The sequence below is a fragment of the Cinclus cinclus genome, chromosome 6, assembly GCF_963662255.1.
Source record: "Cinclus cinclus chromosome 6, bCinCin1.1, whole genome shotgun sequence".
Classification (NCBI taxonomy): domain Eukaryota; kingdom Metazoa; phylum Chordata; class Aves; order Passeriformes; family Cinclidae; genus Cinclus; species Cinclus cinclus.
Window position 1 is genome coordinate 12,293,323 of NC_085051.1, and position 144,179 is coordinate 12,437,501.

General features: G+C 41.5%; 2 protein-coding genes across 3 annotated transcripts; one reads left to right on the top strand and one right to left on the bottom strand.

Moving 5' to 3' along the window:
• Nucleotides 1-9,533: 9,533 nt before the first annotated feature.
• RIC3 (RIC3 acetylcholine receptor chaperone) lies at nt 9,534-24,183 on the top strand. 2 transcript variants are annotated; one of them, XM_062495096.1, is made up of 6 exons: nt 9,534-9,663; nt 15,315-15,538; nt 16,121-16,199; nt 17,689-17,782; nt 22,463-22,611; nt 23,696-24,183. In XM_062495096.1, exons 1-6 carry the CDS (start codon nt 9,534-9,536, stop codon nt 24,181-24,183), a joined length of 1,164 nt encoding a protein of 387 aa, XP_062351080.1. The 2 variants fall into 2 exon arrangements, with proteins under 2 accessions (XP_062351080.1, XP_062351081.1); XM_062495097.1 differs by having other exon boundaries at nt 22,466-22,611.
• Nucleotides 24,184-40,200: 16,017 nt separating this feature from the next.
• TUB (TUB bipartite transcription factor) lies at nt 40,201-105,667 on the bottom strand. The gene is made up of 12 exons (XM_062494270.1): nt 105,548-105,667; nt 77,576-77,627; nt 76,075-76,237; nt 64,492-64,626; nt 55,896-56,063; nt 50,493-50,614; nt 49,525-49,716; nt 48,834-48,946; nt 47,742-47,856; nt 42,731-42,829; nt 42,152-42,323; nt 40,201-41,746 (listed from the first exon to the last, which is right to left on the bottom strand). The coding sequence occupies exons 1-12, from the start codon at nt 105,583-105,585 to the stop codon at nt 41,613-41,615; spliced, it is 1,503 nt and encodes a 500-aa protein (XP_062350254.1). The 5' UTR covers nt 105,586-105,667; the 3' UTR covers nt 40,201-41,612.
• Nucleotides 105,668-144,179: the final 38,512 nt, after the last annotated feature.

Below are 144,179 nucleotides of genomic sequence, written 5' to 3' on the forward strand. Positions count from 1 at the left end.
AAAGTAAGATGCCACTATCAAGGGGATAATAAATTATTCCCCTTTGAATTGTTTGGGATTCTTTCCCTGTTAGTCTTCAATGTGTCAGGAAGGTGAAGATACATATTTAACCCAGTGCGTGGCCAGGATACTGTGTCATGTTTAACCTCTTTGACAGGAAGCCCAGATGCTTGACAGATGCTGCCTTTGCACTTTGGTGTTCAGAACATCCAGCCAGGACTGCAGACACAGCAGTCGGGACAGCTGGACACGGGTGGACCCATCACACTTGGGTCAAGGTCTCTGAAGCCCCAGAGAGGTGGGCCTCTCAGCTGGAACTAAAGGATGTGAGACCTGGGCTGTCAGTAGCCATGGACAAGGACCTCTAGTGATTAATGGACTCATATGAACTGTCCTTGTCCCCTTTATTCTCTGCATTTACTTGCCACACCTGGTGCTGGAACCAGACATGGAAAAGTCCGGGGCTGTTCCAAATGTTCCAAGTTGTTAAAAAGGCTTTAATAATAAAGTTATTAATAAACAAGGTTTGTAAAGACAAATTGAGACTTAAGAAGAGGAGAGAGTGAGAGGAAAGCTGCTGTCTACAAACAATTGATGGGTGAGGGTGTGGGTGTTAACACCTTTGCAATGGTGTTCATTTCTCTACACTGCCTCTCTGATGTCTTACCATGTCTCTTAATGTCTTTGGTAATTTTGGGCGAGGGACTATCTCCCTTTATTTCAATAAACTTGAAGGACTCCTCTGTCTCCTTTTTGGACAGAAACATCTGGTGTTTGTGGACATTCCAGGACTCAAATGGCCTCGGGTAAACCCACCAGGAACTCCAATGACCTCAAGTAATGCTAAAAAGGCACTCAAATGATCCCAAGTGACCCCAAGAAACCCCAAGGGAGTCTCGGACGACCTCAAGTAACCCCAAGACAGATCGAAATAAGTGCAAGGAACCATAAACGACCTCAAGTAACCCCAAAAGCACTCAGTTGAACTCAAGTAACCCCAAGAGAGTCTGAGATGACCTCAAGTAACCCCAAAAGCACTCAGATAAACTCAAGTAACCCCAAAAGAGTCTGAGATGACCTCAAGTAACCCCAAAAGCACTCAGATAAACTCAAGTAACCCCAAAAGAGTCTGAGATGACCTCAAGTAACCCCAAAAGCACTCAGATAAACTCAAGTAACCCCAAAAGAGTCTGAGATGACCTCAAGTAACCCCAAAAGCACTCAGATAAACTCAAGTAACCCCAAAAGAGTCTGAGATGACCTCAAGTAACCCCAAAAGCACTCAGATAAACTCAAGTAACCCCAAAAGAGTCTGAGATGACCTCAAGTAACCCCAAAAGCACTCAGATAAACTCAAGTAACCCCAAAAGAGTCTGAGATGACCTCAAGTAACCCCAAAAGCACTCAGATAAACTCAAGTAACCCCACCAGCAATCAAAATGACCTCAAGTAACCCCAAAAGCACTCAGATAAACTCAAGTAACCCCAAAAGAGTCTGAGATGACCTCAAGTAACCCCAAAAGCACTCAGATAAACTCAAGTAACCCCAAAAGAGTCTGAGATGACCTCAAGTAACCCCAAAAGCACTCAGATAAACTCAAGTAACCCCAAAAGAGTCTGAGATGACCTCAAGTAACCCCAAAAGCACTCAGATAAACTCAAGTAACCCCAAAAGAGTCTGAGATGACCTCAAGTAACCCCAAAAGCACTCAGATAAACTCAAGTAACCCCAAAAGAGTCTGAGATGACCTCAAGTAACCCCAAAAGCACTCAGATAAACTCAAGTAACCCCAAAAGAGTCTGAGATGACCTCAAGTAACCCCAAAAGCACTCAGATAAACTCAAGTAACCCCACCAGCAATCAAAATGACCTCAAGTAACCCCAAAAGCACTCAGATAAACTCAAGTAACCCCAAAAGAGTCTGAGATGACCTCAAGTAACCCCAAAAGCACTCAGATAAACTCAAGTAACCCCAAAAGAGTCTGAGATGACCTCAAGTAACCCCAAAAGCACTCAGATAAACTCAAGTAACCCCACCAGCAATCAAAATGACATCAAGTAACCCCAAAAGCACTCAGATAAACTCAAGTAACCCCAAAAGCACTCAGATAAACTCAAGTAACCCCACCAGCAATCAAAACGACCTCAAGTAACCCCAAAAGCACTCAGATAAACTCAAGTAACCCCAAAAGAGTCTGAGATGACCTCAAGTAACCCCAAAAGCACTCAGATAAACTCAAGTAACCCCAAAAGAGTCTGAGATGACCTCAAGTAACCCCAAAAGCACTTAGATAAACTCAAGTAACCCCAAAAGAGTCTGAGATGACCTCAAGTAACCCCAAAAGCACTCAGATAAACTCAAGTAACCCCACCAGCAATCAAAATGACCTCAAGTATCCCCAAAAGCACTCAGATAAACTCAAGTAACCCCAAAAGAGTCTGAGATGACCTCAAGTAACCCCAAAAGCACTCAGATAAACTCAAGTAACCCCAAAAGAGTCTGAGATGACCTCAAGTAACCCCAAAAGCACTCAGATAAACTCAAGTAACCCCACCAGCAATCAAAATGACCTCAAGTAACCCCAAAAGCACTCAGTTGAACTCAAGTAACCCCAAAAGAGTCTGAGATGACCTCAAGTAACCCCAAAAGGCACTCAAACGACCTCAAGTAACCCCAAAAGGCACTCCAATGACCTCAAGTAACCCCAAGACAGATTCAAAGAAGTGCAAGGAACCATAAACGACCTCAAGTAACCCCAAAAGCACTCAGTTAAACTCAAGTAACCCCACCAGCGAGCAAAATGACCTCAAGTAACCCCAAAAGCACTCAGATAAACTCAAGTAACCCCAAAAGAGTCTGAGATGACCAGTAGTAACCCCAAGAGAGTCTCAGATGAACTCAAGTAACCCCACCAGCGATCAAAATGACCTCAAGTAACCCCAAAAGCACTCAGATAAACTCAAGTAACCCCAAAAGAGTCTGAGATGACCTCAAGTAACCCCAAAAGCACTCAGATAAACTCAAGTAACCCCAAAAGAGTCTGAGATGACCTCAAGTAACCCCAAAAGCACTCAGATAAACTCAAGTAACCCCACCAGCAATCAAAATGACCTCAAGTAACCCCAAAAGCACTCAGATAAACTCAAGTAACCCCAAAAGAGTCTGAGATGACCTCAAGTAACCCCAAAAGCACTCAGATAAACTCAAGTAACCCCACCAGCAATCAAAATGACCTCAAGTAACCCCAAAAGGCACTCCAGTGTCCTCAAGTAACCCCAAGAGAGATTCAAATAAGTGCAAGGAACCAGAAGTGACCTCAAGTAACCCCAAGAGAGGCTCAAACGACCTCAAGTTACCCCAAAAGCACTCAGTTGAACTCAAGTGGCCCCAAAAGTCTCTGAAATGATCTGTAGTAACCCCATTTATGGTTCCTTGCACTTATTTGAGTCTCTCTTGGGGTTATTTGAGGTCATTGAAGTGGCTTTTGGGGTTACTTCAGGTCATTTTGATCACTTCTGGTGTTACTTGAAGTCAATTCAGACTCTTTTGGGGTTACTTGAGGTCATTTTGATTGCTGGTGGGGTTACTTGAGTTCATCTGAGACTCTCTTGGGGTTACTACTGGTCATCTCAGACTCTTTTGGGGTTACTTGAGTTTATCTGAGTGCTTTTGGGGTTACTTGAGGTCATTTTGCTCGCTGGTGGGGTTACTTGAGTTTAACTGAGTGCTTTTGGGGTTACTTGAGGTCGTTTATGGTTCCTTGCACTTCTTTGAATCTGTCTTGGGGTTACTTGAGGTCATTGGAGTGCCTTTTGGGGTTACTTGAGGTCGTTTGAGTGCCTTTTGGGGTTACTTGAGGTCATCTCAGACTCTTTTGGGGTTACTTGAGTTCAACTGAGTGCTTTTGGGGTTACTTGAGGTCATTTTGATTGCTGGTGGGGTTACTTGAGTTTATCTGAGTGCTTTTGGGGTTACTTGAGGTCATCTCAGACTCTTTTGGGGTTACTTGAGTTTATCTGAGTGCTTTTGGGGTTACTTGAGGTCATTTTGATTGCTGGTGGGGTTACTTGAGTTTATCTGAGTGCTTTTGGGGTTACTTGAGGTCATCTCAGACTCTTTTGGGGTTACTTGAGTTTATCTGAGTGCTTTTGGGGTTACTTGAGGTCATCTCAGACTCTTTTGGGGTTACTTGAGTTTATCTGAGTGCTTTTGGGGTTACTTGAGGTCATCTCAGACTCTTTTGGGGTTACTTGAGTTTATCTGAGTGCTTTTGGGGTTACTTGAGGTCATCTCAGACTCTTTTGGGGTTACTTGAGTTTATCTGAGTGCTTTTGGGGTTACTTGAGGTCGTTTTGATTGCTGGTGGGGTTACTTGAGTTTATCTGAGTGCTTTTGGGGTTACTTGAGGTCATCTCAGACTCTTTTGGGGTTACTTGAGTTTATCTGAGTGCTTTTGGGGTTACTTGAGGTCATTTTGATTGCTGGTGGGGTTACTTGAGTTTATCTGAGTGCTTTTGGGGTTACTTGAGGTCATCTCAGACTCTTTTGGGGTTACTTGAGGTCATCTCAGACTCTTTTGGGGTTACTTGAGTTTATCTGAGTGCTTTTGGGGTTACTTGAGGTCATTTTGATTGCTGGTGGGGTTACTTGAGTTTATCTGAGTGCTTTTGGGGTTACTTGAGGTCATCTCAGACTCTTTTGGGGTTACTTGAGTTTATCTGAGTGCTTTTGGGGTTACTTGAGGTCATCTCAGACTCTTTTGGGGTTACTTGAGTTTATCTGAGTGCTTTTGGGGTTACTTGAGGTCATCTCAGACTCTTTTGGGGTTACTTGAGTTTATCTGAGTGCTTTTGGGGTTACTTGAGGTCATCTCAGACTCTTTTGGGGTTACTTGAGTTTATCTGAGTGCTTTTGGGGTTACTTGAGTTTATCTGAGTGCTTTTGGGGTTACTTGAGGTCATCTCAGACTCTTTTGGGGTTACTTGAGTTTATCTGAGTGCTTTTGGGGTTACTTGAGGTCATCTCAGACTCTCTTGGGGTTACTTGAGTTCAACTGAGTGCTTTTGGGGTTACTTGAGGTCGTTTATGGTTCCTTGCACTTATTTCGATCTGTCTTGGGGTTACTTGAGGTCGTCCGAGACTCCCTTGGGGTTTCTTGGGGTCACTTGGGATCATTTGAGTGCCTTTTTAGCATTACTTGAGGTCATTGGAGTTCCTGGTGGGTTTACCCGAGGCCATTTGAGTCCTGGAATGTCCACAAACACCAGATGTTTCTGTCCAAAAAGGAGACAGAGGAGTCCTTCAAGTTTATTGAAATAAAGGGAGATAGTCCCTCGCCCAAAATTACCAAAGACATTAAGAGACATGGTAAGACATCAGAGAGGCAGTGTAGAGAAATGAACACCATTGCAAAGGTGTTAACACCCACACCCTCACCCATCAATTGTTTGTAGACAGCAGCTTTCCTCTCACTCTCTCCTCTTCTTAAGTCTCAATTTGTCTTTACAAACCTTGTTTATTAATAACTTTATTATTAAAGCCTTTTTAACAACTTGGAACATTTGGAACAGCCCCGGACTTTTCCATGTCTGGTTCCAGCACCAGGTGTGGCAAGTAAATGCAGAGAATAAAGGGGACAAGGACAGTTCATATGAGTCCATTAATCACTAGAGGTCCTTGTCCATGGCTACTGACAGCCCAGGTCTCACATCCTTTAGTTCCAGCTGAGAGGTCCACCTCTCTGGGGCTTCAGAGACCTTGACCCAAGTGTGATGGGTCCACCCGTGTCCAGCTGTCCCGACTGCTGTGTCTGCAGTCCTGGCTGGATGTTCTGAACACCAAAGTGCAAAGGCAGCATCTGTCAAGCATCTGGGCTTCCTGTCAAAGAGGTTAAACATGACACAGTATCCTGGCCACGCACTGGGTTAAATATGTATCTTCACCTTCCTGACACATTGAAGACTAACAGGGAAAGAATCCCAAACAATTCAAAGGGGAATAATTTATTATCCCCTTGATAGTGGCATCTTACTTTCTGTCACCAGCCTCAAAGGGTCTTTCTTTATTCCTCCATTCATCCTTTCTACGTGACCTGAATTCTCAGGCAGCCAGAAGGCATGGAGGTCCCACAGAATTCTCAAATCCCTTTGAAAGATCCCTCTGCCAAATGAGTTCCCCCATCCAAGTCCACTGCCTTCACAATCAAAAATTCGGAAATAATTTGTTTTCCAAAAGCATGTCCCACCCCACATGCACACTTTTCATCGCTAAATACGTTCACTACCTTTCCTTGATACACTTTGCAGGCTTTTATTAAGGTGTACAAGTCTCTGCTTGTGCTGACCATGTGCATGGTAACTTCCCCCCCTTCTTGCAATTCCCTTTCTTTCACTCTAGCACATCCAGTAACTCCTTTGCTTCCTATTACTCTTGAAAGATCCAACACCTTCCCTGCTTCTCAATTCTAAATCCTCCTGTTCCATTGAACAGGGTTCTCATACTGAAACAATTCACTGCTGCTCCCCCACTTAGAATTTGATGCCAGACTTTACCAATCCTGCCATCAGTTACCATCAAAGCTGTGGCCGCACAGTTCTGCAGACAACAGAACCTCCCTTACCTTAGAGCAAACGATGGGGCCACCCCTGGCTTTGCAAACATTTTAGCACGAGAATTCCTTTGGCACAGCCTTGTTTAACATCCACATACAATTCCAATTCCTCTTCTGGGCATGGCAGAGCCAAAGCTGGGGCATTAATCAACCTTTCTTGCAACTCTCTTGAGTTCTGCTTTCCTTCTGGTGTCTGTACAACAACACGGGGACTGTCTTGGGTTAAAAAGCCACAGAATAGAAAGCCCTTAATGCAGTTCCTTCAGTAGCCTACTAGCCCTAAAAACTGTCACAGCTTCCCTTCAGTTCTGGGCAAGGGCACTGCCAAGATTCCCTGGACTCCCTCTGAGGCATCACACTTCAAGCCTGCGTCCAAATATGCCCCAAACTTTCAGCCTTTTCCTCCATCCCCTGTGCCTTCCCTTCAGACACTCCAGGTCTCCCTTCCAGCCAGAAAAAACAAATAATTTCACAGTGGCTTCCCCCGCCCCCTGCTCCCATTCTCCTGATAGGAGCAAGTCCTTCACCTACTGCAATAACCCAATTCCTGGGGATGGAGTAAATTAACCTCTTGCCCAAATAATCCCTTCTGCCTCTTGTTCCCACTCAAAGGCAAAATACAGTTTACTATGCTCTGGAAGTGGGCATCCCCAGAAATCATCCTTTTGTAGCACTGTGAGAAGGGAATCAGGCTCAAGACGGAACAAGGATCTGGGACAGTGGAGTGCCTGGGTTTAATAACCTTGCACAATTCTGTAAGTTCCATCTGATTTCCTACCGGGCAGGACAGCAGTGTCATAAGGATACATACTTGGCTCCAAAAGCCCTGCCTTCAACAAAAACTCAGTGACAGGCTACAACCCCTTCTTTTCCCCCCCTTGGAACAGGATATTGTTTTCTTAGACACCACTTGTCCAGGTTTCCTCACAGTCATGTGGACAGACTCCATATCCAGTTGTCCGCATTCCCCTGGGAATGCCCACACCTCTGGGTTCACTCCAGCATTCACAACAGTGCTACCCTCCCCATCAACCCTTACAGAACTAACTCGCATTCCCAGCTCCAGTCATCAAATCCCCTCCTGGCAAACCACAAGTACAACTGGGAATAACCAGAAACTCATGCTCTTCAAACTCATCTCACACATCCAGCAAACTCTCACTGGCATCCCCCATGTTACTTCTATTTGCTGGCAAAACTCAACACACATCTTTCCCACTTACGAAAAGAACATCTGAACACTTGTCCCCTCCTTGCAATAGAATTCAAATTATGATAACGGATCCTGACACCCTTAACAATCCAGGTCTAATGTTTCATTCCTTCCCAGTTGCTGTCCTGGTGGCCGCCCCCTTCCCCTTGGTCTTGGGCCTCCCAGCACTTTTTCCTGCTGGGGGGTTGCAAAAAGTGCCATTCTTCTTGCCTGTGCCTTTGACCTTTGCCTCGTAATCTCTTCTTACGTATCTTTCTAACCGGTTCACACAGAGACCTGTTCTGTCCTTCCACCTACTTACTGCCTGTGGCTGCTCATTGTCCCACGGCACAAAATCACTCGTTTCTCCAGTGACCCAAACAAAACAATTGAAATCATTCCACGCACAGGCCGCATTTCCCAGATATTCCGTTCTCCTCCTCCCTGTGCTCACCCTCCTCACCACACACGGCATACCAGAGCCGGTCCCTGTGCGGACACCCCCAGCACACCCCTCCGGCCCCAGGGTAGCGATCGCACAAACCCAAATCCTCCACCCTGGCTCCATAACGGCCCGGGGAGGGGGCGCAGGAACAACACCTCCTTATTTTCCCTCTCATTGAAGCCGGGAATACAAAATTCGAAAGCCACTCCCTGTATTAGACTGCAGATTTTGAAGATAAGGCAGGGCACATCCCAGTCCTCACTGTTGGCCTCCTGCTGTTTGCTTTAACCGTGTTTCTCCACTCTCCTCTTCAACCCATCCTTTCCCAAACCAAGACCGAATTTTCCCTCGACCATATCGCGCACCTCTAGCTCCCTCCTCTTGCCCTGTGCCCGACCCAGACGGTGGAAGGATCCTGGAGCCGCCCCGAATTGTCGGGGAAATTCCACAAGCGCCAGAGGCTTATCTCCAAAAAAGAGACAGACGGGTTCTGCAACTTTATAAAGGGAATAAAGGGAGAGGGTCCACCGGAGCACAGCTTCGCAGGCTTTTCTCTCTCAGGGTTTCAGAGAGCGCAGCCTCGTTTAATCCTAACTCCCGGCCGCGTGTTGCACTCTTCCTTTCCCCATTGCTGAGGTACCAGGAAGGCACAGCCTTCCCGAACCTCCTACCATGTATTCCCCCCCTTGAACCTGCTGCTTTACCCCAAAATTCCGAAGGTGAGGCTTGTGCAGTCCCTTGTCTGTGTCAGGAGCCGAGCGGTCTGGGCTCTGCAACAAACCCGCCGCCCAAAGCCTGTAGAATCATTAAGACCCATTTCCAAGGTGCTAACACCCATCAAGTTGTTTGTAAAGACATTAGCATACATCTTCAATTAATCTAATCTAATCTAAGACTACTCTCCTTCCGTTTGAAGCCATTCCCCCTGGGTCCTGTCACTACACATAAAAAACTCTGCCCATCTTTTTCGCCGGCTCCCTTCAGGCACTGGAAGGAGCAGAAGGGAGCCCTGAGCCCCACACAAGCCGAAAAGGAGCAGGGCTGTTCCCGCAGCCCAACCCCATCGCATCCCAACCGGTTCCCAAGGTGTGGCCCACCCACTCTCCCAGCCCCGCTCCCACCCCGCTCCCAAGCCGTTCTCCAAGGCTCTCCCGCTCTCCCGCCCCGTTCCCAAGCCGTTCTCCAAGGCTCTCCCGCTCTCCCGCCCCGTTCCCAAGCCGTTCTCCAAGGCTCGGCCCCCGCGCTCCCCTCAGGCGCCTGCGCGCGCCTGCGCCGCTCCCCGCCATGGCGGCCTGGACGTGTTGCCGGGTGGCCGCCGTGTCCTGCTTGGTTCTCTGCGTCTCCCTCCTCCTGCCTCGCACCTTCCTGCCCCGGGCCGGCGGCAGGCAGGAGCCCGGCGCGGCGCCGCCCGAGGGTAAGAGGCCGCTCCGAGCCCCCTTGTCCCCCCGCCCCGGGACGCCGCGGTGCCGCTCGGGGTGAGCCCGGCGCGGGCGGGCCCTGGGGGTCCGTGAGGGGCCGGGGCTGCCCGCAGGGAGCTCGGTCCGGAGCCATAGCCTAGCTGCCCCTCCGCGCGTCTGTCCCCCGTGCTCGGCCCTTAGCGACGTGTGGAGTGCCGGAGGAGTCAATTCGTGGTTACCGCTGTGCTCTGCTTTCTTCCTCTTTGATAATAGTTTAAAACTTCAAAATATCCTTTATGTGCAGGGTATTAAAGCTTCCCGGAAAGCGGCATATCCATTCCACTGTTTTCGTTAGTTTTGTTTTTTCATTGCCATACATCCCTTCATTGTTTTGTTATTTTGTGCTTTTTCTTGTTGCATGTGAAATAAAAAAACTCATTTGAATCGTCTTCATTGTTCAGTTTCCTACACCAGCGTTTTAATCTTTTGTTTTTGTGCACCAGACTCTCATAATGCTGTGGCCACGTGGTGCCTTATTCTGGACTCACGTCCTGTCCATGCAGCCCCCGAAACTGTGTCCTTAGTGCCTGCCCTCCCACTCTGCATGGCCTCCCTCTAAGTTCTCAAGGAATCGTTTCATGTAAGCGTCTCCCATCCTTTTTGTGCCCGTTGCCTTTTACTGTAGGGGTTATTTTTCCCCAAGGCACTTCACAAGAGGAGCTGGTATCATAACCCCTAGTCTTGGCAGAGAGGGAGTTTTGCCCAGGGCTAGCCAGCGGTGAGGCTGGTGGAAGCACAGAGAACTTACAAGTTCTTCAGGATGCTGTCCCACAGGGACTCATGTTCAGTGACTGTGTCTTGTGCATCCTTCCAACAGCCTGGTTCTTCCATGTCTGCACTCTTCAGTGACATGGATTTCCTTTAGTATTTCATTTCAGGGTTTTCTAAGGACCTACAGGCTGAAACAGTGTTACATTGAAGCCAAATACAGGATTTCCAAGCCACAGCATCCTTTTCATGGTTACCATGTGCATTTTTGGTCTTTAAGAACTTGAAAATAGGTTGGTCAGCACTGTAGATCTGCAGCTGTGTAGTTCCATTGCAGGATCTTCTCACACTGAAAACCCAATGAAGGCCCAGCAGCCAGCACAGGTGAGGACTGTGGAGTCACCTGCCTGAAGCAGGGATGGGAGCAGATGCTCTGGGAGGTAGTACCTGGCTCCCCATTAACTTCTGCCCCATCACAGCTCCCAGCTGATCCCACAGTGGTACCAGATGATGGAATTTGACACACCATTTTACCTGAGCAATGAAGTCCTAAGCAGTTGTCAGTTAATGTTATGGTGCTCCTTCCTGTGGCTGCAGGTTGATCAGACAGAAAAAATAGCTTTCCAAAACCCAACAACAAACTTGTTCTCCAATTACTTTCAGTGCCTCCAAATATTTTCAGTGCCATCTGTCGAATGAATGATGTTCGTACCTATTCCAGTACAGCTGGCTCTGAGCAGTGCTGTGATAGCGTGGCTTAATCACAGCTACAGGTAAATGCTTAAGATAGGCAACATAAATACCCTTTACATCCTCAATATTGTAAACGCTTCCCATCATTCCTGCAGAGCTCACAGGACAGCACAGGTCTGTGTGTGCCTGATGCAGCACAGGCACCCAGCATTGCTCCAGCTGCATGCCAGCACCTGTCTTTGGCTGAGGATGTAATAACTCACCTCAGCTGGTCAGTTTCAAACGAGAGTTTATGGTCCATATTTTCAACTTGATAGCAAGGATTTCATTACACCTGCTCTGTAGACCAAACTGTATTTTACCTGAAGTTATTTTTTTATTGGAAGAGTAAATCTTGATTGAACTGCTCGATTCATATCTCTGTCATTAGTTGTCCTCTTCAGTGCACTAATAACTGCAGTTACCTGGCAGGAGTTTCAGGGGCTTGAGGTAATCATGTCATTCTTGAAGTTAATAAAGTGCTTATGGTAGTCTCAGGGGCACAATGTCTCTGAATAAAACATGCTAGAAGTTTAGTACCTTTTGTTAGAACTTAATGTTACCAGAAAGCTTTTTATCAAAACAGGCTTTAGGCATGGGAATGGAACTTTCTCTAATAAAGTGGTTTTCAGAGGTCACTATTTGAAAATGGTGAGCATTGAACTATAGAAATTAATATTATCTTCCAGACAGGAAAGTTATTCTTTTTCACAGAAATAATTTAATGTATATGACAAAGCTTACTGGGTTTGTGTCACATTCCTAGTTAACTTCATAGACAGGCATTAGAATGTTGATCTTTTGTTAAAGAGGAGCAAAAAGGGGACCTACTGACAGTTTTAAAAGTACATTTTAAGTCTAGTGTTAATAAATATATGCCATGCATTTTGTAAAGCTACTCTCTAAGTTGGTAGTTTCAGATAAACCTTACAACTCCATGACAGTAGAGCAGACTCTGCTTTCTTACCAACAATCAAGTGGCATCAGCTTTACAAAAAAAAAAGTATATGACAGTTCAGGTAACGCCCCCTGCTCAACTTAAATTTGTGAATGCACACATCAGTTGCCTGCTGGTATCCTGAAGAAAATGATGTTGCAGAGAGACATACTATATAGACTAAGAGTTGCTGAGTAGTACAGTAACATAAGTCTAAATAACTGTATAAATAGTTGAGTTTGGCTCAGTCACAATTCGTAAAACCCATTAAGTAGAACACCTAACAGCTTTCATGGAAAAAAAAGATGCTTGAATGGTCTGAGTATCGTATCATCATCTGGTTGGTTGTTGTATTCATTTTGTTGTAAATACAGTTTTTAAAATTTGCTTCTTTTCAATTGGATGTTAATATTGTTATAAGATTAAAAACCCCACAGGCCTTCTCATGGGAAAATGCCATTAAGGACTTCATCTACATTCAGAAACTACAGCCTTTTAAACAACACAAATGTTTGCTGGGGCATAATTTCAGTTTTGGACTTCAAGCTATTGAAGGGACTGGGTTAATCAAAATAATGCTCTGCTTGCCCTGTAGCTGGTTTGCAAAGTTGATTTGAAGCACTAAAACTGACAGAATTATTAAATGTGTAGGATTAAAACCTAGGTAAAAAGATTGCAAAGCCGAGTAGGGTGTGATTGGTGGGAGTTAGCACACGCAGCAATCAGTCTGCATGAGGGCAGCCCTCGGGCTGTCCCAGGGGAGTTGAGAAATATTTCAAAAGCAGAGCAGCATTTTGGTACCCTTCAAAACTAAAGGGAGGCTAGGGCTCTTCCCACAGCATTCCCACAACAAGGAAATGTCCTGTTGAAGTACACCCCATCCCCACTGGTACTGGGTAGGGCAGCAAACAAGGACCCAGCACATGCCCTTCTGTGCTCATCAAGTGTCACTTGATTTTCTGGAAGGAGAGTATGTTGTCTCCACTTGAAAGTGGTTTGTTTCATCCCTGGGAGTGTGGAACCTCATTCAAATCACAGTGGCACCCAAATTGTTATTATATACTGTGCATTTAAAAGCTTTGTGCATATGTTGCCTGCACCCTCAGTTTCCTGTGTAATTTACATAGGTTCTTCACAATAAAAAACTATGGAAGATAGTATTTGTTTATTAAGGAAATAATTATAGAAGCGTAAAATCAACAGGGTAGGTTTAGAAATAGCAGCCATTAAATTCCCCTTTAATATTACCTTGATTAAAATGTCCAGTGTCTGTCCTCTTGACCTGATTATATTTAAGTGAATTAAATCTTTTAAAGCACAAATGAGGCCTTGTGAATAATTTAGAAAAATATCTACTTTAAAGTTATTAACTCCAAATACAGTTTCACCTTTGTCAATTATTTTCTGGTCTCTTAATATCTTTTTTTAATAAACAGTATTTGCATCAGTATAAGATGTTTTATAAATGTTTACCTACCCTGCTGCTCCATCCTCGCCTTGGTGATGCTGCTCTCTGCACGACATCACACTCGTTTCCACAGTGACCTACTGCTACAGGGCATTGCTGTTGGAGCAGGGGGAATTTCTTGTAAATAAGATGCTATGCTTTCCATCACAGACTTTGAATAATTCACTAAAATTTAAGTGCATGATAACAGCTTCCTCGAAATTAAGCTAATCTGAGAATGGGTTTGGTCAGTGGTAGTGTACCCTGGCAGTTACACGAAAGATCTCATGGAATATGTGCGATCATCTACAAGCAAAATGTGTTTTTAATAGTGGAACTTTATGAATTATTGATATCACTTCCTAGTAAGTGTTTACTGCAATTTTCTGTGCTCAGGAATTTAGCTGCCTATGATGGTGTTTCCTAGCAAGACCAAATGTTAATTAAATTTTTCTCTTGTGTCTCATAAAAGTATTTGCAGCTGTGTATTCGCAGAAGTAAAGTCAGCTATTTGCAATGCCGCTCCAAAACTGCTTTTCATTTTCTTTCTGCAAGCACAGGCAGCCTGTCCCAGAACCAGGGAGCAGCATCCAGGCCATGAGTGCCAGGGAGGAGGAGTTTTCCAGCTGGGATGAGGGAGTGAGCTCCAGCAATCCCCATCTCTGGTGCTTCCATCCAGTGCCTGCCACCACCAGATTCCATGGCAGAGTAGCTGAGTAACTCAGCTCAACACCAGTCAGTGGAAGGAAGTGCAGGTGCACATCCAAGCTGGATATGGAGATGGAAAGCAGGATGTCAGCTGCACAGGAATAAAATAGTGAATTTCACAGCAAAGCTCTAGAATGGATGGCAGCAAGAAAATAGAATAATTCATGAGCTTGAATTTATTGAGGCTCTTGCGCCCTTCAGTTGCATGCAGTCATTTACAGCACAATTTCAGGCTCTCTGCAGTCTTCCTCTGGCATCTGTACATCCATTTATGCTTGCCTTCCTTTCTCGTGTTAAATTAGCTCTGCCTAGAAAGGTTAGAAACCTCTAAATTTTTTCCCCCTCTAAAATGCCAAAGATAATATGCCCCGGGCTATATTCAATCTCCTTTCCCACACTGCTTTACCTTAGACCTTTTTAAGGAGAATCACTTGAGGTAACACCACTTTTCTTAATCTTTCATTACTTGCTAGGTAAAATCAGGTAAAATACTATTTCTTACAGCAATAACCAAAAATCAGTGTTGGGCAAACACTGCAGTCATGTGTCAGGATGTAAGGTGAATAATGGTTTGGACATTAATACATTTATACATTGAATACCTTTGGGCAATATTGAAAGATTAGGCTCACAGTGGAATACTGGTATGTTCATGGGGGATCTTGAGGAGAGAAACAAGTAGGAATCTGGCATTTCATTCTGCTGGAGATGCTGATCTGTTGGGTATTTGGACAAAAATATACCTATTAAAATCCATGTTAATTGCCCTGCCAGCTCTTTCTCTGCTTAAAATCAAGAGACTTTAATTGTGGGATTCTACTCCTAATTGTGTAGGAGTGAAATTGCTAGGAGTAAATGGCTTCAAGTAAAACCTAACTCCTAGCACCACCCATCACAAGAGACTGAGGACTGAGTTAAAAAACTTAGTCCAGCAAGTTATTTATTCATCAGTGGTGGTGAATTTCCAAGCAGAGAAAATAGGTCACTTGCACCTGCTGCAGGTTTATGCTGCATGTAAAAGGGTGGAAAGTAATAGAAGGGAAATGATCATTGTGTGGTTTGTTTTTTTTTTGCAGGGAAGCTCGGTCGCTTTCCACCGAGGATGCATTCCCACACCGCTCCTGATGGCCGAGCTGTCCCTCATTTTCCAAGGTCTCACCTTACTGAAGCAGTTGCCAAAGCCAAGGCAGGTGGAGGTGGTAGTGGAAGCACTGGTGGAAATGGAAGAGGTCTTGTGGGACAGATTATCCCTATATATGGATTCGGCATCTTCTTATATATTCTGTACATTTTATTTAAGGTAAGACTGACATAAACTGAAAAATCAAGGAAAAAACTCAAAAAGCTTGGGAAGGAAAATTTATACTCTCATTTCATTACCTTGTTCCATTTCATCTGTTCTCAAAAAAATGCTTATGCTGGACCTTTGACTGGTGGTCAAAAAATTGGAGGATCCTGTGGGTTTTGCTGTTGCAAAGACTGTAGCTAAGAATGCAGGGAAGGATTTCTCTGATCCTGCATTGGCCTCTGACTTCTTACAATTTTTTTAAGGATTTCTTTTTTCCCCTGGAAAATGTGCATGTCTAGAGTAATGTTAGGTTAATTTCAAATACACACATAGTATTCTTTCCCCTGTTGTATGTGGCTACACATTATATGTACTGTACCTGTCACATGTTGCTATTTGTTCCAAGAGTCCAATAGAAGCTTTCAGCTGGCAAAACCTTCCAGGCATCTTTCATGGTTTTGCTGCTGGGTGTGCTTTACCATGGCTGCCTTCTGGCATATTTCAGTTTTCTGTATTTTTTTTCCATTGCCTCTGGGACCTTGTCTATTACTATTGTTGTCACTCATGGAAGGGCCATGTTCTTGTCCTCATCAGCTGGCTTCCAAGGGAAGAACTACTCCTGCAGAACGGAAATGCCCCACTGCTACACCTGGGAACATGAAGAGGAAAATCAGTGAGTATGGCTCTGAGTTGTATCTGTTACATACAGAGCTATCGACTCTGTAATGGTCCAACAGGGTTCATCACATTCTGGGTGCACTGTAAAGCTGATGTTCCCTCCCACCCCAAAAAAACCAAAAAAACCAAAACCAAGCAAGAATGTTCTGTGTTAGAATGAGCGAGACTTGAAAAGAATTACTGCACTGTCACTTTCTAATCTCATTCAGCCCATGAGGCTGTGATAACAGCCTGATCCCAAGTCCCTCTGGAAGGAATGGCTTTTCATGAGGTTTGCTGAATTAACTGCATGGATTTGTTAAAAAGCTGTGTCACTAATGATTAAAAATGGATAATAGGATGTCCAGCTATAATTACTGTATAATCCCTAATATTCTAGTAAGAACATAGATACCATGAAAGCTAGTTTAATTTTTTTGAATTGGCAAATTCTTAGCCATCATCAGGCACTTACCTCATTTGTCTCTTTTTTGCAATGCAGAGTTTTCATGCATGCAATAAAGACAGCAAATAGTATTCTGAAATGTTAATTTGATTTTACCTAAACATTGGTGAGATAGATTCAAGTATTTGCAGGCACTTATTAGATACATTAATAAGCTTACTATTGAGGATTGCAAGAGTGGTTACCATTACAGCATTTAAATGTGTTGTCTTTAGCTGGCTAAACTGTAATAGGACAGAAAAGTACTTAGGGCTTTATAGAAAGTGGTAGCAGGAAGGTAATTCTCTTAACATAGCTGTAATTTTCTTGGCATTAATGCACATATTAGGAATACCTAATGTACTCAGTGCTGTAGATTGTGTCTCCAGTGCACTTGTACTGCATTGTGCCTGGCAATTTTGGGCAATATATTAGCAATGGTAATTGTATTTTTTTCTCTGATGCCTGGTGAGAGAAAGTAACTTTACAGTAAGTTTGCCGTCGTTCTAGTCCAAAGAACTAATGGTGAAAATTATTCTGCCTTTTTCTAGAGCTCTTCATTTATATTCCTAAAGCATTCATGGCAAGCTCTAGCAGAGCGGGGGTCAGGTCACTGGATTAGAAACATGAAGACTGAGTCACCACTTACATAGTAACTTCAAGGAAGTAACTTCTTTTTGCCAATTCCCCTTCCACTTTTTTTAAAGTCTCAGACATGCAAAATAATTACATCAGTGTTGCATGAAGTAATGACAATCTGAGCAGAACTGAGATCTTTCTAAAAGCAGGATGGTTGCTGATGGATTTCTCCATTCCTACTATGTTGAAGTTCCACTGTGCCTTTGTGCTGCTTAAATGGGTGTAATATTGGTAATGTTCTATACCTTCTTAGGCCAGGAAAAGTAGGTAGAACTCTCTAAGCAGAAAGTTTCAGTTTCATCACAGCCAGTTTTTTTTGGTACAACATTTGCTACCTGTGATAATGGGACAGGGATACATTTTCAAGGCTCCTACTGACAGATCTTGGGATTTTTTGTTTGTTTCTTTGTTTGTTTTACAGCTGACTATGAGCTCACTCAGCTCCAGGAAAGACTGAGAGAGACAGAAGAAGCGATGGAAAAATTAATCAACAGAGTAGGACCTATGCATGACAGGTGTGTTTCAAATTACAGTATTTTAAGGAGAGGTTCTACTCTGATTAGAAATTAAACTTTCTTGCATTATCTATATTAAAACAGCACTTTTATTGCTACTTCAAATTATAGGAGTTTGATTTTACACATCCAAATTCTTGTTCTGCAGTTTTTCTCTTTTCAGTATCTATACATAACATAAATACTTTTTTCCAACTTCATTTTTCTTAACCAGAAAAGCAATTATCTCTATATTCCCTCTTTGTAGTGTGTTATTTGGAAGAAAATGACAGGTATATGTAAACAGAAGATAAACCATCTACATTTAAAATACATAAAACAGCCTGTTTTATGTGACCAAAATAGTATCTTGAATTATTCTTTTCCAGTTCTATGGATTATTTTCCTAAATTGAAATGCTGTTATAATCTATGTAAAATCTTTAAGGGAGAATTTCATAATAATCTGATTACATAACTTAGTTCCACCCTAAATTTATGCATATGCTTCTAAATATAAAAGACAAAGGGCTGTAAAATCAGCATTCAAAATTTTATTATGTTTATTAATGTTTCTTACAAATCTGATATCACCAGTCTACGTTACAAAAAATACTGGAAACAAGTGTATGTTTTTCATAAGGAGTAAAATGAACAGATCAATAGGACACTGCAAAAGTGCAGTGCGAAAACTGAAATACCATAAATCTGAAGGGGAGGTTTGCAAAAAATGAGAGTTGTTCTGGTTGTAAATCATGTTAACTTTGTCTGGATCAACCAAGGCCTGTTTAACCCATCCTGTAGGAACTCTGTGTTGAAGATGCACATTTTGTTCATTTATGCCTCAAACCACTTCTCTCTGAGTGCAGTTTTGCCCCCTTTGTGCCATGCCCTGTACTGTCTCGGGAAGACAAGGTGCCCAACTTGTCCATGTTCAGCCAGGTGCCAGTGGGAGAGCCCCTAAACTGCCCTGGTTTTGTTAGTGGAACAGAAGGATGCTGCTTTGACTGCTACTCATCTCTGTTCTGGAGAGCTGACACAATGCTTTACACCTAAGCTGACAGAAATAGGCTTATGGGCTGCCCAAATACTGTGCTGATTCTCAGGATGGAATGTTTTTTTACTGAGAAAATTGGTTTAGGGTCTGATTCTGTATTTGTTCTACTCTGTGTTATTAGCCCAAAGCCTCTATTTAGTAGAACTTTCCTTCTTTGTTCAACCAGACTATTTATATAGATGGCTCTAAAGGTCTCAGCAGAAATGAGAATCTGAATCTAATAAAGAATTTTGTATGTTGCCTCTAAAGAGGAGGGAAAAAGCACCTCTTGATGGAGCAAATAGCTGTTTTCAAAAACTTTGAGGCTTTCTTAATCTAGTCATTCATTTCGCTAATACAGGATAAATCCATTGAAATAAAACCTGTGGTTAGAAAGCAGACTAGTAGACTAGTTAGATGACTGAGCTGGGCTCGTTCAACCTGCACATTGATAGATTTAAAGAAAAAGGAAAGAGTAAGAGAGTAAAAATTACTTGAGGTTTATTTATTGATCTGCAGTTCAACAGAAACCCTTACACAGAAAAGTCAGAGACAGAAATAACTGGTATCAAGTTTCAACTCATGCTGAAAGACCCGGGGTGAGACCATGGTTCTTTGCATCAGGTATGGCAAAGCAACAGCCAGCCTGTGTTGTAGAAAGCAGCAACCAGAAACTTAGATTTGCCTTTTTTTTTTTAAAATGATGTTTGAAGACCAACCTCCAAACCAATTGAGGAGACCTCCATCCAAACCAGCATACCAGCTGGAATTGCTACACCGTTAAATAGAGAAACAAGCTTCCAGAAATTAAGAACTATCAAAAAGTACAGGTACTTTTAATAAGGCCTAGCATGTTGTAGGAAGAATGAGAAGCAAGGTAAAGACAACAAGAGGAAGAAAGAACTGCCTGGCCTCAACAATGTAACCAAAAAATCCTATTTCTGGTAGTCAGGTAAGAGGTAGAAATAATGCAGATCACCTACCTGTTTTTAAAGTCCTGTTTACCAGGCTGTCAAGTGGAAAAACTTCATTTTTTATCATAAACTGAGAAAAGGTGCTATGGAAGAGTCAGAGGCTCTGTGGGGTGCCCTTTTTTGGGATGTAGCTGCATTTTGATAGTGACTACTTTAAGATCACAAAGCTAAAGAAATACCATGTTAGCATGTCTGAGATGCCATTTCAGATTATTTTCCCTGCAGTCATGATGGCTCTTTAGGAGATGTTCTAATCTCAGAGTAAGAATAAGAAACCTTTACTTTGCTTGTTAGTGAGCTCTTTGGGACTCTACAAAGTGTAAATATTGCCATTATGAAAAACAATACTTGTGTTGGAGCTACAAATACAGAGCAAAAACAATGACCTTTTCTTGCACTGTAAACCTTCTGCATCTGTTATCCTCTTAGTATTCCTAAGTGCATTATATCCTGGTAAATCTGCCATGTGCAGACAGCCAGATGTCTTACACACTGCCAGCAACCTACAGTAAGTCTTCCCAGAGGCCTTAAATGAAGTCAAAACAACACATGGGCTGTAGTTTCTCCCTCTCTGCAGGGAAATTTGCCTCTTAACCAAAGTATTTTGAGGAAGAATACTCTGAAATACAGAAGCCCTTTTGTTGCAATAGGACAGGAGTGTTTTCTAATTAGGGTATTCCACATATTAGGTATTTTCCTGTATGAAATGCTGCAGTGATGCAGCTGCATTGATTGATCCTGTTATCTGAGCTAGCTTATCTGCCCAATGTGCTAAAGAGATAGGCCTCTCTGTCTTCAGCCAAGTGATATATATTCAAATTGGGTACAGTTTTGCCTGTAAAAGGAGGATTAGTTCAGCAATTCTGTCACAGCTTTGGTCAAAGGCTGATGAAACCATTCCTTTTTGTGGGCCTTTTAATTAAAATCTCAGATTCCACATCTGCATAAACCAGGATTTTGGGAAGATGCTGCCTCACACCTTCAGTTATGGAACAGATTGCTACCACAGCTTGGGGGAAATCAGTCCAACTATGTATAGTGTTGGGATATTAAGTTTTCAAGCTGTGGGGCAAGGTGCTCCGTGGTGGTAATGCAGAAAAGTGATGTTTTGCCTTGTGATCCCAGTGAAGCAGTTTAATCTAGGTAGGTGCTAATCAAACCAGCTCCTGAGCTAAGTTCAGTTCCATCACCATGCTTGAAGATGTGCACAAAGTCCAGCCCAGGATCAGCACTTCCACCACCATCACACTAACCAGCAGTAAGATGTGAATCTTACACTAAACCAGTGTGATTTTAGCGTGTCCTTAGAGGAGTAGCTGTCCTGTCACCATCATTCCCGTTTAGGCAGAGTGGCACTTAGTGCCTCTTGGAGTGCTGCTCCAGTCCCAGCAGCTGATAAGAGGAAAACCTGAAGAAGGACATGCAAGTTTATTAGAATTCTGATAACTAGATTGAGGTTTACATAGATACTAACCACCTAAAGCCAAAATCTGCTTCCAGCTTCTCTCTTCCCATCTCTTCCCTCCGATTCACTAAATAGCCTACTCAGTGAAACTAGTCTTGAAGGTGATCTGTCCGTCTGCTCTCCAGACCAGAAATCACCAGAGATCATCTGTCTGACCTCACATACCACCTCAGTTCAGCACTCTGAGCATGCCCAGGGCCCCCCTTTCAAGTAACTGGGGGCAACAGCTCCTGACTGAAACACAGATCCAAAAAAGCACCAGAGGAGTGGCTTGAACCGGCATTACTGCTCAAGAATTACTTAAACCTCAAGACATCATCATTTTAAACTCAAGATGATACAAGCACCACTGGTCAGAACCGTTTCCATCCCTGGTGGCAGTCAGTGACTTTCTCAATCTGGCCTACTGAGATAGCAGACTGCAGAACACCCCCCTCCAAATACTACCTTTTTGTCCGTAAGAGTTTTAGAAGCCCTTTTTCTTTGCAGAGAAAATAACATGTATTGACTACTTCATCTTATATGTTGGAAGGATTTTTGCTACAGCAGTAGTTGTATTACCTAATCAGTAATAATTACTAGATTCAGCAGCATAGAACCAGTCCAGTCAAAAGTTTGCTTTGAATCTGCTTAAAATCTCAGTGCTTTCCCTCTAATTCTAAAGGGCAAGTTACAGTTAAATGTAATTCTTTCTATTCTTAAATATTACTTCCTGTTTCCCCCCCCCACCTGCATTGCTGACTATCAGTAATGACAGGATGATCTGTCAAACTTGCAAATTTAATGGTCATATGAGAGATTTTAGAGTCTTGAGACTAATGACTGTGAGAAATTTTGATTAGCCTCACAAGATACACTTGTAGCACAGATTCAGAATTTCATTTCCTTATAATACTTCATACAAGCCACTGCACCGTAATTCTTACCTAACACACTTTTTCTGTAGTGTCATTTGTACCATCACCCTTATTTGTGTGTCACTTTCATCTTGCCCCCACATTGGCTTTACCTGCCCTCCTTTACCTGTTTAAATTGCAGGCTTTTTGGATAAATGGATAAACTGTACTCAGCTGAAGTGCAGAGCACATGCAGATGTTGAGGAGGGATCACACTCCTCAATAGATTTCTCCAGACTGTGCTGCTAGCATGGACCAAACAGTTGGGTTCAAAATCCTTTCATAGCATGCAATAACAGTGGACTAAATTCTGGTGTCTAATGTTTTTTAGCAGGACTCAAAATGTTACAACAGACCAGGAAAAAATGTTACTTCAACAACTCCGAGAAATTACTAGAGTTATGAAAGAAGGAAAATTCATAGATGACATCTCTCCTGAGAAGGAAGCTGAGGAAGCTCCTTACATGGCAGATTGGGAAGGTAAGAAAGAGCCTTTCTTACCATTGCCCTTGCAAGAAAAATTGGATAAAGATTACTTACAGATCCAGATCCTTTCAAAGTTTTGGTTAACTTTATCTTCCTTTTCCAGAAGCCAATATTCAAAACTTTGCAAGAGGTTGCTTGGCAGGTTTTGTTTTTCCCCAGCCATAACAGGAAAAAATAGATTTTGAGGTAGCTAACCTTTCTTTTAGTGTAATCACTGCACTATCTGCTGCCCAAAGTGCCATATGAATATTCACATATGCTCTATCTGCTGCTGGGACTTAGCTGCTCTGGGTTTATATCTTTCCCTTTCTGTGCTGGGTTGGATTTCATGAAATCATAAAACCCTTGGAAATCAGAATCAGTATGTTTTAGATAACTTACAGTTTTCACTTTTGATTAACCACTCTTTGTTAGCTCCAATGTGGTAAAAGTCAGCTCCAGGAAGTCTTTTTAAAACCATTTATTTTAATATCCTTTCCACTCCTTGGTGTTTACCTGCTATATATATGTGTTTTCAGGATATCTTAATTGAGCTGCTCTGTAACATAATTTAAATGCAGACTTACTGTCTCGCTTTTTAAAAAGCTTTCAAAAATGATCCAAAACATAAAGTATAAACAGTAGCCTTGAGCTCTGTTCATAAAGTCAAGTTCATGATGTTATTTCTAAAATGAAATGCACAAAGTCATTGATGTATCTGTTTTTTCAACTCTCAGTAATGCTGTTCACAGCAAATGTTCAAACCATGCATCAGTCAATCTGTAGGCAGAAGAAAAAAGAAGGTTTAAAGATCTAAGATGCACCATTTTTGCCTGTTAGCCCCCATAGCTTCCAGCAAAGCTCAGCTTTCACTCCTGAAAGTCAGGGTTGATATCCTGGCTCCCTAAAAGTAAGAGAATTTTTTTCCTCATCTCTCAAGAAGACATGCTTTGCACATTCTTGCCATGGATTTAATACTGTGATGTCTACATGGCATTAAAGAGTTCAACTGTCCTGGCCAACTTTGTATCCACCACTGAGGCAGGATTACTTTGAAATGCTGGTAATACTCCATACTGCATATCCCTTTATTCCTAAGGTTATCCAGAAGAGACCTATCCTGTCTACGATAATTCCGATTGCTTCAAACGCAAACAGGACACAATCCTTGTAGATTACCCTGACCTGAGCCAGCCCTCTCCAGAAGAGCTGGCAGAAAGAATGGAGGGCATGGAAGATGAGGAGTATCCTTATGATGAAACCCTGCTAAGTGATCTCACCACAGGAATGGGTGGTCAGGATTTAATGCAGAAACAGGATGATGTAATCCTTGCCACAGAGGAGAAAAGTGACCTTCCTCCCAGCCAGAGCACTGGGGAGTGCTGCTGTTGCTGTGATGATGATCCTGCTGTCATAGCAGAGAATGCTGGATTCCACTCTGAGAGCTGCAGTGAAGTAGAAGAGACCAGCCAAGAGGACCTGTCTGTGGAGTCAGAAAATGAAAATGCAGCACTGGAAAAGCAAAAAGTCAGTGATTTAGAGGAGACAGCCACACTGAGAAAGCGCAACACCAAAGTCCTTGATTGATAGGAACAACAGTGGATGCTATCTGGGTGGTAGAGGTCATAAACTGTCCTCCACATGGGTTTTGTTCCCAGTGAGGACTTCTCTGTGTTCATCTCCTTGTACCGATTGCATTCTCATGGTACCAGTTACATTATCTGCCTGAACTGGAAGCCAATGCCCTCTTTCGTGCACTCATTATGGGTTACCATGATCCTGTCAACAGTGCTTTGTCCTTGATTTTTGAAGCCTTGTATTTTTGGAGCAGATATTTGTGACTCATTCCTTTTCAGTTCTGAAGGAGCCATCCTTGGTTTTGCCCTTTGTCATCCCAGAGTTAACCAAATGTCTCTTCTGACTTTTTCAAAACATCTGTGTGCTACCAGAAGAGTTAATCAAATCCTTACATCTACATGAGTTTACTGGGATGCTGAAGGACAAAATATGCCTTCTTTCTCTTAGCTAAATGTTAACTGGTCAGCAGAGCAGATCATAGTCACACACATGACTCTCTCAACTCTGTCATCGGTCTCTATGCTTGAGAAGCTGCTGTCACTGCAATCCACAAAACCCCTGTGCTACCCCACAGCCCCTTTCCCAGTTATTCCGTGTTGTTGGAACAGTAGCCTAATCCTTGTTGTGTAACTTGTGAGAGCAAGACTGAAGCTCTGTGAATTATGCTTTAACTTTGCCTTAGCCCTGGTGAAATTCCCAGATGATTGCAGCAAGTGGACCACAATGTGTGAGAGCACTAAAAATATCCCTAGAGATTAAAACCAAAAAAGCAGTGTTAAGGGTTGTCTGTAAAGGAGAGAACAGCGTGAGGGGGACCCTCAGACTGAAGGTAGCTAGTAGGCTTTTCCTTTTTCCTGGAAACCTGTGGGGTTTTTATGCTCTTGGAATGTTGTTTCCAGGGTCATGTTGAGGCAACCCCAGCTATGGATGAGGAGGGTGCTGGAGCCAAAGGCTCCTGAGGGGAGGTGGCAGGTGGTGTCTGTGCCCAAGGGACAGCCTTGTACGAGCGGCATGGCAGGTGGGACAGGCCCCCGGAAAGGGTTCCTCAGCCCCCATGACCCTCCTGCTTCTCCCGTATCTGGGCACTTTTGAGGCCCACCATATCCGATGTGCTGGGCCACGCTCCTGGCTGAGTCACAGTGGCTGTTTGTGATGTCACCAGTCCCCGAGTGCTCCGGCACTACAGCAGCAGGGCCCTCCGCAGTGCCCCCCGCCCACCCCGCTCTGAGGCCCTTGATGAATGTCTGGAAGGAAGAAAAGCCAGAGCACTGAGGCGGATGGCAGCCCACCTTCGTAAGGAACCGCAGCAGTGATGGCCGAAGAGGAAGGCATGTACCAGGAGGAGGCCGTGGAAGAGGAGGAACAGAATCACCCCTCTGCCATGAGTGCCACCACCCTCAGTTCCCTGGTCATGGCTATGCAGAGCCTGGCTCTGTGCCCAGCAGAGAACGGTGTGCAGCCCAGGGACATCGGCCTGCCAGGGAGCCACTGGAGCAGTGAGCTGGCTGGCCACCTGCCTTTGCACGGGACAGCACAGAGACGCGTCCGGCAGCGGCCAAAGAGGGAGTCACTTGCCCAGGGCCTGAAAAATGGCAATCAACGGTGCAGGAGGAGGAGGGGAAGGAGGAGCATCTGCCCTTGCACCATGAGAGCCATTGCAGACATGCGAGGGACGACATCCAGCGCGTGCCTCCAGGAATTCTGGCGGATCAAAATCCGCACCTGCCTGACTGAAAAATAAGCAACAAGACAAGGATGAAAATGCTGTCACCCTCCTTATTTGGTACTTTGGCAACAGCACCTGTGTTCCCACGACCCCTTAACTAGGAGGTGATTTTTAGAAACTTTCCAGTTCCATGCCCACATCCTGCTTTGCTAGTGGCACCTTACATCTTGGGGCTTTTTAGGCTAGAATATCAACAATTTGAGACTAGTATTTTTAAACAGAGTACAGTTATCATAAGGCATGGAGTCCTAGGAGTTTCTTTTCTGCAAATATGCTAGGGGATATTATGGAGTCCCAGCCTCCACATGGGGCCTGTCCTAATGGCTCACCCATTCCATCACCTGGCATCAACAATCATTTATTGACTTCCATGCTTTTTATGAGCCCTTCCTTCTTATCCCCTACCCCACCCTTCCTGGAGCTCCTTTGCTCTAAGCCACAGGGAAAGGACATGAACGGACTTGGCTTTCACCATGCTGCTGTGCTGAGGTGACAGGAGTTATCCCCAAGAGGGCCACTGAGGTTCCTGGGGTCTGGAGGTGGGATGGCTTCAGTCTAACAACAACAACCCCTGATGGATGATTGAAGTCAGCCTTGCATAAAGGATATTAGCAGACCAAGACAAGAATGTAGACAGCTGTTTCTTTGGAGAAGCAGCAGATGGCAGTTTGGCCAGGAAGAAGTGCTGGCCTTCAGATGGAGGTCCTTTTTAGCTGTTTCATAGGAAGTTCTTTTCAATGTTGGGAAATAAATTTAAAAAAAACCTAAACCAATTAAAAAAAAAAAAAAGCAAAAAGAAAATCTTTCTTCCTCTCTTTTTTTTGGGATTTGGTGACTGCCTATGGATTTCTCTGTCCCCTCTTGGTGTCCACAGCCCTGGAAAGGTTCTGATGTACAGGGTATAGGCCCAGGCCAGGCCTTGGAGATGGTGAGGAGCTGGGACCCATGGCACACAAGGACAGGCTGAGGGAGCTGCCTCTACTCACGAGGGTGGAGCGGTGGTAGAGCAGGTAAAAGTGTGGATGCCCCATCCTTGTCAACATTCAAGGTCAGGTTGGCTGGGGCTTTAACCAGCCTGGTCTAGTATCAGCCTTACCTTAGTGTTCAGCCAAGCCTTTACATCACTCCCCAGTATTTCCAAGGAAATGGCAGGAGATGTGCTGGAGCCCTGCTGTGGATACAGCACAGCCCCGTGTGAGGCTGACACCCTTTCACTGGATTGTCACAGACTGGTGAGTGCTCCCTGGGTGTCACCACAACTGTGACACTCTGAGGCAGGAACCCAGGAGCACAGGGCAGGCATCCCACTGCGTGTACACCCACCATGGGCCACTGGGACACTCTGCTTTAATGAAATAAATTGGATTCTCCTGATCAGTACCAGCTCCAAGCCAGATGCTGGGTGCCAGCCAAGATGGGGTGCCAGCCTGGGCCTACCCCCACACAGCTGCTCACATCTGGCCCTTGGCGCTGGGATGGGGTGAGGGGAGTGCCCATGGCAATGCCACCCACCACAGCTAGGCCAGCCCATGGGAAGGGCCTGTGCCACACCCAGAGTCACCAGCCAGCCCTGTTTCATGCCAACCCCACCTGCCCAGCCCCCAGAATATCCGTATTCCCGAATTATGGGTCTGGCCCCCCAACTGCCCTCACCACAACTGCTAGGTGCAATTGTTCCAAACATACCAATAATCCACGTACTCTGGGAATCCACCAGGTAGACACCACCACGGGAAAGTGGATTTGTGTTGATCAGGAGCTCCCCTCGTGATGGCCATCGTTCCCCAGATGGGAGTTGCCCAATTCTCTTGGCACAGTGTTATTGTTTGCTCCTAGAATAATTTTGTTGTACCAGACATTTTATCCCAGGTTTGCAAAACCTCAGCCAAGGGGGGTCCCCTTTTCAATGTCAGGTCAATTTCCCATTGTTTTGAGCACTAAGAAGGACTTGAACCCCCCTTTTACATGGAAAAAAAAAATGTAGCTGAACTCCTCTTTTACATGTGCCTTGCAAGGGCTCTAATCCCTTACACCTTAGGAGTTGTTAGGGCTACTTTTATCACCTGTGACAGAGCTAAAGGCTTCCTGTTTTTTTGCAGCAAGGTGTCAGAGAGCTCATCCCTGAGGTGTCAATGGCCTTGGCAGCCCCTCCCCAGGGACCAGTAAGTGCTCTCTGAATGTAGCCAGACTTGCCTCCTGTAGCAGCTCACCAGCAGCCTTCAAACTGGGATTCCTCCTGTTTGAACAATATTTCCTTTTCACCCTTTGCCTCAGCTTTCCTCCCTCTGAAACACAAATGTCTATTTAGAGGAGCATTTTAGAAAAGGACCATCAAATGTGTGTCTCCAGCTTTCTCAGCTGTTAACTGCTCACTTCTACCAGAGAACACTCATAATTCGAAGGAGAGCTTAGCTCATGAAAATCAGGATTCTCAGAGAGCTCTGATTAAGTAAGTAAATCAAAATCATAGGTCAGAACATCAGCAAAGCTGGGAATTTGAGAAAAAGTCATAGAAACTCAGGTGGATGCCCACTGGAAGCAGTCAGGCTCTTCAAAAGCACATGCTCCTTTACTTGTGATGCTTCCCACCTGGCAAATGAAATAGCTGTACTTTTTGTTAAAGCTAAAAGAAACAGCACATGTGCTGTTAAAATGAAATGTTATGATAAAACTAGATTTTTAAACCCACAAATGGGCTTAGTTCTCCCTGGATATTTGAGAATTGTTTTGGGCATCCCATGGGATCAAGAAAAAAGCTAAAAGTAAGATCACTGCTGGCCCCAAAAGAGCATTAGTTATCAAATAGTATTTGGAAAAGAGATAAGTATCTTAGATGTTTAACCCTTTGCATTAGCAATTAGTGTCCATACCTTGGATTTTTAATTTTCAGCTAAGAGTAAGAAAACTATGCTTACCTTTGAGAACACAGAGCAATCTAGTGCAATAATCTTCTATTTAAACATTATTTACTTACACATTCTAATAAAAAATAATAAAATTCTATGTTTCTAACCTCATGTATCACAAACACTGGGGAAGAGAAACCAGATAGGAGTTAGAAAATCATCTGTACATCAATGGTTTCATACTGACCACGTATTTCAAAGCAAATGAATGCAACACCAGATCAGACAGACAGCACCCCAAACACAGCTGGAAAGGTTGGTCTGGTCTTTTCTCAGCTTTGGAGCTTCATCAGTTTTTTGGGGGAGCACAGATTTCTAAAGAGCAGATAGACACCTCTCCTTTTTCTCAGTGATCTTCCTGGGATGGCTTAGATAGTGCTCAGAGACCATTCCTCCTCTCTGTTCGGATCAAACACCTGCCCAAGTGCAAGATTACCCAAACTATATTGTTCCTGACAGAGGAAACTGTAAAATTACTGTTTCAATGGCACTGGAAACTTCTTTTGTTAAATAACTCCATATCCAGTGGATGTAATTTACTGAGGTGTTTCTGACCTTGGGTAGGGAAAGACATTGTTATTTCAAACAAATTAATATTTCTGCACAGTGTTCTGTATTCACAAACACTGGAGTCTCTGTGACACACACCAAGTAAATTATGTGAGAATACAAAAATCAGTCATTGCACATACTGGTAAATAAATACATTTACTCCAGAATACCAAAGAGTTTCTTTAAAAAAATTTAATTTGCAAAAGCACATTCTTGCAGGTTTATCTAAAGCTCTTCTAAAGTCTGAACAAAAAGGGAGATGCCTGACTACTCAAAACAGACCAACACAGTCTTGTGTGCAAACAAGCCTGACATGTTACAACTATGGTGAAAAAACATGTCCGGTTAAATGTTAGTTCTCATTATTAGGTCATTTTTTTGTCAAATTCGATATATTCCATTCTTTAAAACCCCATATAATGTAAAGAAAATATGGACCATAACATATTCAAGTTCTACTGTATAACATCAGTTTATTTAAGAAAGGCAAAGAGATGAATCAGAAAATGTTTACTGTGGGAATTAAAAAAAAAATAAAAATAAAAAATTAATCAGTTTTTTTTTTTCATTTTCGAGGGACAGAAACATTCATGTGGCACATTTTCTACTTCTTAAAGTAAACAAGTCAGAAAACAAAGGCTATTTTTCTTTACAGGCAGATATTGTCCAGACATATTCTAAAATGGGTATTTCTACAGCTGCTCCCAAATACTGGATCTTTCAGACTGTCATTAGTTGGATGAAGACAGTGTTGGAAAGTACAAAATCAGCTCAGTGGCTATTAGGAACTCTCAGAAATGAACCACCTCTAGAGTATGTACTTTCTGAGAAACTTCTAGAACTGCAACAAATTACAGAACATCCTCCACAGACATTTTTTGTTTTGTTTCCCTGCTCTTGAGTATGAGAAATTGTTCAAAAAGGAGAAAGAAAAGCCCCAGTCTTGTGATCATGGGGTAGAGATTGGCTCACTGTGTGGATCAATCCCACTGAAAAGTCAGCTCAAAGGAAAAGCAGATGGTTCTCTGCAATAGATACTTACATGGAAAGCTTGAGAGAGAACAACTTTTTGGTGATCTTTTCAACAGAAAAAAATAATCACTTGCTCAAAATTATTTTAAAAGAGGTTTCAAATAACTGACTATTTTAAAAGAGATATTTTGCAATGATTAGCTCGAATGCAAATTACTATCATTGTTTATGAGGTCCTTGTGAACAGAGGGGAAAGAAGATATCACAAATGAGTTTTCTTAAAACTGTATCCATATTTATATGTGTGTGAGCACAAATGTTTGCACATCTAATCCTGGAAAATGTTGGGAAAGTCATAAACTAAACCCATCCCACACTTGATACTGACAATCCTGCTGGGCATATATATATGTCCTCTTTATACTTCGCATACCCCTACCAGAGGACCTGATTTTCCTGTCACTGTCACAGGATTTTAATTTTAAATAAACTTAGTTTCAATCACCAGAAAAGATGCTTACACTTTTAAGATAATAAAAATTATTAAAGCTCCAATATTTGTCTTTTTCATACCTGTTTTTCAGTAAGCCACTATAAGAGGTTTGATTCTTGCAGACCTTTTTTCTTAAGGAAACTCTGTGTGATTTGCTTGTTCTCCTGCAGGTTCAGTTCTACCCTGTTTCATCCCTTAAATCATGGGCAAGGTTTTGTTTTTCTAAATGCTCTGTGGAGGTGCAGTAATGACATCACTGAATTTGGCAGCACATTTAATAGAAAAGGTGAACATTTTTCACCAACAGATATTCCAGATCCCCCCTTTGAATGTCAACGAGTATCCATGGGATGTATGTAAGAGCAAACTTTAGCCTCCCTTCCAAATCCAATTTTCTGAAGTGTTCATGCCAGTAATGCCCAATTTTTGTGATCCAGTTAAGCCCACATTTAAACAAAGACAAGAAGACATGAGGATTCTGGCAGGGACAAACAAGTGTGGCATTATGGAGACACAACAGAAGTTAGAAAGAAAACACTGGTTACCCAGAAATAAATGGGTGGGATTAGGCTTGACACAGAATTAAATGGGTGAAAATGACATCATGAAGCTATCTGTATACAGAAATCAAGCAGTTTAGATGAGAAGCAAATTGCATGGGCAGAGTTCTTACCAAGAGACACAACACAAGCAGTGACCATCATATCACTGAAATCCATGACTCCCTCTAAGCAGTGCCAAGCAGTGTGCTCAGAAAATCACTCTCCTGCCATTCCCAGCACATCCCAGTGCCCAGCCTGCATGCTGGACTTCCTCCACATCTGCAAATGGAGCTTGTTTGCACTTTGGTTTGCTTCTCTGCAACAGCACTCCTTGGATTCTGGGCTGCCTTTTTCTGGGCTTAGGGCTCGAAGCAGTGTTAAGTATAACAAAAAGGTGTTCTCTTCTGAAATGCAATGCGAACACAAGCAAAGTTCAAGTAATCTAAAGAGCCACAGGTGCCAGTTTTTGCCTTCAGGAGGAGCTCTTTCTTCAGGATTGGGAGACCTGTGATTTAATGGCTTCGGTTCAGCATTTTCTCATCTCTGCAGCCGTGTCCTCTGACTGGTGACAGACACACAAGGTAGGGAACAGCACACGGGGACAAACATGCACTGTGACAGAGCAGGGTGACAGCGAGCATGTGAGAGCTGCACTGCTCCGTGATAGACCCGCTGTGTGTGCCTTTCTGACATGGCTTGCATGAATGCTAAGAGGGGCTCTCATCCTCCAGATCCAGGCAGATAGAAATGAAGAAGAAAAAGAGAAAGGAAGATTATTTTCTGAGAAACAAGCATACCCTCTGATGGGCACTGTAAAATAAACCTAACTCTACAGGCATCATTTACATCACACTCCTAGAGCCAAGCTCTGCTACACTAGTAAATCGTCCTGGCAGCCACAAAATCCCAAGTAGAAAGCACATTGTTGTCAGGAAGCTTAAATTCACCATTCGGGTGGCAATAAATCAGAGTGCTGCAAACTACTGCAGTAGGAAAGCAGGACTTGGGAAATGTGGTCTCTACTGTGCTGGTGTTGAGCTTTGAGGTACAGTTCAAGAAGCCAAAAAATGTGGTACAGTAAGTTCTGAGTGAGAGTGCACCCTGAGAGTACAGAGGGGTGAATCCCTTTACATCTTCACCAGGGCTTGGTCAGAAACCTGTGTTCAGCACTTTAAAATTCCCCAACGACCTTGAAGTGCCCAACTTGATGAATACCCAGGTGGAAGATTATGCAACCAGAATTGAAGGCCACCCTACTTCAAAATGAGAACATATACACAGGGATTTAACACACTTTAATTCACAGATATTGACTTTATAGAAATTTCACTGACTTAGTGTTCTGGAGTGTCCCCATATGGAAAAACCTGCACGTTTGAAAGAAGAGAAGGTTATAGATGGGGTGGGGGGAAAAAAAAATCAGGGAACGTAAAGCAAAACAAGGAATTCCAGTAACGCAGATTACCAAGAAGCTGAAAAGCATCTACCACCTGCAAGAAAGTATTTGAAGTGATACCCAATAGGAGTTTCAACCTTGTGGACTTGTGCACTGTAATCCAAAAGACAGAATAAAGGGTGCTTTTGAAAACAGGGCTTTGGGGTTTTTTTTTAGAAAGGAAAAAACAACAAAAACCTTGTCATAGTATCACTGTATTAAGTAACTCTCGAGAATTCCTCAGTTAGAGCTATATTCCACAATCAGCGTTTTGAGATCACACTGTTAGAAATCTTGTAAAAATACACATCACTGCGGCAGCCCTACTTTAAAACAGAAGTTAGAATTAACAGTACACAGAATTTCTTTTCATTCTGCATTATAAAACACTGAATCCCCAAGTAAGCACAGTTAGGAATGAAATAGAGCCTCATCATTAGTTTATTAGGTTTTTTGGTTTTTTTTTTTAGTTTGGATTTTTTTTTTTTCTTCTAAGAGAAACTCAGTGGGCTTGATTTAAATATTTTGCTGAGCAACTTTTCAGTTCCTGGTATTTGCTCAGTGTTTCCATGTTTGCTTGGGGTCACTCTCATAAATTAATTTGCATGAAACTCGATTTCAGTGCAACTTAATTGCCTGATGAGAACTCTGTAGTTACATGGTTTGGATTTCAAGTATTCTAAAGTGAAACAATTCAGTCTTCAGGATGAAGTTCAAAATGGAGACCCTCTGTCTCCTAGTGCCCACCCATGGCAACAGCTGGAACAATAAGGAATAATAACATTCCTGGTTGGAAAAAAAAAAGAAAACCTTCTGTCAGTCCAGGCATACAGCACTAAGTGTCAGTGATTTTGCTTAGAAATCCTGTTTTTTTTCTTGGATGAAAAGTTTATATTTTTAGTAACAAATATCAAATCACATGTAAGGCAGCAGGAAATGAGGCAGAGCCTTCACTAGAAAACAGGGCTCTATTTGTGTTCAGCACTGGAAATACTGCCCTTCAGAAAAAAAACGTTGTGGTGCACAAACCAGCAGCATCATTAGGCAAAACCCAATGAAAACATATTATTACATAATATGCTGAGATTGACATATAGATATATATAAAATATAACAGCTGTGTCATGTTTTTCCAGCAGGACTATCTAGCTCTGCTTGTACAACTGAGGAAATTGCTGGAAAAAGCATCAGCCTTTCCACTAAGCCAACTTGGTACACCTCTAACTACTTGAAAGTCTCTTTTATCTGAGCTTAAACCGCATCTTTGAAAACGTTTTTAAAGTAACTAAAAAAACGCTGTAATGTTTAAAGACACATCAGGATCAACAAAGTTCTACTTCTAGAAGGCCAGGAGATTCTCCCTAGGGAAGAGAACAGGATGGTAATAATTGGGTTATCTTCTGCTAATCCAGACTGGAATGAAGACCTCCTGCTAGGAGCTGCCAGGGCTCATAAACTTGTTTGAACACAGAACATCAAAGGCTGGACTTCATGATCCTGGAGGTCTTTTCCAACTTCACTGATTCCATGAGCAGTTTCCAAAGCCTACCCAACACACTCTGGTTTTGTGTTCTGGTGAGATTTTCTGCACCGGCAAAATAAGTGATCTCACAATGTAAATTTTCCAGCACATCAAGACTAAATGTTAAGATTACATTTACCTAGATAGTAGGCCTTAAAAAAAAATTAAATTCAAAGGGAGTGAAAATATTCCTGCTGTTATTTGGTAAGTCAACATGGGAAAGGTACACAATTTCCTACATGATGTTCAAGAATGCCTAAGAGAATTAGGAAGTGCACACTTGCCAGGAATTTGGAATTCTCATCACTTAGTCTCTCCTCATCACACTGACAGATTGCTGCAGTCACAGTCAGGCAATCTGCATGGAGCTGCAGGATCAGAAGCTTACTAAAGCTTACTAAATCTCCTAAATGCAAGCTCAAGCTTCAAACCAAGCTTAAGAAAAGAAAATTTTGAACAAATGATCTCCTTGCAATTTCATCCAAACTGTAAGGATTAGACATAGCTAGATTTTAATGTTAAAATTTATAAAAATGTTTGCAAATTACCTTCTGTTACTTTGAGAATTAGTCTTACACTTCATAAATTACTGACACTTCTAATGGCATTGTGCCAACTAGGACAGCCTCAGTAAAAAGCCACAGATACAGGGTGAAATGTGAGAAACACTGTAAACATCCCAGCTGAGTACAAAGGTAGTCAGAAATCATGAGGCTCATTGTTTTTAAATCAGATGTGCATGACAGAATCAAAGTGGGCACTAAAAACAGTTCTGAGCAACTGAGTCACATCCAAGGGAAAGGAAAAGAACTAAACAAAAATACAAAAAGGCAATTTGCAACACAATTGCCAAGTGTCTCAGTTTGCTACATAAAAGCCATAAATAGGTGAATGCATTTACTGAACCTCCGCAGTGTGTTCAGGAATAACAGTTTTAAAACACGGGAAGATGTTGGGAAGTAAAACTCAACCAACAACACATACAGTCAGAAGGAATAGTGTATGTGATAATTTGTCCTTACTGTGTTTTTCTTTTTTTTCCCTGCACTTTTAGTAATCAAAAATAACACAAGGTAAAAAACCTGAAGCCTCACTTAAATCATTGACAAGATTTCCATGGAATTCAACAGCAACAATATTTGATCCTAAGAGACTGGTTAGTTAGAAAACATATTTTGCTTGCTTCAGGGAGCCTTAAACTGGGTTCTGAGCACAGCAACACCACCTGTCATCCACCAGCCTCAAAGCACTCCTGGAAATCTTCTCAGCAGAACAGAGGTGGACACAGCCAGGCCAAAAACCAGGAGTTCCATTCAACTCTTGGAACTGAGGCACAAAGAGGTTCCAAGATTTGCACAAAGTCAGACGCTCCATTGGGATTAAAGCCATGGTGACCCAACCCCCAGGCCTGTGTTGAATCAGCCTAGAAGACTGTGCTGATTTTAATACAGAGTTTTGACTCTTCAGGACTTTTTTTTGCCTGTACCCAAGCGCAGAACAGATCATGAGTATTCAAGGTACTTGTGAGGTTCTGACTCTCAAGTAGGACTTTGTTACAGTTCATGTGCTTAACAAGTTTTTGTCACAGTCAGTTTCAAACTGCCATTGCAGACTTAAATAAAACCATGATAAGCTCCCAGTGTTATTGTATAATCCAATTAAGATGTGAATAGGGAAGGTTTTTTTCTCAAAAATGTACACATAATTTTTCTGAACAGTGTCCTCTTCCTAGAGCCAATCAGCAAACCAGAGTACTGGTTCCATTAAAGAGTTTCAGGAAAGCTACTTAATTCAAGTCTTCTCAGTGAAGTTATAGATAAACAAACCCTCACTGAAAAAGGGGAATCGAAAATGTATAGGCAGTTAAATAAAATGCAACATACAAAATAAGTTTTAATGCATTTTCATCCAATATACAGGCATTTGTGAGTATCAGCTACTGAGCTATAGTTCATAGCAAAACACCAAAGCAGTGAGATAGTTGTGCAAATTCTTTTCTTAGTTCCTTGGCGAGCAACAAAAAGAACTGAGGAATATCTACATAATTAATTTCAAACAGTTACAGAGCAGAACCCTGGAAGGTACTTTTTGTACATGAGGAACAATAGGAACCTGATTTCATTAAGTAGCACATACAAGAGAAGCCTGCACCTACAGTTAGATTAACTCTACTGCAAGATTTATATGTATAAAACTACCTTATTCTAGTAATCAAAATGAAGCCTTTTGAGAAATCTGAGTCATCAGCCCATAATTCTAATAAAGGTGACTGCTGTGCTGTCCTTAATTGCCAAGCAGATATCTGATTGGTGAGCACAGTCTTCTGTAAAAGCAAGAAAAAAATCTCACAAATGACATTTTAGGAGAGCAATAGGATAGTATGGGGCAAATAGTTAGAATGCCACAGGATCCAACCCAAAATCTTCCCTCTGACACCTGACCTCTGACTCATTAGGAGAAACCTTCTCTGCCCAGAACACCAGGCAGAACACCCTGTCTTGTTCTGCGACAATAAACAAAGACAATCTGATATTGGTCTAAACCCATCATCCCTTCAGGGCAAAAACTCTTCTTTCCCCATCCTTGTTTTATCCTTATGTGAAATTACAAATTAAATAATAATAAAATTTGTAAAAAGCTACGATACAAGAACTGAGAGTAATTTTCCATAGTAGGGACTGGACTTATTTTCTGCTATTTTTAATGGGCATCACCCAGGCAGGGTGATTTTAATAGCAGAAAAGCAGGTTTAATGGCCAATAGTTTCAGAGAGCTCTCTGGTGTCTCTGCTTGTTTAAAGCCCCTCCTTTGTTCACCACAAGGGAGCAAAACCTCAGAAAGTTTGAGTTGATGGCAGTGGTTCCCCATGACCGATAAAACTCTGTGGTGTCATTTGACTCCACAATGACATTTTTTAATTGTGCAGCCACCAGATTTCATTACAGAGCCTTTCTCACTCCAACTCCTTCAAGTGCTAGGACCTCATGAGGACAGCCAGCTGGGCACTCCAGCACTATTGTAAGGTAACTTGAATAACAAGAGATTTGCCCAGTAGTTATTACAAAACCATTCTCACTGATTTCTTAACAGCAGATTTTGTAACAAGGGCCTATGACATTACTGCTTTATGTGCCATATATTATCCTACAAAAGGAACAGAGTGATGTCTAGCATCTAAAAAATAAACTATTTTAGGCCACCAACACAATTCAGTCACAAAATCACTTCCAACCTTTTGAAGAAAAAAAAAAAAAAAAAGGAAAAATAAGGCAACACTACAAAGGGAATCTAACAGCCTGCCTCCAGGCTTGTGGACAGCTCTGCTCACTGATTTGCAACCAATGGTTTGGAAACTGAGTGTTTACTGAGAAAGATTCTGATTATATTTTAGGCAAGCTTTTTTATCTGCTACCTTTTAATGTGTTAATTCACCCTACTGAAGAGCCAAAGGGCCAAATTCACCCCTCTGATAACGCTTCTATTGTAGGAGCATCACTGAATGTGCACCAAAGGCATTATTCATCTGTAGAGAGATCACTGAGCAATATTGTCAAACACCTTTGAGTTGCACATCCTTGAAGAGCAGATAAAGGAATTGTAAAGAGAGTGAGAAGGAACAGAACATCACAGATGAAGAAAATTAGATAAAGGGCCAGGAAGAAACTGTTTGATGTAAACAGAGTGACAAGTTAGATTAAGAGCTCTCATTAAAGCATGCAGCATTTGCCCATAAGCAATTCAGGCAAGCAATTTGTTTACAACTCTGTCAAAATCAACAGCAGATGCAAAGAACCATCAATATTGGGATTTTAAATAATATTAAATCTACTGTATCCAAACATTCACTAAGACTGTGTGAAGGAAATACACAGCCCGGGGCCATTCTATTCTTTGCCACACTGAGTAAACAAGGTGCACATTGAATACTGCACATTGAATCCAGGACCAGCAGAAGTTACTAACAGGAGTGCTAACAACTCCTTGGTTACTTCAGTGTGCACATGCCTCTGAGTATACTTACTAGTACCAAGATTTTATTACTAATGGGGAAAAAAAATATAATGTTGTGAGCAAAATGTAATTTCAGGTATGACTCTATGTTAAAGACAAGCTGGTTTGACATTTCCAAGTTAGGAGGACAAAATTTAGAGGTGTGCTGGAAAGCTTGTGATATCACCTTGCATGTGACCTTCACCAGAAAATATGCAGCAAAATATTATCCATCAGAAATCATACAGATTTGAAATTGATCTTTGAAACTGCTTCCAGAGCAGAGGGTGAAGGCCAAGTGAATCAAACCCAGTACCTTGCACAACAATAGTGAGGAATTAGGGTTTTGGCAAAAGGCATTCTAAATGAACCAGATTTAATGAGAGCTCCTCATTTTTAGTCTCAGGTTAACATCCCCCTCTAGTGACCTCAATTTATTGTGGGGAGTTTTTCCCTCAGCAGCTCGTTGGCTGAGGGCCCTGCATGATCCTGTTAAGATGATGGGAATTTGAGTCACCACTTTCCTCCTGGCTCGGTTGCAGGTTAAAAAAATATATCTGGCTGGGAAGAACATGCAGTGAGAGTAAAGTTACACAATGTGCTGGCAGCAAAACTGTCCCAAGAAGCTGAACTTGCAGCCTTTCCCCAGCCCCTCATTCTCACCCTTGTGCAGGAGTTCACTGCACATGAGTTTCCTTTCATGCCAATTCCCTGGGGGGTCATGATGTGAGTCAGACCATTGTTATGATCTGGGTTAAAAATAACCCTTCCTAAACCAACCCCACCACTAAAGCCAGCAGATTGTGTATTTGCACCAGGGGACACTTGGCTCCTTTGACACAGTGCTGTGCATTAAACTGTGTCAGGTGCCACTTTCTCAGGCTCTAAAGAGGGTGTGACTGGCAAGGCACAGAATTCAAGCCATGCAGGTTCAGCCATTCCCATGCTGCAGAGCTCCTGAAATCCACCTCACACCTAAATACCAGCACTGGGAATTCCTAACTGGGTTTGCAGTAGTCCAGTAACAAAAAATTCAGGGGGTCACTGGAACTACTTTTTAAAGGCTGACATGAGGTAAGCAAAGGCCAAGGGGCCTTCTCTGTTAAATCCAAAGTGAGACAACAGATGGGGATGTGAAATTGTGGGAAACCACCAGCTACAGAGAAAAACAAAGCACCCATGTGCAAAGCCAGAGTATCCCCTGCAGCTCATGACTCAGCACTCCAACCATTCATGGAGGGAACCAATGTTTCTCTCAAACAAAAGGTGTCTTTCCTTTTTTTTTTTTTTTTTTTTTTTTGTACCATTGCATAGAAAGGCTCCTTGCAAAAAGATGAGGGGAAACAAAAAAAGGCAGAGCATCCTGGTAATTGAAGAAATACTTGACATGCCGAGTCTATCAACAAAACACTGTTTAAAGCCAGCAGACCTTCTTCCCATAGATTGTTTAAAAGATTAGAAAAAATGCTGGCAATTATTTATTTTCATCTCTTATCTGAAATTCCTTTGTCTGTATACTGGGAAGAAGAGCTGAAGGCAAAGGTGAAGGGAGCACATTTCTTTTGTTAGCTGAACCGATACAGTCCAAATGGCACGACTTTAAGGACAGCTTTATGGCCTGACCCTTCCCTCAAAAAGGGCCTGTCAACCATGAGACAATCAGTTCTGATCTCATTTTTACATTGCATAATCTCTGGTTGTGCAGTGCAACAGTTTTTGAGGAATAAAAAGGAGGGCCTGAATACGCGCAGGATAAAACACAGCTACTGTTCACTCACATTTCCACACCCTTCTGGTGAACGAATCTATTCTATTACTCTGTGTGCCATTCTGGACAGCATGGCTCAGAAAAATGGCAGCAAGACCATTATTTTTAAAGATGTTTTACAATGTGCTTTCGAGTTGCAGCTCCTGGCTTTTGAAATGTTCAGGAGAGAAGATAACAATGGCTTGTTCTTTGCTTGTGTTTTGTTCCGAAATGGTGTTTGTTTATATATTCCATATAGATCAGAAAAAAAAAAAAGAAATACAAAATCTGCACTATTTTAAGCTATTCTGTGTCCTGCCAGTGTCTCATTTGTATGCAGCATACACTAGATTTGCCTAGAAGGATTTAGCTCAGTAGCTGGCACGTTTACATCAGAGAACAACATACACAGTTTCAATCGATTTCAAGCATTCTTACAATGGGAAATAAATATGAAAAGTGGTTTTTGCTCAAAGTTCAAAAAATGCGATCAACAAATTGTAAAAGCTCAAAAGGCCAGACAAATTTAATAAAATATTTCCATTTACCTTCCTCAGTTTTACACAGCCTGTTCAAAATAATAAGATTCTCTGCAGAGTGCCTTTATCCAATTGTTTATATCACTTCTTACAAAATATGTGTTTGAATTACCACAGCAATACAAGGATATAAATTCCCAGCCCACAAAATGCCAAATTCAACATAAGTTATGCTTTCTTGGCATCTAGATGTTTTCCTTTTCCCTTTCTGTACTGCAAATACATTTCCATTTGAAACAAATTAAAAAGCATGTAGATGTTAAAACATAATGACAGCTTAGAATTCAAGTGACTTGTGCAACATTATTTTGTGCTTTCCACTTCTCCATTTCCTCCTACTGCAATTAAAATTCATCATGCCCTACTACATGTACAATAGCAATGCACCAAGTTCAGTCCAGTGGAGGTTTTCAACCTTCAGACTCAGCTTTATACTACATGAGATCCTTGCACAATCAAAAAAAAAAATTAATTTTTTTTTAAAAAGTGCATTATTTTTTCCTCATCTTTCTCTTATGCTGGATGACGTGAAGCTCTGATTAGTTGATGCAGGAATGCAACCTTGAGGTACAATTGCAGCCTTGGAATGATTCGTAAATGTAAAAAGAAACTTTTGGAGCGCTCACACCCGTTCTAGATTTTAAAAAAAGACACCACTGTCATGGTGCTACTGGAGCCACGGTACAGTACATCATGGCACACACCCATAACATAACCAGGGACATGAGAGACAACTCCTATTTACAAAAACTTGATGTCACTTCCAGAAAAGTATAACCAAAAAAAAAAAAAAAAAAAAAAAGAAAAAAAAGGAAAAAAAAGGAAGGAAAATATAATTTCCTGAATGTCCTGAATTTTTAGAAGATTCCTTTTACTTTCTCTTCAGCAACAGAGTGGTCCTCCACAACTGCACTTTTCCCTGACCTTTTTAGTATGGACCATAAGCGACACCAGCAGGAATTGGGAATCATATGGCAAACTGCTTCCTTCGAGAGGATGCTCACCCACGCCCCTTTACTCACAAGCCAGTTTGCTGTCAAAACTGGAAAGGGCAATGGAAAAGGCTTGTAGTGCACACATTGGGTAGTTGTAGTCCATGGTGAACACGTCCTCAGCCACCCGGCCAAACTGCATCACGATGTAGTCAGCTGCAAGAAAGGTCAGAAATGGCAAAAAGCATTACTGCTGTTGTTTAAATAAGTGTGCACCCAACACTACCCTCTGTCCTAGAGCAATGAAATACCAACCCAACATGCTCCCTCATCAAACTTCACAGCACTTATTCATGCAAGTGGGCGTGCTGATAGCAGAGCGAGAAGCAAGGACAGCTTGAGTGATAAAGGGCTGCAAGACTTGTTAGTGTCAAAAAAAAATACGCATATAAAAAGTACTTTTTGCAAGAACAGAGAGAAGATGCCTTCTGTACAGAATGTTGAAGCCTCTTATAGAGCCTCTATAAACCTGCTCAGGTGAACAACTGTGAGGGCAGAATCCCTCCCAGACTGTGCTTGCAGTGCTGTTCTTACACCTTAGAGGCAGAGAGCTCTACTTACGATCATTATCATGGATAATTTGGAAGTTCTTCACCGAGGCCTGTGTGACTCGACCATGGAAATTCAGAACATAGGACTGGGTGTCATCATTCCAGACTGGTGTTTTGTTGTGCAGCTCAATGACACTCTCTGTATTTTTGTTCTGCCACCTTGCAAGAAGTGTCTCATGTTCCTGCACACACCACAGATACATACTTCAGTTTAGCATGCTTATGTGAAAAAAAAATACATTAATGGGAAGAAAAAATTAATTAATCCTGGCCCAAAGACTAAAGTCTTACCCTCAACCCTCAAAACAGCTTCAGTGAATGAAACTGAGAACTCTGAGGATCTAAATGCAAATGTGCATTTGAGTCCTTTCCATAGTTTGATAAATCTTAGTTGTACCTTTTGTTAACAAAATACTTTATTTGTAGTGCTTTTGTGAGTCACAGCAGTAGTCACACAGCCCATTGCTCTGTAATTGTTTGAATATGATTTTATTAACTTCTAGACCTTTAGAAATGCAAATAAAATAACCCAAATTTACCTGAAAAAGAATTCAAGTAATGCTTAATGCTGGTTGCCGGTATGACTTACATTTCGTGGTCTGATGGAAACTCTTTCATGATCCATATTCATTCCTGGTATGATCACGCTCATTTTACGAGGTCCTTTAAACCCCAGGACATTTGTTTCCTAAAAATGTTTAGAAAAGATTTCATCATGTTCTTTATTTTTAAACTTAATTTCTTCAGCAGAGAGACACGGTGGCAGCCCAGGGAACTTATCTGTTAGTCAACTCAAAAAACATCTTGAAACTCCCACCTTCACTGGCACTGCCAAACATTCTAGCTTTGTCTTAGAAGCTCCAACAACAGGAAAAATGGAAATAGAGAGGTTTCCAAAAACACTCCTAACACTGGCTGCCAGCAACATTAATGTAATATTTTCTTAATCCCTTTGTTAAAAAGGGATATTAATTAACCAGATTGCTTGGCTACTGCTAGATCCCAAAATAAAACAGTTGCAATTTAAAAATCATAAAATGCAGTCACACATTTCGATGTGAGACAAAATTAAATACATAGGACCAACTCTATCTATTTCAGAGCCAGCACAAAAGCAAACAAAATGCCAGTCAGAGTATCTGATAGCAGTGCTGTGTTTTTCAAAGTCTGCTTAGAGATGACCACAGTAAAAAAACAAACACATTAGCATGAAGGCAAACTTTCTAAATATGAAGACAAGGAAAGTAAAGAAATCAAACGACAGCAAAAATAAATCAATGGAAAATACGAGTTTTTCCATTAAACATATTCTAATGACCAGCTTTACACAAGAGCTGAATTGCACTGTCCTCTCAAAACAGAACTACTAAAATCTGAACCAGCATGAAGCCTTTTTTTCCATCTGACACTTCTTTTCTCACACAGGAGCAACCAGGCCAAATATTTCAGTAAGTTATCATCTGCTTTTGAACCAGAAAAAGCAAAGAGCAATATTTTCCAGTAAAACCTGATTTTAGAGTTAATTCAGTAAATGAAACAGTGGCACCTTGAACTCCATCTCCTTATGTTTTCTCATAGCTTTTTTTCAGTCACATGTATTTTTTCCCCCATCTGCCAAACTGAAATGAAGGGCTTTGGAGATGCACTAGGGAACCTCAAGAAGAACATTCCCATTGTTCCCAGCAATATATCACAAGATGCCAAGAACCAGACACCCCTGGGCTCCAGCTGGTGTGGCTTTACCACTGGGACATTTAAAAGTGATGCATTCAGCTCTCTCTGCTTTTATATTTTTAATTTAAATGTCCTGATTTTATGAAACACTAAACTTATTAAAACATCTCTACTTTTGCAAGCAAAAATCCACGCATCTCAACCCACTGGAAACATCTGAAAATACCCATCTAAAATACCTGCAGCTTTGCCATCATCAGACCTTTGAAATAACCCTGCCTGTTCCAGCAAACCATCTGGAGATTTTCTACAACTCGTTAAAGATTTGCATGAATGCAAGAGAAATTCTACTGGATTATTTTATTGCATGCTCCTGAAGCAATCCAGGCGTGTTTATATCTCTTCCTAACTCTGCACATTAATGGGAAGATTCTGCCTTTTTTCTGAATCATTTATGTCCCTTCCTTTGGCAGAATAAAACATGTTATCAGCTCAGCTGGTTCTGCATCATAGCAAGACGAAAACTGATATGACTGCCAGCAGATTTTATGAGTAGGAGAGACTCAGCACAGCAGAGGACAAGTTCTAAGAAAAGATTCATGCTTATGCTTATTTTCCACTAAGTACTGACAATTTTGGGCTTCTCTGCTATGCCTTACAAGATTTTCTCCTCAAGCTGCAGTTTTGCTATACATAATTAATTTAGATGCTGACTGGCTGAATACATTGTTGAAGGTAAAATTAAATAATTGTGCTGAATCACTTCCCTCCCAAAAAGCAGAGGGAAAAAAACAGAACTATGTTCTTTGGGTTTACTCAGAAACACTGAAAATGGTACTTCTGGCATATGATAAGAGAATGGTTACTAGTTGCACATTACCACCATCCCCAATTATCACACGCTGTGCTGGCAAATGCTACCCTTTTGCTAAACTCACAGTACCAAACTGAAATTACATAAACATGGAATATGCGAGGAAAATTATTAAAATTACCTCACCTCCTGCCTCATTCCCTGCTTCTCTTTTATTTCCCTCCTCCACTCTTTAGTGTGTGGAAATTTAAGGCTACAAAGGGGATTATTAGAGGAACATAAATTCTGATTTCACACCACTTTAACAGCACTGACAGTCTTGGTTTACACAGGATCTATTCACTGGCAGAGCCCTATTGACTCAATCAGGACACCAATTATTTCTAGTTTTTATTCAGATTTCAGCTCAGGACCTAGGCCAGTATTGCTGCACTCTCTGCCTTAGCCCATCCAGTCAGCCTCACAATAAACTGGGCTGCAAGAACACAGAACCTCTCCCCAGGGCTGCCTTTAGAATCTTGCACACTTTCAAATAATTATGTAAGCATGCTGCTTTAGTGGCAAGAGCTGCCATGATAAAAGCAGCAAGGTGAATATCCCAGCAGCTCCCAGGAGATTCACAATTTTATTAACCCCATTTTCTTGCAGTCACTTCCCTTCCTGGGCTTGATTCACACAGCTGTTCCCTGTCCTTAATATGTTCTGTAGAAACTACCATTCCAAGGATGGCCCAAATCAGAGAACCCACAACACTGAGGGAGCACAATGCAAGTGACTGAGGTCTGAGCAGGAACACAGTGTCTTGTCACTGCACTAAAACCTGAGCCACGCCTCAGAGCATCAGCTGAGCTCACTGCCTGGAGTCTGACACAAACCGAACTGTGAGGCACTCGGGAATGCAGCAGAGAAAATCCTGGTACCAGGGGCACAGCTGCACCTCACTGCTCCTGGGTAAGTTCTGCCAACAATTCTGCAATCAGCCATTAGGTGCTGCTGCAGGTTTATTAATACGCTGCTCTGCCAACACGAGGGGAGTAAAAGTGCTCAACAGCACCAGAAAAAACTCTGCTCTTGCCCAGCTCCGTTCCTGTTGCTTGAAACACATCTTAAGGTGAGCTCCACAACGAGAGCCCTTACCACATTTACCCCACAGTCAGCCACAGATGCATCCCCATTTTCTGCCAATATAAATTAGACCTGCTGAGAGGGTTAAGCAGGTCGTGGCTCACTGCGTTGGGTACAGCTTGATATCCACATGGGTACTTGCTCAAATGAGCTGAGAGATAGTGAGAGGCAAGGTGGTGCTTCTCAAAGAATTGTTTTTATAGTTTTTGCTGCAGGGAAAATCTCAGGGCAGGAATTAAAAGACTGCCTTAGGACAAGGGTGTTTTGGCTGTGCTCTTCCTGGCACTCTCTGCTCTGGTTCTGCTGCAGCCAGGAACAATAATCTCACTTCAGCAAACCTGGCTAGTTTGAAATGAAATACAATTCCAATTTCCTTTTGTCTTCTGGCCACAGCACACCTGCAAGCCTGCTGCCTTTCCCCATTAGTACCAAAATATCAATGGAAGAAGTAGTTTTCTTATACAAATGTACAAATTGCTGATTATAGAGTTATAAAAGCAACTTATCTCAGCCCCATTCTCCAAACAGTGGCCACGGTCTGGTTCTTTCCAACACCCACGCTTCTAATTACCTCTGCTGACCACAAGAGCTTTTTATTTGGTATTGTTCATCACTCAAGTATTTGTTGTTGACTTAAGCAATGGCTAAATTTTTCAATATATAACTTTTTTTTACTTAGCTTTGGTTTTCTTTTTGCATTTCCAGTTTGCACCAGATTAGCTGCCTGGCTCCAGGGAATGCCATTCCATATAAACCAGTAAAAATACCTTTATTAAACACCTGTTCTGCTAGGCTTCTACTGAGACTTCAGTCAAATCCCAGAGACTCTTTTTAAATCCTGCAAGCTGAATTTTTGGAAAATCTTGGAATTTCAAATCCAACAGGAAGGGAGGGATATGTATCTGCTCACCTGTCTGTCTCCAAACCATAAACCACATACCTGAGTAACAGCACATGTGAACACACCCACTTTATCCACATTAAAACTGCAACCTAAGCAGCAGGAAGAGGATGTGCTGGCAGCTAATACTGCCCTCCTTCAGAGTTCCCAGCACTTTGCATGGAAAGGATGGCTCTCAGATTTCCTTGCTCATGGAAATCATCCAGATGCTTTGCTCCCCACAGCCCAAAGCTGACCCTTCTGGGAATGCAGTCTGTGTATACATGGGGTATGTGGTGGACCTCAACCTGACAGATTTCCAGACATCCTTGATCAGAGCTGGGCAGGAACTACTCAGAAAAGTAATTCTTGGATATTTTTATTGGAAGTTGATGATTTGTGAAACCAGACAACTTTCTCTAGCAGTGTGCATACCAGTTTTCACTGGAAGGGTTTCTAGGGCCTAAATATTTCTGGACAGAAAGAACACTCTCACCAAACAGGTTATTCATTCAGCCATTGTGAAACAACAGCAACTGTGTTTCAAGTCTTGATTGTCTGCATTGCTCCTGAGAAATGCTACTTGCTCTCTTGTAAGAGCCTGGTTCCTCTAATTCAATCAGATTTTGGATTTTACTCAGGGTTTTTTCCTGGTAAAAAGGCATTTTAGAGTTTTTATCCCCATCTCAGCTGCTGCAGACCTAGCTGTCAGCTACCAATGGTTTGGAACAGAGGCTTCCTCCAAAATGCCATAACAAACAATCATACTTTAGAGCAGTAATGCCATGTGCACAACTCTTCCCAGTCCAGGAGGCTCCCTCAGGTGGTGCCTGCAGGCTGTGATCCCACCCTTTCCAGAGGGTTATGTAAGAGCTCCAAAACCTTCTTCTCACCAAAGGTGAGAACTGGGCAGCCCTGTTCAGTGCACAGTGCTCTTCACCTCTACTTTGCACTGAGCCTCCCAGTTTCTCTAGTGGAGATCAGCTGCCTGGTTACATCCAAGTCTGAATGCTGGTTTACATAATCCTAAGTGAGAAGGAAATTCAGTGTGCTGTTTCAGAAACTGAGCTGCCCTTCCTGCACGCTGTGCCTGTGAGCAGTACTTACATAACAAATAGCAGCTAGCTCCTGACGAAGGGTACTCGCCTCCAGGCTGGATGTTGTTTTCATTGGATTCACTCCATTGTCATAAACTGTAAACTTAGTTCCCATAAGATTTGATCTACCAAAAAAATAAAAAATACGGAAAATCCAATCACAGTTTGTCAGCAATGCCGTCCGAGACATCTATCCTTTACTGCACTGTGGCCCCAGAGGAAAGGCAAATATTGAGTATGGACAGAAGCTATTTCTAATCCCAGCTACATGGTAAATTCTGGATTAAAGGCCAAAATGACAAAAATGTAAAGGTACACTACAGAAGCGTATACTAAAGGTCCCTTAACACCATGCTGGAGATTTCTGATAACACCTTGCAATCTAGGAAATTCAAGAAAGCTGAAGGTGGAATTATTTTGTGTGTCTGCTTGTTTTTTAAAATGCACTTAGTCACTACAAAACCATTTGCTTTCTTACCTGACTACTAAACTCTGTTGGAATATAGGGAGTGACTTTTACAAAGCCATAAGTGAGATCAAATCAAATTTCCTATTGCAATGGAAAGGAGTGCAAATACAATAGAGGCACAAATGATCTGAAAATACACCCAGAGGCTCCACAGAGGGATCAACAGCAGACTGGATCTAGGACAGGGGGACAGACGGAAAAGGAACACATGGTTCTGAAATAATTCCACTACCTGTAAATAACTACTCTGGATCTGAAGGAACAGGAAAAACCAAAGGGATTTTCAGACTGTTTAATGGTGCATGCCAAAGTATTTATATCAATAGAGGCTAGACACAATGTACTCATGCACTTCTGAAAATCCCATTAAGACAAGTTGTGCCGGTACACCCTTGAGAATCTGGCCTTTGAGCACTTAAAGAGTTTCAGTCCCACTGACTTTTAATAAAATGTGATCCTGTAAGTACTTGAGACATTTCTGAAAACATGCCTTGGATACTGGGGATCTTTAAGACTATGATCACATGATGCAGTCAAGCCTCCAACTAAGAAGACATAGTGAATTACAAGCTTCTTAATACTGAATAAACTTTACATTACATAAAGAAAATGCCTAGACTTATCACTGTTTACCTCAGTTTTCCAATATAACTCTCTCCACCCCGAGACAGGTCAGTTGGGTCTATAGAGATGAGGTAATTAGAGGTTTTACTCTTCTTTCGTTTCCTTCCAGCCAACAGAAACACCTAAGCAATGCAAAAAAACATATTCTAGAATACTAAAGGGGTTAGCACACACCAATTCCTGCTTTGATATAAGGAAACCATAAGCAACTTTTCTGTCTTCAAGCATCACTAGCAAAGTAACAGAAAATCTCCTGGGATTTAGCGAAACCAGGGAAAAAATCTGGTAAGGGAAAATGACTTCTCAACCACTCGTTCTATTATTTATGGTTTAAATAATTAAATCCGTCCTATTTTGTTAAATGTTTCATTCTAACTTGCTCTGGCTCTTCCAGCTGCGTTGAAAGTAGATGCTTTTTAGGCCACAGAATGCAGAGAGCCCCAACTGCTGACAGTCACATAAAGGTGCCATGCATGGATTATTTAAGGCCAAAAATTAGACATATGAAGAAAGGCAGTGGAAGAAATTGCTTTTGTTGTTTGGTTTAGGGAAGACTGTAGGGTAGATCTAATGAAAGCAAAAACGTATTCAAAACATAACATTAAAATTTTCTTTGTAAGACTCCTTTATATTTTTATTAATTTTATTTTTTTGGTAATATTCAGATGCAACTGGTATGTCATTCAAGTTATGTTATGACCTTTTTACCATGCTCCCTTTCCAAGTGAAGGTAATAAGTAGGGTACATCCCTCGGTCCATTCCCTTCTTGTCTCTTGTGATCCTGCACTTGACAGTGACCCCCTGTGGGGCAGGTCTGACAGCAAACTCTTCCAGGTCATCCACATCTATGAGAGGCTCGTTTGTGGAAGGACTGGGGGCTGAGGCTGCTTCCTAAAACAATAAACAAAATTCAGGGGTTTTAAACTTCCATTTACAACAAGGTTATAAGCACAAAGAAAGAGCATTTGAGAGAAGCTGCACTTTAAAAAAGTCAAACCAAGGGCTGTGTTGTCTTGATGATGCTCTGTGCACAGACCCATCTGGTGGAGCAGGAGAGAGTGGCTGCACAGACAGAATGCTGTACAGGGGCTGCAGAAAAATCCCAGGCTCACACCTTCCCATCTCACCACACTCCTGTCAGAAAGGCCATGCCCAAGGATGGGGTGGGCCTTTGATGAAAGGAAGCAATGGGATAGGGAGCAAGAGTTTAAGCTCCAGAGAGATCTAACAAACATGAGAAGTCAGTGCAGTATATAAAAGTATATAAAAGAGCAGGGCACCGTCAACTGGTTTAGCAAGAGCTTGTGATTTAGAATATTTGATCCAGCTGAAGTCTTATTTTATGTTAGGATGGTAGCAGAGAGAACAGGGTGGGAAATTGCCCAGAAAAAAGTCAATGGAAACAAAACATCCTTCTGAGCACCTGCAAGAGGTAGAAAGGCAAATATTTACTGTTTCCCTTTCTCTTCATTCAAGTTCAGACAATATTTGCCATTCTTTTCTCCAAGTTGTTATTTTCATTGCTTGCTCTTGTGAAGCCTGAGAGCTATCACAGTAAATCAGCTTGGAGATACTCTAGTGCATATTAAAAACAGAACAAGAAGGCCAGGCCTGTCCTGAGTGCACCTGAAACCATGCACACCCCTTCTTCAGCACTCTCTCCTTACCTTACTGGACTTCTTGCTCGTGGCAGAACCAGGCCGGGTGTTGCTGTTTAACTGTGAAGAACTGGAGCTGTCTTCATCCTCCTCATCTTCTTCCTCATCAAAATTCATGCTACTTGAAATGCCTGAGGAGAAAACAGCACACACTTACATGAAATAGTGATAGATGAAAGCTGCCCCTGTATCAGATGCTGCACCCTTAGGCTCCCAGGTGAGTGACGGGGTGTGTGAGAGTGGTTCATTGTGTGAGGCACTGCAAGAATACATGGGTCAGACAGCAGCTCTCCTGAGAAGCCTAAACATTCAAGTAAAAGAGAAAGGAAACATCATGGTTTCCATTCCACAGAGAGGATCAAGTTACCCAGTGATACAGGAGCAAATATCTGCTTAGGAGCTAAATTCAGATCACCTTCATCCAATCAAGTACATCAAACACAACACAAAATCATAAAGCTGAAATTGGAGCTGAGAGAACAACCTAGCACAGCCACTTGGGAACCCTCACAATTAAAATACAAGCCCTTTCACAGCACACTTTGAGCTGTGTGATCTGCTGAAGAGCACATCTTAACACCGAGAAGAAACATTCACATCAAGGAAATGTTCTGCATCTTTATTTCATGTAAAGAATAGTGTCAGCCCAGGCCAACAGAACTGCCTTACAGCACTTGAAAACTTGACTTTATAGGAATTCAAAACCTCAGACAGACATTCCAAAGGGAAACACAACTTTGAACATTAAATAGGTCTTAGCAGCAAAAAGCATCAATGGTGAGACATTTGCCAGGCCTAGTTTTTCAAAGAATATCATGCAAATGATGTCACCCTATAACCAAGTTCAAGCCCTCTAAATTCCATATACTTCAGGCTATAGTCTATCCTTAAAAAAAAACCAAAAAAAACCCCACAAAAAAAAACAAAAAAAACCCCAAACAAACAAACAAAAAAAACCAAAAAACCTATCACTTGGTCCAGAATTCCCATTATGGGTAAGTCCAGTCTAGAAGGATAAATGAAATACAGATTTCCAGACCCAAGCAGCATGGACATAATTAACTTTTTCCTTCTGTACTCACCAGGAACATGATCCAGGGCGACAAGACTGGATTGGGAGGTGGAAGAGGACCAGGATGTATTTGCATGGGGATCTGGGAAAGGAAAAAATCCAAGGGTTTGATTCTGCAAACCCTTAATTGAGTGAACAAGCGTAACCTTGCAAGAGGACCCCACACAGGGCTAAAGGCTTATGGGATGGGGCCACAATGCTGCTGCTTGAATTCACAATTTCTGCACTGCACAATCAAATTCACCTTCTACCTGCTTATAGCTGCTGTGATGGTCACTTTCAGTACCTTGAATAAAGTGAAAAAGCCCTGGATCACAGAGCTAAAGCTTCAGCAAACATCATTCATACTGAGCAGTTGTGCCAACAATGCTTCTGTGCATGATGTACACTGCATGGTGGGGTTTGGAGTTCAAATACTTTTGAATTCTAACAAAATAAAAACCCTCAAACCTGACGGGCATAAGTGATACACACAGTTTTTACACAATACTGAGTTAGTAACATTGAAAGAAGTATTCAGATTCACATTCAAATGGCCTAAATTCTACTTCACTCCCTGTGCCTACTGTGTCTTCATCATCAACACATAAAATCAGGCTCTCTAAACAGTTTTTTTCTAGGAGCTCCAGGGATATGCATAAAGATTTTATTCTAGTTCAGTTTTTTGGAATATGAACTTGATCTGTAACAAGCAGACACTAAACCAAACTGATGTACAGGAATATAAACAGTAGATATAGACTCAGTAATGGTTTTCTTCAGTTCAAATTTTGGGACGCATGAAGAAAAAGACAGCAAAAAAAAAGGCATTAAAGTACTTTTTGCTTTTACTGCTGGTTCAAATAAATTCAGTGCATATCCCTTTAGAACATCCAGATGCACACTGGATACTGGAACACCACCAGAGCAGTAAGAGTGAGGGTATAAAAGTAAACCAGGAGCATAAGCAATGCTTGCATTTCAGTCAGCTGCCACATAAAAGCTCTCATTATCCACTTCTTCAGCTCCCCCAGTGCTGACATACAGCACAGAGCAAGACCTTTCAATAGGACCTGGTTATGCAAGGGAGGCTTGAGTTCACAGGTCAACAGATATTTTCAAAGCCTGTAGAATTCATTCATTATTAATCACACACTCATTAATCACAAGCATTATTTCTTAATAAGGACAATCGTGTTCTAGGCTCTATGCATGGGTAACAGAGACAGTCCATCTCCTCAGCTGGCAGCTGCACAATAAAGCCATAACTCATATCCACAGACAGAACTGGTTTATTTCCACACCTGTGCTCACTATTTCACCAACAATACTTTAGTGGTGCAAGTTCTGTGCCAGCCTGATAAAAGTCTGTGCTCATGACCTGCAGGGATAAATGCTTCAGGGAGCTCTCGTTCTGGAATCCAGAAATGAAATTGACCCCTTCCCTAAATCTCAAAACTTCAGGTGGCAAAGAACTAAGACCCAATTGCTCATTCCATGCCCTTTACAGAGACATCCTGGAAACTGATAAGTGTGAGGACTACATGTGAGTTATTCAGTGTTAAAACTTATGGAAGCCTGACTCTGTCCTAGTGACTCATTTGCCAGGGAGGAACTCTACAGATTAACATTTTGGAAATCAAAAGAACGAATATTTCCTATGGGAGGAAAATTATTCTAGGATGGCAATTTCCAACAGATGGAGAAATCAAATAAAGCATTTGGCATTTTCTTGCAAGTGGCACATTCTTTTCACACTTGGTAGCCTATAACCCCATGTCTTGCTACAGAACCTGACTCACTGGGGAAGCAGAGACACGTTTCTCTCCACCAGGTTAGTGCCAAAGAGCAGCACAGGCACAAACTAGGGCTATGCAAATAAAATGGGATTCAGCTTTTTCCACGAGATCAGTTAGCATTTCATAGAATCACAGAACAAACTGAGTTGGAAGGGACCCTTCAGGATCATGGAGTCCAACTTCTAGCCCTGCACAGGACACCCCAGGAGCCACAGCACGTGTCCCAGAGAATTCTCCAAATGCTTCTTGAACTCTGTTGGGCTTGGTGCTGTGACGGGCGCCCTGGGGAGCTGTTCTAGTGCCCAACCACCCTCTGGGTGAAGAGTCTTTTTCTAATATCCAACCTAAACCTCCTCTGACTGAGCTTCAGGCCCTTCCCTCGGGTCCCGTCACTGTCCCCACAGGGAAGAGATTGGTACCTCCTCTTCCCTTCATGAAGATGTTGAAGACCACAGTGAGGTCTCTCGTCAGTCTCCTCCAGGCTGAACAGACCACATGCCCTCAGCCACTCCTCACATGGTTTCCCCTTCAGACCCTTCACCATCCTTGTGGCCTCCTTTGGACACTCTCTAACAGTGCAGTGTCTCTATTCTGTAATGTGGCACCCAAAACTGCCCCCAGTATTCAAGGTGAGGCTGCCCCAGCTCAGAGCAGAGCAGGACAATCCCCTCCCTTGCCTGGCTGGCGATGCTGTCCCTGATGCCCCCAGGACAGAGCTGTCCCTCCTGGTTGCCAGGGCACTGCTGGCTCCTGTTCAATTTGTCATGGACAAGGGCTCTGAGGTCTCTTTCTGCAGTGCCTTATCTTTGTGTACTTCTGCTCCCATTCCATGCAAGAGAAGGCCGGATGGGAGACAGCAACTCTAAACACTTCCCAGGTGACATGCCAGTAAGGACATGCCACACCACAAGCAGTGAAGTGGCAATGGGAATCCACACGAAGAGCTTTATCTCTGCATAAAGCACCACGTGAATGGTGGGACACTCAAAACTTTCTCAAAAGAAGCATCCTCTGCTGGTATCAAGCAGCAAACCACATACACATAGTAAAAATAATTTACAGAGATGCTGCTGGCATTGTCTTAATACCTGTCTTTGTGGCTCACCCAGTGTAGCTCTGCTGTTAATAAAAATGAATAAACCTCAGTATTACCACTTAAATAAAAGTGTCCCCCTCACCTCAACTTGAACACACTAATGGTTCACTCTTAGCAATGTCTGTTCTGAGCAGGAGTATACTCAGACCTGGTAAAAAACATCGATCATATTTTGAGAATATACAGCAACAACGGAAACCAAAAAAAATTCCACTCTCTGCTTCTATTAAAAATAAACGCAAATTTGTGGAGAATAAAAATATATAACTTAGCAAAAAAACCATCAAAACCAGAAGCGTCCCGGGAGTAAAAATCTGAGTGCTGTGACCTAATTTGCGAAGTCTGTGGGTACTTTTTAAGTCAATCAGCTTTAGTTTAGTAGTGTGCCTGATGAATTAAATATTCTGAGCCATGGTCTAAGGCAACACAATCACCACACAGATCAGAACTTGTTAGTCATGCCCAACACCCCTGCAACTCCAATGCCCAGGAAATAGAGCATTTGGAGAAAATCTTCCCATTTCAGTTGGAGCTGCTCACATCTGCAGGGTAATGTCCCAGAAAAAAATGAAAATCTTAGTGAGAACTGCTCTGCAGACAAGAGGCAGTATTTAGGTTATGAATAGTCCATTCTACACCAGTCAAGTCTGCACTTATATTTTGCTCTTTATACACAAAGAGTTTATTCTTAAAGCATCAGAGCACTCTTGGCTTGAGCCACCTTTGCTTCAAAAGCTGTACACTAAAGAAGAACAACTCCAAAGCAAATGTCTTCAGAAAACACTTTGTGAGGGTTTGGGGATTTTTTTCCTTCCTACAGTTAGTGTCTAAGGGGAGATAACAGTGCAGGAAGGAAGAGACAGATGCATGAATGTGTACATACACCATCTATCTCCCAAAGCATGCATGCCTCTGGACAAAGAAAAATAAATTCCAGAGCATTTGAGGACTCTGCGTGGGAAATACTGCAGAATGTGGTGTACTTTTTACCTCTGCAACCCTCAACAGACTCTACGAAAACATGAACAATGTGTAACTGACTGCACCACTAAAATTAATATTCCAGTTTGAAGGTTGCTGTTTCATGCTGGTTTTTAACCATCAAGTAAGTGATTTCCAGAGTTGGAAAAATGTGAACAGATAGATGTGAGCATTGGCATCTGCCTGGTACCTTAATAATGGCACTGCATTGCAGATGGGGAAGCCACATCCCCGAGAGCCTTGGGACAAGAGAGAATTTAATTGTTTTACAGTTTTTTTAGGTTTGGGGTTTTGGATTTTTTTAGGTAACAGAATAGAGCTTAACAGGCTCTGAGGAGAAGACACACAGAACTAACAAACTGTGCTTAGGCTAGGGCTGAGAGTGAGAGCAGGAAATCGAGTCAATGTCCAGAGCAGTCAATGTCCTGTCAAGAGCAGGAAATCGAGCAAGCAGTGAGAACATGAAGGAAGTTTTAGCTACTTACCTTTTTTCTGCATTGCTGTTCTAAGATCTTGCTTGCTTTGCTGTTGTTGGCCAGTAGCCACTTTCTCGCCATCATCTTCATCATGGCTAGACTGTCCAACAGTGAGAATCTGCACTTGACTTCCAATCTTCTGAACATCATCCTGAAAAGCAGCTGGGCCATCAATCCCTGTCAGACAGCAGCAAAAGCATTAGCTGTCTTTGTGTCAAGGAGTTACTGGAAAGATAATTGCTCACTCACAAAAAGAGCAGCTTTTCTAGGAATCACAGATTGGATGTGCACATTCAATAATATTTCTATTTTAAACAAGACTAAGCTAGCCTCCAAGGCAAACATTTTACTTTCCACATAGTGGACTAGAGAATCTCCAGGAGAGGATCAGGATTTCACTGGTGCCCTCCTCATCCCAAAGCACACCTGCCCCATGCACCAGAAACACTGAAAACTAAGCAAAAAAGAAACACACTGGAGAGAACTGACTAAGAAAACAGATAAAATTTTCATAAGGGAACACAGGTGATCCAGAAACAGATAAACCTGAGTCCCAGGTTATGCCATATCCCCATACAAACACCACTGCTGTCATTAAATACTTTAAAGCTTCAAAAACTGGGAAAATCTGGCAGTGTATCCAACAGAGGGGCAGCATGTTAACAAGCCTAAATATACCTTCTGAGTTAGGAAAATCACCACACAGTTAATACATCAGAGCAAAACTATAAGGAAGATATTACATATTCCCTGGAACCTCCATCCTCTTGAGATGCTTAAATCCCAACCAGGCACGGTCCTGAACAACATGCTGTGAGCAGGGATAAGGGACTAGAGAGTGCCCAGAGGCATCTCCCAGCCTCAGCCATGCTGTGATCCTGTGGCTCCTGAAAGAAACTATTTACCTCCTTATGGCTGCAAATCACCTCTGAAGAGAGAAAAAGAAAATAAAGGGTGGGGGGTGTTCTTACCACAAGTCAACTTCATTTTGTTTCTTCAGGACAGCAAGGTAAAACATCAGACTGCAAACGTGCTTCAGCTCTTAGTTAAGACACAGAGCTGGAATATGTTACTAAATCAGCTACATAAAAATGCACTTCTGCATCTATAAAAATGGTAACATTTTCATGTAGAGATATAATAAATAGCATGAGCTGTATACTGCTCATGCTAAATAAGCAAGCGACATTGTGGAGAGCTAGCAAGCACTACAAGGAGCTAATTCAGTAAGGGAATATGGTGCTTCTCACATCAAACAGAGCTGAATAAACCCTGTGAGAAGGAACTGCAGGGACTGGGATTTTTTTTGGACTGTGATCTGTAGCAGAAGTCTCCAAGAAATACCATTTCATCCTGCTTTGCCAGCAGCTGTCAACTTGCATTAAAAGACAGCTGGATTATACATTTAGCACGCTTAACTGTACTTTGCAGTATCTGCTGTCACTGCCACTGCAATACGAAGAATAAGTGGAAAAAAGAGTGGTTCATATCCCCAGGAACAGCACTGGCCGTGCAACCACTCAACGAGATGCAGTCTGACACCACAGAGGTGCTAAACTCACAGGGCACAAGACAGAAGGAATTATTGATTCATCTGCATCACACAGACACTGGCAATTTCTGCGCCAAGCCTGCAAATTCTGATTTACTTGCAGCAAAGCCAACAACAACAACGACTAACAGTAAATAAATAATCTCTCCATCCAACCTTGAAGGACTAGATAAACACCATGGAAATGTCCCTGTGACCTTGCTAGGATGACAATTTCAGAAGCAGCTCTGTGTGACACAGAATGAACAGTATCATCTCCTGTGCTGCAGGTACAATATGGCAGTGAACAGAACTGCATTTTTCTTAAAATTGATCTATGAGAAGCAGCACTGCAAAGGTGCTCTAGAACAGACAGATAGCTGCTCAGATCCTCTGTGGTATTTTTAACAGCTTTACAATATTAACCATTATTATTAAAGTGGCTGCCTAAAGATAGGTTCTTACCTTAATACTCTGAATTTCAAAAGTCTTAAGCATCCATGAGTTTAACAAGATGCCTCATGCATATCATATCTAGCCCCTTATTAAGCACTGGATGATACAAACCTAATTTTGAGAACGCTTTTGAGAAGGAACAAAACACCTTAATTATTCCTCTTCAAAGCAGACATTGATCTGCAGCAAATTAAATGCCTTCGACAGCACTGGAGATTGCACTGAGGCTGCTTTTTTCAGATGCCTGCAGAACATCTGCACTCACATCCCATGCTGTCAGGAACATCGTGTATTATTAGGAGTCAGGACAAAGGCTACACTGGCAGGTCACAGTTTTAGAGAAGAAAAATCAATTTCAGTATTCTGAAGAGTGCATCACTAGTAGAGTGTGTTATTAAGCGTTAGGAATGGTTCCACTGGCGAGCACATTTAAGGGAATGAAATATGGAGCAAGACAGAGAGGATTTAAAAAAAAAAAGAAGAAAGAAAAGAGTCTCTGCTGCATTTGAACACTGTAGGTGGTTCATGGCAAATACAGCACTTACTACATTAACTATTTAATACTTATGTGTGTGAATAATCTTTGCAGCTACGCATGCATGTGTAAAATGGGATTAAATACAGGCATACATACACATTTTTCTCTATCACAAGGTATAAAAGTGCATTTTTGTAAGCCATAGTTGAAAAGGTAGCTTTGCCACCACCTACCAAACATCTGAAAACACCTGAAAACGCATCCAAGCTTGTGCAATCATGATATTCAAGGTGGATCTCTCCCCCCTCTTTGCCTCACTGACTCCTTTTCATCCAATTCCCAGAAGACTGGTTCTCCATGTAATAAAACAAACCACTCATCTATAGTTTCTGTGCTTAAGGACACAGTCAAAAGAGGCAAAGAAGCTGAGTGGGTTGTGCCAAAAAAAGTTTTTTATTGTTAGGCTCAGCATTTTTTACAGTGTTTCCCAAAAATCAGGTAGGGAAAATGTTTGACAGACACAGCCTTGAATATCTGCTAAGAAAAAAAGGGGAATTTTTGAGAGACAAATGTGAAGGAGGGCAGAGAGGAAAGAAGAAGGTTAGAACAACCCTCAGAACACCAGTCCTACAGAAAAAGCCTTTTGGTAAACTTTGACATGATTATGTCACAGATGAAAACCAGAGGTACCAGAAATGAAAACAAAGCAGTAGTGGGGAAAAAAGAAAAGCATCAGTAAATAAGCATGGCTGGCATTTATATCCTGCAATCTACTGTTCATCAATGCCTGTATTCTATTAGCACCTAAAATCTTCTAGACAACATTTATAAATAGACAACACCAATCTGTTAAAAGCTGCTAATCTAAACTACTGAATGGCAAACAAGATTAGGTATCAGAAATGGAATATAGCATAGAAAACAAGTAATTCTGTCCCTGCTTTACAAATGAGGAGCTGCAGGACAGGGAAGTTCTTGTTCCCATTTTACAGAGCGCTTAAGGCACAAGTTTGATGTATGAAGATGGGCACACTGCTCACAGAGTAAGAATATGATTAATCCCTTTGCAGATGAGACCTGGAGAGCTGACCAAGGTCAGGCAGGAGGCCTCTGGAAGAGAACACTGTAAAAGAGAACACTGAGCATTTCCTGAGCTCAGTTACTGGTCTGACAAAGGAGTCACATCCACGTGGATAACACCCAAGGCTGTGGGTGCAAATGCTATTCAAGACCTCTGCAGAGCAGCTCTCCCTCCAACTGAGGGACAGCAGCACAGCCCTTCAAAGGATGGCCTGCTCTGAGGTCAAGGACAGGGAATCCCAGGGGGATCTGACACCAGAACAAATAGTCCCCATCCTTTAGAGAACTTGGCTTAAAGCAAACCCTGCTGTCAACATTTTCTAAACCATTTCCCACCATATTCCTCTTCTCATAGGGGCTGTGCATCCACTGATAGGAATTCAAACAACTGCAAAATTACAAAGAGATTTGTTTAGAGGGAAAGGGAGCAAATTGATATATATTTTTTTAAAGACATCTAGAGGTGATTTAGTCCAAACTTCCACTGGACTATTGCTAGCACCAGATCAGGACACTAAAAGCAGTATAGAGCTTAGTGCTCAAGTACTTGACTTTGATGAAATCTAAAACAGTAAACAGGAACTGTACATTCATAAATCTTTATCCTTAGGAGGTCAAAATTACTTCTTCACAATCAGGTTCATGTGTTGCCAAAGCACAGCCTGAAAGGTGTGTCACATCTAGAAATAATAGGACTTTTCTTGGTGGAAATTCGCCTTTTGTTCCTCCTACTCTTTTTATTTAGTGCCCAGGGAAGCTGAGATAAATCTGCTTTACACGAACTTCCCTCTCCCATCAGAAAGGAAGTGCTACAGTGAGAAATGATGCTTCTTACCCAACAACTGCTGCTGCTTTCTGAGCCAGCCAGTGTTAATGAAGCTGCTCGTTCCACAGGAAAACGGGACGGGATGCACAAATCAAAACACTCAGGCAGGCGTGAAGGAGAGAGAAGAAACACGGAAGAAGCCAACCAAACCAAAGCAGGGAATAGCCAGTCTGGCAGGAAAAGCTCTGTGTGTCAGAACAGCTCACCAGCTTCCTGGCTCCCAGAAAGTCAGCAGAAGGTACCACTAAGGTACCACTTCAATTTAAGGTACAGCAGAAGGGGAAAATTTCTGCGAAAGTATAGTTTATTTTGATATTTTAAACACAACCAGGTTCCTGATTTCACTGAAAATTCTGCTGAAAAAGAAATCTTCATTTATGTTGTTCAGAGCAGGGCTTTCCTAGAATGTACTTATATAGTGCAAGAGTTTTGGGAAGAAAAACCAAACTCAACCAGCCACTAAATAACTTTTCACAGAATGATTCCTGAATTTTCATATCAGATTTCACTCTGTATTAACTCCTGGCTTCTTGTGCTTTTCTGGGTTTTTTTAAATATTCCATTTTATCTTCCTGATTTGCCCCATTCACTGCACACAGCCAAAAATGTACTTTATCCTGTGTATTTATTAACTCCTTTGTAAATCTTTCCCCTATCTTAGGGGGAAAACCCCACCAAACAAAGTAATGGCACCACAATGTACCTGCAATACTTTCATGAATCTCCTTTTTAAAAGAATCATCAAGTTATTTCACAACTAAAGATGCTCTGGCTTTGTGATATTATGTAGGGTGCATACTTCTCATAGGTTCCTGCTGCAAATATTTTCACTAATTTGCATGATTTTTCTGTTGAACCACATAGTGATGCTGTGGACTGGTTCACTGCTATCCTGAATCACCCCAATCTGCCACAAATCAAACCAGAATTTGATCCACTACCTCCATTTAAAAGACAACCATTTTACATAATGCATTTGTTACATCTGGGCTTTTTTTCCCCCCAATACTGAATATTATGCCAAGCAATAAACTTTGAGACTGAAGCTTTCAGAAATACCAGTTTAATGAGCTAAGCTACTACAAAATGTCACCAATTTACTGCGGTTCCAGGCTCTGTCCCACAAAAATTATGGTTCTTTTTAAAAATAGGCACAGTGCACACTGCATACTGCCATTAAGAAATACCAGTAATAATCACAGATTTAGAAAAAATTGCTGAATGCCATGCTACCCATCAGAGAATTACTAAGTGCACTGACATGAGCAGTTAGCTACATTCCTTTTCCTATGCCAGTGTAGCCTGTATCATTAAACCTGATATTTCTCTCACGTTTGTCTTCAGCACATTGTTCTGATCACAGCTTCATCACTCTTCAAGCCACTTAAAAAAGCATTACACATCTAAAACCAGAGTGCAGTCATCACACTACAGCTTCAACAGCTACTCATGTATAATTCAACAATTTTTTGCTCTGAATTAGCTTCTTATTCATGGGATCTGGTCTAAGTGTTCTTTTTTCTTAAAGCACAAAGAGCTGAGCTATGCTTAGAAAGGGAAGGTCCACTATAGCTTAATACTAACAAAAACCTTTAAAATGCTATTTCAGCATGTTAAGTGCACTCACCCCTCAGCATTCATCCTGATCATTTACAGGACATATAAAGGTTACACTCTGATTGGAGACAAACCTGAAGCAATTGCAAAGCTAAAAGCAGAACCTAAAATTTCCCAAAATTTGCTCTAATTACCAATTAACTCCAACAAAATCTGATGTGCTAAAACGTGGTATAAAACCACTTCCCCTTCATCCATTTTCATAGTTAGACCTGAAGTCATTTGCAAATCCATTCAATATTGTTGTAAAAAAATCTTTCCTTAAGACTCACATTTCTTTTTAAAAGTAACTGAAAATTAATACAAGTTCCACTACAAGGTTCTGTTTTTGCATTTTCTTCATTCCTAAGTTCAAAATTAGTTATGTCTGTAGTGGATTTAGCAACAAAATCCCTCTGGAATTTTAAAGACACATTTGGTTTTTTTACTTTTCCATCCAATAAAAAAAATATTTTGCAGCTTTGATAAGGACGGAAGACTGGAAATCCAGTCATAATCCTCCCAAGTTTAAAACACTGTCAAAGGTAAACCAGATATTATTGCAAATATTATTGAAATTATACATGAATGAACAGATAATCCCAGTATACAGAAAAAGTAGACGAGCTGGATGAGGTGTTATGTGTATGCTCTGAACATACTTTGACTGGCTTTTATTTGCTTCTAATCATCAACATGAGCTTCAGGAGAGGAAATACTGAGCATTTTCTTTTCTATAACTGATGTACAATTGGTGAATAACACCTCCACCCTCTGAAAACCTGGAAGTGATGGGCAAATGCTGAAGGCCAGAGAAGAGCTCCCATAGCACAGCAGGATGAGCAATAAGAATTGCAGCAGAGGCTGAGGTTTCTAGGGCTAAAAATATTAGCTCCCAACACATGGAGCAGTGTCAGCATGCCAAAGTTCTCAGGCTACACAAAATTACTTCACTTTTACGGACACAACTTGTTATTATTAACATAGGCCAATATTTGCCTGCTTGGGGAATTTTTCAGAAGACGAGTAAAATTTTAACAGGCATGTGAGAAAAATGCTAGGTGTTACCTGCTGTGGGATAACCAAAAAGTTGTGCAGCACAGTATCTTCAGTTCTGAATACAGTACAGACACAGTCATGTCAAAAGAGGTATTATATGAGATAAAACAGAGCCTTAAGGCTCTGCTGTAACCATGATTTAAGTATTAGCTCACATAATGCTCCCTTCCAGGTTTTCTTTTAAACTAGCAATAGAATTTTTACTCCTCAGCAAGACATACTTCAAAATAAAATTTGGCGTTTGTATTACTAGGCTGGAATGTCGTTACTTTTTACATTAAACTGGGAAGTGTTCGCTTTCTGCTCATTCATTTTGCCAATAATTTTTACACTGAGTTAATTTCACCCTTGACACATACTCCATCTTTTCTCAAATATATGAAGAGCCTTTAGCTCAGGGCCAGGCTCTAAAGTCTGTATAACCTAGAGCTTCTCTTGCAGCCAGAACTACAGACAGAAAGATGTTGTAGATTCAGATCTCAACAATTAAGCTGCAATATGCAAAGGATTTTCCTAAGGTAGGCTCAAGTCCTGCAAAATCCCTACAGATAAGCCCCAATACTTTGACCTCAATAATTAACATTATTAGTCACTGCTATCTTTAAAGAGACTTATCAAGGATATACACTACTTTTTCAGTGAAGAAACAGTGGAGAAACTTGGGCATGCACAAGACAGGAATACAGTCCAGGCAAGACAGTGCTACAGTGGCCTTATTCAAGAACTGCAAATTATTGGAAAGTGATTTCATTTAATTAGTAATTCAGCACCAAATAAAAAGTAACTGTATGTGGTACAACAGCCTCTCTTTTTCTGTGAGGGTACATATACATACACATACATATACATATGTAAAGTAGCATATATAGAGTAAAGTAGCTCATCACTTCTTCCACCTAGCTCAAATTGTAAATCTAGCAGTGGCAATGTCATTTCTACCTACCCTTTTGTCATTACCAATAGTGCATTTTTTTTCGTCCACCTAATGGTAGAGTTGCAAGAAAAGTCATTGCAGAAAATTTTTCATACTACCACCTCCCATTTGTCAGTCAGATGAGACAAAGTAACACTGAAGTAAGAACTTGAAAAACCCCTTTGAGGATCTGATCTCAGTGTTGTTGAATTGATTTCCAAAATGTCCCCTTTAACCTCTAATTTATATAGTTTAAACCTCACTCAGAGTCTGGACAGAAGCAGCTGTAATTTAAGGCTGCTTCTCCAAACAAGATTAGTTTCAGATAATCTGAAAAAGCACACCCTCATAAGATGGTTCTCTTTTTTTCACCACTGCAGGAAAACACCATCATCTTTCCTTCAGAACTTTCTTCCTCCTCTGCAGTTTGAACAAGCACTCTCCTCTGGAAAAGACTCCATTTACAAATTTTTCTACTCCAAGGCTGTACATGCCCAGACACAACCAAGTCACATACATTTTCCAACCTCAGAAAAACTTCAGGAAATTAGTTTTAATCAATTTTCAGGTTTTCAAATAAATTATATAAAAATAGCGAGAGAGAGAGAGAGAATTGACAGCAAAATAATGAATTTAACATCTGACATGCAGCTGCATGCAGCTAACCTTTGTGTTTCCCTTTTTTCTCCTTTCTGGTGCTGCTACTCTGACAGCTCGCAGCTGCTGCCTTGGTTTTTTTAGTTGGTTTCGGAGCTTGGGCGTCCACTACCACCTTTACATCTTCCTGTTCAGCCTCCTGCACTGCTTCAGAGATTCAGGGTACCCCACCAAAAAAGAAAACAAACAGAGAGAGAAAAGAGAGAAACAGAGAGACGAGAGAATGAATTGAGAACTTTGCAAAGGCATAAAAGAGAAAGAAAACATAGCAGAGTTTGGTACTTCAGAACGATTTATGCACTGAGGAAAGTCAAGTAAACCAGAATTTGCAAAGCTACAGTAAAAATCTGAAGGTGTTAGGTTAGCTGAGATATATTTCCTTACATTTTTCTACCTCACAAGAATATATCAACTCTCAACTTTCAGTCCAAAAGCAACACCAGGATATTACTGTGTAATTGAGCTATTGGAGGAAGCATTTTTTCCTCATAGTAAAGCTCTGCCAGAATGATCATCAACAGTGGCAGCAGGAAGGCAGAAAAATTTTATTCTGATTTTGCAGCATCCATGCTTAAAGCTACATCCTAACTCTCCAAACAAGGAATCATCAGAAGGTTTCTTTCGAAGCACAACTGTGTAACACAGCATGACAAGTAGGTTGGCCATACATTTTATGGTGAAACTACACCCAAGATGAATTTAAAACCTCTTCCTACTTTGTAGCATACGCAAATTAATTAATTCCTTGGAAGGACTCTCTACAAAATATGCGTGGCATAAACTGTGAATGTCAGCACAACTCATGCAGTGTTTCTTGTTTTCAAAGTAAAAAGAGCCTTTATCATTTTCCTAAGAGCACGACACACTTTGAGGTCAATATTTGAGTCTCTGAAAGCAATGCACACCATAACTCTTTCCTCTGGCTAGACCAAACCTTGAAGTTAGATGAATATCACAATTGCCTTCATGAAATGCATAAAGAAACTGTCAAACTTCCCCCCAGAAACTATAGGTGGGCACTAAGAGATTTTGGAGTTGGCTGCTGGTCACTGGTAAGTGCTAAGCCCCACTGACTTCATGTGGTGACCACGGTTTCTCTCCCTGGCACATGGGAGAAGAAACCCAAAAATCAAGTACTTTCTTTGAAAGGGTAAATAAAAGTCCACTAAGGACCATTATGGGAAAGTACTGATTGCCTTAAAATTACTTTTAAAATATTCAGACAAACTTCCTAAACACCCAAAAGACTAAATGATTTTCCATGACATGTGGACTGACACTATTCTCTCTCAGAAGGGGAAAATTCTCCCTAAGCTTCTGGGCTGTGAAGCAACTTTCCTCTTCAGCAAATCCTTCAAGCGCATGAATAGAAATAGAAACACCAGGGAGATTCTCAGAGGAGAAAGATGAAACAGATTTAGTCATGTCTGTGTAGACTGCAGCTCCCAAACCCGCTGCTACCCTCCCCAGCACAGCAATCTGCTGTGAGTAGCATTGCACTCACAACACAGCAGGCACCTGAGGCACTCCAGGAACTCCTGCTCCTTTCCTCGTTGTGCGGAGGAAGGGTTCCAGCTCTACAGAGCATATACATTAAATTATTAGAGGACAGACTTGAAGTCCAAAGAAACAGTTTGTCACCGCCCAATTTTTCATGCCTGCCTTTGTCAAACACTATATTTGTACCTCAGTCTCTCTTTAAAAACTAGGCTGTGCTCTTTTAACTGTTTTGAAGATGATAATCCATGTTACAGTTAAATTCAGGACTTTACAAATGACCTATATTAAATGGCCAGGCAGTTCTTGAAATCAATTTAAATCTGGCTGTATTCATTAATTCAGGAGCACCATTTACTTGGTCCAAAGCAATGATCAATCAGCAAAGGATGAAACTTTCTGACATTATTAATTGCAAAGTTAAAGACTTCTCTATCTTGCCAGCCATTCTTTGATCTTTCAAAAAAAAGCCCTGAAGTTTTTTGAGTTACTTCTGCCTCAAAACTTTGAGCAAGAGGTATATGATTAGAAGTTCAGTGAGGGAACTCCAAAGGACACAAAAGGGACTATTTCCATTGCTTTAGTCTATGAAGCAGAGAACAGGATTTCAGCCCAGTAGCCATTCTGAGCATATACCTTGGCTGCTGCCTGTGATAAATGGGCCTTTCAGACACAAGAGATGGAGGCTGCAGAATGTGATTTAAATCATAGAGATAATGATACTGTGCCTTGGTTCATGAAAGGAATTGGCACAGAATGTCCTGTTTCTAAAGGATACATTTCTGAGAATTACCATTACATTTAAAGTACTACCTCTATAATAAATCCAAATTTAATCCCAACATTCCATGTCCACCACAAAATCATCTCATTCTTAGCTTTTAGCTATTTAGTAAATAGCAGACCTCAGCTAAGGTTTTACCCACTCACTCATGCTTTCTCTGGTGTTGTCTCTGCAGATACCAAAGAAAGTTCTCTGTACAAATTCAGTTCAGGGCATATCCTTGCATTTAGGAATGATCCTGTCAATAGGCCAGCCAGGATTTGGATCCTTGCAGCCTGCAAACCCAAAGGGACAGGTCTGTGAGCCTCCCCTGCTCAGCTGGTCCAGCAGGCTTGGATGTGGAGCAAAGTAAAAAATCCTGTTTTCTGTTTCCAGTGCTTTCTCCTGCCCTGGAGAGTTGGAAGGAGGACCATTTCTAAGCCTGTGTACTCGCTCTGCAGCTGGTCATTAGCATGTGCAGCTTTGAACTTCTCGAACCAGCACTCCTTCCAGGCTGCCTTTGTGGAGATGAAGCAAGTCAGAGAGGCAGTGTTTATCCCCAGACACACAGTCAGGGGATCAAATGTCTTCCCCTCTGCCCTCTACTGCATCTTTGGATCATTATCTAACAGAGTGACAAAAATATCCCTTCTCAGCAGGATGGAAACCTTGAGGTTAACTCTAGCCTGCGTTCTCCACAGGCTCTAGACAGCCCCATAAAACAATTCATAGATCCATGCAAGAAAGCCTGAATAAGGAAAATGAGATCAACTGGCTCCCTAAGTACTATTCACTGATACAACAATATGATTATGTCCTTTGCTGGTCATCAAAAAGTTAAAAACAATGACAGGCAGCACCAGAGGACAAATAAATTAAGAACCTTAAATGCAGCTATGTGGGGATGAAATTTCAAAGACTGTCACTCAAAAATGCATTAATTTCAGTACAACTACCATTTTAGGCAGCTTTGAAAATCCCTACTGTCCCTACTAAGACGTTATCTTAAACAGTAGGAGACTAGATTTGAAAATCTATCCTGATACTTGATATGCCCCACTCCAGATTATTAAAATCTTCACTTAAAAAACTCGGAGATTTTCCTTTTCCATAAGAATTATTTGTTTGTACTAGAATTTGCATTCAGAGAAGAAAAAACTGGAGGAGCAAGTGCTGTAGTGAGTCATCATTCCAAACAGAAAAATCCACCGAATGCTCAGACCTGGTATTTCATTCTAGTTTGAACTTAATAAATTGTAAAAAATAGTTTTGAAATAAATGCCAAGCTTACAAACAAAACTACATCAATTTCAGTATTATTCATCGATGTTCATTAAATCAAGTACTGACTACTAAACTCAATAGAGCACTAAAAAAAGTATTTTTCAGGAGACACAAGGGAGCGAAGATTGCAGTATTAGTTCAGAATCTCAGAGGAAAGGGGAAAAAAGGGGGGGGAAAAAGGGGAGGGGAAAAAAGGGGGGGGGAAAAAGGGGGGGGGAAAAAGGGGGGGGGAAAAAGGGGGGGGGGAAAGGAAAAAAGGAAAACAATCTGTTAACATAATACAGGCGAGTGTGGAAGGGCTTCGTCAAGGCAGACTGGGGCAGTGTCCCAGCTTTACCTTGCACCACCAATAAAACTCAGAAAAAAAGAAAAAAGAAACCTCTCCATAAATCAGTTCTGTGATGGACAACACTCCAGGCTCCAGGGATAAAGCTACAATGCACAGTCAAATAACAGGATGCAGTTTGTAAGTATGTGAGTAAACTAAACTATGATGTAGACAACTCAAGCTGTTTTTCAATTCTGTAAATTAACCACACATATTTATATGAATGAATGAAAATGTGAAGCATGTCTTTCCATCTGGCCTTCACGATGAGAAGTTCACACAGGAAATAAGTTTCGAAGTAGCATGAATGAAAATGCAGATTTCTTTTTGCCATTTGTATGACTGTATTTCTTGGTATGAGTGCTTGCACACTCTTATGATCTTAGAGGAAGGAAAAAAAATCTATGAATCATAACTTACCCATCTTTGCCACATGAAAATGCCATGTGCTAAAAAAGGTGCTTCTGATCAGTACATTATATTAAGAATGAAGTAAATGAAAAAAAATCACAAAAAGAAAAAACAATTCTAAAATTGTGCGGCCTCTCTGGAAAACACTTTAAGTAGAAAGAGGCTGAACCAGACAATGAGATATGTAAGGAGAGTATAAGGCAAATACTGAAGGCAAACATTCATTCTATTTACCAACATCCTCTCAACAATAAAAGGGAAACCCAGAATGAGTACCATGCAAAGAAAGATCAAGTACAGTCCACTCAGGGTGTACCTTAACAAATCAATGTGAATTGGTTCTCCATTTCTTACTGTTGCCTGAGATGCTCTTGTGTTTCACTGTAAGAATGGCTTATTTTCTTTGTGAAGTCCTAGCCTTAGTCAATCCTGCTGCTTATTTGGGCTGTTATTCATTATTAGTTTATTTAATCTACTTAGATTCTGAACTGGTCTAGTATTTCTACAATCATCTAAAAGACACTGCAGTCTATCAGAAACACTCTGAATATGGGCAAACCCACAATATTTTACAGTACCATGAAATATTTTTATTAGCTTTACACAGACCACACAAATAGTTGAATACAAAGACCTGAATTAGGACAAGGACTTTGGTGTGTTAGTTACTGTTTAATCACAAAGATTCGGTTCCTGCTTCAAAATGCTGATATTCAAAGGAATTACTCCTCCAGCTAGTAAATTATGGTCAGATTCCAAATTCTCAAAACCTTATTGACAATAAAATCCCTAAGGCTCCTGGCAGTTTATGCCTCCAACAGTGATGACGACCAGGCTTTTGTTGCAAACCTGAAAATATTCAGGAGTGAAACAGGATGGCTTTTTTAGTGCTCCAGAAAAAGGAACCAATGTACCCGGGAACTTGGTGCTGCTTAAACACATTATTAAAACCACATTTGTCTAAGAGTTCCTCAGAGAGAACAAGGGAAGGGATTAAATAAAAGATACTTCTTAACCCCCTACGTACCTGCTGGCTAATCCTGGGGAGGGGGAAGGCAAAGGAAGCATGTGAAATGGAGAGTTGATAGCAATGAACTAGACTTCGGGAGAGCAGACAACTAACAAGGAAAGCTAAAATGGTCTATGAGAAATCTAGCCAGGAAGATTAAAGACAGTGATAAATTACATAATTACTCTGTGATACTGGAGCCTTGAGGGCATGATTAGGCTCTAATTGCCCTGATGAGCCTCCTTGGGGGGTGCACCCACAACCTGCCCATGGGCTTTCTTCCAGCTGAGCCCAGGGCTGTGCTGTAGGTGCTGCTTCCAGCCTGTGTCCTGGGAGCATCCTGGCACTGCAGGCAGCTCATCTGCCCCACGGAGATGCGTGCACTGCAGCATCTCCTTTCCTGGTACCCTGGAGGGTCCTGGGCCTGCTTCATCCCTTGCCATGTCTGGCACTGCAGGGAATCCTGTTGGCAGCTCTGCCTGCTGTGTTTGCAGCCTTTGGGATGGGACTCTGCCTGCCAGGGCATCTCCTGTGCTCATCTTCACCTCCTGGCTCCTGAGATACTGCCCACGACAGACAACAGCTAAATGTGAAGTAGTAACTTCACAAGTAAGAAAGTAAATTTACTTTAAGTGGGACATTAAAGGAAAGAGAAGGAGTTTCTCAAGCCATTTCCTCTGAACTTTCCTCTCAAATCGTCCAGTACCAAGAACCACAAAAAGACCCGTGCTACCCACTGCCCTCTGCTCCTTCTGCTGGCTTTGTTTATTTTGGAAGTGCACCAGTGCAGTAAGGACTGCTGACAAATCAAAAAGATGCTTTAAAGATTAAGGTGAAGAGCCTGCGGCTGAAATAAAGATTTCAGAATATATGCTTATTGGAAGTTAAGTATTTTGCCCACATGATGTTTGGAGTGCTGCCAGATCTCTCAGTATTAAGAGTCCTTTGCAAAAAACATTCCTTGCTACATCCAAAAAGTAAACTAATTCCTACCCGTTCCAAGGTCAGTGGAAAAGAGGGATGGAGAGACTCTTCTGATGAACAGGCAAATACATGATTTTTTTAAATTAACAGTTAATGGATGTCACCTTTAAAAGCTGACAGCTTTGGATACCCATCAGAAAACTCTCTCTCATCGTTCATGGTAAATAGAATGACACGTCAAATTTAACAATCCAAAGCTATGAATTGTCATCAGAGGTCTGTTTAACACACCACACAAACATTACATCTAGATGTGCTGCCAAATGTCAAAGGAGGAAAGTAAAGAAGTCATTCTGCCTTTTTACACATGGTTAATCTAAATTGGAAGTTGCAATGAAAATTACTCTGGGAGTATCTAATTGAAAACATTTTTAATTTCAAGTCTTATAAAAAAAGCCACAGCTGCCACAAAGTATGGCAATATTAATGAAAGCATATCTGGCACTCATTCAAATCTCTGCCTTCCTCAGTGCTGTGAAAAGAAAAATCACTCCCCAATGGAAATTCACCATTTTCACAGAAGTAAAATCTCTGTAAAAATGGGCTTTCAGCATTTGCATTAAATGTAATTAAATAATGTAATTAAATTGTTGCAGTAATTAGTGTATCTCTGCATGCTATTTGGCTCAGTATTTGCAATCCAGATTGAAAAGTACTGTATTTGTAGCAGAATTTTGCAAGGTCAAATCAGGCTAAAATGCTTGTTCAGGTTTTCAACTAACTTCACAAAATAAGTTGAGTAGAAATACAGGAAAACAAGCAAGCAGGTGTAACTGTGACATATTACAAAACGGCAAATAAAATTTTAAAGAAATTTTCAGAAAACGAGTGGCAATATGTCCTTATGAAGGACACTGAATTGAACAAACACCAGAAAACACAAAGAGAAAACAATGTACATGATCTCTCCAACAAAGAAGGATTAAATTTCTTCTGGTGAATGAATGCCTTTGTTGTCTTTCATACAGAATTTAAATTTAACAGCAATGCAAAAAGTTGTTATAGGTTCTTACGTGGCTGCTTATAATGATGAAACAGCAATTGAGCTGTGTTTGTGAGAGAAAGAGGCTTTATTAAATAGTAGAGCCCTGGAACAACATCATGGAAGACAGTGGAAGGACATTTATTCCTTGGAATTGCAGGCAGATAAATGTAGGGCCTAATTCTACCTGATGTACAGATGCTGATAAATGTGTTACCACTGGCTGGGACTCCAGCTCAAAGTAACCCTTTATAGACCAGGGCGCCAAGGAGTTTTTCTCTCAAGTTGGTCTTCTCAGCCTAATTCATCTCAGCTCCGCAGAAAACTTTTGTTGTTTTTAATTAATTAGCCCTCACGTCAACAAAAAAAGGGTCTTAAAAAGATACACTACATGCAAGTCACTTGCAAGCTGAAGTATCTAAAGACTTTTATCTGTAGGTGAGATATGGGTACAAATGAGAAGAATTGTTCTGTGTGGACACTTGTGCATGGTGGATTGTGCAGAGCCACTTCCTCACGGGAGGGGCACCCATCTCCTTAAAAGTCTCATGGCACTCAGAGGAATTGCAAGCAACACTTAGCAGGGAACATGAATACCATTTTATCCTACCAATGTGTAATTCCTCTGCTTTGAAGTAATCTAAGAAAAAAAAATTGGCATTTCTGGCAATACACAATTAGCTTAACTAGCAAAATATGGTGTTCTATTCTATCTACCCTCTATCTGTCTACTCTATCTACCCACAGGTAGCTCATCAGGCCCATGTTCTATTCCAGAACAAGAATGACTGACTTTCTACTCCAAGCTCTGACAATTATTCTGGAATTAAATGAGTTTTTACTGCACAGTAGAGTTGCCCATGAGGGAACCATTGCAACACAGATAACGGCATCAGAATAAGCAATGGCAGTGTATGAAGGAGAATTTCCCAGCACAGATAAAGGCATCAGAATAAGCAATGGCAGTGTATGAAGGAGAATTTCCCAGCACAGATAAAGGCATCAGAATAAGCAATGGCAGTGTATGAAGGAGAATTTCCCAGCACAGAACGCTCAGCATCTGAGAATTTCTGAGATGCTATCTCTGACCTACTTTGCTCAAAGCACCACAGAGACATCTCCACACAGGCATCCAATTATTTGTTGAAATCAACAAGTACTTTTGTGCTACATGGATTTAGTACAAGCTAAAAGGGAGAGTGAAGCAGGATGATAGGTGGAAAGAAGTGCTCTTTCTGTAGCATTTGCCGGCACAGGAATTGATTTCACAAACATGCTCATCCAAGCAGTGTAGTTCATTCAGCAGAGCATCAACTCCCATCAAAGAATCATTCTTAACTTGGAATCAGCATGCCCGTAACAGCAACAAATGAACGGAAAAGAGCAGAATAGTTCTTTAGAAACAGCCCAGCTGTCTCACACATCCCACACTGCCACATACAAATGTTTTCATTGAAGGGGGGGAAAAAAACCTACCAGCCCTGAAGCCAAATGCCACAATTAAAAATGGTCATCAAACCCCAAAACATAGACATTATGCACATTCCCAGAGAAGGCCACACCAAAAAAAGGACACTTCTAGAGTTCTTACAATATTTTCAAAAGCAATGTGCCTAACAAAGGATTTTACAAGGCAATAAAACACCTTGCTAGGTAATTAAATTCTTCTAAACTGGCTCTTGCAAACTGCATGGTTTATTACAAGGAGAACTGCCCCAAGGGATTAACAAATGTGGTGTTAGATATGAGAAACATTGCATTTCTTTGATTCTCTGAAACCTTGTGAAATATTAAAAGGGTTTGAGAGACAAATTTAGAACAAACTGATTTAGGGAGAACAAATCCTAAGTATTCCAGTGAATGGTGTGGTACAATATGACAGGAAGGGTCACTTTCCCCTTAAGAGCACAGCTAATCTCACTTGTAGTGAGAAAGTCCACTCTGGGGCAAACTGGTGAAAAATTTAGCTCAGTTAGTGCATATATGAAATTTGTTATCTATTATGGGATTATAATGTCTTTTTCTCTGATTTGTGAAAATTAAAACCTTGATCAACTGACACTATAAGGGGTTTTACTGAACAGCACCATCTCTCTACTATAAGACATTATTTCTTAGAACAGCTCTGTACCTTTGATAAACTCTTGAGCATAAGAGGAAAAAGAGATTTTCTATTTTGTCTGATTAAAAAGTAAACAAACCAAATCTTCGTGCTAAATCTAATTTTTTTTATTTAGACTGGAAAGAAATTCAGTTTAATCTTTAAAAATTACATCCCAGACCCTGAGAAATAGACAGCAAAGAGAAATATTACTTTTAAATATTTATTAGAAAAAATTAAAATAATAGTAAGTTGAAAAAATAATTCTCCATCTGAAACCACTTATGGTATCCTACTTGCTTGCAGAAACAAGATTTTAAAGGCCCGTTATTACCAAAACCTCAGATTTAAACAATGCAATTTCCAGATTCTAACAGTAAATTCTGTAATCAGCTAAAGATTTCCATCCATTGCTAACCTGGAAGAAAGACTCTGAAACCTGCACTTCTCAGAGCAGAATCTGTTAGTCCACTAAATACCCACCTTGTTCTTGTGGAAAAATAAGACCACCAAGTGAAAATAAGACAACAGGGAGACAAAAAAGTACAGCACATGGAGCAAAACTGACAGAAGTTTGAACTGAATGCTGGGTTTTGTTTGTATAAGAGCAGGATATTGGTTGGTCTTTTTTTCTTTTTTTTTTTTTTAAACAGCGTTAGATACGCAAAGGCACCTGAAGGTTTAATGTGTAAACCCCAAAACCTAAGCACCCTGCCACCTAACACCATTCCCAACCAAAAGGCTGCCAACTGCATTCCCAATGAGTATCAGTGCATTTCAGCTCCTGGCCCACAAACTCATCAATAATCAGAGAAGCAAGACTTTTGCAATTGAAGCTTATGAATCCCATTCAACTTAATGATCTGCAAAACAAGAAAACTGGAAAATTACTGCTCTCTAAGTATCTTGGAGGTGTTATCAACCTGGAATGATATCTACAAGAGTCAAATTTTGGACAAGGATTACTCAAACTGCCCCTTAGGAAATCCTGAGGAAAATATGCCCGCACCATCTTTAGAGGGCTCAAAAGCATGGGCCATGTGAGGACAGAACTAAATAATGCCTGGTTTCCTTAGGATTTATTTCTGATTATTAAGGTCTTTGAAAAGAAATGGCACTATAACTTTTTTCCCCTGTGGGTGTGACACCTGAAGTGACTCTGTCCCTACTGGATCCTGTAATCTTTATTAAGAAAGTGGAGACATTGTAAAAGTTTGAAACGTTGTTCTTCTCTACCTGTTTTAATGGACTTTGCAGAAACACAGTAACTTTGAAATTACTATACGCAGTCCTAGCTGAACTTAGTTAATAGGTTTCAAATTTATCATTACCACCACCAGGCTTAAGGAAAATTTCATGCAGAGGAATGTTCAGAGTAGAACCCATCAGCATTACTTAGTAGGAGCCAAGGCTGAAGACACTGAAATACTCATGGCAGAAGGGACAAGCTGTCTCTTTCCCAGGTCAGCACTGAAATGCCAGCCAGTTACCTTGTTCTCTCCTGTTAAGGCTACAACTGCAAGTTCTGATGGGTTTTTATCCCCAAAAACAAGGTGAAGGATATTAACAATTTACTAAAATACAAAAAATTAGAATCTTCTGTAGGAAATTAAAAACAGAAACTGGAGAGATAGAAATGCTGAAGGGTTTGATTTGCAGCACTGGAAGAAGCTTGGATTGATATAAAAATAAAAGCACACAGATATTAAGCAGAAAAATTATAAACTTGTATTTCTATAGTTACAAGTAAAATACGCCTTAATTAAGTAAGAAACTGTATTGGGTAAGATGATAAAAGGTTTTACAGTGTAGTAGTGTAATTGCACAGAGTAAGCTAAAAGTTTAGGTGTTATAATGGAAGCATATGTGTACACCTGTAGTAGTAGCCCATTGGATAAAAGTATATCAGAATTAAGTAAAGGTCATAGGTTAGAAAAGCAAAAACTTTGTGGCTACTTTCCCTTGGATTAGAATGTTGTCGTGTAACAAAAAAACTTGCGACTACTTTGAGCTACGGCCAACTTCTTGCTCCTCTAAAATCTCACAGCCTTTGATTTGTATCTGAGTAAAAAATAATTTTTAACCCAACAGTGATCCCCATCCCTTCATTAAGGCATCGATAATAGCCTTTATTCTGATGATCACAAAATGAGCACTGCACCAGGACTCTCAGCAAATACACCTGCCAGAGGTGGCATTCTGTACCACGACAGCCAGAGGTGACATTCTGTACCGTGATAGATGGTGCTGCTGTTGCTGTTGAGATAGGATTCAACCAGCGGGGCTTGCTCCTCCGAATGTTTCGTCCTGCGCGTCCTCGCCCGGCTGTCCACGTTGGACTGAACCATCAGTGGCTCCTGGCGCTTCTTTTTCTGCTTCTGTTCCAGCAGTGCTCTCTGGAGAAAACACAAGAGAAAAGCATCTCTTACTGGACTCCAAAGAGCAGCAACGTACGATGGAAAACAATGGTCAGCTCTGGCATTCCCCAGATTTACAGCGGCGGCAGCTGGCAAACGGGAGACTGGGACGTTGGGTTACTGGAAATCTTTCCAAAAAAACCACAACCAACCTACTGCTGAAACACCTCCTGCAGAAAACAACAAGTAATTAAAATACATCTTCCTGAGCAGACCACCAGCTGTCAGAGCTTGCTTGGAAGTAACCCTTGGGAAAACAACAGTGTGAGAATACTGGCTGTGAAGCAATGGGAGGGTAAGCAAGGGCACGAGGCAGAGATGCCAATTTCAGTTTCTGTAAATTAAAAGCAGGTAATTACAAACTAGAATCGAGTGATAATACTGGACACAAGCCTAATTTAACAACTATAATAGATGAACTTTAGTTAAACACTAAAATTTCTCAGCTAGATCTAAACTGAAAACCTAAACCTCTGGCACCACAGGGACCTTGTTTGAGTCCTCTTCCACCACCTCAGAGAACTGAACTGTTAATTTTACTTATCCATTGCCTTACCGTTTCCTTGCCTCTGTACAGTGATATTTTCGCTTTCAGAAAGGAGATGCAATAAAACTGAGGAATAAAAATGGAGAGTGAACTCTTTCAGCTCCCTAAGTTGTGTTAACACCTCAATATGACTCCAACATAATCAGAATTAAGTACAGGATTATGGCATAAATAGTACTTGAATTTGAAAATGAGACGCTGGTAGACATGCAAGCTGATGAAATAGTGACAACAGAAGAGAATAAAATTAAACTCACAAGGTTTAACTATAAAAATGACAACTTTTTTTGAGAAGGGGACCACAGAAATCAAAGCAAAAGCAGAAACCTCAACTCCCATTAAAACCTGAAGACACAATTCCCTCATATTTCATGCACGGGGTTCTGACTCCCTTGCACAAGTCATGTAGGAATGCAGTCAGAAAACAGGCAGCATAGCACATAGTGCCACAAGGTTACAGCCACAAGAGCTAAATGCCCTGAATAAAAACTTTGTGACTAACCTCTGTTGGCTGGTGTGGCTCTTCCATCAGTGGAGTAACAAATACATTGTACAGCAGCTTAAAACAAGTCCAAGCAGCACAAATCACTCAAACCACATTCAGAAGACAAATTGTAATGGAAGTCAGACTTGTGAGTTAATTTCAGCCTCCAGAGATCTCTCTTCTGCATCCCCCAATCAGAGAATGCAATTTTCTATCAATTATCATTGTTTCATTGTTCCAGGATTCAGATTTTAGGGAATAAGAAGGTCCTCCTCCAAAATCTTACCTGTCTGTCAAGCTTCTGCTGACGCAGGCTGCTCCCCTCATCATCCAGAACACTGCAAAGACAAAGAGTACATAATTGGAACAAATTTAGCACTCAAAACAACACCTAACAGCACCCAGTGGAGGAAACTCTCACAGGAACTATCCATACAAAACTACCATTATGTTCCATGTAGGGAACTTTACCTGCCCTAACTGAAAAAACTTGGCTTCAAAGGATTTAAATGCAGTCCACAAAAAAAAAAAAAAATCGAAAAACTTTGGCTCACACAAGCTTCAACAAAAATGTATCATCAGGCAGCTCGAAAAGAAATGCAAAATCCACTGCCTACAGCTTGGTTTCTTTTCCATTTTTCTTCTAATGCAAAACATCAATGTATACAGCACTGAAATTGAAAATTTGCATGTAAAGCCTAGAAAAAGGGAAGAGTGTAAGTGAACTGCTTAGGAACTCAGCAGTACTTAAAATTATGGTAGCAAAATTAATCACCTAATCTTTTGCACACTGAAAATTATAATTTATTCCTGAATACCTGAGAAATCACTTATTGCCACATTTAGAGGTAGGAAAGACAAACAGCATTGCTCACTGCCTATATGTCTCTCTGCTAATTTTTGCTTGTTGAGAGATTAGCTCCTGTGCATTCAATCATTTTCATTAATTAAAGACTGGCATTGAAATCAAAAAGCTATTTTTGCAAAGTACTTTACCAAGCCACTGACTAGGCATTACTTTTCTGGAGAACAAAGGTCTCTATTGTAAGAACAATATAGTTAAATATTGATAATAGATAATTGAATCTTTTAAACAATGATGTGTAATCTACAAGGAAAACAGTGCTATAGAACAATGGCCTCTTACAAGGAAAATTAATTTTCTCCTACAATACACTTTTATAAAATGTTAGCCCCTTCTCTTATATCACTCCTAGCAATCAAAAAGAGCCAATAAAAGATCTAGGACAAATAAACCTGGATTTTGACCTACATACAAACCAACAGTATTGCAATGGAAATTGCATAAAAGAATCTAATGTGAATCTCATGTATTAATTCACAGTCTTCAGGAGACAGTAACATTGTAGTAGAGTTAAACAGAACAGCTAATGAAGGCATGCAGAATGCCATCTTTCCAATGCCAGCATTATCAAAGACCTATAATTAAGCATTTCTGGTAGCGTCAGCCTTTTACAATTTTTCTTAGGTTATATGCTACAAAAGGCTGATGTTCCACAGATTGGAACTGTGAAGTACCTCAGGTATGAAGTTACCATCTCTTGTAGAAGTCAGGCATTATCCATAGTCCACAAAAAATTAAAGAAAAAAACCCTCACAACACAAACACGTTCTGCTTTACACCAAGTATTCTTCATTTTATAAATTACATAAGTTATAAAAGGAAGACACATATTCCTCCATGGTATACAATTATCAATTTTGCAGAAGTGTTTCACTACAAGTGCTGCAATATTAGCTGCATTGCCAGAAAGTACAACTACCCCAATGGAGATTTTCAGCCAAACAATTGAATAAAAGATGCCTAAGTGTAAAGTTTCAGGCTCAATGGCCTGAGCAAATCCTCCTTATTTCAGACAATACTTGAAAAAAAGCCAAAACCATGTAATGATGCTAATAGAGACCCCAGGAACTGCAGAGGCAGCAATGCAGACACCATCCAAGCATCCATGTCCTGGCATGAAACACTGCAGGGAACAAGGGAGCAGAAAAATGTCCTGTGCCTGTGTGGGAAGCCACAACAAGGCAAATTCACGTTCAGGCACATCTCCTTTATGTCTCTCAATGCCCAACTGTAGCATGGTAAACATGGCAGCTTAAATAAACACCAAACTCCTGTCAGAGAATGGTGTGATTTGCATTCAGCATTCCAGGAAAGCAAAGCAACAATCAGATACACCAGAGGACTAAAAAAACAAACAAACAAAACCCAAAAACAACAAAAAAGAATCCATCCAAAACTTAGATGTTGCAATGCTGAAACACATTGCCCTTATTACTGTAACACCTTTTTTTTTTTTTTTAAAGCTTCTGAATATATGCAATCAAAGCTGAGACCAAGAGCAACATGCCTTGAAAACCAGATGACAATGTCATCTGGAGCTTCCAACTCCTTTCGTTATCCCACTTCGTATTTTATAAAGTTCTGAGTAGCTTTCCACAATCTTTCTTAGGCATGTATTAATGACAAGCCTTGCATTTAACACTCAACAAATAAAACTGAATTCCAGTGTTCTTCACTGACACCAAGATTCAGTAGAATACGGTTGCTTCAACTATCCTCTCTCCCTTTAGGGTGCTGCACTGGTATGAGAATGCCAGCCACACCACTTTTCTCAATCCTTCACAGGATAATGTTAAAAAGGCCTTATTACCACCAACTCTATGTATTTTAAATGCTACACGGTCACTGGAAAGCTGCAGTTCTGTCCTTTCTTAATGTCTAATAACACTTCTGCAACTCCAAATACAAAAAGGGTTCAATTTAGCCTACATATTCTCCTGCTACAACAGAGCACTCCAGTTTCAGACTGCACTTTGTCAGTGTTTTCTGCAGAACTACTGGACCTTGGAGGTGCTGACCAGCAGCCAACTTTTCACATTCCCCCATTTCCAATGGACAAAATCTCCTGAAACTGGGTGACTTCCAAGATACGCCATTAAGGGAAGTCAGGGTTTAAATGCATGCATGCATAAATAAATAAATCAATAAATTAAGTGCTGTTTCCATAGCAATTCTATCGGGCCCTTGCTCTTGCTGCCTTGAAAAACATCTGCAGATGACTCTGAGATGCAGTGTGTTAAGTGCCACTGACCCTTTTTCTCACACTTCAGTGAGTCCTTGCAGAAAGATTTAGCAGATCATCTCACCACAGCATCTGGCAGTCTGTGCATTCTGTCAGATGCTCCAGGGTCCAAGAGCTGAAACCCAAGAGCTGGATTTCTGCCTTTTATTTCTTTGGAAAACACAAAAGTGTGCAAGCAGAAGCACAGCCTTTGCCCTTCCTGGTCTTTCAAAAGAGCAGGAATCAATTGCTCATCCCTCTGGAAGGGTTGTACACGTGGTGAGGACTCAGCCTCTCCTGCCCAGTTTTTTTGTTGCACTCTGGTCCAAATAACTGGGATGGTCAGAAACTAAAGGCCCAGTAAAGCAGAAAAACTGTGACCGAAAGATAGCAGGAAATCATCTCAGACAGAGAGAGGCTGTTAGAACAATTCTGCCCACATGTTTGATGTGATGCTAGAAAATCCCAGGAGCAGCATGAAACTCAGTCAGATTTAATAGAGAAATATAACTTTATAATTCATGAAAACTGAATTATTGAAGAGCATGCATACATATTAGCAATCTGCTCAGCACAATGAAGTATCCTGAAGATCCTGTAAGATTCATTTTTATTCCTATTTGATCAAGAATCATGCATCTGCCTGGCATCTTGGTTATGGCTCTGACCCACTTAAAACAAAAAGCAATTTTACACTATACATAATACTGTAAACAGCCCTTCAGCTCTGCAGTAATAGTCTAGTCCAAATTCAGCTGACAAATCAGAGCTTTTATATATTTCCTTGCAAATTCAGGGAAAAGCAATCCGTCTATATGGAACTTGAACCATCAACCTATTAGAATTTACTTGTGCTGGGTTTAAGAAGTCAAGCCTATAGCTACCTATTGCAAAGATTCAGTTATATCAGTTGCCTGGACCAAGGCCCACAGAGACATAAGTATCACTTTTAGATAGCATTATTTTTTAATTTCAATTATGGTATTTGAGTCAAACTTCTCAGCTCCTGTTTTTTAAAGAGAAAAGCATTAAAAATAAAATCACATTTTAGTCAAAGTATTACTTTTCATACCACCCTTTTAAGACACAAAAACTATTTTGCAGAAAGAGATTCAACATTAAATTCAATTTATAGTAAGCCAGGCTTACTAAAGTGGTGCATGTCATAACAGAGATGAAAACATATGAAAGAATTTTAGTATTTGAAGCTTTTTATAATCACTATTCCTTAAAAAACCTTTGGAGAGAAACCCAAGTCCAATCAGGTTTTAAGGATGAAACTTAATGATCACAGAAAGCTTCATGCTTCACTGCTGAGATGAAGGCAGAAGATTCTGTAAATCAACATCTTGCTACATTTTACTGTAATTCCACAGGGGGTGATTTCAGTTACAGTAAAATCTGAAAATACTTAATTCAATAACACTTTTCACAGCAAATACTTTGCTTCTGCTCTCTGAAAATGCAAACTGCTTGTATTTCAAGAAGCCACTGCAAGAAAAAACAATTAAGAAGAAATGTTTCTACTTGGAATGTCCAAGATGGAGGTAGTCACTGATTTTATTTAAGGGCTTTTTTCTAAAAGAAAAAGTCTGCCACAGTCATGCAGCTCTATTGTTTCTGCCTGACGAACAAGGCAATGCTTTTGTTCCTTCTTGACACTACTTCATAAAGGAACATTTTCCATAAAAGTAACTTTTTTACCAGGTCCAAAAATCTCACCTAGCACATCTCTACAGCCCAACACTAACTGCATCAAAAAGTATAGCTGGTCAAACAAACAGACTCATGCTACCACTACACTTTAACACACCGTTTAAGAAGTGTCACCCTTGCATTTTCTCTTTTTGTTGCTTTTTAATATATTACTAACAGCAGCACCCAAAACCTCTATGTGAAATCAGGGACCTTTGCACAAGCAAAATTAAAATACATAGGTAGAGAAAATTCCTGAAACAAACAGTTCACATTATAAATCGGGTAAGAAATTGCTCCTCCCATTGAGAATGAGAAGCAAATGGAAAATTAGAGGTGGTATTTTTATCTGGAGTTTCTTCTGCCACATTGTGAGCTGTGGTTCCAAAACAATGGATGATCAAACCAGATAGAAAGAAAAAAAATACACCATACCAGATTAATCTTCAAGATCACTCAGATCTTTTCCATGCACTCCAGCTGCGAAAAAAAGCTGCTATGTTGCTGTGTCAAGACAAGCAGGTTATAGGATCCTTAAGAGCACAACAGACTCAAAAGAACAAGAATGGGTGTAATGTGCCATTTGAACATTACAGTCCCCAAAAACACAGGAAATAAAATTCCTGTACAGAGATAGCACTTGGCTGACTGGATACCATCTGTCATATTCACCCAATTACACTCCTCTGTAATCTCTGTAAAGTCTCTGTAGTTCCATAAAGCCCGACTGCTCTGGATAACGTTACTGTTAAGTCCTTAAGAACCAGCTTTCCTGCAGCACTGATGAAACGCTACTGTAAAAGCCCATTAACAGGGTTAGGGACCTGCAGGCTGAAGCCATGCTCAGGGGAATGGCACACATTTGAACAAGTGAAATTCAACCAATTCCTAAGCAGTGAAGCTGGCAGAAACACCAACACCTGCAAGTCCCCACATAAAACAACCCCACGAATGCCATGTGCTGAGCACACCAGGAGCCACTTGGGAGAACATCATTGCATCAGGCACACAGGCTAATCAAAGACTTATAAATGAGACAAAGTGCTCTGAAACACTGCAAGGGCTCCCCTCATGCTAGGAATCATCAAGGCTTTCTGACCCTAAAGCAGCTGCTCTGTCACCTGATTTAGAGTAAAACCTGCAGCTACTCTCTTTACAGTAAAATGAGTGACTACTTTCCTAGGCCACCTAAGCAAGTAGAAGTCTGGATATTGAGGAGCAACCCATGGACACTGAATATTATTTTGCCCTTCTACTGCAAAGAGCAGCTCTTGCATTACTCCCATGCCAAAGGGCATGGGGGGTAACAACCCCAAAGGGCACAGGGGGTAACAACCTACCCTTACACGTCACCTCTCCGTCACCACTGAGCTGACCAGGAAAGTACAAACACCATTACTCCTGCAGAAATGGAAATTGCATTTCTTTACACAAAGCTTCAGAGGAACAAAAGTATTTCACTGTGAATCTTACATAATAAATAAAAGCATGCCAGTCTAGGAATACAGCATCACCTCTTCTGCCTGTGCAGAACACCCTTAAAAAGACAGAAAATAATAAAGCAAAAGGATAGGGGGGAAAAAGGCAGAAACAAGAAACAGATATTTGTATGAGAAGTACCAGCACCAAGCCAGCCACAAGACAGAAGATGCAGAGGATCACACACTGTGCTGATGATCCAAATGGCACTGAAAGTAATGCCTGCAGTGCAGATGGTTGATAGCAGACTGCATTTGTAGTTGCACAAATAATTACAGAACCAAATGCTTTCTTTTCTTCTCAAATCCTGGATGGGAAACTAGTTTAAAAATCAGCAAATTAATGAGACCTTTTTGAAAGGTTGTTGGTACTGTTTCCTCCAGTAAGGTTTATCTAAATGTCCTTTGGACATTAAAATCTATGACACTAATTATGTCCAGCAACAGTTCTGTAGATTAACTGAGAGCAAATGTAACAAACAACAAGAACACATTCATAATTTTTTTTTTCTTAATTCCATGTAGGTAATTGTTGAGATTAACTCCAGCCAAATCTTCGGTATGGCCACACAATTTCCAGAGATCAGGTTGGGAAAGCTAAAGCCCTGACAGAATTAAATCTGGCCAGAGATGTCAAGGACAACAACACAAGCTTCTGTAGGCACACTGCTGAGTAAAGGAAGACTAGGGGGAATATGTGCCCTGCCCAGAGGAAACAAAGCCCCATTTACCCAGTTACATGGAGGGGACTGAGGTACTCAATGAGTTTTTTGACTCAGACTTCACTTGCAAGTATTCCAGCCACACAGCCTGAGCACAGAAGGGAAAGGCAGGGACCAGGAGAATGAAACACTGTTCTCCACAGCAGAAAGCCAGGTTTGAGACCATCCAAGGCACCTGGAGGTGCAGGAGTCCATGGCACCTGATGAGATGCATCCGTGGGTCCTGAGGGAGCTGGCAGAAGCAGTAGCTAAGCCACTGCCCATCATACTTGAGAAGATGGGGCAGTCCAGGGAAGCTCCTATTGAACTCAGGCACGTGAAAAATGAGGAGACGACTGGTGACAGCAAACGTGGTGACAGTAAGGGCAGATCATGCCTGAAATACCTGGTGGCCTGCTATGACAGGACTATAGCACCGGCGGATGAGGAAAGAGACACAGACGTCATCTACCTGAACTTTTGCAAAGCATTTGACGGTCTTGCACAACATCCTTGTCTCTAAACTGCAGTGGCATGGGTTTAACAGATGGAGCCCTCAGTGGATGAGGAACTGGCTTGATGGTCACACTCAAAGAGTCACGGTCAATGGTTCAGTATCCAAGTGGAGACCAGTCAGGAGTGGCATTCCCATGGGTCACTACTGGGATTAGTGCAGCTGCTGCTGACATGGACAGTGGGATCAAGGACACCCTCAGCAAATGTGCCAAGACCAAGCTGCGTGGTGTGGTGACACACTGGAGGGAAGGGATGCCACCCTGAGGGATCCTGACAGGCTGGAGAGGTGGGGCTGTGTGAACCTCGTGAAGTTAAACAAGGCCAAGTGCAAGGTCCTGCAGCTGGGTCGGGGCACAAGCACAGGCTGGGAGGAGAAGGGATTGGGCAGCCCTGAGGAAAAGGACTCGGGGGCGACAGTTCATGGGAAGCTCAACAGGACCCAGCCGTGTGAGCTCTCATCCCAAAAAGCCCAACGTGTCCTGAGCTGCATGTAAAGCAAGGTGAGGGAAGGGATTCACCCATTCTATTTCAGCAGTCTAGAGACCACCCCCAGGTCTGGGACCCACAACATAAGAGGCACGTGGACCTGTTGGAGCAAGTCCAGATAGATGAAGGCCAAAAGAGGATCAGAGAAATGAAGCACCCTTCTACATAAGGAAAGGCTGAGAGAGTTGCAATTGTTCAGTCTGGAGCAGAGAAGGTTCAGGGGAGACCTTGTTGCATTTCAGTGCCTGAAGGGAACGTACAAGAACAATGGAGAGGGATGTTTTATAGGAGCAAGTAGTCACAGGACAAGGGGGGATGGCTTCAAACAGAGAGAGTCAATTTAGACTGGACATTATTTTTACTGTTTGAGGCACAGGTGGTGAGGCACTGGCACAGGTTGCCCAGAGCAGTTGTGGATGTCCTATCCCTGGAAGTGTTCAAGGCCAGGCTGGATGGAGCTTTGAGCAACGTGGTCTGATGGAAAGTGTCCCTGCCTATGGCAGTGGAGTTGGAACAAGATTATCCTTAAGGTCCCTTCTGACCCAAACCATTTCATGATTCCGTAACAGCATTTTGGTCTGTTTTAATTAGAACAGTTCATCAAAATAGATCTCCAATTGTTACGACTTTAGGGGAATATAAAACCAACAGCAACTGTAGAAATCAAATTTTCTACATGTTCAACTTAAGACTACGGTTTTTGAAAAGCCCATCAGAGTCAGGTAAAATACATTGTTAAATATGTATATTACAGAATATATGAAAACAAACACTGACCATTCTTGAGCAAATAACCCGAGAGACTGTCAGTGCTGAAGGGAACAACAGGAGCTCTGCAGATACTTCAGATATGCTTTGAAGTAATGACATCCAGCTTTGAGCTAAATCAGAACAAAACTGTAGTCATAGAGAAAAAGAAACTACAGTTTAGGATCTGAAATGCCTAGGCTGACAGCTTTCAGTGAGGATGATAAGAACCCAGGAAAAGATCTAGTGAGATGAAAACCAAAACTATTTCCCACAGCACACTGCATGTTTTAAAAAACTGAACTACAGGGCTGCCTCTACTGCCCTGGAAAGATCAGATGAACTAATATTTGTACAGATTCATTTTCTGCAATTACACAGAACGGAACAAGACAGCATATGGCAGTAAAATGCAGGTAATGAAAATATCATCTACTGGAAGAGCGAAGAGCTGGGTTATTTCTCACCCTCCCTCAACACACACAAACTCTGAACACAATGTCAGAGAAGGAATCTATGTCCCGAAAGAGAGAGGTGAATTGAATAAACATGAATGATGGAGCAGTAAAACACAATAGCCTTTGGGTGATCTAGCTAAAATTGTATTTCAAGTAGTTTGATGAGAAGTACCTGAATAGGAGCAAACTGGGAAGGGGAAAAAAAAACAAAAAACAAAAAAACATGACCTGGAGATACACTACCTGCAATGCAGATGGATCCAGAAGACAAATGACATGACTTTCAGGAAGTGCCTTTATTGAAAACACATCTCTGCCAGCTACCAGAAAGATCCAGCCCTAGCAGCCAGGTTTCTCTCTCAGTACCAAAACCCAGCCGATCTCAGTTGTTAAAACAGTACAATATATGCACCAACAAACCAAACCCCTTGATGTGCAAAGCATCCAGCCACAACAAACAGAAAATTAAACTAGCAGAAACAAGGGGGAAATACTGTCTGGATAAGGAGACTGCATTTACACATACACACACTGCAAAAGAAGAGTTCTCAGCCCGGACCACAGTGATTCTCCCATTCCATTACTGCTGACCAGGTAAAAGGTGTTACCTGGAACAGACCTCTGCTTTTTAGATGTGGAAAACACTGTGAAGCATTGTGATGAAGGGAAAACCTGCACAGGATGACTGGTGGCTCCTTTCCCTCCCTGTCCTGTACCTGTTCTATGAAACATGGGTTTGTCCAGCTGGCAGCTACTTGGCCTATTTCACATCAAACAGAACAACCTTCCAAGACACCTGTAAAATGAGAGTAACAAACAAGTCTTAACTCCTCTTGGAAACACCTCTGTGAAGCAAGAATGAAGCCTCACAGGTACAGTAATTAACCTAGAAACAATGCTGGCCTTTAAAATAATAACATCATCGTGAAGTGTTTACCAAACAAAACACTGGTGCCAGCAATAGGGTCACTGCTGCAGGTGTTCAGTGAAGCTTCTCCCTGCAGTAGGTGTGCAAACACAGGCACGAATACGTAGCTCAAACATGCTGCTGCTGAAGTGGATTATATTTGAGGTAATTCACTAATGCAGCAAAGTATTAACAAATCCCACTGCCCATGTGTGTGTTTAGGACAGGGCTGGAAAAAGATGGAGGTGTATTTACTGGATTTTTAAAGGAATAGTAAAATTAAGCTATCAATTTGTTGAAACTGTGAAGATGAGAGACTACCTATTTTGCCTTTGCTGCTCTAACAATCAAAACTGAACAAAAATAAAGTAAGAATTGTAACTCTGATAGATGCTAGGGAATTGAAACAGCCAAGCTCCCTTTTCCTTTTTACAGGTGGTTTTGTAGTTTCTATGGAATACAGTTTCTAAGGGAAGACATGTCATTTCATGATAAATACTAACTGTGAAACAAAATATTTTGTCACTTTTCCCCCCCACACATACTATCTTTATAATCCAACCTAGTACTCTTTTGCTGGAACTGAGGAAAGAAGATTTTTCATTTTGGTTTGAGTTCTTTCTCTGTATTACCTTCTATACTAGTAGCAAATGCTGACAATCCTGGACAGCATTTTCAGAGGAAAATGAGTTTGTCAGATCCTGGTGCCTAAGTACACGATATGGATTTCAAGACTGGCAAGATGTTGATGGCCATCAAAAGTAGCAAACATCATTTGGCCTCCATTTTGCTCCCTACAATGAAAACTAAATCATTCTTTCTAACAGCACTCTATGCAGATGAGGTATTCCATACAGCCTGATCTTCATACCTGGGCCCTGAATCCCCAAAACCATGAATTCAACCTCATGAGAATGTTGCCACTAACTTCATATTGCATAAAAAGGTGCATAAGTATAAATCCCTCCAGGCTGGGGTTTTCAATTATAAAATATTATAAATTATATAGAATTATAAATTCTGTCCTGAAGACAGAGGATTGTTTTCACAGTGTGCACACACAGTGCCTGCACAGAAAAAGGCTCTTTCTGAGATTTTAATAAATGTTAGAAAACCATAGTAATAAAAAGGCTGGGATGGTGATTTTCCTCCCCTCCGCCCTCCTATTTTTTTTTTTTTTTAGTGAGACATAAGTATTCAATCCTGGCAATGTCTACAGCATTGAAAGATAATTTCAAAACAAGCTACATATTTAATCTTCCAATTTATCAGTTCCCTGTGTGAAGATAATCCTGTGAGTAAACAACATGAAGAGCATTGTTCTCCATTTCAAAACTAAGCTAATCTCTTTCCTTTGCTTCTGTGTGCAACCAAGTGTGGTAAATGGAATCTAGTCCCAAGACCTAAGAAGCAGCAAAAAAAACCCCAAAAAACAACACAGAGAGTTTGCTGCAGCTGTGAACCCACTTTGTTTGTGTACAGTGAAAGCCAATTTTCTAGCTCTGTTTTCCAACGTGTCCTTTAAAGGCCCCTTCCAACATTATTGGAATGCATTTCAGCTTTTCTTTCCTTTTGTTACATTAAATGTTTTTCTCCACATCTGTGCATAACTCCCAGCCAAGGGAGCTTACTTTCTCTAGTAAAAATAACTGTAGAGAGAAAATAAACAGGAGGACAAAAACATAACATGGGATAATACCATACAGAATCACATGCCATGGGTTGAAATAGGAAAAGGAACGAATAGTGCTTTTTGACACATTTTGGGGAAAAAATCCCTACCACGTCCCATTCAAATCATATTTTTATATTCTGGCTATACTTTATTTAACCCCAAATATGCCAGCATGCTTTTTCTGTTTCAAATTGAAGAAAATATAGCCCTTTTAATAACAAAATGCCCTCAGTACATTTACAAGTACTTGGAAGTGTCACATTAAGTAACAGTCACAGTATTTTATTTTTTTTGGTAGCATACTAAGATAAGTACACTGCATCAAATTCAATCATCTCTGTTTTTCATAAACATTAACCATGCTCACCAATTTGAATTTATACACCTAATTTAGCATATCAGCTTTAAGTATTACAAATAAATTAGTCAAATTTAAAACAGGTCGAGTATTTGTTATTGCAATATTTTTAGATGGACATTCATTATGAATCATCAGAATTCCTGCTATACTTCCTCTTGACTACTCTGTGACCATTTTTGTTACATCTCACAATCATCTTCATCTGGTTCTCCTTAACTGCCTCCAATGAAATTATCACTTAGTCTAATAATTATTCTGGATTATTCTCTCAGCACTTGTGCTGTACATCGTGTGGTGCTACAAAAAGCTACATGAAATGTCTTGCTACAGTGATGCATAAATGGAAAAATATTTTTAAAGCATTCAATTATTAAGAAGTGTGATAACTTGAGAAAAGTGATACATTATCTGCTCTATCCAGCTTGATGTCTCAAAAGAAACCAGATGAGACATTATTTATGCATATCTAAATATATATGCTTAGATATATGTGTATATATATTAAAAATCTGGGAGAGAAGAACTGGAAAATTATCATCATTAACTGGCATGACTCAAATGCTGGATTCTTTCAGTGTTGGGCAGTTAATTGATATAACAATTCCTTTCAGGGCACACAGTTTAGCTCCATGAGATGTATACAACATGCAAAAAATCTGTGCTGCCAGCAAGAAATGAGAATTATGAGAAAAGCTGTGGCAGAGGAGTCAAGATAGCATGCAGATTCACAGCTTCAGAGAACATGGAATCCATGTCCCCAAAAAGCTTTGGATTTCCAGCTGAAAATCTCCTCTGCAGCATGCAGCTTATATCTGACACAGTTATCAAATTACTGAAAAATTAAGAGCTAATGATCATGACCCAACTAATCCATATTTCTACCTGCAACTACCTTTTTCAAATTATTGTTCTGGGCTTTAAAACACTGTCACATGAATAGTCTGTGTGGTACTGTTTGAGAGCAAAGTCAGTCCCCCAGGCAAGACATTTCAGACTCCAGAACATCATTTTCATTGCACTTGAATCAGACTGAAAATAGGGCCTGATATATGCACACCATCTCGTTTTTAGGGTTCCAATCCTGAACCAACATAACTTATTAATGCTGGACATAAATATTGCCATCTAGACCTGCTCAAGTGACTAAGTGTTTGCACAATAAAAGCTTATAGCACACAGAATACTGAACACCAAAATAAAAGGCTGATAAAAAAAAAAAAATCATTCACTTTTATCTTTGCTTTCTAAACCACTTGTCAAATAGTCACCAGTGCCATCTAACAGTAACCAAGGAGGAATTAAACAACAACCACAACAACAACAAAAAAATACACACTAAGATGCTTTTTATTGTTGTTTTGAAAACTCCTAAGATTTGCACAAATACATTACATGCAAAAAAACTAACCTTGTCTTTGAAATAAAGAATGCATAAGATACTTAGATTACAAAGCTGTGTCAACTCTTAAGTGTTTATTTTTCTTAACTGGCAAGCAGCTGTCCTTTGTTACTGTAACAAAATATCCAAAGCAACTACATCAGAAAGATTTCAGCATTTATCCGATCTACTGTTTTAAAAATTGTTTTTACTTGAGTTAAGAATTCCCTTTTTTCTTCACCATGTGCTAAGTAAATGTGGTACCATGTTCTATAAACTGATGGAAAACTCTCATGCAAAGCCACAAGTATCCTTTGCTATTCATGTACTGCTACAGATTTTCAGTATGATATGACCTCCCAAAATAAAGGACACAATACCAGCATAATATCCAAGGAATTAAGTGGTGTAATTCTCATTAAGGTTGTGCCACTAATCCCCGCACATCCTCTACCAAAAATTTATGGGCAAATTATATATTTCTAGATACTGGTGGAAATTGCAGTACTCTAGAATCAGATCATAATTACACAGGATTGAAAATTGTACATTTGTCAGTTCCTAGAAACAAAATGGATAGCCAAATCTGCAATTCCAATGGCTGCTTCATGCTAGATACAGATACTGCAGTTCACTTACCACTTCAGAAAAAAACTCTTTTCCTTGTCTTTTTCTTCTTTTTTCTCTAAGATTCTGGCATGCTTAACAACCCACACAAAGACAGAGATAAGAAATAATATAGGAAAAACCTACTGACTCTACACACTGCATAGAACAGGCAAATTCTCTTTAAAACATAACACATATAATTTGATATCACTGGGTTTGGGTACTTTTGGGGGTGATTTTGTGTTATTCCCTTCTTTGCTTTTTAAAGGAAGATGAACGATAGTATCACTTTGAATTTCAACTTGTGGAATCAAGGTGTGGAACTTACATGAATCTCCAATATGCAATTATATTGTGACAAGTATTGCTTCCTATGTAGTTACAACTTAATAAAAATCTTCAATACAGAAAGAATAACCAGAATGCAGAATTTAGCAAATGTCACTCTTCCTGTACTCAGAAAAAGTACAATTTGTTTCCCACCCCAAATGTTTATTTTGATAAAATAAAAAACAAATATGTTTAAAAGCACTTCAGTTTCTTATTTCTAAACCAGCACAGCTTTAGAGAGCTACCACTGATGCAGCCATGCCCTTGTAGCAGATTTGTTTAAGCATGACAGAAACAGGTCCTGAGGTAATTCAAGATAATACAGGTCTTGGATTTTGTGCTTTCCATTTTTCAACAAAGAAAACAAGCCTAATCTAATTTGCTCCCATGTGCCATTTGAAAATGTAACTAAACAGATCACAGCTGAAGTAGATCAGATTAACTGCTAAAGAAAGGTTGTGTTGACAAACTGCACAGAAAAGTTTACCAACACCTTTTGTGGATATGAAAGGCACAGCAAAAACATACAAACCTACTTGCCAGGAGGCTGCCTTGTGTTCAACTTGCAAAGTGAAGGCTGGCAGAAAAAGATGTCATTTTTATTTAACAAATAAAATTTTTATTGAACAAGGAGCTGTTCCAATGCTGTGACATCTGTAGCAAACCATTACAGGAAAGGGCTTTCACCACCCTTTTCGCATCTTTCTAATACCTGGCTGAAGTTGCCATTTTAATTATTCCACTTCACCTGGTAGGATGCCTGTTAGGAACAATTACAGCGAAAGGAATTTCTGCTGGGCACTGATGTGTCATGTACAGCCTTGTCTCTGGACACACCTGTAAGCCTGTTACTTCTCTCCTATGAAATATTTTCTGTTAAAAAGGGTAAAATGTGAGCAGCAATATGTGATTATCAGCTTGGTTGCTGATTTCCTAGAACAAGAAGCAGATCATACCATACAAATAAAATTAAATTCAAAATATTTGGGTCTTTGACAGAGAAGGATTTAAGTTATCTATCACCCATGAAACATGTATGTTAATGTCATGTTTTGTAGAAGGCAGGGAACCTCTGGGAGTCTCAGGAAGAATTCTCCTTTCTGTGGGGCTTCTGTAACAAAATTAGACCAGAGTGCTCAAACTTCAAAATCCTTCACTGACAATTCATATAATGAGAGGGTTCTGCCTGGTTTTGTAATGAAGAAAGACTTATGCATTCATAATGCCTATAATAATTTCTTCAGTTGATTAATTTCAACTAAAATTAGAGAAGGTTAATATTTCTAAATCAAACAGATTTCATAACGAAGATGGTGGCTGGATAGAGGCAAAGGCCTTAAGCAGTCTCTCTGTAAGATGAAGTTTTGGGGCTCAGCTCCCTGATATTACTAGAACAATGAGAATCCACACAGGGAACATTGTGAAGGACAGCTATAGGAATATTGCTATCTAAAGGGTAGGGATCCTAGCCTTCATATGGATCCTAGGACCATTTCTCACACATAGATGCAGAAGATTCCTTCCAACATCAACACATTGTGAAGAAAGCTTACCGGGCTCATTTTTTTTTATGCATAGTTCTGACTATCCCCCTCTGGATTTGACAAAGGGCAATATAAATGAAATAAAAAAGATAATCTTATTTTGGAGAAAGAATGGTGGAAGACAAAGCAAATATAACTACTTCTTCAATCTTGATACTGAGTTTTCATCCTGGAAAAGCCACAGTTGTGTATGTGCAGCGTCCCCAGCAGTAACACAGGGATAACACATTTTCCATCTTTGCAACCTCTCCCGGGGTTCCACACCAAGCAGGGCACGAGGCAGTGAGACACAGGCTGGCAGCACACTCCAGCAGAATGCCAAGGTGCATCCAGCACACCTAGGGACCAGTCCCACTGAGCTCCTGAGCCACAGCCCCACTGTAAATCAGCAGGAGCATGCCAGGCAAAGGAGAGGACTGCAGGTGTAATCAGCGAGCACGCATCCTGTCAGATAGAGGAAACTCTCTCACACAAAGCTGGAGACCTCTTCTAACCATATCAGATGTAATTAAACCACTTCAGGAACTGTGGGAAGCTATTTCCAAATGCATTTAAGTAAGGCAGAAAGAATGATTTTAGCTATTGGACCATTAAAAGGGAGTGAAGCTAAAATTCCCCTTTGGGTCTAATCAAGACTCATACACCAGCAGATGTTTTCTTCTCCTCTCTGATAAATACATATGACTGTTTCTTTCTGGTTTCTTTATGAAACACTAATTGCCCACTGCACAGAAGGTCTAATTGATGTAGCATGTGATCATTGTTATTTGCACATTTTTCATAGCTCTAATACTTCAGTGCACAACCTGTGAGTTTGTGTTTATTGCAGGATACAGGGTGAGTCATTTCAGCCTCAAGGAGCATCTACTGAGCATCACTCAGCTTAATTCTGAGTTCTGTCAGTCAGAGGTCTCCACTTTCTTGCTCACCCGGGACCTACCAAAACTAGAACAGGGTGAGGAGTCCAGCAGAATTATAGAAAGAAAGCTGGCTGGCACAAGCAAGCTCGAAATTTATAAGACAGCGACAGCTTCGTGTAGGTGACCTTCCAATTGTGTTTACCATTGTGGGATGGTGCTGTACACTACCAGAGCACACACTCTTATCTTCACTAGTGTCAAATTGGGGACTGCACAGGGTGTCTGTCTGGGCTGCCAGCCCACAGCAGTGACCAGAGGCTGCTCACCCACCCTCCTGAAGCTCTGTGTGCTGGCAAACCAGGCTGCTCTCTCCAGGGAATACAGCACCCTGCTCTCACCTGCTGACAGAAGGACCTCTGCCTGAGCCTGGAATCTATTCCAGAAAGACAGCTGCTGACAGTTCTTGGATGGCAGCAGAGAGCTGGAATCCTGCTCAAGTATTTAGCTGCTTTGCAATTTATTAAAAGATTTAATTTTGGAAGAGCTGGAAGATTATAAGGAAATACTGCCACTGACTGACAAATTTAGCACAAGCCACACTATGTCCAGGCACTCTCCCAGCAGCATATCCACTGTTCTCCCAAAACCAACATCAGCCAGGTACAAAGAACACACACAAAAAAGGAAAATACCACAGAAATAAGGAAAACAAGCTTCCTTAAGTATTGAATACCATTAGGAAATGGAGGCAGACATTTAATGATCTAAAAAGAAAAACAAACGCCTTCACTTCCCAAATAACTCAGGGAATTATTAATAACAACTCAATCACTGTTAGTTATAGACCTATGTTAATGGCACCAATACAAAAAATAGAAACAGTATCATAGCCATGTCATGAAAAATTAGCAACAAGACAGATGTCATCAAGTGCAAAGTGAAAAGCAAAACCATACAGAACAACATCTTTCTGTTCACTCTTTATTGCAATATGCACTTGCATTTGGCATTGTTAATCCAAGACCACAGCAAATGCAATATTGCAGAGATGGATGTAAACTAAAACTCTTTGGGCTGAATTTTCACCCCAACACACAGAGACTTACTTTGAGGATGCTTCACAATGTCAGCTGGGCATATTTACAGTCCATCACACAACACAGTGAAAACCTCTATGCCTCTAATATGCCTCACATTTTTTTTTCAGAATAAGCTTTTTCAGAAGAAAATTAGTTGCTCCTGCCAAAGAATGCATAAAAAACTACAGTGCGGTATATGCTGCTTGTCATTCTGTCTAGGCAGCACAATAGTCCTTCTCCTTCCTTCTCATTCCACCACATTTACTATTTTCAACAGAATCAGAGCACTCCTGAAAACCCAGCCATAGGCAGTTTCACAGCATTCCATCCTTTCAAAGGCCTATACCAGCCTTAAGATAAAATACAGCTATTCTGCATTGTTTTAAGCCTTCTGTTTCCAAACCTTTCTATTTTAGCAGAATACAACAAGCAATAAACGGGATAGTCATTCCCAGTGAGATCCCAGCTGTCTATCTCCTTCAATCTTGGTTATAGCTTATATTATTTGATACCATGCCAATGAAAGGACAGCTTTCAGAAACTACAGTTTATTGCAAGTAAAATTGATTTCTTAAGCTCTAAAATATTTTCTTCCAAGTCTAGAGTTCACTGAATTCTTTTACCAGAAGTCTGTGTAAGAGAATCCAAATCCAAAGTTTATAAACTTAATGACCTCCAGAGTTTCACGACGGAATTTTGGGGAGATAGGCCCAGCACACACCAAAAAATAACCTGAAAATCCAGGCACTCATCTGAAGTATTGAAACACCTTTCTAAAGAATGAAACAGAAGGCAGAGACTTGAACATCTGAACTAGTTTATCCCACTTTCCATCTTATGCAAAGATACCTTCACAATTTTTTTCCAGCAGAATAATCTGGAAATCACTCTGACTTGAGGTGCACAGAATAGGAGAACTTTTCTCCTTCTAATGCTTACTACTCAGAACAACCTGTATCTTGCAAATCCTAAGGCATATAGCACTGAATTAATAAAAAACAGAGGGTGTGCAGGAACAATAATAGGAAGGAAGAAAGGAGAAAAGGAAGGACAGTGAAAAGGAAGGAAGGAAGTTAGGAAGGATTTTAATTTAATTTAAATTTCCCCTGTGCTAGTTTTTCTTGATCTTCAAAATCTGAGAATGATATTCAAGCCCCAAGGAGGCAATTAAGAATTTTTCAAGCTACATCAATACTGGCAGAATACTACAGTGTATCATTATTTGGAATAGCCAACACTTAAAAGGCATCTTCCAGGATGCTTCAAACTTCTAGCAATGTCATGATCTTTTTATTCTGACATGATGGCCCAGTTTCTCTGCATATTAATACAGTAATTCTTAATTCATCTATCTGGCAGATCCAAGAATTATCCTAGTATTCTGATAAGATAGAGGCTAAATTAGGTGGGTCATAAGTGGCTAGTGCTCTTTTAATAGCAAAAATTCTTATTTCAGACCAGATAATGAATTCTACATTACAAGTTATATGCCCATTGTGAACTGCGATGCAGCAGATTCCCAGCTAGCTGTAAACAATCTAACACATACACTGGAAACAATTTAAATATGGCAATCCCCAGCTCCTCCCAGACTGAACTGCACCCTTACTCAAGGATTGAAACACTTGTGCATTCCTGACATTACCAGTGACCTGGAAAAGGGGATCGAGTTGCTCTCAGCAACCACCTGAAAGGAGGCTGTGGCCAGGTACCTTCTCCCAAGTAGTTAGAAACAGGATGAGAGAAAACAGCTTCAAGTTGTGCCAGGTCAGGTTTAGATGGGATATCAAGAAAAATTTCTTCAGTGAAACATTTGTCAAGCCTTGGAACAGGCTGTCCAGGGAAGTGGTGGTGTCACCACCCCTGGAAGTATTTAAAAGCTGCAGAGATGTGGCATTTAGGGACATGAGTTAGTGGTGGACTTGGCAATGTGGGGTAAGTGGCTGGACCTGATGATCTTGGAGAACTTTCCTGACCAAATGATTCTATGATTGCAGAGATGCAACAGCATGCCACATGCAGAGGCACATGAGCTCTGCCTTAAGGACAGACAATAAATAAAACAATGTTAATGTTATTCTAGGGCAAGCACAAAAGGTTTCTCTAAAGCCTTACACTTCATTTTTAAATCTGCAGCAACAGCCAGTGGAGTGATTTAAGATTCAGTAACCTGGAAGAAACAATTATCAAGGTCTGACTCAATGATGTGTAGAGACACCTTTAAAGTTATTTAACGTTGCTCTACAGATGCAGTGTCCCAAAAGAGGCATTATTCACCCGTACAACTGAGATAAAGTTTCAGCACAGAAGACTTCAAGCAATCCCTAGGTTTGCAAAACACTCTTTAATGGAAATTCACACTCTTGGCTTGAGTATTGGGATTTATATCTGCCAAAAACAGTGGGATGAATTCCAGGGTACAGTATGTGTCTTAGTCTTTTGTTTTCCACTCAACCTGATCCATGCAGTTAGTTGAAGTCATTGTCTGGACAAGTTATCTGCTCTTTAATTTCCACACTATATTCAATAATTTCCTCAAATTTTCAGAAGTGAGAATTGCTGCATGATGCAAGGTAATTTGTTTTGTTGCTGCAGCCATGTGAAAATGCTGCTGTAGTAATATGGACTAGCAACAACCTGCTCTGGAAAAAAAAATACTGTTTTCATTATGTTTCCTGCTGTGGAACAGGAATAACTAATGCAAATACCTAGCCTTTAACTTAATTCATTTTGCTTCCAAACTGATACCAAATTTGAAAGACAGAACCGTTCAGATCCCTTCCCTAACTGTAGATCAAATACCCATGTACTTGTATTTCACTTGCAAATATGATTTCCAACTTAGTCATCATTTGAAGCTAATCAAGGAATTTCTTCATCTTGTAGTATCTCATCTGCCAGTAGTTAGAACTGTGATTGGAATTAAAATTGCCATTAAAAACTTCATGCTGTGGTTTCATTACCTGTGTCAAATGAGCTACAATAATCATGAATTATGATATTCACAGGCTTGCGTTAACATGCATCACAACAGGGATCACGAGGTTTCCACTGAAATTTGCAACTCGAGACTTAATTTCCATAAATACCTGAGAATCCAAGGTAGAACTCAACTTCACTGAAAGAACGACTCGGGCACTTGTGTTGTCAAAGAGCAAGATTAAGTGTGTCACTCACAAGCACACTGGTGTACTGATGCATTATAGACCACTTGCTGTTATCTGCTCAGCTAAAACAGGAGCTCAGAGAAGGGGATGGCACCAATCCCACCCCTTTCCAAGGCAGTAAAAAGGCTCTGGTGCCACCTCTTTGTGACAGCTCCCTGCAAGCAACCACACAACTGCTCGGAAGGCAGAGGGCAGCCTTAGTCCCTAGAGCATTCCTGCTTTCAGGGGAAGCCTGCTGGGCTGGCTGCACAAAATCAGCATCCAAACCTGCAAAGCTCTTGCCCTGGCAGAAGCAGTTACTTTCCTCTGCTCTGTAGGGCCTACTGCTTTTCCCTGAAGGAGGAAGCATTTTCAACTGGGTCACCATTTCTCTTTAAGGATAAAAAATAGATAAATACGTAATCCCTCAATTTATTAGCAATAGAAGAGTATGAAACCTGTTTCTGCTGTAACCACTGAAAGGGAAAGGAAAGATATCTTTTAGCTTCTTATTAATGTAAAAGAATAGAATACAAAACCATCTAAACAGTAATTTAATTATGGAGCAAACTGAGCTTTTAAAGTGTCAAGAAGCTATGCAACATAGACATAAACTACATAAATTACACTGCCATCAAGTGTTAGATGAAACAACCTGGCGTTAAATAACTATGTCAGGAAAAAAATTTCATCTTTTATGGCATGTACTCACCCAAAATAATTATTCCAGTCTTTCCACATTCTCCCACTCTTACCTTTGTACACTCTATACACCCTTCCCTAAGAGCATATTTCCTTATCTAAGTCAATATCCCCTGACTTCCCATTTTCTCAAGAACAGATAGTCCAAAGAAGCTAATGATCATATGCCTATAACAAAAACAAAAGCATAAAAACTGCATGCCAGCAATCACCCTAAGCTTTCCACTTGCATTTTGTACCCCTCTCTTGTACTTCCCTTCTAAACTGAAATTTTTCCAGCCTGAAGACTGCCTTGCTGTATACCTGCATATTATTATCATTACGTAAATGACAGGGGGGCCCAGAGAGGTGTTACATTCTCAGCTGAGAGTCCTCAGAACTTGCTGGCATCATCACTGCCCTGCCATTACATCAAGATAAAAGAGATTGCAAAACTGTGGGAAAACAGTTCTTCCGTGCCTGCCACCCCCTGTGCACGACACAGACCTGTCACCAAGAAGGGCATCTCCTAGTCCCAGCTACAGGCCTTCACAAACTATGGGAACAAAATGTTCAGCAGTAAGTGAAATTCAAAATAAACACCTATTTTAATATCCATGCTTAAGGCATGGATATCTTTGAATACACCGCTGCAAACACTGAAATTAATTCTCAATCTGCAAAATAAATAATTTTAGCTTTTAAAAATTGTACATATATTAACTACTTATGTAACACAATGAGAAGCTGGGATGGATTTATTTAAAAGCTACAAACAATAAAATATAAATTAAATAGCAAATGTTTACAGAGAAGGGTATCTTCTGCAGGCACCATACAGCTGACAAGACAGAGTTCTATTTTCGTGAGTAATCTTGAAGTAGGGAAGAGAACAGAAAAAGAGGCAAGAAGAGCATGATGTAGGGAAAAATGGCAAAAAGAAATCTGTTCATCGGCTGAAAGAACAGAAAAGTATGAATTAGAAAATAAGTCATTAGTGTGAGAGGAAGAAAAATGAGGAGGAAGTGTGAAAAGAATCTAGCTCTCTGGAATGGCAATTTTTAGTTACTAAATAAAAAGTACCATCTTCCAGAAAAACTGCTGCTTGCATGTCTAAATGGACGCCACTCCAGGGAATGTCCAAAAACCCTCAGGCATAAGAATCAAGACTGTCCGACTTGGGGAAGCACAAGAGGAGAGACATTACATTTCATATCCACTTCCCAGCTGTGATCCAAATCTGGCACAGATGGCTGGTAAATGATTGCCACTGCCAGGAACCTACAAACGATTGTTGCTACCAGAAACCCATTGGCCTGGGAAAAAAAAAAATCAGTTTTGTGTCAACCTGGTGCCTGATACCGCAAAGGCGCTGGGGGTGGTCGTGCTCTGGGACAGCTGCTGCATCACTTCCTATCATAAGGGGTGGCAAAGCCCCTCCAGCCTTTACTTAAATCCACTTCTGGCACACTGCAAAGCACAAGACAACAAGGTCTCATGCCCGGCTCTGAAGCTCATCTCCCTTGAGCCTTGTCCCACTTACATTTAAGCCAAGACCCCGCAACTTCCCCGGCTTGGGATACTTATTTTCCTCGCCTCTCTTTTCTGCCTGGTTGATTGAGGCTACCAGCTTCGGGGTAAAAATTGCCTCTGACATCTCCCTCACACTGATGCTGGGTAAACCACCTTTGATCTCTGCTGGAGTTGCTGTGCACCACAGGAGGAACACTCCTGCAAGAGCACAGAGCTCCATTAAGGGAGAGCTCTAACTTAAACGTTTTAAAAGCACAAGACCAGGCTAATTTTATATACTGAATAGCCTGAGACAAGACAGCGTGTTTCAGAGAAGAGGACAGTCTTTGAACTCTTTTCCTTAGAAAAAGCAGCTCTTGTAAATTATCCATGCCACTCCCCACAGCAGAAGGCTGCGAGCGAGCCTGCCTGCATTGCAATGCTCTCGGTCACAACCTGCACCCTGCAGCAAGGTGAGCACTCCACCTGCACTGCTGCCTTCACAATGCCAAAACTTAAGGGTATAGAACATCCCACCACCTCAACACCATGCACAGAAACAAGCGTGGGATACCCTTGGTCTTCAAGGCCATTCTTGTTTCAGGGCTTCTTTATACATCACACTTTCAGAAATCTTCTTATCTGCCCTAATTGCGATGATTCATGAATTTACAACCCAGCTGTGCTCCACAATTTTCTTCCAGCTGTAATCCTTCCCTTTGCAAGTAAATAACTTGTGACTGTTTATAGCTGCAATACCTAAGCACAGCCTTAAAACTTCAGAGCAAATGCACGAAAGCTACAAAAATTGAGCATAATAAAACCTGTCACGAACAAAACCACTGTGTATTATTACCACCATCATGTACACATCAAGACATACTATGCCACTGCAAACGCAGGCTGTGTGATCTGCTCTCTTCAGTGCCAAGTGCCAGGCCCCCCCAGGGCACAGTTCATGGGGTGCTCTCTGGCCACGGCAGGTTTATCCACACAAACCAAGGCTCAGCAGCATCGCACAGCAATTCACAGAGAACTCTGGGGACTTGTATTAAATCAATTCCTGTGTGGACTGGGCTTTTCAGCTGGTGGTGTTTAGATATTTCTCATGGAACAGGTTGGCTGGTCGTGTAAATTCTGCTTTTAAAGTTACAGCATCAAGAGTTATTGTTAAAGAACCGGCTGAAAACATAACAACTAATAATAATAATAATAATAATAATAATAGAGACTAGGGTCTTACTCTAAGTGAATTTGCTGATACTTCGCTCTTAGCCAGCAGCAGTTTTATTTGACTGCAGTTTTATACTATGAAGAATGTCTTCACTTATTCAAGAAACACCAGCATAAATGTTATTTTTATATTGTTGTATGTTATATTTAAGAAATGCTATAAATTAAATATGAGTTCAAGAGAAAGATATTAAACAAAAACATACTTTTGAATAAAAAACCTGAACTCCTGTGAATTTGCAATGATTCACAGACACTTCTGCACTGTATTTTCTAGTGAAAACAGCTGAAGAATACCAAAGGAACATACTATTGTACCTCAGAACATAATTCTTCAAGAAGTTACTTCTTACTCCTAACTTGCATTCCAAATCACCTTTGGGGCCAGGGGCAGCTACATGGACTGCAACTGATTTTTTTTTTCTTAATCGCATCTAAACTATTTTGAATGCTTATAATATAGAGCAAAGACATTATTAAAAATGGGTACAATTTAAAGAATTCCTAGCTCATTGTACCTGATGTGCAGCTTCATGTAAGTGCTTAATTGTATGCTTAAATTTCTACTTATGAAACGTATTTCATGAAAATCACTGCAAAATATTTACTTTTATAAAACAGCTTCCTAACAATTTTTCGTAACATTTGTGAACTGATATCTCATCCTATGACTATTAGCAAAATACTTAAGAGAGGATGAAAAGAGATAAGGGCAAAACACTGAAATCACAAACTCACAAATACCAATCTTTCCTTGACCTCAGCACAAAGTAGCACTGACACTGAAAAAATTGCCCACTGCTTTTTGTTAACTCACTCAAAGCGTTCTCAGCCTCTTAAGAGGGGACATGTAAGTTTGTGAGCTGTGGACAAGCAGGTGGATTGCTTAATGAATTGTAAGTGACATACATGGAACTAACGCACTCTGGTTCATTTCACTTAAAAGGGAAAACATTACATTTTACTAGCAGAAATACAATCCTTCTCTGCTATTATATTCAGGTATATTATTATATAATATTACAGCTGCACAGACGTTCCACTGCTAGAAGGATACACCTTTCCAGACTTCAGCATGCCCTGCAGCCTATTCTGTGTCCCCCACACTAGCAGCAGTGACACTGTTGGCTGTCACATGCCACACAGACCATAAAGAAGGTGGTGAACCTTCCTCTGAGCTCCGAGAGTCAGCAACCACTGAACCCACCGCTGCAAACAAGAATATGAAGCAAGAGGGCAGATAATCATAGGGCGTTTTGCTCTTGGAGAGAAGATGAACTGTTCCAAGGGGTGCACATCAGGTCTCTCCTCCTCCTTGTGTATTTCACTCCCTCGAAATGTACTTTGACCTAAGTTATTCACACAGTGGTTTCGTGTGTAAACTCAGTCACTTATGCATTCACACACTACTGCTTCCTGGGCAAGTATGTTTAGGGGATCCTGGCAGATGCTTTACATACACAAGTCCAGTAAGATTTGCAATGAGATACTTCTAACTCAAGAATTACCTCACAAGACTGAAAAATAAGTCAGCTTCTTGAGAGAACGCTGTCAGAAACCTAAATAAAAATGCTTTAGAGCAGAACTGTGGTTTGGCTGCCTTTTGGTTTTAAGCAGTCCTCAGCAGTTTCTGACCATAAACACATCATTAACATTCAAGAATAACATTACATTAGAAAAGACATCATCAAATTGAGTATCATCAAATCTGTGTTTCTCTGAAGACTTGCTGCTTTGCCTCCCTTTGTTTCTCGGTGCTGCACTGAGCAGAAGTGGAGATGTTTGGGGTTTTTTTTATTTCCTTCTTCCAGGCCAGCGCTATAAAACACCTCAGCAAAGTTTTGGCATTGGCCTCTGCAGAGCCTCATGTACAGCGAGAGAACAGAGAAACTGTTCCACTGCTGCTGGGATGAGCCATGAACAGCTGCTCCTCTGGTATTTCTGTCCTCATTACAAGGCTTCAGATTGCATCAGAATACATCCACTAGTCATTTTTGAAGACTTATTGCCAACTCCTTACATCTTTTTCAAAATGCATGGGCTGAAAATGCGATTGCTGAGAGAGTGGCAATATTCTCAGATTCATTGTAATCATGTTTCTTTCTTTAAAATTCTTCCACTGATTTGAACTATGATGTGCACAGAGCAAAATAGCACATTTCCACTTGTGCAGTTATCCTGGGTTTTTTTGTCCCCCTCTGTATTGAGGAGGGATGAATCTGTGTTCATGTTGCATTCACTGTGGCATATGTCTGCTACAGTGTCAGTGAGAACGCGGCAAACTACAACTGACCTGCTTAAGCAGCTTTGTTTTAAAATGCACTCTGTATGTATTTTTAATTTCATTATTCTCTACTGACAACAACAAAAAAAGGCTTATCACAGAGTCAACTGGGTTGGAAAAGACCTCTGAGATCATAGAGTCGAACCTACGGCTGAATACCACCTTGTCAACCAGCCCATGGCACTGAGTGCCACATCCAATCGCTCCCTGAACACCTCCAGGGACGGTGACTCCACCACCCGTCCGGGCAGCTCATTTCAATACCCAATCACCCTTTTTGTGAAGAACTTTTTCCTAATGTCCAACCTAAACCTCCCCTGGAGCACGAAAAGGCTCTTGTCCTCTTGTCATATGTTACTGAATCTACCTTGTTTCACTTACAACCAAACAAATGAAACAAACGTGACTTCCGTCATTTCCAGAGCACCTTGTTAAACCTCTCGTGATTTCCTTCTGCAAAAATTCAGCTTGAAAAAGACAAGTTTTTGTTCTTTTTTAACGAAAACTAAAAAAAAACAAAAAAAAAACAAACAAACAAACAAAAAACCCTATAATGTTAATATAGTCTGAACAGCAGATTCAGAAAGGAGTCTATTACTAGAACAGCGCAGCCTGCCCGGAGCGAAATATTTAGCTCGGCTTCCCCTCGGTCCGGCAAGGCTGACACGAACTATTCCGTCGTTCCAGCCGCAGATGCTCCCGCTGCTCCACACCTGCGCGCTCGGGACAGGGCAGGGGGCCCGGCTCGGCGCACCGGGGGCCCGGCTCGGCGCACCGGGGGCCCGGCTCGGCGCACCGGGGGCCCGGCTCGGCGCACCGGGGGCCCGGCTCGGCGCACCGGGGGCCCGGCTCGGCGCACCGGGGGCCCGGCTCGGCGCACCGGGCCGGCCCCGCTGACGCACGGGGCTCCCGGGCCGCCGCCGCGCCGCGGCTCCCGTAGCTCATGGCAACGGCGGAGCCAATGGCAGCCGCGGTTCGGGCGCTGCCATGGCGATCCCGCTCCCCGCCATGGCGGCCCCGCGCATCGCCCGCCCCGGCCCCGCTCCCGGAGCCGCCGCCGGCGGGGCCAGCGCGGACCCGGCGCCCGAGCCCGAGCCCGAGCCGCGGCAGCCGCCGCCGACGGCGCAGCGCTCCGCCCGCCGGGGCCGCGGGGCAGGACGGCTCCGCGCTCTGCCCGCTCCCCGCGGGGCTGACAGCTCGCCCCGAGAGCAGACCCCGAACTTCGCGGAGCGCCGCCGGCCCCAAGTTGGGAGGCGGGACCGGGTGCCCCTCCGGGAAGCGCCCGCACGGGCCGGCCCGCGACCCGCTCCCCCCGGCGGGACCCTCCGCCGCCGCCCCGCCGCGCCCCGGGCGGGGTCCGGCCGTCCCGGCCCCGCTGCCCCGTCCCGTCCCCCCCCCCCCCCCCCCCCACCGAGGGGGGCAGCGGCTCCTGCCCAGGGGCAGCCCCGGTGCCTCCGCCCCACCCGCCGCCTCCCGCGGGGTCTCCCCCTACCTGTAAGGGATCCAGTCCGCCTGGTGCCGCGAACTCATCTCTCCCCGGCGACGCTGCCCGGAGCCGAGGAGGCGGACGCGGCCGCTGCTGCCCGAGTCGGAGCCCGCCACGGCGCGGGCAGCATCCTCCGTCCGGGGCGGGGGCGGGCGGCGCGCCGGTTATCCCGGCAGCGGCCGCAGAAACATCCCCCCGGGGAGGGCTCCCAGCGGCGGGCCGGGCTGCATGGGGAGGGGGCGGCCGGGGGCAGCGGGAGGCGGCTCCCAGCCCTTCCTCCCTGCCCGGAGCGGCGGCTGAGTCGCGCACCGGAGCGGGAGGGGCGGGGGAAGGACCAGCGGCGGCCAGGGAAAGGCAGGGCAGCAGCGCCGCGTCCCCGCTGCCGCTACCCGCCCGCCCCCCTGCTGCCGCTGCCGCGCTCAGGCATCGCCCGGGCGAGGCGGGTCCCGCCGAGCCGAGCCGAGCCGAGCCGAGCCGCCCTCCGCGCCGGGCCCGCCTCTGCCCCGTCAGCCGCGCCGCCGCTGGGCATACGCGGGCGGCGCGGCCGCAGGGAGCGGGCACGGCTGCGCTCGGCTCGGCTCCGCACGGCACGGCACGGCACGGGCATCGACAGAGATCAGGCCGTGAGCCGGCTGCTGGCCGGGCAGCCCTGGGCTGACCGGGCCGCGGGGAGAGGTGAGAGGAGAGCGCAGCCTGCACGCAGACTCCTCTCCGCCCAGCCCACGGCCAAAATGTATGAATTGCAGCAGCTCAACCCAAATGGTCGAGGAACCACGGCCTGGGGGCTGTTAGTAAAATCTTGCCGCGGCCCTTAAGGGAGAATCCATGGTTTCGGTTTGCCAGCAGCGGACTGGTGCCCTGCGGTGATGAGAGCTTTTGGGATCTGGTGGTCACAACCACCTCTGCTGGCCCTGGCACGGCTGTGAGCGCCGGCAGCTCTCCTGGGAAAACCACGTTGGAAAGCTGAGGCTGGCTGGGAGCAGAGCACAGTCACGGTGCCCCGAGGAACCCACCTTTTGCTACACGGGTATAAGTACAGGCCACCATCCTTTCAGCACAGCAAGCCTATCTCTGCTCCAGCTCTACAGCCACAGCAGAAGTAAAGCCCTTTTAAACCATGTAAATCCCGTGTCAGATTATAAGCTTATAGAAGCAGTTGCTGCCTTCATGGAAGAAACAGGACCTGAGCAAAACAAGTAGTGAATGAAAAATACCATCTCTGTTTGCTTTGAGTCATGCCAGTCTGGCCCCTAGTATCTCACAAGTTTTGTTGTAGGCAACATTTGTACTGCGTGTGGGGGAGATATTTAAAGAAAAAAGTTAGCTAAAGTCACCTTTTCTCCCAAAACAGGTGCTAGGAAATAAACAACCAAAGAGTTAAATGTGACACTCACTGTACCTTGGAAAGACTTTAGATAGTGAGGGGCACCTCAGTGACAAAGACGTGAAGCTCTGACCTGCTAAGCCAAATTGCAGCACTGGTCTTCTGCCTGATGTGTGACCTCATCTGGAAGAAGATTATGGTACTAGTTATCCCATCACAAGGACTGCAGAATTAAAAGAAAAGGTGAATGGCTGAGGCTCTGGAAAGATGCACATCTGAGCAGAGACTAAAAAAAAAAAACTTCACCTAAGAAAATAGAGATGGGGAGTTTAGAGATCTGTCCCTAGAAATGGTCGAGTAGAACAGAAAAAGAACCCTGATTTTGGGTTCATAGCATAGAAAGCAAGGAGACTATTATAACTTAGTAAATTAGAAACAGATCAAGGAGATACTTTTTCACTCAACCTAGCTCTATGGTTGCATTCACTATCAAAGATCATGGTCAGGGCCAGGAAGCCAACAGAAGATGGATGGCAGCACAAGTGTTCTCATGTTCCTCATTGTCATGAACTGTCAGAGGCTATTTTAAATCCAGAAACCAGAATTTAAACCTGTTCCAGAAGTCCAAATCAGATCTGCTTTTAAGGAAGGACTCTCTCATATCCATACAAATACAACGTTGTGCTGCCTCAGGCACTGAATTCAACAGACCTCCCTCCATTGTAGTCAGGCACAACCTGGAGCTGTGAAACAAAGGGCTTCACCACCACCTGGCAGTGTTATTAGCATGAGGAGGCGGCAGAGGAGAGATTCCCATCTCCTGGCACTAAGCTGTTTGCTTTTTCAGCTCTCAGGCTTCTGCGGAAGACATGAAAGACAAAAGAAGAGTTTCCTGTCTTCAGAGACAAAAGTTCTCAAGACTGATGATTAGAGTATCTATTTTCAAAGAGCCGTAACTGTAAAGGTTGGTAGATGAGCAAACTAACGCACATCACAAGGATGCCTCTGAACCTTGGAGTGATACAAAATATGGAAGTGCTGTACTGCCATTTAACAGCCCAAGATGGTGTTTAGATTCACAGATACAAAGCATACAGGGTAACCAGGTGTTCAAAATGGGAGACTGACAGGGTGCCCTGAAAGGCGAGTATGCACAGAGCATAATGTCCATCTAGGGAAAACTGGCAGAGGAGAAGAAAGATAAGGAATATTTAATGGGAAGAAGGGAAAAACAATTTTCTGGCATTTTACCTGTTTTTGAATGGCTTACTTGTGCCCCCAACCCTTTTCCTCATCCTCCCCCACCCTGATTCTCCTTCATCCCTTTACCATCTCTGGTAAATATGTTTTAGATGGTTTCACTGTCCAGCTTTGGTTCTTTCTCACCAGCAATGCTCTGCCTCCATTTCTGAAGCAGCTGAGTGGAGTGGAAAGGTGAATGACACTCCTCTGCAGCTGGCATCATTAAGATCAGGGTTACTGCACATCTCTTAACTCTGAGCACGGTCACAATTCACCAGCTTTCTAACGATGCCCCTCTGCTTTGTCTCTGTGTGGCACACAGAGCTATCTCTGGATGACAGGGCAAGTGTTACAGAGAAATCCTTGTCAAGAGAAGGACTGAGGTGTTCATTTTTCTGTGTTACAAACCTCTGGATTGCCCTTGCTGTGCTGATCCATTCACTGGCATCTCTAGTAATTCTCAGAAGCTCAGGGAAGACCTGGCTTCACACACACAGGTTTTTACCAAGCATCAAAACAACAAAAACCAGGAAAAAGCACCAGCATGTAACAAATAACCCTGATATACCACAACGATTTCCAGGTGCTCTCTGTGAAGAGAGCTGTACTTCTCAAAACCCATGTTTAATTAGATTCAGATGCCAGCCTGATGGGCAAGGCAGTCTGTTACACAAACAGTGCTTAAAAGGTTCAAGGACGGATATATGAAACAGCAGCGACACAGATGCAAACCTGTCTCCTCCACTGCCAAACATGTCTCACTAAGCAGCATCTTCGTCTATATACAGCCTGCCATCTTTCCAATTATCCCTGTTTTGTCCTCTGTGTAAAATAAGTGTCCCGCTAATACACTTTTATATTGAGGTCATGAATAATACAACACAACTGTATCTAACAGTTGAAAACACCTGCATTTGCAACAGAAAGCCTTCTGGCAATCTGGGTAGAGAGCAAGACATCAAAGCAGAAGCACTGTTGAAAGGGAGCCTGGAGAACCTAAGAAAGCAGTAAAATAAGAAACTGATGTGAGCTCTTTCCTAAATGTACAAATTCATTACTTTTAAGTCTACTTTTCCCACGATGGGGATTTTTTTTTTTATTGTTTAGCCTGAAAGAAAGAAAAAAGAAAATTTATGTACTGATTTGAAAAAGATCATGGAGTGTTTTTATCTATCTACAGTCCTTTGTGTTTCTTTTTAGGCCCACTGTTACATCTGCACTGCTGAGCACAGCACTGCTCAGAGCTGGTGTGCTACAGGGAGAAAGGTCTGCATGGTGTGTGCCTTAGGTTTCCTACACCTCAGAGCTGCTGCAATAGGCTCAGGCTATGTATTGAATTAAATTCCTGCCTCATTTGCCTCTTTAGCCGACCTGGACAAAGGTTGATTTGAGGAAAGGGAAAGTATAGTAAAGAATTCAATAAGCCATCCTTGGTTTATGCTGGGGTGTAACACACATCCTAACTCACAGTTCCCAACCCTTTCAAAAGACATCTAAGAGACTAAAACAATCTTTACTTTTGAGGTCTCTTTAAAGGGCATAAGCTGCCAGTTTGTTGCCTCTGGGTCAGCTCAAGCACAGTGCAGAAATGCTTCTCTCTAGCCTTTTAAATCTTATAGTAGCACAAACAGAACAGATTTGGCATAAATATATAACGATTCTAAGCTTTAAATTATTGGTTTGAGATTTTCTAATTTTAAGCTCCAACTGACAAGGAATAATGAAGGATGTGTTTGTGCTGGCATGGCTACAGAAGTGGTTGTGTTTGGATTTTTCCAATCCAAGGTATCAAGAATCAAGAGATACTTGAAGTTAAACCACACCAAACAAAATTTATCTCTACTCCTTACAACTACTATTCTACTCCTGGAGTTCTTAAAAATGTTAATGGCTTTTTCTGTACAAAGCTCAGATCAGTTGTGAGCATATCTAGGATATTTTGTTTGCTTGTTTGAAAATCAAACTTCTGAACTAACCAGGACCAGATGCAAAAGCTGAGGGTTTTGTATAATGAGCTGATACTCATCAGGGTCAGCATATTTCTTCCCAACCAGTGAGTTCTGAAACGCATTGAACCAAATTCAGAATAAACTCTCAGGATGATAGTAAGGGTGTTAACATTTTCCCAAATAAAAAATAAGAAAATCCTCTCAAAAAGTTAAAAATAATAATAATAAATATATATAAATCATATCCCTGAGTGGTAATTTTTGGCCTTAAACACTTCAGTAATACCAAAGACATGACAGAGGTAATTCTGCCCATTGTTGTGGTCTTTGGATGAGGCTTATGTCAAGTTCACTGTCATTGTGCCTTAAACAGAAAGAAGCCCAGGTTAGATCTTGTTTCCCTAGCAAGAAGATAAAAAACAAACAAACAAACAAAAACCACAATTTTATGGTAAAGGTGAACAATTTGGAGATGAAACTCTGGGGAGGAAACAGATTGGTGCATGAAAGACTAATTGCAGCCTTTACATGGTTGATCCTCTCCATGTCTCTATAGAAGCTCACCTTTCCTTATTACATTTCATCTATTCTTATTCCAATACATCCACTCCTGCTTTTTAATTGTGAGGCTGTGAAATATAAATACTTATCAGTGACACCCTGAAATAAAATCTATTCTGCAATAACAGAATCGAGTTCCCCTGCCACCTGGGGTAATTTTTCAGTCACTTCAGTTTGAACTTGCCTAGCTCCAGGAGATCCTGTCTAATACCAGTTTCTTTAACAGTTAATATCAAGTTGGCACCTACATCTACGCATTCCTAAAGAATAGGAAAGTATAAAAAAATGCTAACTTTTGAGGAGAAAAAGCTGTTAAGCTCCCTTTGCCAGCACTAGAAATCAAACTTCATATGTCACTGTCCTTGTGTGGGTGGCCTGCTTTCAACAATGGTGGCCTGTTCTCAACACCTCCTAAAGAAGTTTTAATTGAGTGTGATACCGCATCCCGTAACACACGCAGCATCTCTCTCAAATTCTTGCACTGGGTACATCCAATGTTCTTATTTTCCAGCATAAGTAAAAAAAATCCTGTTACTGCGAGGAAAACAAACTGTGTCACTGGTGTACTATATCACTGAAACTTGAGTGAGAATCTAGTGTCATCATAATTGAAGCTCCTGTCATCTTTGGAATTGTTGTCCCATTGAACAATTACCGAAATCCAGTGGGGCCACTGGAAGCAGATTCTGTTCCATATTCCCTTCAGACTCCCTGTATGACTGCCCTCTAACATGACTCTTACATCCTGATGCCTAAAGTGATTGTTCATGAAGGATGAATTTTCCTATGACAGTGCTTAAATACAAAATTGGATAATCCTATGCTATTTCAGCAAACTGTTTCATATCAGTTTTCCTTTTAAAGGCTTCTTTTCCATTTATTTATTATTACACCAAATTTTGCCCTGCAATTTTGCTCTCATCTCTGGTGCTTAATGCTCTATGGACTTTTCTGAACCATTTATATCATTTACATATCAATCAAGGCAGTTATAATACCAAATTAAAAATACATATTATCAAAAATACCTGTGCCCAAAGTACATCTCTTCCCCTATAAAACGGGTCTAAATTCATGGGAAACCAAATCCAGGTTTACTGCCCATGAAAATGATTTCATTTGGGATGGGATTTTTGCCTCCTGAAAGTTAAGGATCATTTTCAGTTCTGGCTCCTTTTCTGTTTCATTTTGTTTTCATGGAACACAGGATAGATGGCAATGGAAGAATCGCATTTCTGGAGATTATTTTACAGTCAGCCAGCAAGAGGGGAACATATTGCAACTCCCTTTATCCCAAGTGCAGAGGACCCTGAGATGTCCTTCCAGGACAAAAGCAGACTCTTCCAACTCAGACTGGAAGAACCATGCTGGGCTTCTTTGTAAGCTGTTAGCAAATGGCAGCTTGTCTTATCCTGCTGAAAGGATAAATCTCAGACTGTTTCTTCATATTAAATAGTCTTGCCTTTGCAGCATGGTGAGGAAGCAACTGTACTTAGTACTGCAAAACCCCCGGACTAATCCAAAGCTAAGCACACCCTTCATAACTGCTCTGTGAAAGTATACATAGGAATACTTCCAGTTATTGTTAAAAAAAAAAAAAACAAACAAAAACAAAAACAAAAAACCCCAAACATGAATGACTAAAGCTGTGTACCCCAGCTGAGGGTTTAATTTTAAATGTTCATACTTAGCTGGGGGGAGTGAAACAAAATGCCAAACAAAATCCTGCCTAGTCTCAGGGATATTTCCATTTCACAGATAGTTCAAACTCAAATGTGACTTATCTGCCCTTAAAAGCTGTTAACTTCACCTGACAATGAGCCAGAAAATTGAAATGCTCCCAGCAGAACTTGTAAGTAGAACCAGAAGTGCTTTGCCCATAGGTGTTTGGATGGAACATCATGATAACGACCTCCTCATTTTATACCCTCTAGATTTTTTCCATCAAACATGATTACTCAAAGAAGTCAGTTCCTTAGAAAAAAACAAGAAAAAAGAGCCTCAAATTCTAAGAGAATTAATGTTCTGTTACACTTTAGCACAGAACTGCAATCAAATTAAAATGAGGTTGAGTCCACTGTACAAAGAAAAAAGATTTGAATGGTTTCGTTTGGAATCAAAGCAGCTGGAAAATTGGAAACCAGCTTTAGAATAGCTGTTTTTATAGTGAGAAAACATTCTACAGTCTTCAAAGTCTTCAGATTATATTTAAGATTAAATACTATCCAGTTATTATTTTCATTTGCTTTCTTTAAAATGATCTAGTTAGTAAAACTTTCCAAAAGGAGCAGGAATAAGTATTTAAATTATTGTCCTTCTGCACTTTTTCCACCAGAATGGGCTAAATATATTTGATATTGCAAAGGAAACACCTGGTTTTCCTTCAGAATTTATGCAACCTATTAAGTTGGCTTACTGCAATCATCTGCACTTCTGGCCAATCTGTGACAATATTTGTAATATGACTGCTTTACATCATCTTTGTAACACCATAAAACGTCACACTCACCTTAGAGGTGACAAACTGAGGCAAGGGCTGGATGGTTTGGTTTGGCTGCAGGTGTACAGAAAGCCCGTGGATGAGCTGGGGAATGATCAGTTGATTTTCCCTGGAACACCCATCCCCAGCACATACAGATCAGTTTTTGGGTAGCGTGTGCCAGGCGCTTTCCGTGTCCTCCATATCCGCCAGCGCAAGGACAAGAGGGGAGCACACTGCTTACTCAGTGCTTCCTAAATTACAATCTAATGCAACTGGTAATAATTTCAAAGGCACAGATACACTGAATTAACTTAAACTGCTGGCTGAGAATTTCTGTTTGCAAACGCTATTAATGTTATTGATCTCAGCACACAGTTTTTTCACTTTGCCTCGATAAATGACTGAAGCCCTGGCCAAATAGCTCAACGTAAGCTAAATGTGAGACACTGTGTTCAATAATGTGGTCCAGCCTAAAGAGCCCTTTTCTTTCTGTGTTTCAGCATGTTATTATAAAATAGTTTATTTCAGTGTTTACTAGCTGATGTGGCCATCAAAGTTTAACAGCTCTTTGCTGGGCAGCCCCCAGTTTCCACTGGAGAATGCCAGGGCAGGATTATTTTTGGCTGGAGATATATTAAAATAAGACTTCCACTTTAAAAAAAAATTGAAGTTCTTCAACAAGACTTCTCCTCCATAGCAGAAGACAATGTAAAACAACATTTATATAATTTTGGGATAAGAATTAAAAACAAAGGTCAGTCAAATAGCTCCCATCTTTCTAGTACACACTGTAAAAAAATACATGGATACAAAATTATCTGGGCCCGTGCAGATTATTATACAAGGAGATGACTGTGGGACATCTCTTTTTTTCATCTTGCTTTGCATAAACCATTCTCTTTTTTTTGGCCTCTCAGACCCTTTTCAGACAGCATCCGCTTTATCTGAAATTATTGTGGGTAGATATTTACAGATAGTCTATTTAATATCCAGCTCAGGAATTGCAACTTTGACTCTTTGGGATTTTTTCACACCTCCTGATCAGTGCCAGTTCCCTGTTCTTCCTCCAAGCCAAGTCCTGTTACGTTTTCCTTGCATGGATACTGCACTTTCCCTTCTATCCTTCCAGCTGTGTTCATGTGCCTGTTTCATTCATTCACCAAACACTGTTATTCCAGTCTGGGCTGTAACACCAGTAACATGATTGCAGCCATGCCCTTCAACCCCCCTTCAGGTGCAGCAAGTTACAAATTATCCCTGCCTGAAAGCAGGGATGATTCCAGCTTCACACAAAATGTATTATTTATGACTAAATCAAAAGGAGACTGTGAGAACAATGCAACTCTCCTTCAGTGAATGTGCAGATACAGTAAATGCTATGGAGAATAAGAAACCAGGAAGGTGATCTGAATTGGGAAAAGATATGATGCATTCACTTTAAAAAAAATACTAATTATGTAAGCTTAGTCACAAGGCTGGATTTAGAGAGCTGGGGAGAGGAGAAAGGTAAAGGGCATGAGAAGTCAGGACATCAGAATGTGTGGCTGCCTTCCTGCTGGTGCCACCCATCATTCCCATTCCTGCATGACTGATGTAGGAGTGTCTCTGTTGACGTTTCCTTCCTTTCACTGCTCTGTCCCATTTTCTTGGATCTAAAGAATTTTGCTTCATCAGGAAAGAGAGGAGTTCTGGTCTTCAGGAAGGGATTTCTCTGCCTCTGCAGTACTGTCCCACCTGCCCTGCACAGCACAGTTGACCTCTGAAGGTCAGCACACTTTGGCTGGAAGAGGAACAAGAAGGAATAGGAGGGACCTGGAGGAAGATGGCATGATAAAAGCCACCAGATTTCCTGCATTTACTAGGAAACTGTTCAAAAACCACTGATGGCCTCTTTCCCAGAAAACAGTAATATATTTAGCTGTGTTCTGTATACACATAATGTATGTACATGTTGTACCTCTAGCAGCCATAATGAAGCAGTTGTACATAGTGCATGGCACAGACTATACCTGAGATATATATATATAGATATATATATATAGATATAGATATATATACACACATCCTGATATACCTCTGTGTGATTCTGCTCCCTCTCATGAAGCCTAAATTTAACAGTGTCCTTGAAGAACCCACTGTGCCCAAAGGGCTGCCTCTTCCTCAGGAAATGCTGAGCAGTTTCCTCATTCTGACATTTGCTATTTATTGATCCTTGTCCAGGCTGTCTTCCTTTACACGAGGAGAGGGGTACTATAACAGCCTGTTTGCAGCCAGTGCTGCATTGTACTGGAGTGTGAGAGGGATCTACTGAGACACACAGACCTGGAGAAATTCCCTTTTGTGCCTCTTGGCTTGTTTTCCTGTTTAACTCTCTACCAGACCCAGCTCAACAAGAAGACCCTTCCTGTACGCAGAAATGTCAAAGCAAAAGCAAGACTCAGTGGAGGAAGTTAGATAAAGGAGAAACAAAAAACGCAGCAAATCCAGAAAACATTGAAAGAGTTCGTAAAGGTGTAATAGGCAAATTGTTGTGGAAAAAGAGAGAACAAGACAGAGCAGGAAATTATATAAAAATCAACACAGAGAACAGGAGACTCAGGTTTAAAAGACAGAGTTGGAGCTAGTGGACTAAAAACAAACAGAAACTGCACACAAAAGGTCCATATATCAGCAGGCTGGGGGGTTGAAACAACACAACCCTACAACTATGAAAAGTCTCCAAAAATACCACTTACTGTAAGAGGATCTTGGAGTAAATCAGTCAGTTAGAAAAGTGTCACAAATTACTTATGCAAAGGTTTGGGGCAACTGAAGTAAACAGAAGCAGCTGGTGGATATTGATACTTGCTTTTCTTATTTTCCAGTTTGTTACTGCTTCATGGCAATGAATTTTGTTGCACAGCACATGCCAGTCATACAGTAAGTGAGCAACCCTTGAAAGGAAACATACTGCATATTTTTCTGAACAGCAGATTTGACTTCAGACTGTCTTCCAAAAACAAATCAGTTTGTTAAAACATATATTTTGGTGCTAACTTTTGCTGAAAGTACCCAGCCTCACAGAGTGCCACGTGTTTCCCTGCTGTTTGTCCCAGCTGTCAAAAACCACTTGAAGAGTTTCCTGGCTTTCCCTCTGCTCCTCATATCATGTGCAGGCATTTCAACTGACCTAAATGCATTATTACATTGAAATAAGATATTGTAGGGGAGACTCAGGTGAAAATTGTGTTTTGTAAGGAAATAATTGCAAATGAATTGGCATTTCCAGAATTTTCACTGGAATTGGTGGAAATATTTATGCAAATATACCCTGTGGTCAACCTGACGTGATCAGGGTAGGGGTTCTGAGGGGAGGAAAACCCAAGCCTCAAAATGTGTTATACCATCTTCTCCTAATCTCACTAAGTGCCATCTTTCCCTTATACAATTTTTAATTATTTGCAATTAACTCTGGATATTTAGAAAAAAAAATTGTTCATTAATTCAGACATTTGGAAGGATGAGCAAATGTGACTTTCAGTGAAACCTTGGGCTTATAAAAATAAGAAAAAGAGTACTGGAAAATTTTTAAGTTTTCATATTGGCATCCTGCTTTACAAAAGTTTGTTGTCCACCCACGAGATTTTAGGGTGACAATGAAACAGAGGGTGCCTCTGTGCATACATCCCCTACCCTGAGACCAGTGTACTTTACTCCAGCAGATCACCAGCTGTGAAAAATATTTAGTGGTAAACAGGATCCTGCCTGCTTACATGACACAGGCACATTCTGGCCAAACTTAAAATGGAAAGTCTGGGCTCTTTTAACACCTACTAATCAACAGTTTGAGTCCCTGAATATAACTTATTTTCATTGCCCACTGACACAAAGTGAATTCTAAGCAGGTACAGAGGGAGATGTGCCTCTGTCCCAATTACAATCTCAAGAGCAGAATTGATTCAGTATATTTATCTTGAAAAATGCCAGGTTTTCAACATCACACGTACCTTTCCAAAGGTGCTTGGGTTACATTTCATATCTGGTGATCAGCTGCATCTCTGAAGCAATCCATCTCCCCCTTACTTAAAAGAAAATATTAATGAAAAAAGGTAATGTTATATACACTTGTAGTCCCTGAAGAGTAGGAGAACTCCAGGCATCAAAGCAAAGCATCAAAAGAGGCAGGAAACTGCAATTCAGTTGCAGGAGCACATGAGATTGAATTTCAGATGAATGAGTCCAGGACCTGATTATGTGATTTTGGACAAGTCATCTCACCCCTAGATCTCTCTTTCCTTGTGCAATGTTTACAGCACAAACACAGCCATAATGTGATGCAGGACAGCCCCCAGATGTGTTTGTCTGCCCTTGCAGTACCATTATCTGCAGGAGGAACTGTGCAAAACAAATAAACTAGAAAGGAAACATGGAAAGAAAATTGAATGGCTTATGATAGCATGAACTTGTAAGCCACTGTAATTAAAGAAAAATCTGTGAGGTTTTTAGGAAGGCCCAAATCACTGATGTGCCTATTGAGGACTCACTCTTGACATACTAAAGGTACTGGAAACACCAGAATGCAGAGGTTATTCTGAACACATCCAGATGGAAGTGGCAACTTCCATTAAGAAGTCCTGCAAAATTCCAGCAGCAGCTGCTGGACACAATGGACTGAAAGCAAGCTGGGGATTAGACTCCTTCCATTCTTCATTGCAGTGAGATACACACTGAAAATTCATCCAGGCAAAAGATTAGCACATGCATTCCTCCTTAACAGTGCCTGTAAATTACAGGTGAAGTGGATCAAAACAATACAGAAAACAAAGATGGTGATACAACTTCTATAAAGCTGAAAATCTCTTTACTGACAACACTTCTGATAATCTATAACTTCTCTAACTCACCTTGAAATAAGAGCAATCCCCACTGGTGCCATTCTATAAAGGCTCATGGAAGCTATATGGCTCCCAAATTCCTCACATTTCTCCAGAAGAAATATTGGTACTTTAGCCCAGTCTCTGCCACAAGTAAAAGATGTCCTTAAGGGTAGCAAAAAATGGAAGGTGCAGAGAGAACAAAACATTTTCTTAGCAAAACATTTTCTAGCCCGAATGTCCTAGGGTGCCTGAAGGGGGAGAGCTGCCAGCCTTAATGTGTGAGGAGATGTCTCACCGGGACATCTGACTGTGTCAGAGGTTTCACCTGCTGCCCTCCCCTCTGTCATTGCCCAAGACACTGTCAAAGATGTATGTGGAGGTACAGAGGGGCAAGGACCTGACGGAATTGTGAACTGAGTTTGCACCGTCACACAACATTTTCATGTGACTATTCCTCAACTTCCAGAGCTAATGCCAAGTACTTTCATTCAGTTCTTTCTCAGCTTGCATTTAAAACTGATCTTATTCTGCAAAGCATTTCCCCATTATACATGGAGAGGGAAAGGAGAGGAGTGGACTGACATTTGCACAAGCAGAGACATTGCAGAGCAAGATCATAATTTATTTATTGGTTTGAGTCTGAATAGCCTCATGTGAACTAATAACTCTCCTAAGTTCATTCTGTGTGTGATTCACTCTGACAGACAAATTAGTAAGTGTAAAGAGATGGATAGAGGAGCCAAAAACTTTTTCATTTAAGTTCCAAAAAAATATAGCTTCTACATAATAGCAAAACATTGAATAAGAGAATAAAACTCAAAGCTAAACAATTGAAAACTTGGATTAAATCATCACTTTGCTAACCAATTCTGCATAAGTGTTTTATGAAAAGTAGAGAGCCAAGCTCAGTTCCTGGATAAAACCTGTAATTATTTTATAAAAGACATATAGTAATTCAGGATGATTCAGAGATAGCTGAAAAAATAGTGGCTGTATCAATCTTCAGGGAAACAGTTCACAGAACTACATTTTTAAAGACTCCTCAAGGGCAACTGCTAGCTATAGTCCATCTGTTCATAAAAATCAAAATGAGGGGAAAAAAATCAATTATGGTTTAAATTTAAATCAGATTTCAAGCCCAAAGCTTTTCAATTTCTTCATCTAAGATTGCTGGCACACAGGCTTTGGATTTAAGAGCTGTGTGATCTATTTGAAGACAGGCTGGCAGGCCACACCATTACACGTTCAGGTCTCTCCTTCAGGCCAAATTTGTGAACCTTACTGAGTTTTTCCTCCTTTTACTCCCAGCTAGGGCTGACTGACTCTGTCCCCTCACATCTCAGAAGCAGAGTGCCCTGAAAATCAAGCTCTACATTCCTGGCTCAGATCAACGAACTATAGGAAGAAGTGGGATGAAAATAAAATGACAGAAGTGAAACAGAGGTCACATCAAATGTCATTTTGTAAATGAACAGATCGGTTCAACTTCTTGGATCAAAAGACACTGCACACAGATATTAGTAGGAAGCAGAAATCATGAAGCAAATTGGTGGGTATTCTTATATGGAAGGAACACAACTTGGGAATTAGTAGAACTGAATTTTCTGCATAAATATCATACTACATTTTTGAAGGAAGAACTGCAGTGCTAACAACTAATACTGTACCAAGATCTCTTCAGTATTTTTAATTGCATTAGCAATGCAAGGTCAGGTGCTTCTCCTTTGGTGAGACTGAATTAATGTTATTAATGTGCAGAGAAGATTCTGCATTCAAATTAATTTATCAACGTTGACTATATTAGTTGAAATACATACTGCAAAGCCTCTTCAAGCAGGGAAAATACTGTGGACAACAATAAAACCGCAAATAAAACTCCAGATTTTGAAAGGGACTAGCAGAACTTGACTACGTTGGAGCGAGCAATGAAGATTTACATCAGCTGAGAGCTTATTCCATTATTTCTGTAATACTAAGTCATCATAAAACATGACAGATGCAGTATTAATGATGAGCTGCTAAAACTTAACCAGGGTCTCCCTCAAACCTTGTTGCTTCAATCAGGACTATGTATGACCCTTCTGGAAAAAACCTGTTTTCATTTGAAATCCATCAACTTTTATCTTTTGCTTCTCCTTGCGGTGATTGCTTTCTGGCTGGGACAAATTATGTACTCAGGTCTAGTCCTAAATTAGAGTTCACTTTGAGTGAACAGCCTTCCTCCACTTCTGAGGGTGCATGAAATTCCTCTGAGAGTTGGGTTATCTGATGGGCAAACAAGTTCCCTCTCACTGAGCCCGGAGGGTGAACAAGCCAAAGCCGACTCTGGGCGAGGATGGAGGGGAAATCTAGGATAATGAAGAGAGTAACTCCCAGAACCAGCTTTCCTTTCCTTCGCCCTCCAGGCAGTGAGAAGGGTGTGAAAAGAGCCTGAGAATGGCACTTTGACACACTTAGCTGAGACAGCAGCCCTGCCCACAGCACTGCCAAATAAAGGATGGACACCTATCCGTGCAGGACTAGGATTTTACCTTTAGAATTCTGCCTTTGACATTTTCCGTACGGCGTGGAGTACTGGAAGCATTTTCCCTGTAAATGGACGGGCTTAAGAGAGCACAGGTGCCCCGAAATGCAGTGTCACCATGAACTAGCCATGTTATGGCCACATGTATGCAGCATTAGCATATGCATTTCACCACAGACAACAGTACTGATAAGGTCTTGAGTCATCAACTGATCGCTGAGTAATTAGCATTTACCTCCAAAATTCTTCTGATTAATCATTTTTCCCATAGTAGTGTAAAGCGGTGCAGACAATGAACCACCAATAAAGCACCTCTCTCCAGTACTCTGCATTTTCTTACGAGGTGAACTAGAAAAATTATCTAGTCTTTTCTCAGCTACATTCATTGTTTAGATGAACATGATATTTAGGTCAAGCAATGTTCTCCACTGTAATATTTCATACCAAAATGAAAATGGAAATGAACACGGTTTTTTCAGGTACTTGTTGTGGAGTGCTGGCATGTATGAGCTCCAAGATGCTGACTCAATGAAACTTCCATAGATGAGAATTTCCCCAAAGAAATGGAGAAAAATATGAGATAGGGAAGATAAAACCCCACCAAAAAAATGGCCAAATTCTTGTCCACAATAAAGCTGTTCTAGGAATATGTTGATGCAGAGCTGGAGCACGTCGCAATGATCAGAAAGAATGACATTACCTCAGGTGAACATGTGAGCGCGGTTTGGCATGCTGCCCTCCAGTCTGGAGACTAAGCCACCTATCCAGACCTAGCCATGGCCCTTTTGGTAAAAGGCTGCATTTGCTGCCAGCTCCAGGGTCTCCAAATTGTACAACAAAGGCAGAACAGGCCCAGAAATCTTCCTGCTGCTTGTTCCACGCTGACAGACGTGCTGCAACAGGCAAGCAGATCCTGCAGCAGCTATCCCTGTGCCCTCCCAAATGCGCCTGCTGCCTTCTCCTCCAGCATAAAATGAAAGTTGCACAAGCAACTCAGGGAAATGAAGTTCCTCCTAAGAACTGTTTCCTTGGAGGGCAGCAGCACTGCAAGGAGTTGTGGCTGGTGTGACTTAAGCCACAAAGAACACGAACGGCTGCACACAGAGCAGACTTTGCACTTGCATTTGATTTCTTGTACGGTTTTGTAAGAGAAATATTAATAGCATGCTAATGGCAGCAATTACTATAATGAATGTGACAGCTGGTACCAGCAGCTGAGCATAAGTTGTAGGTTTTATATTTTCTGTGGATGGTGTGAGGCAGCTCCAAGCTATTGCAGTCACTGTCTTTTGCTTTTCCTGAGGATTCTATTTTCAGCAAGACTCTGATTGTGGCACAAAAAAAAGATGGGGAGCTACTTTTGAAAGTGTGTCACCCCTCAGGAGGTTACTCACAGCTCAAAGAAATAGATAACATGTTCAAACATGGTCAGCCTCTCAAGCTGCTCTGGTCCCCTCAGTGGGTACCGTTCCACTGACAAAGAAAGTATCCTTCAGCTTTTCACCAGGCAGTTCGATTCTCCCCTTCCTACAGGGAAAAACTGAGTGGAAGCACTCCTGCAGTAGAACTATGAAGCAACAAACAAAACTCTGGTCACTTGAAAACATTTACAGACAAAATGCATGTCTGGGATCCCCCGACTGCTTCACATCCGAACAGACCCCGTGAGAGTAAACGAAACGGAAACGTAGCACAGATACTAAAGAAAGGGCAGAAAGGAAATAAGAAAATTGTTCTGGCTCATCTTCAGTCAGATGAAAGCCTGAATTTTGATTAGAGGTGAGCCGGGCCCTGCTCTGCAGGGCACGGGCAGCAGCAGGCACTGGACTGATACAGGATTTAGTTGAACCCCAGACGGTGCCAGCCTCCCCGAAGGCAATGCAGTTCAGAGCTTCACTTCCAAATTCCCAAGGGTTGCCAAACCTGGCGTTCAGCATTCCCGTTTTAAACTCGGAAGTCACAGCTGCTCAAATGCTGTTCTATTCTCATCCGCTTTCCAGGATAACCCAGTCTAGGAAGCCTGAGGCTCTTCCAAGCTTCAGGAGAAGCCTGCAGGAGCTGAGCCGAGATGCAGGAGACCAGGGAAGCGTGAAAGGCTGCGGGCGCTTCTGGTACTTCCTTTACATGGTGTGAAAACTTAAAAGGCGGTAATGACTGTGCCTGTCGCCTGTTCAGCTACTGAATAATCAAGGGTAATTGAATCAGAATTCTTGCCTGCCCTAAGATAAGAAATTTCGGAGTCCCCTTTAAACCAAACCCTCAGACTATTGCCCAATCAGTCAACCAAAATACTACGGAAGAATTTTTGTTTCTCCTAAAGAGCTACATGTTCTAAAGTTACCCTAAGTTGTTCTCAGAATAGAATGCTTCCAGAAGTTCCAGGTTCTCAGGCTAATATCCACATCTAGTAACACGTTTGCACTTCGCCTCTTGGGGTCAAAGTTGACTTCATGGCCCATTATCTAAACAGTTCTGGCTACTCCATGCTCTAGTCCTGAAAGACTATTCCAGCCCGTTCTACCATTATGAAATGTAATGACTGTGTTTTCAAAACACCTCTCTGTCAAAGACTTACAGGGTGACTAAAGCACAAGATTTACATTTAAACTTTGTGCATTCAGGAATCCTCAGTGTGGAAAGATGCATAAGAGTGAAAGGCAGAGAGCAGAGAGAATATACCAACACTTTATCTGAAGGGAAATTAATAACCTAGAAGCCACAGAAGACAAAATACATCTTTAGGAACTTAACTGTTCTGACATTGCTAGAAGGCAAATCTCAAAGCACAAGGCTCAAAGAAAAACAAGCAAAGCCAAGTGGCATATCCATTAAGGTCTTCAAAAACAAAAGGGCAACTTAAAGGCAATTTGTCAGTCTAACAGCAGAACAGGCACAGTTGCTGGCTTCAGCAAGGAAGCTCCATTTTGGACAAATGAGAAACTCCCAAGAGGAATTGCTGGCAGCTCTGTTAGAAGGACATTAAAATAATGAATCCTCTGGTCACAAGGGCAAGCATTGCAGATACAGGTGAGTCACAGACCATTTCAGGACACAAGTGTTTGAAACTATAAGGGACACCTACAATGTGTCCTCACAGGCCTCTCCACAGTCAAAGACAGAGACATCCTCAGATGACTCACCTGCCACCGTGTCATTTCCAAACATCTTGGTCTGTCTTGCTTAACCTCAAACGATCCCCTTAATGAAGAGTAATTTCTGCTCAAATTGAGGCATGCTAAGTTTATGGGGACACAGGCCTAGAAAGCATTGGCTAAATGTCACCACTGCTATAAAGTCTCTCTTGTTGAATTTTGTTCTCTTTAAAAAAAGTGAAAGGAAGACCAAGTTCTTATTCAGATTCCAGAATATCACCCAGGAATACTGCAGTGGTGTGATCCCACTGCAATGCTGTGGTGAAGGTATTCTCACCAGTCTTTGAGAAGGTATGAATGCCAAGATCAGTAAATGGACGCTGAATTGTAACAGATCAAAACATGCATTTGACATTAAAATAAAAGAACATGAATATAAGCTTCAAGAAAAGTCTGCATGTCCCTTTCCCTGGTGTGTTTTAAAAGCACCAGCAGTAACACAAACATCTAAAGCATGGGTAACTGCCTCGCTGCCTTCTTGTAGCACCTTCCTATTCATTTAATGCTGAAAAAGATTTTTAAAAAATTCAGAGTCCAGATGATGTCGCACCCCTCTTTTTCCTCTCATTTTCTTACTGCATTATCTGCACGACAGTGATGTTGCATCCTAGTGGAAAAGCACTGTATTATGCATTCTCCACTTGGCTCAGCCACAGGCTGACACTGACTTTGAGCAAGTTTTTACTCTCTTCGTGTCTATTTTGTACATTCAGGACCAGGTTGCATTTAATGAGGTGCCAAGTGCTTTATGTAACCCGGATTTAAGGGAAGCTGTAAATATACAGGAGGAACAATAGTACTGAATGCATTACAGAAAGGAATGTCCATACAAGCTCAGGGGGAAGAATTTGTGCCTCCTTTAGCAGCTGCAGTCCAGTGACTCAAGGGCCCACTGTGATGCTGTGGCTTGGATCCACGGCTAAGACTGGGAATCAACTCACCAGTTGTGTTCTGTCCAAATTACAGTTGTATCACTGCAGACCGAGTGGAAAAAGAGCTTGGTGGCAAAGATACAATGTGGAATGTCATGTTCAATACCAGACTATTTCATCTTTATTTGGGGCTTTTTGAATTTACTTGTCATGATCCCAAAACATGACACCACTTTCAGACAGGTCTGCAAATGTATGTAGCAGCACAGTTTTCCACAGGCTAGAGAAGAAAGAATTACCGTGAACCTTAATAATTTAAAGCACAATATTTTATTTAAAGGAATAATTCAAAAAGCATTTATAAACTTGGTCAAGTTCTAAATTATTTTTCAAAGAATTCCCTGACCCAAAGTGAAGCCATAAGAAAGAAAAAAAAAAAAAACATGAAAAAGAGACAGACTGAGGGAAGATAACAGGGCCACAGACATGAGCATTGGTCTTGTTTTCCCAACTACACCCTGAATCTTTCAGACTCTCCCCATTTGCTTATATTCAGCTCTGGGTTCATTCCTGCCCTGATTAATGTTCCAGCTACTGAAAGCCTCTGATGAAGTTAGACCTCAGGGGATTGTCTGTGGGCTAAATACAAAGGCATGTTCTTTTTAAAGACATGAGGTTTCATTATATACTTGAGGTTTATTATATTCTTTCCCCTGAGACAGATAAAGCAATGCATTAAATACATAAATCTACCACTGAGTGAACAGTTGGTGGGAGAATACACTTCTTGTCCCTAAATACAATCACAGACTATACCTGTGAGATTGTCCATTTCATTCTCCACTTTAAAAATAAATAAAATGGTGGAGCCTCACATACTTTTCAAAACCAGAAACACTTGCTGCATTTTTTTCCCCATAGAACTCTTATAAGTAGAGATCTTGCTTGCTTTTGTATAGTTGAATACTCCCCAAAGCCCTGCCAGACCTGCTGTTTCATGCAACTCAGTCAAATCTTGCCATGTGGAAAGACACTATCCCCATGAAGCAAGGAAAAATTTGATTAATCAAAGAAACATTCACCCAAGATAAAAGCACCATTTTCACTTTTGATGTAAGAAATTGCTATGTTGCACAAACCTTCTACACTTAGCTTGAATATTCCTTACAAGGACTTGTCTTCATGTCATTGTCAAACAAATCCCTCGAAGGGCACTTTTTTGACCTTCCCCATAAGCTGACCCTGCTTTGTTCTTTAATGAAAAATTTTCTTGCTTCCACAGCCAGTTTTTCTATTTCTTTTGGTCACTGAGCTCTCACATCCCTTTCCATCAGTCCCAACATTCCCGCAGAGACCAAAAAAAGCACAAACTTAAACTAAGCCCTAGTTTAACTTTAAATCATTAAAGCTGAATTTCAGGGAATTTTATGAAAATTATCATGGAGTGTGATGTGGCTTTCTAATTAACAGAGAACAAGCATGAGCATAAACCTCAAGCTGCATGATTTTTTCATTCATCTATTCAGTGAATAGGAAAGATCCTCAAGCTTTTTGTGTGAAAAAATAGGTTAGTAATATCATGACTAGTATTTTAAACATAGTGCCTTGCTTCAGACTCATAATTAACAGCCTAAGTGTCAGGTAATTTGCTCTCTAGTGTGAAGTCAATCTTTAGTTTCTCAACATGTGTTCACAAAAAACCTCCTCATTCCTGCAGTCAGCATTTATTGGTGTGTATGTGATGTAAAAAAATAGCATTTAACTCCTGCATGCAAACCTATCTGAGCCACCCACAGACTACTCTGTCCCTCAAAAAGCACTCTCACATCTGCACACAAATACAGACCAGTAACTTCATGCTACCACTCAGGATAATTAAAACCTTGTACTAAACATTATAACCACCCCATTTTTAGGGTGCATTCCCTCTGGATACAGAGCTGGTTCAAGCTTTGAGGACCGCAGTGCCTTGACAGCCTGCTGAAAGGTTTCTGGATGTCTGAACATCTTCCTTTTTCACTGGGGGAAAAGTCTACTCATGATGTCAGGCAGCTGAGAACAGGACGGGTTTGGCAAGGGTTCATCCAAAGGGGCTTTGGCAAACATTCTCAAAGAGCCCATGACCTCGAGCATATTTCATGGAAGGAGGAGCACAGCTTTGCTTACATCCCCAGTCTCACGAGGGTCTAGCTGAAAGCCAAGCTGATAATCGACCAAAACAGCCCTGGGGTTTCCTCGTGCAATTTTATCCACTTGTCCAAAATCCCCACCAAAAAAAGTCCATGTATTGTTTCTAAATGAAGTGACTCACTGATGTCTTCGTAACCAGTCTATTTTTACAATGCAGCATCCTGATGAATGCAGGCAGCCTGCAGAAGCTGGAGAGCAGAAAGGCAACAAAACCCCCATGAGCTGGAGCTCGAATGTCAAGGAGCACTTCAGCCTTCGGGACGCAGCTGCTGAGCTGTGCAGCGCCTTTTTTTTTTTTTTTTTTTTTTTTTTTTTGCAGCCAGCAGGGAACAGCACAGAAGCCGGCAGGAAATGAGAACATAACCCAAATTCTGCCTTGCAGTACAAGGGAGAATCCCACCAGGAAGTCCACTGAATTCAATAAACTTTGGCTGGATTTACACAGACATAACGGGGATTAAAAATCCGTCCTCCTGTAATATGTGCCCTCAGCAACAATCACACAGAAATACCTGACTTGTTAAAATGAGGGCCAGCAGCAGTGATTTTGGCATTTAAGCACTTTAGAATCTAATAGCACAATGCACTCAGCATGGCTCAGTACCCTGTTTTTTCCCAGTGCTGGCTCAGTGTGGTGTAGGGATCCATCACAGGTGGTAAACTGCAAACAGAGAACCCCCAAACCACTGGAACAAAACACAGCTTTTCCTACACCTTGTGAACATTCCTACAGTGGCTATATTGGCATAAGAGTTTTCTATTTTGGTCACTTTTAAAAATCGGTTACTGTCAAGTATTACGGATAGTACAATATTATAGCAGGACTGGAGGGGGTGATTTGCTCTTTTTTTTTTTTTAAATAGCCATTTAAGAAGAAATCTGTCTCAAATGGAATGTTATTTTAGTGCTCTTCTAGAAACACATAGTTTTCTCTGCCACGGATTTTGTGGTCAAAACCCAAATGCAAGAATTTTTCCCTGAATCTGATTGTTTTAATTGTGCTCCAGTGACTTAATATTTATGCAATTAGAAAGTAACTACTGTGGCATTTTAAAAGGTTCCTCTGAATGGCAAACTGACAAGTGCTTGCATATCATTCTGAGTAAAATGACTTCACATTGTTCTGCTGACTCTAACAACTATAATTACTCTTTTATTCAAAATGTTCAACATGTTTCAAGAAAGAACACAAAATCTTCCCTTAGTGTTCTAACGAGCTGCTTTGTGCTGAAGGGCAAATTCTTAAGTAGGAGAACATATAAATTGATAGGGTGCCGAGAGCTGCCCTAAATAAATGCAACCCCACCACTTGCAGTTTGACTCAGTCTGACGATGCTGAGCTATTGGGCTTTTGGGAACTGAGTTTGCAGAGAGGGAGGGAGCAGTGGGGCCCCTTCACTTGGGCTTTGGCAGTGCCCTCACCACAGGGAAGACATCAAATCTGGGCATTTAGTCAAACGACTGGTTTTTTTTCCTCTGTCCGAAGGGTACATTTGAAGACAGCCACAATGTTCAGAAACCTATTCAGTATTTTCAAGTTACTCAGAAGTTCGTAGGGAATACACCCCTGAACCAATGGAAACATCACTGTTTCCTTCACCCAGCCAAGAATTTCATTCCTGGTCGGTTACGTTCCTGTAAAGAACTCATTACGGGTTTCTGCTGCTTGCATTGGAGTTACAAAAATACTTAATTGTTTTTCCTTAAAAACAGTCACTTTATGTAACTCAAGTAAAGTAAGGCAAATTTTATGAATTAGCCAACACTTCCAGGAATACATAGGTGCATAGCCATACTTTTAAATCTATTTGACACAGAATAAAAAACTCGGGTGAGCACAAGATGTAGCAGTCTCTTGGGTTATCAGAAGAGCCCACTAAGGCCAGGAATGGAAGCCCTAGTGGGAATTCAGTTTGGAAAAATAATTCATTGCTTACACCAACAAGTAGTCTTGGATGATTAGTGAAGTCTCAAAGAAACTTTGTGAAAGAGGGAGTCAATAGATGGTTTTAATTTAAAAGAAAATAAATAGAATAGAAAGTATGAATACCATTATCTCAATAACTCATTACATTTTGCAGCCATATTTCAAATACCATGCACAGTCTTAGCCCTCCCATTTCCAAAAGCATATAAAAAGCTGAAAAATATATTGGAAGGAAAGCCCTCATGACAAAATAAAAACGTTTGACTTGAAAAATGCTAGAATCTGTTTCTGATCACTCTCTCTAAAAATCTGATTAAGAAAAAAAATTAATATAATGATGATGTAATTTGCTTTCAAAAATGGTGAAAGACAGCTAAAAAATATATATTTATGGCAAATTCATGCCCTTAGCTTCCTAGAAAAGACATAGTGAAGCAAAGTAGAGAATTTATCTCACTTGGAAAACAAAACCAAGCAAGGACAAATGGGAAAAAACCCTAAACAAAACAAAAACCAAAACAACACAACCAAAACATAAACCCAAATACTTTCACATCCTCTTATTAGCCAAAAAGTTATTAATTTCATATTTTAAAGATGGGTCAACTAGTCATGAGAATGAATCACTACAAATGTACATATACAGTCTTCAACCTTGCTGGTAGTGGGTTGGTTTTTTGCATTTTATAGAAGTGTCAGCAAATATTTCTCCTTTGTACGCACTCTAATGTTTTTCATTGACCTGTATAAAAACTCCACTTTTAAAACCTTTCTAGTTTAAGCCTAGTATTTTTTATTTTTGCCACAGTAAGCAATCCAGATGGGTGGTGTAGAAGCAACAAGCTTTCAAAAATACCCAGTTTCATTAATTTCTCTGCTCCCCATTTATCACTGCCAGCACTGCAAAGAGGAATAGGAGCAGGAGAAAAAGTGGAGTGCACAGAAGATTTTACAGATTGCTTGAGGGTTTTGTTTCTTCCTCTCAAACTCTACCTTGGCTATAAAAAGTGAATAATCAAGTGGCCTTATTAACTTCTAGATCAGTGTTATAAAAGGGTGCCATGCAAAAACTGTCCCTTCAGGACAAAAACTGAAATAAAAATACTTTCTCTCTTCCCAGCAACACTTAGTCCAACTTCTTTGCAGGTCAAGGTAGCCTAATTAGCTCTAAATAAGGAACACCCAGTAGAGTTTTTTCTATCATACGTTTTTGAAGCCTCTAAACATGAGATTTACTCCACTGAACCCCGGAGTTTGAAATTCAAACTATTTTGGCAACCATGATCCCGTGCATTCCCTCAGATAAAAAGGTATACCAGCTCTTGCAACACCCCAACTCCCAGGAGATATTTTTTTTTAAATCTCTGTCTTCGTTTTAACCCAATGAACATATTCCTCTGTGGCACAGTTTAAGTGCACCTCTTTCACATCCTTTCAGTTCAGCCCTTTGCCTGATGAAGCACCATCAGGTGGCACAGCAGAGAAAAAACAGGCTGAATGCCAAAGAGATGAAAGCCTTTCTAGTGCTTGAATGAAATCAGCAGAGTACTTAAATCTGGAGGCTGCCTCTGGAAAAGCAGCAAACAGGAGCTCCCCTGCATGACACTCCCAACCTCTGTGCTGCACAGCTACTGCAGAGCACCTCCTTATGGAATATTCCAAGGTTCTGCAGGGAGCAGCAGGGCAAGAAAACCTCACCCTGTACTTCTGAGTAACCCCTGACAAGGTGTCACACACATCTGGGCTAGTGGCCTTCCCAGTCGCGACTGTGAACAGCAGGACTGCTGGTAAAGGGCACAGATTTAGGCACAAAGATGAGCCAAGGACACCTGCAAAATTCAGGCGTGTGGTGCTTCAGGCAATGTTTGTGCACACAGTGATACTGTGCTGAAGAATCATATTACTTTCCATGCAGTGAATAATAATAATAATAATAATAAAAAGGACCAGACTGATAAAACAGTTTCACTTCTATAAAATGCACCAAGAAGATTGACCCAGCAGCCAATAAACCAGTGGCAGCGAAATTGATGTCTTCTAGCTCAGGCACCATCATGCAAATCAGCAAATGATATATTTTAGTACTTGTGAAGTGCTGGCATGCATAGATAAATCAGGAATCACTTTGCCAAGCTGTTCTCATGATTTTTCAGTTTAAAGTGGCAACTAGATAATCTTATGGCGAAGTGCCACTGGCCACATAATATTGACGCTTTTCAGAAGCATGCAGTATTTTGAAAAAAAAGCGGCTATCAGCCAAAGTACGGCTTTTAATTCCAAAGAAGATTTTGGAAATAGCATACTAAAGGAAAGAAAACATCAGGCATCTTGAAAAACCAGACACAGGCTTTTGTAAGTGAATCTTGCTTTCATTCCTACGCAGTGCTATTGCCTGTTGCTGGTTTCTAATGATATCTAGTTCTGATTTGTGACCCAGCAGAAACCTTCCAGGATTTTCCTCACATACTTTCTTTTAAACGTTTCTCCATAGATAAAGTAATTACATTTTTTTTCCAGGATGCTAATTTTCTCAACTTACAGCACTGAAAATAAGTGTCTACAACCTTTGATTATAATTCAGCTGATAATGATCTGTAATTTTGGATATTCTTTGAGATAAAACTAAGTCCTATAATTCTCTGCACAGTTACAATTTTCAGGAGGAGGATTACAGTTCATCTGTTCAAACAATTACATGCAAGAACAAAACTCAAAAATAAAAGCTAAGAATAGCAAATGAGTATGTATTTCACATTTCCTTTTCTGTAATCTGTAGGGCAAAAAAAGAAGTTGAATCAGAAAGAATAACTTCCTATCTAAATTCCTATTTTTGTCCTACTTTCCAAACATCTAGAGTCTACATTTTCAGATGTTGCTTCAAGTTCTAAAAATGAAGTAAAGAAAGAGAGGTTTGGGTATTTTCTGATCTGTCATGCAGCACCATGTTATGTTATATTCTTAGATGAAGAAAATTATGGAAACTACACAGCTTGGTTTTCTCAAGTGGACTGTATCAGAATGTCCAAGAAAGGATTTTCCATCCCAGTATTTCAGTGCTGGCAGTCTTCAGAGTTTGTGGTCTGGCATACAATAATTCAGCTACTTCACTGACTGCTTTAACTGCATTGCACATCTAAATCGACCCAATCAAACCTCTCCAAGTTTTCTTGATTTTTAGAATAAACTAAAGGAATTCTTAACATGGCCCTACTCAGACTGACCACGGTGTTTAAAAAGAAAAACACAGAAATATTTGGGTTGGAAAACACCCCCAAGATCATCAAATCCAACCTCTGAACAATCACCATTTGCCAACAGAGCCACAGCACCAAGTCCCACTTTGAGAGTTTCTTAAACACCTCCAGGGATGGTGACTCTACCACTCCTGAGCTGCCCCATTCCAGTGCCTAACAACTCTTTCCATGAAGAAATTCCTCCTGGTGTCTAACCAGGGTGCATCTTGAGGCCACTCATTCCTGTCCTCTTGCTGGTTGTCTGGAAGAAAAGACCAAACCCCACGTGGCTACAAGCTCTCTTCAGGCAGTTGTAGAGTGGTAAAGTCACCCCTGAGCCTCCTTTTCTCCAGGCTAAACATCCTCAGCTGCTCCTCACAGCACTTGCGCTCCAGACATTTCACCACCTTTGCTGCCCTTCTCTGGGCTTGCTCCAGCCCCTCAATGTCCTTCCTAAACGGAGGGACCCAGAACTGGACGCAGCACTCGAGGTGTGTCCTCACCAGTGCCCAGCACAGGGGACAATCCCTGCCCTGCTCCTGCTGCCCACATTATTTGTGGCACAAGCCAAACAACACGTTTAGATTTTAATCACCTCTCCATCACTGTAGCATCTACACCTAGACTAGTGTTAACAGCCATTTCCTACTCACACAGGCAATAACTTGTCTTATTTAGGATTGTTTTGGGATTCCTTTGTTAAGGTTGTGTGTGAGAAAATGCTGACAGCTGCCACCAGAGACAATGAAAAACATTTAGAGAAAACAGTTTTTAGTACACTTGAAAAGATAGAGCCAACTTTGAACAGATGCACAGAAACGAAATGAAAATAGATCTTTTGAATTCAGCCAAGACTTTTATCCACATTTTCTGACTTGATAAATAAAATATGCACGAGAATAATAAAGTTCTGATGTTTTCCAGTTTATGTAAAATGGGCAACAGAATAGAAACAAGGCACTAGAAACTTTATCTCATTCTCCCTCTTTCTTCTTTCCTAATAATTTTATAATTCTCATTAGCATTAGTCACCAAATTTGAACTGACATTAGCAAAATTATCCTCTTTACTAATACTTCTTAAAACACACTTGGTCTTTGAACTTGCTTCTCTAGCACAGTTCTTCCAGTTCCAGACAGTCTGTGGGGAGATTCTGTCCTCCTTCCTAAGTGCTGCTTTCTGAACCAGTATGTGAAGTTCTTTATTCCCACAATATACCTTCCTTTTGCCTAGGTTGGTAGAATCCCACTTCTCTTCTGTTGACAGAGGTTGTGGCCATTGTTTGTGGCAATCTTCCAGTCTTTTCAAATCCCCATTTGAAGTCCAGATGAAGTTATTTTAACCTTTAAGCATGGATTGTTCATTGTTAAATTAGAAAAGCAGATTAAGACTTTTAAAACATAATATGCCTTTAGCGCTCATCTGAGAGAAGTCATTATTGAATTAAGTTGCACATTTAGCATTTGAATTAGTCAGCAAGCTGCTTAGGAAGGAGTAAATTAAAGTTCTCAAATTAAGTCCATCCATCCTCCGAAACAGAAATTTAAAAACATTCTTTAAGTGTTTTTAAATGAACATGAGGGGACTAAATCACACAGCTATTTCAAAAGCAGTGTTTTACTTCCAGACCAACTGGAAGGGCAAATTGAAGGAAGTTTAAGTGATCATCCTTCAGAAGAATTTAAATCTGGGAATGATATTGGGATCAAGCACCAGTTTTATTTGCGACAAGAATTTATCTGTAGCCATGCATTAATTAATTAACAATTAACTGTGTCTGGGCCATGACTGGGAGGCCATTTCCTTCTATACCATGTCTCAGAACACCAAAATGACTCTGTCCACTTGGACACTGCGCAGGACAGAGATGACAGACCTAATTCAGAAATTTCTACATATTTCCACTCCAGACCCCTGACAAATAACACCCCTTCCCAAACCATCAGCTTTCCACCTGTACTCCCTTACATAGCATCAAGCTCCACAATCAATATTTTTGTTTCTCCCTTAGACAGTTCATTAAAAGGTAAATAACCTGGCATGAAGCATTTTCTATCTCTTTAAAGGTATTCTCAGATGGTGAGAGCGCTGCATCCTATTGTCTAAGTTAAAAAGAATTATGTTTTTCTAGAAGAGATGACTATACAATTTTTATAAAGATTTAGTCAAAAGTAAAGTATACCTATAAAATGATTCAGGACATTTGAAGGATGCTGCATTGTTTGGATAGCATATTCAGGTGATGGATAAGGGAGTCTCAATTGCAGAAAAGCTGTCTCCATACTTTTGTTTGGAGCAAATAGGATTTGACTGGCAGTTTGGCAACAGACTTATTACTACAAAAGCAGCAAATTCTGAGTATGCTATTTTCACATTCTGGCCATAACTCAGATGCACAAATTAAAATAGTGGAGACAAAATGATCAAGGGGTTTTGGGGTGGTCCTTTGTTTTTTTTTTTTTTTCCTCTAAGAAGACTGCCTGGCCATCTCTTTAGTCCACTTGGACCATTATCCCAGCAATAAACCTCAATGCTGAGAGAGTCTGGACTCTCTGGCCAGTTTCCATGTCCTCTGCTGCTCTGGCTGGAAAAGATTTTTCAGAGATACAAGCAATTATTTTTTTCAGGCTGCTGACTCTACAATAAGCAAGAAAAATCTGCCTTCTGTTAGTGCATCTCCTTCCTATCTCTGGGGCATGGGAAATGCCCTCTTCTTCTCAGAGAAATAGGGCTGAATCTCCTTGTTATCCCTCTTCCAACATCAAGAGCCACAAGTTTTCATTCCTTGGAAGTGCCAGAACCACCACACAGTTTGCCTTCAGGTTTGACACTTCAGTCTTAGGGGTTGTAAAAGCAGGAATTGGGTTCCTCCATATGAGATGGAGTAAAAAAGGTGTTGGAGGGGAGGAGAGAAGTAGCTTCCTGCCTTATGGGCCTGCAAAATAAGAACACATTGCCCATGACAGACAGCCACCAGTACGTAGGTGAGCTCTCCATTCAGAATGAGTGCTCCAAGGAAACTCAAGTTTGCAAAGGCTTAAAGCATAAAAGTCCCTGATTTGGCGTCATCATTCACAGTTCTCTGAACCTAACATGAATACACTGAATTATCTCATAAGCCATGTGTGAGCTTCACTAACTTGTTTTCACTTTAGCTTGTTGACAACAGCAGCACTCTCTGACAAATGCAATGTAACTTCTAGAAGTCAGCATTCTAGGTGACTGAGACACAAGGAGAATGCATTTTCTCCAGAATTGTTATGGCTGATGTCTATCTCAGCAGTCATGCACAGGTAACCAAGGCATACATATAAATATCCAACAAAGGAAATAAAATTTGTCTCAAAGAACGAGATATTTCTAAAGGTATCATAGGGCTGGATGGAAAACATTGTTAGCAACACCTGGGCAAATCAGTAAGTTGATGATATTGACAGTGACTGTGTGCACCACGTATTCTTTATACCTTTAAGTGAAGTGATGAATAAGTACCATAAGAATGGAATTACTCAGGTAACTAGTGTTTAACTAGGGTGAACAAGATTTCCAGAGCGAACAGGATGAAGATTGCTTGGTTTGCTATTGGTGTGACAGCTCACCAGGCAAGTCACAGGGTCCCTTCTTCTGTGGGGGATAAGCATCTCCTAACACAGACCAAACACATTAGGCTGAGTTTAAAAAAAAAAAAAAAAAAAAAAAAAAAAAAAAAAAAAAAGGAGCTGTGGAAAGATGTGGAGACCAGTCAGCTACATGTGACTTTAAGAGTCCTACCTCCAACTCTGCAATCTGGCAGATTTCCTTCAGGACATGGACATTCAGTTTGTCTACAAGCCAGCTTGGTCTTTCAGAGAAACTTCAGCACTGTTTCCCCACTTGTGTTTTCTCCAGCTGTTTTCTCTTGGATAAATTTAAAATAAAGGCCCCATCCTGGTGCTAAGAGGTGAAAGGGAGGTGTTTCTGGAGCTCCCAAGTAATGCTAACTGGCATATGAACAATAAAATTAACTTGATAAATTCCTGTGTGCTGAGCTGCTCTCTGTGTGTGACTGATGCAGAGATGCCTGAGTGCCGGGAAGGAAGACATGTTTGTGACAGATGGGTGGATGTTTTGCAGTGTTGAAAAAGAAATGACGCCTCTCTCAAAAATGTCACTCTGCTTCGTGTGCTGGCATCCCCAGGCACGGTGTAGCTGCTGGCAGAGCAGCCTTGGGGCTGAGTGACACCCTGATGGGAGAGAACCGCGGAATGCAGATAAGTGCTGCAGAGGCTGCTTAGGGCAGCGCTGGCTGGGGTGATTGCTGCCAATTTCAGAGGTGATTAGCTACCGCACTGCCCATTCCTAATCTGGAAGGCACCTACAGACTTCCCCACTTCCCAAGGGGAGGCGGCTTTGCCTCCCTGTAAGTGGCACTGAGTTTTTGAGACAACCTGCCAGGGCTCAGGACACTGCCTTGCTCTGTTTCATGGACTGCTGGGGCTGCACAGACATCAGGAGTTTGGCTGGCTACAAGCCAGGGCTCCCTCTGAAAGGCCACCTTCTGCTTCTGCTGGACTGTGCTGTGTGAATTCAGCCTTCTGAGAAAGGAAGAAGGAAAAAAAAAAAAAAAAAAAAAAAAAAAAGCAGCCAGCACTCAGGTAGCCAGTGGTATCCCACTCCGCAGGAGCCGCATTTTCTCGGCAATATTCTGTTTTTCCCTAGGTTTAGCTGTTGTCTTTTGACTAGTTATTTCAAGGAAAATCTGTGCCTGAAGAAGTCTGAAATTGATAGAGATGCAAACAGTGCTGCAGGAAAACTTGCGGGCTCTGTGCCCACTAAAGCCTGGGAGAGATGCTCCTCTGTGGATGCAGATGTGCCACGCGCCCCTCCCTCTCACACAGGCATCTTCCCAGGACCTCACCAAAGGGGGAACACCTCAGTGGTACGTGCTCAAAGTGGTTAACGAGGAAAAGAGGAAAAAAATAAAGGAAAATAAGCTACAAGCCTCCCTACATCTTCCCAGGAACATCTGGCTCATTCTTTCAATTGGATGCATTTTCCAGTCCCACTATACTGCCTCTCTGCCTAGTTGAGAAGGAAATGGATACTAAAAGCCATTAGAAGAGTGATTCCTGGCCTTTATTGAGATAAACCAGTTAATTTTAGCCCTGAGTGACCATTTTATCACTGCTGTCCCTCGGAGCAGCTTTGCCATACAATTTTAAGTGCCTCCTAAATCATATTTAAGATCTTTTCCCTACTGTTCAGGAGCCGAAGTAGTAGTACACTATACTTTAATGAAAATATCATCTAATTATTCTGTCTTTCATAGAGGGTCAAAAATGCTAGAAATCCTTATAAGGTTATATAATATAACAAGCTGACCTGCCTAAGTAACATGTGCTTTCATTTCTATCATGGCACGGTTTTAATCACTCAAAACCCCATACTGATCCAAAGCATCAAATTACTGTATATTTCACAGAAAGAACCAGAGGCAGCTTTTGGTGGAAGTCACTTCAGGGAGTGCATCTCCTGCTTACATGAGGTACCATCCAAAAAACAAAGTGGGAACACAAAACCGAGGCAATTTCAGTATCCATGGAAAGCCTGCCTAACTGCTTAATAACACATTAGCAGAGCTAAGCAGCTGCCCTTTAAAGAAAGCAAAGGATGGAAGAGCAGCACAAAGAGAACCACAGGTATCTCAGCTTCACCACCAGCAGACAGGCTGGCCCTGGAGAGCTGTTCTCACCTCCCGCCTGGAGAGGCTCAGAGCATCCCCCGATGGTTTGTTGTTAAAATCAAATCTGTCTGCCAGAAACAGGGCCAAGTCTTGATCCCGGGCGTGTAGTAACACATGGGCCATTACACAAAAGAAGATGATGTGCCGCTTCTGGCGGCCAGGATACCTCACTTTGATAGTGACGTTAAAATTGCAACAATGAACTCTAATGAAATTGACAATTCTGTCTTAACGCAGTAACATAATTAAGGAGACGTTATCTGAGTGCTTTCTCCTAACATGCATATTCAGGCCTGTACTTTGATCTATAATTTGGCAAGAAAAAGAGAAAATGCAAAGCGAGTGGCTTGGAACGAGTTCCAATAGCACTGCACACTCAGCTCCCTCCCCTCCTGCTTCTGTGCACAGCCGATGCTCTCAGGGGGCCGGGAGGCTTTTGCAAACACGCTGTGATTCCAGCTGCCTTTCCTCAGGAAGAAAACACCTCTGGGCTGGAGATCTCACCACAAAGGCAGAGCTCAGCGCCGCCTGGTTTGCCAGAAAGCAGGAGCAGGAGCCTCAGAACAAGGAGCAATGCAGCTTTGCTCAGGGCACCATTAGTGCATCCTCACCGAGCCTGCAGCAAGCACTCACAGGACACGACCCAGGCAGCAGCGAGGGTTGGAACAGGTTTGGAACCACGGGTTTGAGCCAAACCCTCTGACCTGAGCTCAGTACAGTCCCCTAAGCTCCTGCAGTCTTCAAGCAGGGGAACCAAGAACATGGAAACACATCCAATAGCAGAGTCAGCTCTAACTAGAGAAGGGTTGCTCTGAGGAGCATGGGTCCTTTCCTTTAAAGGGAAAAGAGGAAGCTCATAAAAATTACAAGCTTGGACAACAACATATTTATCCAGATTCTCAGGATGCTTAACCTTTTTCCTTGAATAAGGGCTTCTGGTTAAGGAGATCCACTTTCCGATAAAGCATTCTGCCACCAGGCTCATGGAAGAAAGTTTGAAAAGCAGAACCTCTAAAATGTTCAAAAAATCTAGGAACAAAATAAAGCATCAAAATTAATTTTTAAACTTAGGGGTTCTTTTAAAATATTCTTACTCTTGATATATAAATTCTCAGACCCAGCAGTTTAGCACTAAATCACAATGTTAGAGGGTAACATCCAAGAACAGTAGAGGGCTCACAATTTGCCCTGAGAGGACAGAAACCAAGAACACAGAAACCAAAGGGCCTGATCCTTTTACAACAGATTACAACAGTTTTTGTTATTTCATTACCATGAGCCAGTTCTGCTTCACTCTGATTTCTAGGAGCAAAAAAGAAGGGACTATAGAGGAGAACTGAGTCCCATCCTCACAGGCATGGCTCTGATCTTAGCTGTGCATCTCCGGAGACAAACAGCCACAGCGACTCAGCCATGTCTGGGAGGGCAAGCTCAAAAGGCAGAGCTTGCGCTCAGAAGCTGCTCCATTCTCTTTCCAGGCACTCACAAAAAAATCAAAGAGTCACTGAGGACGGAAAAGATAACCTCCAAGACAACTGTGTCCAGCCTTTAACCCAACATCACCGTGCTCACTACTGAACCATATCCCCAAGTGCCACATCCACACAGCTTTTGAACTCTTCCAGGCTTCCCCTTCACACACTGTGAGATAAAGAGAGTTCCAATATGGACCATCCTGTCCTGATTTTGTATGAGCTAATCTTCTCCCCCATAGCTGGTTCAGGCTGCCTTTTGGGTATGGGATGGGAATAATTTTGATAACACACTGATGTTTCAGTCATTGCTAAGCAGAGCTTGCACCAAGCCAAGGACTTTTCAGCTTCTGCCAGCAAGGAAGCTGGGGGCACAAGGAGATGGGAAGGGGCACAGCTGGGGCAGCTGGCCCAAACTGTCCAAAGGAATATTCCATAGCATATGGCTGAACAATAAATCTGAGGGGAGTGGAGCAGGGACTGTCAGCCCGATGCTCAGGGTCTGGCTGCACATTGGTCAGTGTATATTGTGTATCACTTTTTGTGCATTCATTTATTATTATTATTATTTTCCCTTCCTTTTCTGTCCTATTAAACTCTATCTCAGCTCATAAGGTCTACCTGTTTTCCCACAATTATCTCTCTCACTCACTGTGAGTGGCTGTTTCATTTACCTGCCTGCTGGGTTAATCCAGAGCACACAAGGAGCTCCCAGTGCACCCCAGAACCAGCTGGTGCCACAGCCAGCACTGTTTGTAAGATGATACTGACACTTACAGTCACCTGCCATTAAGCACCAGTGTTTTTCTTTAAATTATATGCCATGGCATTGATCCTTGGCATGGCTGAGTTATTTCTTTAGCCAGAGTCATGTGAGTGTGCATATAAATACATTAATATATCTGCATTGCTCTTTCATTAGCAGACTTGATAGCCTGAGTGGAAAAAATGGGTGGTGAAAGATTCTTGGCTGCTTCTCACACTGTTCTCTTTGCATCTTCTCCTAGAGGCTGTCGGAAAAAAATTACTGGACTAGTCACACCTCTACTGTGACCTGTAACAGCCTTAAACCTTCAGAAACCAGGACTTCTAAGATTTCTGTTGGGAGTAATATCTTCCTTCCTCCATGCCCTCTTTTTTTTTTTTTTTTTTTTCCCCCAAGCAGAAATGATGGCACTAAATAGGATATTGAAGAAATCCATTTCCCATATGGAAAAAATTGAAAAATCACAGTGATTATCAGTTGTGAGAAATGCAGAGCACAGGGAAGGAGAGAAGCTGTTCCACTGTAAAATTGCCCAGTTCCTGCATTCAGCACATGCTGTCTAGCTCTGCTGATTTATCCATTTCAGGCAGTAAATCCCCTTTTTTATGGTGTCTTTAAGGTTAAACACAGGCACTCAGCAACAGGTTCAGAGTTAATCAGAAAGCCAGCGACCAGGTCGAGAACATAAGGAAGAGTTGTAAAATTGCTCCCAGGTGATCTTTTAGTTTCACCTGGAAACATGCACTGCAAGCTTGTCTTTGAAGCACTGTGAAATCCTGTTGGACTTCAACCCCACAAACCTTGTGCTGAAATTACGAGTAATTTAAGTGCTAGAGTAGAACGCTTGTTTTCCATTTGCTTGCCTAGATCTCGGATCATTTAAATCAATAACTTAAAGAATTGGGAAAATATTTTAGACTACATTCCTCTGTCCTGGCAGCTCATACCCTCAGCAAAACATCCCTATGTGTGTGTAATACATCAGTGTCAGTGTGATAAAAAGTTGAATCGTAAATTTTTTTGTGTGCGTTTGGCTCTTGGCATAGTAGATTTGTGCACAGTTACAACTCTCAAAAGAGAATCATCTTGAACAGTCAAAACACACAAAATTACATGATAGCAATTGCTAAGAACCTGAACCTATTATGGTGCTTTACCTGTAAAAATGAATGCAGCATTTTTTTAGATGAAAGTGCAAGTGGTAGTTAGGCTGTCTTAAAATTAAGAATTATGTCTAAAATATCACTTGGACTTTTCCCCCTTTTTTTTTTAAAAAAAAAAAAACAACACTACTACAATAGGATTCTACCATCATGGCAAAAATCTATTCACCAATGGTTTTTTTTTCTTCTTTATAAAAAGAGGGAACAGCAACAGAGAAATCAGGTTCTCTCTATTGCAGCAACTTTATTTTTGTGTTCCATCAGAACCTTTAAGCAGAATTTAAGGTATTTTATTTTTAATTAGCTGCAGCTGAGCATTTCTCTCCTTTCCATACAGAACAGTAACCTCAAGATGGCGATATTTGTCCCCTTTTGGAGGCTGGGCTGACAGCAGGGGATTACTGAGGTGTCTTCATTCTTACAGCAAAGTGGAATTTGTCTTTGAGCATATTAGAGTGTAGCTGCCTCCCATACATCCCAAATTTCTGTACACCCTCCTGTGGTAAAGGCTCTTAACTGCTATTATCCAGTCTTGCAACTTAGAGTGATAAACAAAGGCCTAGAGATGGAACTGCAAAAAAATAGATTGGCTTCTGCACTTCAGATTTTGAGCTGAAAATAAACACCAGAAAGGTCTCCATAATTGGAAATAAAAGTGAATTTTCAGCAAGGAAGTAATTATTTTATGCCAACACTCTGGAAAAGTCTTTGCCTTTTACACGCCTTAAGAGGACAACACACAGAGAAATATACCTGTCAAACAAATCCTGTCCCATTTCTGAATTTCCATCACATGGCAGAAATTCATGTATGCTCTAAAATTTAACACAATACATTGTATTAAAGAAGCTTTTTTTCCCTCCTGGTTCTGTAGGAAAGCAGTTTTTCTGGGAGTTCAGTATTTCTATAGCACAGAGTGTTGCAAAATTATTGGATACTGGGGGCAAAAGATTATTATTAGTCTGTGAATCCCTCCAAGTCTGACACAAACCACAGTCAAGCTGAAGCTGAAGATTTAATGGGGTAGTTGAGTTCTTTGCAGTGAGGGTTTTTATTTGTGTTAAAAGGCTTGCCCTGACAAAGGGTGACAACAATGACAGGCTGTGGTGTATAACACCCATGTACAAACCATAGGACTATAGGTCAAATTTATACCAAAAAAAAAAAAAAATTTCGTTTTAGTTCAAAGCCTCACTTCCAGGCAGCTCCTACTATGAGCAATGAACATTTAAGAAGTTAGTTTTGGGCATAGGAGAGACAGACTGTTTTTATCCTGGAGCTGATAAAGCAGAACCAAAGTGTTGAAAATTTATGATTTTGGAGTTACCAAAGGCTGTTTGCAAACCTGGTGTCCATCTGCAGGCTGTTCCTGCCCCTGCACGAGGGCTCACCCTATCCAATATTGTCTGAAGGAATTGCCTCCCCTGATACTCCGGATATTTTCTGCTGTTGTCTTGCTGATTCTCTGTGAACTGCTTGTCTCGACCTTTCTAACTGTGACAAGGACAGCTCTTGCCTGAGAAGCAAATAAAATTTACTCAAGCTGCCACCCAACAGCGTGGCTTTACAGCTGTCACTTCCATCAGAGCCCTCACAAGGCACTTCCTCAGGGAAGTCCACTGCCTGACCATCTTTTGTTGCCTGTGACAGTTTCACAGCTTTTCTTAGCTCTGGTCTAACATTGCCACAAGCCAATTTTCCTTGTTTCAAAACAGTGTGCTTGGACTACACAGCCTTTTGGGTCTTTTCACATGTAGTGCTGTTCAGATGTTTTCTGGCAGAAGGTGTCAGGCTCTCTGCCTTCACTTGAGTGTTTCTAGTATCAATAAAATTGCCTTGAGGTCCTGAAGAATTTAGGAGCTTGCCTTAGCCAAAGAGGCTTTTGCTCAAGGTTTCAACATATTGCTCTTAATAACGTGGCTGTGAATTGCTGGAAGCAAGCAAGCAGCTCAAGTGTGCTTACAGAGGAGCAAAACCCTGATGGAAAGGGATACCTGGGACTAGGACCTGATAAAAATCAAGGATCAAGGCAAAGAACCCACAAGACAGAAGCTTTGTTAGTTCAGGCATAACCCACTTGTCTCTTCAGAGCCACTCACAACAGCTCACAGGCAAGGTGATCTTACAAATAGCCATGCTCTGGTGCATGAAGATACTGCTGGAGACAAAAACTGGTAATAAAGAGGAGCCCCCAAAAAGTCCCAAACTTGATTAATAGCAGGAGATTTGCTGTTAGAACATGGATGAAAACTGTTTCTGCCAATCCACTAGAATATTATCCTTGAGAAACCTGGGCAGAAGGAAGCCCTCTGTTTGAGGAGATGCTTTGGAAAAAGTGTAATAACAATAAACAGTTAATTACCCGAGAGTGCTATTTAGACAGACATCACTGGAAGAGTTGCTTTAATTAGTGTGTTTGTTAAATCTCTTGCCTTGCTTATGCTGCAGATGTGCCTCCTGCCACCTCATATCTAGCAGCAAGGGCTCCACACAGGCACTGGAATGGGGAAGGTGGTTTTGGTTTTTTTTTTTTTGGGTTTTTTTTTTTTTAAATGGGGTTTGGTTTCTTTAAACCAAAATGCAGGTGCAGCAATTTCCACAGCTGTGCTTGAGCCCTGTGGGGCTTGCTGAAAGTCTCTGTGGGAGGCCTGAATTGGAGACAGGTAAGGAATAAAGATCAAAACACAACACCTAGCCAGAAAAACAGAGCCCTTTATGTACCCTGCGAAGAAATCTCATGCTTCTCCAGCCCTGCGTGAGCAGCAGTGACCTCTGCAAGGCACAAAAAGCAGAGCCTGCAGTCACTGCCAGAGGCAGCTACTGAGGAATCCCCTCCTTTAAACTGGATCCAGCACCCTGGGTCCTTCCTGGGCAGGGCCACCCTGGTGGAGATAAGCACCTCCCTTGGTCTGCTTGGGGACATTCCTTCCAGTGCAGCCCAGAACACTGCAAGGAGAGCACACTGTCAGCAATTGCTTGTCATCAGAACCAATATTTAGCTGGCAGAGGCTGGGACAGACCAGTCTTTCCTGAAAAGCAGCCAAGGAGTAGGTGGGCACAGGATATGGCCATCTCCCAATGATTCACAGTTTGTACCCATTCCCTATGAAGCCGAACTACCAGAACCAGCTGGTGTCTGGCCCAAGAGGGTACTGACAATATTAAAAATCATTGCCTTATGCAATTACAGTGTTATCTCACAG

Bases quoted from the DNA above. Each gene is read 5' to 3' on its own strand.
- RIC3 (XM_062495096.1), top strand. From the start codon at position 9,534: ATGGCGGCCTGGACGTGTTGCCGGGTGGCCGCCGTGTCCTGCTTGGTT. The intron at 17,783-22,462 runs GTGTGTTTCAAA...AATGTTTTTTAG, and splicing joins GTAGGACCTATGCATGACAG to CAGGACTCAAAATGTTACAA. The intron at 22,612-23,695 runs GTAAGAAAGAGC...TTTATTCCTAAG, and splicing joins TTACATGGCAGATTGGGAAG to GTTATCCAGAAGAGACCTAT.
- TUB (XM_062494270.1), bottom strand. From the start codon at position 105,585: ATGAGTTCGCGGCACCAGGCGGACTGGATCCCTTACAG. The intron at 56,064-64,491 runs GTTAGCTGCATG...GCTGTCTGACAG, and splicing joins GAAAAAAGGGAAACACAAAG to GGATTGATGGCCCAGCTGCT. The intron at 50,615-55,895 runs GTAAGTAGCTAA...TTTTCTCCTCAG, and splicing joins AACAGCAATGCAGAAAAAAG to GCATTTCAAGTAGCATGAAT.